Here is a 126,260-nt window from a genome sequence, read left to right on the forward strand (position 1 = left end):
ATTGATGTTTGAACAAAACAGGACAGTTGTAAAAACCAGACGTAATGTTCTGCTAGCTGGAATAACCGATATGATCAATCAGGGCTGGAATAACCGATATGATCAATCAGAGTACGCATTTTCCTGTTTCACAAAAAGCAGCCAAGAGATGATTGTATGAAAATAATTATCATAGAAGGATAATTAGAAAGAAAACGCGAATTCGCGATGAGAACCGCAAAAAAGTGTGTCACTGGCAAGAGGAAAGAGATTTTGCAGAGTTGAAGGAAAATGGGATGGAGTGATATATACTGAGGAGGTCATGATAGGAGGAAGTAACGGTGTGTATGTGTGGAGACGATCCAGCGAGGATTGGATGCCCGACTGTTTATCTCCGGGTCCGCCAGTTAAAATAAGTCTGATGATCTGGGCGTGTAGAACTTGGATTATTATACTTTCATGTTAAATACTGGAAATCTGATTGGTTTAGACGCAATTAATAATCCGTTCTATTACCCTCAGCGTTAGCAACGCACTTGGCAACTGAGACCCCTCCAAAACCATTGCCAACCTCCGCTTCGCGTCGGTTGACAATGGTTTTCTATGGGTGTCAATTTCAACTCTTACCCTCCCAAACAGGCACTACATGTATTTATATAATGGTGTTGGGACAATATGTGTCGTAGATGGAAACATAAATGCACAAATATTTATTCACTAGCTAAAATCAGAAATTTGGCCCGTTGTAGCTCGGCACTCCCAAACAACAATTTTGTTTTTCAAGATGTTGTAAAATTTGTATTTACTGCCACCCGGTAAATTCAAAATTTACAACACACAACATGACACTGCTGCTCATCGGGGCAGAATTTTTACTGAATTTAAAGAAACTTAGACACAATTTAAGCTCAAATTTTTCAAAATTTAATATCTCATTTTTAATGTGTAGATTGGTAAATATGGATGGTTTTATTGCTCTGTCAAAATTTGAGAGTCAAATTTCGAGTTTCAAGCGAGCTATAGGGGTCAGAATTCTTTGTTTTGTAAACAAAGTTCGAGCCTTGTTTTTGTTTACTTAAGTGTTGTACTGGTATCAGTTTCAATCTAATGCTGCTTTTTGTTGTTGATTAAATTATTCATGAACACATTGAATCAGTTTATCTTGTCTGCCACAAATTATTTTGTCAAAGAAATGTTAATTTCTTTACTTTACATTATTTGCAAACAAATATGAGACTCGAGCTTTGTTTACATAACATCGACTTCTTAACTCTGTATTTTGCTTGAAACTTGATTTTGAACATTGAAATTTTAATGAATCGTTCAAAAATACACAAGTTATTCATTATGTACATTAAAACCAAAAATAAAATGTTTCATCTCAAATCGTGTCTAGGCCCCTTTAAGCAGAGAAATGCAATAAATTCGATGTTGTGGCCAGCACAATCATCAGATTGTAATATCATTGAAAACCTTTGGTTGCTATTGAAAAATAAATTAAAGCAACGAATTTCACACATATGATTAACAACACTTCCGACGATCGAACTAGAAATCCGCCATATTTGGACGGCCATCCCTACAACCTACAAAGAAAACCTGTATCATTCGATTCCAAGCCGTCTGCTTAAAGCAATCAGAGCCAAAGGCAATATCACTAAATACTAAGGTGAGTTTTATAATTCATTATCAAAATTAAGTATCCTTTGATGGTTATACATTTTCCTTAAGCACTTCCGTTCACGTCTGTTTGGGTGACGTCGTCGACGTTTGTTCATAAATTTATAAAACTATCCAGACTCAAATCTACACTCCCCGTTCATCGATTTGTCGAAATTTACAGCGGATGAAACTGACAGGAAACTGACATGACTGAAATTAACACGCCCTGTTTATCGATTGGTCGTAACCTACAGCGACCTAAGAAAAATCACGAACTGCACGAAATGATCATGATGATGTCATATGCAATGTCGCCACCTTCATATCCTGAGTGAATCACCAATGAAAGCATTTTATTGTTTAAATGGCACAATACTGTACATGTTGACTTACCTGGACGGGTGGAGGCTGCGGGGGGTCTTGTCCCTTGCCCTCGGGCTTAAAGTAGTAAATAAAAAAGTATGAAGGATTTTTTTTTCACCAAAGCGCTATCAAATCTCTGCATTTTTAGATATAAAAGGTATAACGATCAACGGCAGCCTACCTTTCCTCGAACATTCAAATTATCTCCAGAAAATGACCTCTTCTTGAAGTTATTAAAAGATTGTCGCGATTTAAACAACGAGAATTTCTTCGCAGACCTGCTTTTAAACATGTCCAAGCAGCTGGAATCGCTGATCAGGAAACAGACCGCGAGGAAACAGACGGAAAACACTAGCTTCTCCATCTTGACTTGATGTGGGCTTTTTCCAACTGACCGCTGGATATATACCAACTAGTCACGTGATATCTGTTTTGGGTGGATACACTTAAACGGTTCAATTTGCGGACACCAAAAAAGGATTTATTTGAACATCAACTTGGTTTTCTCAATTATGAGCTGCGATTGTGTCGCACCATCAAAATGTATATTAAGACGCCCGAACCTCCTTTTGACCGTCTTACGTTTTTAATACATGTGAATACGTATATAATTACGTTATTTGTAGCAAATAATGGTTTTTATTGTCAAAGTTACATAAATGCAAAATCTAGAAGCAGCAATTTTTAAAGTTGATTAAAGCATTGCAATTTTTTTTTGGCCAAGAAATTGCGATCACACTATAATTGTTTGCATGTATATAAAATAAAATAGTTAAACAGTGAACAAATCCTAAACGAGTCCTTAAGAAGCGTTTTCCAGTTAGTTTTCAATTTTAAGAAAAGAACCAAAGTTAGAGTATGCTTCACTGTACATTAATTGTACATCTCTCTCTCTCTCTCTCTCTCTCTCTCTCTCTCTCTCTCTCTCTCTCTCTCTCTCTCTCTCTCTCTCTCTCTCCGCGTCGGCAAATTTTATGTTAAAAGGAGAAAAGTGCTTTCTTTAAGGTTTTTCATCTATATGATGAAATATAAATCCAACGAATTGATTTTGAGATATTTTTGAGACTTATTCATGGATGCCTCGTGATTTTCTCTTTGGATGGATATACTTAAATGGGTTGGTTTGTTAAAGGGGCATGGTCACAATTTTGGTAAAAAATTATTTTTCCGAATTTAATGTTAACAATGCTTACGTAAGGAATTTTTAATATGCAACCAAAATTTGAGTGTCATTCGTTGAGTTACAAGCGAGTTACAGAGCTCGCAATTCTTTACTGTATAAACAATGCTTTTGTTTATATTTTGAATGTGGAATTGAAAAGTCCAATTTTAGACCTTAAAAGAATGTGTTAAACGTTATAAACTGTTTATTTATCCTTAAGATGAATAAGAAGATAGACAAATCAGCTTGAAAAAGATTTTTTACTGGTATATTAAATATATGTAAAAAAAAAAAACAGGGCACAAGCCTTGTTTACATAACAAAGAATTGTGAGCTCTGTATCTTGCTTATAAACTAATGACTGACTCTCAAATTTCATTGTAATGCATTGTAAATAATAAAAACAAAAAACTAGAAATTTACAAAATCGTGACCATGCCCCTTTAACACCAAGATTATTATTCATTTAAAAACAGGTTTGACTGTTAACATGTATTTTTTTTTATAAATGCGTTCGCCGTGTCGTTTCATTAGAATATATATAAAAGCTCCAAACTTTCTTTACAAACGTTAAACGTTAATACATGTAAACACATGTAAAACTCTGAACCTTTTTTGCAACTGATAATCAAATTTATCCCTTACAGAAAAATACAGGTATTGAAAATAGATTAGAGCAATTCAAATCTGAAGAAAAAAAAACCTATGCAATTTGTCAGGAATTTTGTTATCTATAGATTATGACTTGATACTTTATTTATTCCTGAACATACGGTCTTGGCCTTTCCGTTTCAATCCTCGGCCGAGTGCAGAAGAAAAATAGATCAGCGGAAAAAATCAACTTCGAGCAGTGAAATAAAATAGCAGTCTGATTAAATTTAAGCTTCAAATTGTTAAATAGAACACATCAGTTCATACATGTAATTCTTCTATGTGTTTTCATTTTATTGGCTAATTTTTCAAAAAAAATAATCAAGGTTGGTACGAAGATTAAATTTTCATCTAAATTTACAAATTGAGTTATTTGTAAGCAAAGACGTGACACTTTTCTTGTTTAATTGCAAGACAAGGGACACTGGAATTCTGAGAGCGGGATTGTCTCGGCGATCCAAAACAAAGTACCCTTACGTGCTACGTGCACGATTAGCACGACCAACGCTGGCCACAGACCAAAAACGTGCAACGGGCCCCACCCTGGCCACAGACCAAACTCCGACTTCAAGTGCCCTCAACAATACCCAAATTCCAAGCAGTGCCCCTAATGCCTGTGGAATGTCTGGCTTGTCGCCTGCTGTACAGATGTCAACTATGCCTGTGTTAGAGTCTCAACTTGGTCATTCGCAAGGAATCAGTATGTCTGCATCACCTGTGGTGGTGCAACATGGTACGCATATTAATCCCCTTGTTAGCATTACATCTGATCTTGGTTCTAATGTTCCATTGACAACACACGAAAAAATCGGAATAATGAATACATTGACCAAACAAAGTAGTTGCATTTAGATCCTGCAGCTGAAACTCAGCAGCTTCTTGTAAACTATTAGAAGATAATCAAATTAAGATAAGACAAATCAAAATATAAGAAAACAGCTCCATTTCCGAATGGAAAAATGCATTTTTAAGTTATGCTGCTATATATCTGAGATAGGTCCCTCAGCATGTCAAGGGTATAATCAAGTACATTGTACATAAGCTCCATAAGACTAGGTGCATCACGCGCCACAACAATGGGGTGGAGGGACTATGACACACAGTTTCGGTTGAGAAGGACAAAGAACATTTGATTAATTCGGAAAACATTGACGCAGAATTATAGCTAATACAGAGGGTTCCGCTTAATCTGATAGTCTGTTTGTCAGGCAAAAATTATCAGATTAACCGATTATCAGATAAACCAATTTAGCGTTTTTGTGGTATTTAATTTTGGTATAGAATAAAATACAACTTGTTTCAATATAAGTTTCCGTAAGATATAGAGGTAAATATTTGTTTTTAAATGGCAATTTTTTATAATTACCTAATCGTGGGACACCTTGATTTCTTACAAAAATGTTGAACATCGTTCATTCATCAAACTTATTAAAAATAAACTACAATTGACAAAAACAATTGAGAAATCACTAAAAGCTATGTCAGTTCATGGCGGCACAAAGTATGCAGACCTAGCTTATTAAGACCACATTTTGTTGATACCTGTGATCCAAGGTAAAAAAAATATACAGCCTTACCTGACGACACCTTTGATTCAGGGTTTAAGTGTAAAAGAAAATATTAAGCCTATCCAATGACTTTCATCAATTCATTACGAAACCGTTCACTGACTTCAAAGCATTGAGGATAGGGCCAGATGAATTTTGAAGAAGCAAAACAAAGCTAATGTCCTTTAACAGTGATTAATTCTCATCAGAAAAATTAGATGCTGAAAAAATTGCATTGTTTTACTCCCAAAATTCAACGTATTGAAGTTGAAGAAAATTGCTGAAATAAACTTTATTTTTGGTTTTTTCCAAGTATGTTGCACGGATATATTATACACAATGTGATGTCTTTGTTATTTTGAAATCAAGTGAGAAAACAAAGAAAAACCCCCAAAAACCGTAACTCCTCGAAAGTAAACAAAAAATAAGTTATCTTTAATAAAACGAATAATGAAGTCAAGTTTTAATATCGTAGCTCTGGGACAATCATCTTCTGTAAACATATTTAGAAAAAAAATATCTGGCATGATTGAATATCAATAAGGTTCCCGTCTGAAAGTCTGCTTGCTGTTATTATTCAGTGCAATCAAAACCTTCATGAACCTTAGCACTTATCTACCCATTAAACTCAAACATCTACTTACTTCGACGGAGCATGAAGGAAAGAAACTGGTTTCATAAAAGAGAAATGAACAAAACAGCTAACTGGATTTAGAGAGAAATTTAAAGCGATGGGGATAAATAATAAATATTCTGGTAAAATAAGCATTGAAGGAAAGCGCAGGTAAATATATCATTTAAAAAACCGATAAATCATCTTCGTGGATTAAATATCAGGAACGTATCATCGTTTTGGAAAGTGGGGGACCAGACTCATCAAAAAAAAATTGACTTGCCAAAAAAAAAAGAAACTCCCCAAAACCAGGGAAATCGTATTCCCGGGGGGGGGGGGGGGGGTTCGTAGAACACCTATAACATCAATTGCATTGGTCATTTTCTTTTCATTTGAATGCTGTAAAACTACAATAAAAAAAATAATAATCGTGGCCCCAACCTTTTGGGGATCATGATTTAAAGGAGATTTATACACTGAATGAAAATATTTGCTTTAATCAGAACATTTTTTAATTTGAACTTAATTATTTTACAACTTTTAACAAGCAAATTCTTGTATGAATGTCTCTCTTTGGTACGGATGCTTTACGCAATGATGTCCCTAGTGTGGGAAGATAACGTATAATAAATATTTTTTTCAAAACGTGCATATTTTATGGAAATAAATTTCTTTGGAGATGATGGAGATTTAATTTCGAAGAATGCCATTCGTGTAAGAAATGCAAGCTATTTAAGAAGCTGTATCAATATAAGGAATAAGGAATCATTCTTTGAGTATTATGAGGTGATAATTTTGGTCAGGGCGTGATCAAATCCAATAAAGCCCGGAGGGCTTTATGATAGATTTGATCACGCCCCGACCGAAATTATCACCTCATAATATTCAAAGAATGATTCCTTATTACTTATATTTATATAATTTTAGGCCATCGTACGATTAAATCTTTAAATATAAATAAGCAAACCCCGCTGGCGCCTCAATTTGGCGTCATTTGTATTATGGGTTATATAGAACAAAATCGATACGTAGTGTTATCACAGACAGAGACACTGGATAATGTAAATATACTGAAATGTAGCGCAACAGCTTGAAAACAGGATCAGATTATAGAATGTTATTTATTAAGAATTTAGCATGAATGGCAAACATCGTTTTATAGATAGAACGTTTGCTCATATGAAATCGCTGATCAATGCATAATTAATGCAAAAATATTGGACTACTCAACGTGCTAAATTTATTGTTCATTTTGTTTTCATTTTATGCGTGTATGTATATATCCTTTGAATCTGCATGTTGTAAAAACTTTTTCGTTTGAAAATACAGGAGATTAAAGGAAGATACATACTTTGAACAAAAGGTATTCATGCATTTTTCGTCATTTTTGAATTTGGTGTATATATTTTCCAAAACAATTTGACCAAATACTTTCTTTAGGAACATAACATCAAATCAACCAAATTGGCAATTAGCATCGCCTTCATCAATATTCTTGTTAAGTGCCTTCTATGAAGTAGGAAATATAGCCGAAGAGATAAAATTAGTTCGGAAGTTCTACACCGGAAGTGAGACTTCACGAGACTGTGCAGGCCTTTAAGAGTTTATCGCTAGAAACATAGCCAGACAAGAACGACTTTTGTTAGAAAATGATATCTTGTAAAGTTAGTAGAATTATCCCTTTAAGACCATATACAGTTTAGATCTCAAAAAGCCTAGTCACCCGAGTTGTCCTTTGTCACTTTATATATTTCTGTGCACACTTGACCTTCGGTCCTAATAAAGAGCAAAGTATACGGACAAGCTTTAGAGATCGTTCCATTCGTTTTTAAAATCATCACTGATTGTTTTAATGTTATTGTATACATGTTTTAAAGATATCATAAATATACTTATATTTTTGTTGTAATAATTTACTTTTTCATTTTTCTCATTTTTCATTTAGAAAATGGTGTTTAAACTAAATAATAAAGAGAAGAAATAGATGCACAAGATTTATATTCAGAAAGGTCAAGAAAGGATATAGTGTACAGTAAAAGTCATGACATAGACAAATTACTTGATATAAACATATAATATGATATATTACAGCAGAAGAAGTTACTTCAATTTAAAAGGCAAACGGTAAAACAAAGGGTCTATTTTCTGTGTTGGATACCGGCAATGGCACTCTGCAGATAACGTTTTAATTCGTGAAGTTCTGTAAAATAAATAAATTTTTATTAGTGAAATCCAGAAAATAAAAGGTTTCCTGAAAGTTTCATCTATAGAAAAAACGACTCTGACATGTAATGTGTTTAAAAATATCTAAAATAGTAAAAGAATTAATTAAATTACTTTATATTACCTCTAAAAGAGAAAGGGAAACAGATCTATGAGATTTTATGATCTCCTTAAAACCGTATTCAGATTTCAGCTTACTGTCATAGTAGCGTAATATCATTCAAATGTTCAGAAAAATGCTGGTCATAATTTTGAAGACAATTTACGGGTTAAAACAAGCTAAATTTTCATTTTTCTAACATACATGATATACCAAAAAATCTAAAAACAAACACTCACTGTTTTCCTGGAGAAGTCTGGTAAATTCTCTCACCGATGGATCATCCGGCTCTGTCAACAACGATGCCATAGTGTAATGATAATATATAAATAATAATACATACTTATAAAACCAATGGTATTTCAAGTTAGATTTAACATATTTACAAAATAAAAAAGTATTTTTTACATAAAAAGGTATTTAAAAGTAATGTTTAAAATATAGACCACATGCAATTTGTGAATAGAAAAAATTGTTTTCAACAGATGTGAATAACCGTTTAAGAGTTTTTAAATGTTATTCTATTATTGTATTACAAACACTGTAAAGTGTACAAAAGTATAAAATTATATTTCAAGTGAAGATAAGTTACTTTCTGTACACAAAAAATATATCTTAATCCATTTAAATTCCAGAAAACGCTTCCATACCTTCAACTGCCAGGAAGATCATGTGTATGAATGTCAAAGCCCCTTTCATGTACCGTTCAAAACCATCCACGAAGTTGTCCACCGTATCAACATCTGAACATAACAAGGAATCGAAACTCAGGTGTATAGATAGAATATGTAGGTTTTACTTATCAAAATCACCAGCAAAAAATAGTAAGGATATCAGCAATATAAAACATAATAGTATATTGTGGTATTTCATGTTTATAACGTAACAGGGATTAAACAAATATTATGTCAGCGTCACTACATACCATGTTGGTCCACCGCCTCTGCTGTTTTCACCATGAGAAATCGCCCACAGATAGCCAATGTCTGTAGTTTGTCTACTGTATCGTCCCCAGTTCTCATGATTAGTGGACCTGAAGCAATCAACATATTGTTTATTTTCAATTCAGCAGGTAATACTTATAATATAGAGACTGATATTTTGTTTTCATGTAACAAAATTCATTAATTACAAAAAAGAAAACTGATTTTTTATCGTTTTATTACAGACATGTTTGAAATATTTATTCTCTTTTTCTAGCAGACGGATCACAAACAGTTACTGTTACAAAACAAGAGTATAATCTTCAGGTGACAGCGTGTATACATGAGGATAAACTAATAAGAACGATTAACACGAGATCATAAGTAGGAATATTCAAATAAAATATGAAATTAAAACTAAAAGGTCATGTACTTTTGCATTAAACAAAAGAATGAGTATCTATTTAAAATACGTAATTTATATATAAAACAAGAGGCCCATGGGCCACATCGCTCACCTGAGCAACAATAGGCATGATGAAATCAGCTTAATGGAGTCATAATATATGTGGACACTGTGGTATATTACATGTAGATCCTGTATAAATAGAAGTCCGTCCCCTCCCCATATTCTTGTGTTTATGATCTAGTCCCAGATGATTTTATAGTCATATCATGTTGAGCATTGCAGTTTTCAAAAAGATCTTAAACAATTGTTTATAAACGGGATATAAACCTACAACACACTCTGAACCTCTTGTGAGGCCCAAGAATCGTCCAGGGGCTAAAGTCTAAACAATTTTAAAGAATCAGCAATAACTCAAAATGCTTGCATATAAGTAAAACCATACATGATAACATTTCAGTTTTTGTAAATGATTAAAATGTTACCTTTGTACAACTAGATCCCCAATGTGGCCCCACCCTACTCCTCAAAATTTTGATTTTAACGAATTTAAATCCACACTATCTGAAGTTACCTTCACTTAAGTTACAGCTTTTCTAGGCAAATAGTTTTTTAAAAGATTTTAAGATTTTTCTTTATATATTCCTACGTAAAAATTTGCCCCTCCCCCTGTTGTGACCCCATCCTACCCCCAGGGATCATGATTTGAACAAACTTGAATATACACAACCTGACGATGATTCCACACAAGTATTAGCTTTCCTGGTTGATTAGTTTCTGAGAAGAATATTTTAAAAGACTGTTCACAATATACTCCTATGTAAAAATTTGACCCCCCCCCCCTTTGTGGCCCATCCTACTCCCGGGAGTCATGATTTTCACAACTTTGAATCTACACAACCTGAGAATGCTTCCACAATATTTCTATGTAAAAATTCGACCCCTCCCCCTTTGTAGCCCCACCCTTAACCCGAAGGTCATGATTTTCACAACTGTGAATACAAGTTTCAGCTTTCCGGGCCAAATGGTTCTTGAAGAGAAATTTTTAACGATTTACTTAATATATTCCTATGAAAAATTTACACTACCTGAGGATACTTCCACAAAAGTTTCAGCTTTCCTGGCCAAATGGTTCTTGAGAAAAAGATTTTTAAAGATTTACTCTATATATTCCTATGTAAAATTCGACCCCCAATTGTAGCCCGTCCCTACCCCCGGGGGTCATAATTTTCACAACTTTGAATCTACACTACCTGAGAATGCTTCCACAAAAGTTTCAGTTTTTCTAACCAAATGGTTCTTGAGAAGTAGATTTTTAAAGATTTATCAAAATTTTTCAATAATCCCCTTGTAAAAGAGTATGGCCCTTAATTTTCACAACTTTGAATCTCCTTTGCCTAAGGGTGCATTGTGCCAAGTTTGGTTGAAATTGGCCCAGCGGTTCTGGAGATGTTGAAAATGTGAAAAGTTTACGGACAGACGGACGACAGACAAAATGTGATCAGAATAGCTCACTTGAGCTTTCAGTTCAAGTGAGCTAAAAAGAAAATGTCGTACTCTCTTTGCATTGAAGAACAATCCCTGGTAATGGTAGTCCTTTGACCAATTCCTCTGAAAAACAAAAACACATATAATTTGTACTACAGTGTTTTAGCGCAGATCAAGTGGGATGGGGTTTCTAGGGGTCCTGGCTCACCTACCCACCCCCGAAAAATTCAAAGTTCAAGTTTTGGTCTTCGTAATACGGACATTTGTTATTTCCACAATATATTTGTTTACATAATTTGTTATTTTTCTCTCTAGACAATTAGAATTGAACATTTGGTTAAACAATATTATATTTCGCTCTACTATATTTAGATCTGTTTGCATTGGGGTATTTCTTTTGGTACGATCGTATATCAGTTTGGTCAAGTGTATCTATCATTTACTATAAAATGTCAACAATTTTTTTAGTCTATTTTCAATACAATCATATAAACTGTCTGTACATTTTTTACATGTAAGGTATCTTCGAGTTTCTGCAATAACGTGCGGTTGTTTAGACAAGTCATGCACAAAGCTAGATAGCAGTGAGGACAATTCATCCATACCAGTCTAGACCTACAGTGTAACTTTACAACTTTCTATCATGCTTAGAATTTTTTAATAATGAAGTGTGACATATTACTAAAGTAATCATAATTAATTTCTGTTAAATTATAAATGGGTTAGTGTTTTTAATTTTTTTTCCACTTGAGATAAGGTCCAATACCTAAATTAGTTTCATCTATGTCAAAGGACGCCAACAATTCTTCTAAGTCCTTTTCTTCTTCCTTTTCAAACTCCTCAATCTCTTCCTCAATCTCTGGCTCTGTCTCCCCCGTCGTTCTCTTTGCTTGAGACGTAGCATGGGCAAGAATCTGACACGAAATGGCTGCAAAAATCATATATTTAAGAAGTCACAATTTCACAGAGATAGTGTTGACGTCGAGTTTTATTTATAAAAGAATTTTACAATGAAAAATGGCAATAACAACTGTCAACTATTTCAAAAATGAAAAAAAAGATGCTAAAATTATACCACAAGAAATGTTGTTGCTATGTTTACATTTTTTCAGTTGTCATAATTTATGGTCTATGTTGTGGATAGGCTTTATAGAAACTATCTACTGCAACCATGTCAATAATATAAAAAAAAATGATGATTCTAAGTACTGACGTTTTCTGCTAATCTTGCTCACATGGTCAATAATTACCTCTTGCCCAAAGCTCCGCGATATTCTTTACATCATTTAGATTATCCATCATTTGATTTTTGATATCAGTCATTACGTCAGTTGTTAGACCTTCCTCGTGTTCTAAAAAACGATAGAAAATAGAGTGGCGCATACAACAAATAGAAAAGAGTCAGAAAAAAACCAGTGATACGAGAAAGGACATACAATGAGAGGGACAGACAGACAGACAGAATGAGAGACGGGCAGACAGACAGACGGGCAGATAGACAGACGGACAGACGGACGGGCGGACAGACAGACGGACAGACAGACGGACGGACAAACAGACAGACACGGACTGAAAATCGGAAAGACATATAAGAGAAAAGTAACTGATAAAGGAAACAAGGAGATCAAAGAGATATAGAATAAGACGAACGGCCTAAATCAGAAAAGTATTATGGTAACACTGAAAAATGATGTTCGGTGTATAAGCTAACCTTCAATGAAATTTTCTCTTGAAGTTCCAAGCAACGCCCATAAATCCTGCAAGAGATTTATGAACTTGACTGATTAAATCTATTGATATCACTATCTATCTATCTGAATTAATATATATTATAAAAAAGGAAAATATACAAGCACACTTGAATCACAATTACAAATATTTTGCATTAATTTAAGTTTGATGGATATTAAAACCATGTAAGAAGTCTGTAAGTCTAGAAAACTAACTAATGGCAACCTCTTAACAACTGTTTATCCGACTTACCACAGCAGGCGGAGGCGGCGGGGGCGGGGGGACCTGTCTCTTCACCTGAGGCTTGAACAAGAAAAAAAACAATATCCTGAGTTTGTGACAAAATTACGTCATTAAATTTGACCAATTTGTTTTTTTATCGATAAGGTTCAACAAACAATAATAGCTTACCTTTCCTCCAACATTCAAATCATCTCCAGAAAATGACCTCTTCTTGAAGTTATGAGAAGATTGTCGCAATTTAAACAACGAGAATTTCTTCGCAGCCATATCCAAGCAGCTGGAATCGCTGATCAGGAAACAGACCGTGAGGAAACAGACGGAATACACTAGCTTCTCCATCTTGACTGTGGTCCTTAAACCATGAGTCGCCGCTTATATAACAACCTCTCACGTGATATCTTCTTTGGGTGAATACACTCAGTCGGGTTAAAGGGTACCAGGAGAATATATTTTAGAATTAATTTGTTTTCCACCGTATTTTACCTTTTTTCAATTGAATATAAAAAAATTACGAACTTTCGAAAGTGCGTTTAAAGTTTTTATTGGATTTAAACACCGATAAGTCACGATCTTATGAGTAACTGAATTTTAACTAAAACATTACACACTGCTGTGTGTCTGATGCCAAATTCACATAAATATAACAATGTTACAATCTTAAAAGTGAATTGAAGTATTTATTATCTGAATGGCGATTAGTTCATTGTGATGTATATAATAATAAATTTACATGCATTTTGAATATGTGAAACAATATATTTCATTTCTACTAAATTCTTAACGTAAATTGCAAGCGTAAAATTTAATTTTTAACTTGAATTATAACTACATTGCAGCTTTTAAAAATCAGTTTATTTTTGTTGCTTTGTGTTCCGAACTACAAGAACACTAGCGTTTTTACCGTTTTAGGTATGTCCTTCCAAAAAAAAAAAACATGAATATTTTTAATTCTAAAATTTAATTAATGTAAATTCCTTATTTTATGCAAATACTTAATTCTGCGATTCCGGTGTTTTGTATCAAATCGCGAGGATATGAATTTGCAACTTTCATTTTTGTTACAACTTTGTGATTTTACGCGAACATTAATTCTTCGCGTTTAATAAGGGATCTACAGTATTTCAAAAACAAGAGCACTGGTACTCATACCCTCAAAGCATAGAACCTTCAATTTTCAAATGAGAAGCAAACTGCACTTGTGAAGGACCATGACATTATTTCGCCTCTACAGAATATACCTTACTTCTGTCCTTGAAAGTCAATCAGCGGGTAAGACGTATGTGGCAACGCACTTTGAAAAAATTACGCACTTTGAAAAAATTTAACGCACTTTGAAATTTTTTCTCAAAGTGCGTTAAATTTTGGACAAAATCAACGCACTTAGACCAAGTTAACCCACTTTGAGAGCATTTTTCATAGTGCGTTATGAAGGTACATCAACATTTTTTAGTATCGACACTCTTAACTTTTAAAAAATAATTTTATATAACAAATTCTGGAACTGAATTTCTAATTTGTTGATAGTACGATGATTTGTCACCTCTCGTGAATCTAATTTACTGTATTTAGTATTGGGATGGGGGAGGGGTAGGGTTTAACTAAAGATACAGGTCAAATACCAGTGCATCATATAATTGATTACAGAAGATGGTCCCCTACCCTTTATTTTTCCTTCCAAAACATATGATTTTCAGCAACTTTGGGTAAACATTTAAGATTTGAAAAAGAAATATGCACTGCATAAGTACATGCAGTGTTATTGAAAAAACGAGCTGGCCGAACAATAATTTCTCCATTGGTATGTTAAAGAATCTATGTGTTTCAACAGTAACCCTCTTTTCGTATTCTTATCAAAAAATCACTTCAATGAAAGAATATTAACATTAACGAACGTTAAATTATTATAAACTAAAAAACAAGCATCAGGATGTGGGTTAATTTACTCGCACTGATCTTCTAAAAGATCATATTGTTTTTGATAAACAGAAGTAAGGTATCCTTTATTCACACCATATTTGCAATAAGCCAGCTGAAATATGTATGTTATACATAGATCTCCATTATTCATAAATATAGATAAACCATATTCGTTCGGGCATAGCCCAATATACCAGATAAGAAGTAAATTTGCTGCATACTAAAAAAAAGGAAAATGCAGTTGCTAAGCGATGAAGTTTATGTCATATTTGGATAATTCAAACCTCCCGATTTTGTTTTCTGTGTAAATTGTCGTTATTGTCTTATGAGAAAAGAAAAAAAATCTCATCTAGAAACTGTTTATCGAGTTAGCTGAGAATGCAATGAGTTCTTTTTTAAATATTTCACATTAAGCTAAACAAGGTTGAAACAATCATTTATTGTATGTAAAACTATCAACAATTTTTACTAAACCATGAACATTATTTTCAAAGTGCATTAATATCGACGATATCAACGCACTTTGAAAAAAAAATATTTTTTTTTCAAAGTGCGTTGACTTGGTCCCAAAATTAACGCACTTTGAAAAAATGTTTCAAAGTGCGTAATTTTTTAAAATGCGTTGTAACAGACGTATAATAGATTGCATGTAACGTAAAGTGTATCTAGATATTATATTTCTAAAAAACAATTTATTGTTTTTTATCCTTACAGAATCCTAACCCCACCATACATGTACCAATTTTAAGTTACATTAATAAATCAAGTCATGGTTCTTGTTTTGTCTGGCTGAATGGATCTTATATATTTGTACCCGCACTTTCTAAAGAAAGTTCGGGTATATTGTTGTTACCCTGTTCCGTCCGTCCGTCCGTCCGTCTGTCTGTCCGTCCGTCCGTCCGTCCGTCCGTCTGTCACGTTTTACTTTCTCAAACTGCTCTTACATCTTATAAACCAGCAAACTCAACTCTTGGAGATTGATTTGGGGTATCATGTTGTTTTCTAAAAAGGTTTTAAAAATTCTCTGGTAGTCCTGGGGGTCAAATAATTGGTAAAAAATGACGTTTTTTCACAATAAACCTTCTTCCTCAAACTCCTCCTACATTTTCAACAGTAGACAAATCATCTCTTGGAATATGTTTTAGGGTATCCTATAGATGCGCAATAAGGTTTCGGAATTTTCAATTTTGTCCTGGGGGTCTATTAATTGTTAAAAAATGACGTTTTTTTTTTTTTACAAAAAAACTGGTTTAAAAAACGTCATTTTCCTTTTGCAGTAGCCAAATGATCTTCTAGAATATGATTGGGGGTGTCATTTTGAAGTGTGATCAGGTTCCAGAATTTTTTTTATTAAAAAAAATGACGTTTTTTTGCAAAAAAAGTATGGTTCCCAGAACTCGTCTTACAACTTTTGGAGTAGCTACGTCATCTCTTGGGATATAATTGGGGCTGTCCTATAGATGTGCAATAAGATTTTAAAAATCTAAATTTCATCCAGGGAGTCAAATAGTAGCAGAAAATTGACGTTTATCACTAAAAATAAACCATAGATCCCAGAACTACTCTTATGATTTAATGGATAGACACATCATATCTTGAGATATGATAGGGACTGTCTTTTAAGGTTTTAAAAATTTAAATGTCAACCAGGGAGTCAAAAAGTAGCAGAAAATTGACGTTTATCACTTCAAAAAAACATAGATCCTAGAACTCCTTTTATGATTTAATGGATAGACACATCATATCTTGGGATGTGATAGGGACTGTTCTATAGATGTGCATTACGGTTTTGAAAAATTAAATTTAACCCTGAGACCCATTACCTACATACCTTAATTTTGATGCCCTTTAAGGATCAAGAATATATATGGTTAAGGGGTGGGGATCTCAACCGTGTTGTTTTCGAGATATTCGTGCACTTCCTGTTCGAGGTGGGTCATGACAACCCCCGGGGCCCATGACCTACATACAGTTTGATGCCCCTTGACACAAGGAACAAGAATATATATGGTTTAAGGGTGGGGTTCTCAACTGTTTTGAAGATATTCAGGGACTTGCTGTTTGAGGGGGTCAGGACCACCCACAGGGCCCATGACCTACATAACATTTGATGCCCCTTGACATCAGAAACATGAATATATATGGTTTAAGGGTCATGATTATAACAGTTTCTGAGATATATGGTAATTTCAAATTCCTGGGGGGTGGGGATGACCCCAGGGGTCAGATCTAATAAACCCTTTATATTGCCAGTAACAGTCAATATATGATTATGAAAACCCTATATTATTATCTTTGTCCGTTTTCAAGTTACCATTTACAATAGAGTCTACGATTCTTTCTACAAGGTTCAATGTTAGATCCCATACCCTTTTACCCCCCCCCCCCCCCCCCACGAAAAGTGGTTGTCTAACCCAAAATGAGAAAAATCATACCAGGGTGCACAACTAGATATGCATGCCTATCATATCCTAGAGTTTTGTACAATTCTGTTCAGCCATCTCTGAGAAACAAGTTCAGAGTGGGAAAGAAGAAAAAGAAGAAGACGAAGAATAATTATACATGTATTAAGAACCGTACAAAAACAATAAGTCTCCAAATTTCATTCGGGAGACTTAATAATAATGATTAAATAGAGATAGGATCATCAAACATCAATAATTTAAAGATAATTGACAATTTCTGATTCTAAGGGGGTCAGGATGACCCCTTAGGGTCATGACTTACATGCCATAATGATCTGATGCGACATGACCTAAGGAGGAATAATATCTTAGGATTAAGGTGGGGATCTCAATGGTTTTTAAGATATTTGTTAATTTCAGGAAGACCACTTGGGATCATGACCTACATACCATCTGAAATGTCTTGAACAAAGAAACAATAATATAATATGTACATGATATATGATTCAATTTAAGAACCCAGATATAGATCAATCATCTATGTTTTGTAATACTTCCTATGTATATATATACATGTACATGTATTAGTTTGTGTTTTGTTCTATACTATTCATGTTCATGACTGTAGTATGGCTTAGTCTTATTTTAAATTACATTAAAAAATTGTCAAATATGTGACTTGGAACCCCCACCCCCAAACAAACTCAAATATGAACTGTTCTCCCCCCCCCCCCCCCTTAATTGTCGAATGATCTATTAAAATCAAAATATAATTTGGGTGTCTAAAAACTTTTATAAACTGGTAGAAAATGTTATTCTTAAAAAAAAATTACATTACACCTTGCATAATTGACAAATGATCTATTGAGATATGATCAGAGGTCATATTTCTACCTTGGGATCAATAACTAGTATTCATTGACAAGTTAAAATTAATAACTTACAATAAATGATTCAAATTATAAATGTTTATACTCCACATTCAACCCCACCCCCCAATCTAACCTGGTTCTAAAGATTCAGTCGATATCTTCTTAATACTATGATTCTTACATGTGTACAGTAGCAAATTTTAAATCATTTTTTGATTGCTTTTTCTCTCCTGATGCACATTAACATTTTGGAAATTGCTTAATTCAATTTTTAAGATTTATAAACAAAATGTTATATGCATGTGTAATCGCCTATTGGGGCAATTGTAAAGTCTCCTAAACAAAGCCGTGTCATCATTAGGTTAGGAATTACCCACATGGATCAAACACTACATACGAATAAGATAAAATACTTTATTATTTCTAGTTCTAGAATGTCAGAGTGTCTCCATGGGGGTATAATCTATATACAATTTTATGCGCAATGACACAAAGAGCAAGAATAAATTATATGGTTTAGGGATGAGGATCTCAGATCTCCGAAGCTAACAAAATATATAGTGTATCATCATTTCCTATTTCATAAAGGGGGATGGGGGGGGGGGGGGTTTAAAGACAACACCTGGGGGTCATTAATGTACTTTACACCATATGATGCATCATAATGACATTACAAGATATTTTGTATTTTCCTGTTTCGTGGGGTCAGAACAGTCCCATAAGGTCATGACCTACATTGTATTTGATGCATTATAATACATTAAGAAAGAAATACTCCTTCCTTCCTATTATAACTCATATAAAAATGATAAGTGTCTACTCTTACTTACATGTAATACACAAATTTAATAAAAAATTATTTATACAGGGTCAATATGGGGTCAACTCAATAGTGCAAGTCAGACATTTAAATGAAAAAAATAACTTTTGCAATTAAAATGACTTTACAAATGCGGTAGGATAGGTAACGATAATAAGCTTATTTAAATATTAAAAGATGATGATACTGTATGCTGTCAAAGATCACATTTAGAAAGTGAAAGTAGACCTTATGCATGTTGGCATCTCATTATATTGTGCTACTGCTACTACATGTACATTGTATTATGCTTACCTATATTGGTCGACATCATAATGATAATCCAAATAAAACACAATAATGAATTCCTTTAGCTGATCTTAACTAATCCTTTTCTGCATATGGAAAAAACATACATGTATGGATACACGTGAACCGGCCATCTAATCGAAGAGCTGGGTAAAACTAGTACCCGCTAATGAGACCTGCAGACCTGTGTTGTGTACGTAACTTCAGACAAAGATCAGTTATTTATTACATGCATGTATTTTTATGATCTATTCTTCAAATCCACTTGCACTATTTTATTAGGTAAATAACAGCGTTAAGGTGGTGCAGGACACCTGTATTTTGTGATGTATACTTCCTATTGAGATAAATAATAAAGTATATTAAATATCCCCCCCCAAATAATGTTACCTAACATTGAAGCGCAGTGGGTCAGAGCGTTTACATGTCTGTAAGAGCATTGGGGTCCAAGGTGTATTTTTGGTAATTTTACTATTGATATAAATGAATTTTCATGGGGAGGGGGGGGGGGGGTTGGACCCCTCACTCCCATCCCTTTTCTAAATCTGTGCACACGATGATGTACATGTAGGCACACAGAAGCAAATCTAAAACCGGCAACCGCCATGGGGAGGGGGCATAATTTAATTTTTAATTTTGTTTGTAATAATTATATAGACCATTATACTTTCTATGACATGAAATGTTAAGATTATTGATTAACTGAAAATTCACTGCAAACAGTTCAACCCCAAATTGCACATAAAGTGCTGCTCATATTATCATATGGGAAGGGATCGCATCCTTCAGTTATGAAAATTAAAATTTTTAAATGTATTACCGGAGCTTGCATGTGGCCTTCATTTTTAATTTAACTGGTTCAAAACAGTGTTATTTAGGGGCAAACACTTGGTGCGGGTATTACTGTCTAATGACAGCATCTAGTTAGATTTAAAAGAACATATTTTTAATTAAATCGATTTAAACTGGCCGTGTGAATTTCAGGTAGCAACTAGACGTTCTCCTAGGGATGCATGCTTCGCAGAATGTACGCGATTTCTATATCTATATTTACTAAAGTTTATCGGCATGCAACATATTTTCTTTCGACCCCGATTACCTGCAATTTAAAATGGAAGTTTTTGCTTGGGGTATTTTCAATACAGGTGTATTTTTGTTCGTTTAAAGATTTTAGTCCTGAATTACAAATTCAAAGTTAAGGTCATCTTATTTCAACATTTTGCATAAATTTTGATAACAACTCTCTCAAAAATGGGGATTGTCATCACATTTTTTAAATTGATATACACCAGATATAATACATTAAATTCAGTTAATTTAAGATCGTGACTTATCGGTGTTTAAACTTGGCTTCTGGAGAAGCCTTTCTTTCATGGGTGAATGCTTAATAAATGTTAACGTAAATTAGGTTATTAATATTAATAAAAATCATGAACCTCAACAAACAACCGTCTTTTTTATAAAACTTCTAACTTCAACAAATTGGCAAGTTAATAAAATGGGTTTTATATATAAAATCTTATGTATAAATCAAGCCAATTTAAAAACTTCGGATTTGAGAGAGAAGGGATTAACGATTTTATATTTTGTTAATATTGGCATTGAAGGGTGAAAGAAATACGGTATGTAGGGACACGATGAATTTTTTCATCTATTTGCTTAACTGTAAGCATTTTTGTTTACACTTTAAGTAATTAATTTTTCTAAAAGAATGGCATCTTTTATATTATGATACAGAACAAAGTACAGGGGTAATGAAATATTGCCCAAATTCTTAAATAATGCAGCATAAAAATATCAATATAAAAAATTTCTTTTTCCAGACTTGGCTTGAAAGAAACATTTTGATACATTTTAACTACCGATTGCGGGAGTAAATAAGAGGTATTGAAACTTCGTAAAACATTGAGGGTTAGGTGGTTGTGTAAAAACAAAAAACCCAAAAGACACGATTTCTTGGGTAAACCAGTACAGGCCAGAAGTGTATACCTTCGTGTAAGGACGCTTTGCTTGAGGACAAGAATCATTCGCTCTGTGTTACTCGAGACTGGTGCCACATAAAATCAAAGTACTAAAGAACTGACGGGAGTTGATTTTGTCGATGTTTATTTATTTCAAAATCAATATGATATGTTATTTTGCATGACGAGTACATGTAGTTTCTGATTTGAATTACGCACATTTTTATAATATAATTCTTGGACTTTTTCGACAAGAATGTCGAGAAGCCTCCATATAAATCATGTTAAATAATATTTAAAGATAAAATTAATTCAATCAAACTATGTATCAGTAATAGAAATATTTCTCGAAAATTGTATGGATCCGAGCAATATTGAACTCTAGTCTCGTTCAACCAAACGCTCGACTGACACCGTATATCTCCCACAAGGATTTACGGAGACAGCCGAACGTCGAGTTGAACAAGACTATATTGAACTCTGGCGTAGGAATACATACGGCTACAAAAAATATTTAAATTGTTCGTACTATTTAAAATCTGACTATTTTCAAGGTATTTATAAACAAGTTTCCTTGAAAAACAATGCTTTAGCATACATTACATCGAATTTATTAATTATTTTCAAGAACTAATTCTTGTCAGCAGCAATGATTTGTGCTGAGGTCCAAACACTGTTTCACTTTCGGTTTGTCTGAGTAACTGCATAGGAGAGTTGATTAAAATCAACTCCCAAAAACTGTTGCGTTTACCTCTCCAGAACATCTGTAGAAAATGTGGTTGAATGTACATTGATTAATGAAAGTGTTCGAACACCTCGTAAAAATCCTCTACATCTACAAACAACACTCTTCCTGTTCTTTCTGCTAGAAAAACTAAGGCAACGAGTCAAAGGGTTTGTGTAGCATTCCACGTGCAGCATATGCAGACATTATAATACAGTAAGGTGCGCTAGCGTCAGATGGGGTCAAGGGTTGTGTTTCTCATCTGAGAGACAACCACTTGCGAGTAGGGTATGTTATTGAAACGTCAAAAAAACCGTAAAGTTTTTCCAGAAGTCAATCAATCCGGTTTAACTGAAATACCAGTTTTGCAAATTGTTGCTTGCTATGAAAACTTTTCTTTACGATTTTCTGCCGTTATATCAAGGGTTTCCCCATACCTAAAATTCCCAATTCATCGAAAATCACTCTACTGTTTTAACTGCAAAAAAACTTTTTTCTGACTGAATAAAAGATACAGCCATTCTTGTTGTCGACCATCTCAAAAATCCCTAAAAAGAAGTACAAATTCAAAGCAGAGCAACACTGACGTCTAAAAAGATAGAGGCAGGATCAGATGCCTTGAAGGAGTGAGAATCATTTGCTGACCGGTCGCACCCGCCGTGTGATCCTTATCAAAATTGGGCATGTATTTGCATAATTTTCTTATCCAGTCTAGATATGCATAGTATTATAGCATTTAAAACTAGTATTCTATTTCACCAAATGTACTATTATTGTTATAAAAGTTAGTTATAAATGTAACTCTATGACATTGTTATATATTATGTATACAACAAGGAGAGGACAGAAATGCACCAATCAAAAAGGGATATTCCAAATTGCGAACTTTCTTTAGCAGTTTGTAGAAAATCAGAAGCAGAATGTAGAGAGATATATCAATAAATGAGTCAATTTGCCTTTTTGGTTGAATCGGTAGTAAGCTAAGATGTTGAGTGATCAATCGGACGCGGGTGATGATCACCAAAAAAAAACCCAAAACAAAACAAAACAAAAAACAGATTAGTTATAAGCAAAAATCAAAGCCACATTGACTGTGATCAATAAATCCAATATGGCAGCGATGGGTACTTTGTGTATTTTTAAGTAGGGGTTATTATTTTAATATATTTGCATTTTCTAGTGTCTTTGCCTGTGATAACACTACGTATCGATTTTGTACTAACAAATGACGCCAAATTGAGGCGCCAGAGGGGTTTGCTTATTTATATTTAAATATTTAATCGTACGATGGCTAAAAATTATATAAATATAAGTAATAAGGAATCATTCTTTGAATATTATGAGGTGATAATTTCGGTCGGGGCATGATCAAATCTATCATAAAGCCCTTCGGGCTTTATTGGATTTGATCACGCCCCGACCAAACTTATCACCTCATAATACTCAAAGAATGATTCCTTATTCCTTATATAACACCAGGAGCTTGTGAACAGAACAGGAGCCTCGCCAAATTGACAACAAGCTGTGCTAATTTTTTAATAAATAACTGACAATATTCTATAATTTTATCCTGTTTTCAATATGTAGGGCTACATTTTAGTATCGAAAAACCATCTTAAATTTTATCCTCTTTTCTATAATTTGTAGGTCTTACACCGATGACAATTTTCGTTAAATGTATCACCAAAGAAATGAATTGTAAAAGGACGTGTATACATTAACTGGATTAGCAACTTCTTTACCGCCATGTATACATTAATTTTATCTCCGAAAATATCATGCACGTTTAAAAGAATTCGCAAATTTTGCGTTATCCTCCAACAGTAAGGACCAAATCGCGTAAAACATCCGTACAAACAAGAGATATCAACATAAGAATTGCTTGTCAGTCGTTGTGAAATAAATGTCAGTGTACAGGGTATAGTTACAAGATTTCTTTGAATCAGAATGAAAATCTTTTAAACCTTATACTTGGTCAAACAGAGGTAAGTCTTATATCTCCCTGGTATTGCAAATGCAAAGTAAGTGCTAGAACCGTGGGGTGCTGTGCTAGAACCGTGGGGTGCTGTGCCCATGTTGCTTCTGTTTTATGGTATTTAGGTTATGCTCGTATTCAGCCATATGCATGCACAATTATAGTTCTGTTTAAAAATCTACAAAATCAAGATGCCGCAAATACAATTTAGTAAATATTTTTAAACAAGGTATCGTATTCATGACTGCAAACTTCGAGGTGATATGCTGTTTCATCAATATGTTTAAAAATTATGACATCTGAAACCTAAATTCTGCAATTGTTTCGACAACATTGCAACACCGTTAGATGCCCGTGGTTCTGTTCAATGTGTTAATGAAGGAATTTCAATTAGACGAACTTGCATATAATTTGTGACTAACCCAATTTTTAATCGACAGATATAAAATGATGACAGTGTGGGAATAAGATATTTCAGTTCTAAGTGGAAATTATAATGAATATAGAGTCAATGTCAAAATTTACACTCGTAAACATCCGTCCAATTTTCAAATCGTCACAATAATCACGTTTACAATAAGTGGACAATTTCTACAGACATTTCTGAATGTCCAACATCATCCTATGACAACAACAATTTACCGTTCCGCCAATTTTATTGTTAAAGTAAAGAGAATATTTTGAACTTTTATTTACTTTACGTTCATTTTTTAAGAAAGACGAATCGTAAACAGAAATATAGCTCTGTTCAAAAGTTTAGTACTTCAGAAAAAAATCTGCATAATCGACGAACGCGGGCTTTGTATTTTCTGCAATATCTTCTACCTTTATATCCCAGGTGAACCAATCTGATTAAACGACGCGACATATCATATAAATGGGAGCAGGTTCTGCATGATTTGAAGGAGATCACCGTGTGGACAAACAATTATAATATTTACAAAAATTGTTATGTGGTGTAAGCAGCTTTTTAGGAGCAACCCGTTCACTTTGTGATCAAAGACTCTTTCCATTAATGCTCAGCATTATCGTTTGAAGATTATAAATGGCATTGCTGTTTTTATGGTATTTTTAATTTTAAACCGGTTTTTAAATATACAAAAGGAGACCATTGCGAAATAGGGCGATTTTTCTGCTTGTTCAACCGTGAATTTGACTCAGAAAATAGATGTCTATGCACATATTTTTTTTAAAATTTATACCTTGCTCGGAGCCATAATTTCATCTATACAAAAAACTGTATATTTATTGCGCACAAACTGTCGCGATTGTTAAACTATTAAGGAATATATTCTGTAAATATTTTCATACCAAAATTTTTTTGAGATATTTTACTTCTGATTCACCAATTTACTTGCCGTGAACGTGTTTCTAACCGACCTTGGAAATTTAAGTATGTTAAGTTAATTCACATCGGGATCAAGAGTCGCCATTTTTACATGAAAACAAACCAAACGTGCTGGCGAGGGTTTATAAAAGATATTCAGAGACAAGTAAAGTGATGACATGTAAAGAGAAATGCTACAGGATATTTTTGGCAATAAAATATTTACAGAATATTTCTATATTTTGTTTTTTAGTTTTTACCATTAATTTTCTTCAACTGGACACTGTTCAGAATAAAACGACTGTCGGTTAAGGCGAGACCACCATCTCGGCAAAGGAAAATTTCTTGCGTCATTAATATATTTGATGAGCATTTACACAATTTCTATCATTTAATGAACCACACAATATAACATTATTTATTACATACTTAGTAATGAATATATGTTTTTTTTTGCATATGTGATACATATGACATCACAAAACTCGTATCGGCCTCCGGGGCTGATACAGGTTATCAGCTCTTGGGCTGATACGGATCCGTATCACACCCCTTGCGGAACTCCTCTGCCTTCTTTCGTTTCGGCATTTGTGCATGTTTACAAACGAAAAAATAAAATATTTGTTAAGTCGAAATTTTTAAGTGCAAACTACAAATGCTAGCAAATGTTTTGGAGAAGTTAATTTGAAAACGTGGGGAAGTTCTGGTTCTGTAGCTATATGTTTGGTAAAATAATAAAATCTCAAATTTTGATTTAATACATGTACAGACTACTTTCAAATTATATTCAAAATCAATTTGTTCAATCTGTGTGTTTTTTAAAATTTTATTACTAAATATGTAAAAAAAAATATTTTATTGCTAAATATAATAATAGATACCCCTTTTCCGTATCGCAGCCTCTATCAGCCCTCGACCAATACAATCCCTCGGGACTTCGGCCCTCTGGCTGACATTGGAGTTTCGGGCTGATACTGGCTGTGATATGGAAACGGGTATGTATCATTCTCTATTTATTATACTTTCATGTTAAATACTGAAATCTGATTGGTTTATAGGCAGTTGATAATCAGTTCTATTACCTTCAGTGTTAACAACACACTTAGCAACAGGTAACGCAACGAATTGTTACATGCGCATAAATTATGCGCGTACGGTTCGCCGTAGAATTCAAGTCCTTTCTATATAAAAGCAGAAAAAAATTCTCTAAAATTAAGACATTCAGTATAATAAAATAAATAGTGCCTGTTTGGTAAGATAACAGTTGAAATTGACACCCCAAGGTAACCATTGTCAACCGACGCGTCGGTTGACAATGGTTACCTTGGGGTGTCAATTTCAACTGTTACCCTCACAAACAGGCACTATTTATATATTGTTATACTTTCATGTTAAATACTGAAATCTGATTGGTTAAGAGGGAGTTCATAATCCGTTCTATTACCATCAGCGTTAGCAACGCACTTAGCAACGGGTAACATTATATAAATAGTGCCTGTTTGGGAGGGTAACAGTTGAAATTGACAACCCGACGCGAAGCGGAGGTTGACAATGGTTTTCGAAGGGTGTCAATTTCAACTGTTATCCTCCCAAACAGGCACTATTTATTTTGTTATACTGAATGTCTTGATTTTAAAGAAAACTTAACAACTTTTACATAGGAATAACGTGAATTCTACGGCGAACCGTACGCGCAATATTTTCGCGCATGTAACAATTTTTAATGTTACCCGTTGCTAAGTGCGTTGCTAATGCTGAGGGTAATAGAAAGGATTATGAACTGCGTCTAAACCAATCAGATTTCAGTATTTAATATGAAAGTATAACAATATATAAATAGTGCCTGTTTGGGAGGGTAACAGTTGAAATTGACACCCCGAGAAAACCATTGTCAACCGACGCGAAGCGGAGGTTGACAATGGTTTTCGAGGGGTGTCAATTTCATCTGTTATCCTCCCAAACAGGCACTATTTATTTTGTTATACTGAATGTCTTTTTTAAAATTTTTAAGAAAATTTTACTGCTTTTATATAGGAATAACGTGAATTCTACAGCGAACCGTACGCGCATAATTTTCGCGCATGTAACATTTTTAATGTTACCCGTTGCCAAGTGCGTTGCTAACGATGAGGGTAATAGTAAATATTATTAACTGCGTCTTAACCAATCAGATTTCAGTATTTAACATGAAAGTATAACAATACAAATTGTTACATGAGCGAAAATTATGCGCGTACGGTTCTCTGTAGAATTCACGTTATTCCTATAAAAAAGCAGTAAATTTTTCTTAAAAATTAAGACATTCAGTATAACAAAATAAATAGTGCCTGTTTGGGAGGATAACAGTTGAAATTGACACCCCTCGAAAACCATTGTCAACCTCCGCTTCGCGTCGGTTCGCGTCGGTTGACAATGGTTTTTTCGGGGTGTCAATTTCAACTGTTACCCTCCCAAACAGGCACTATTTATATAATATCATTTTCATAGCACATTTTCGTGGGAAAAATGTATTTTTTCATTATAATGCTGTAATTATTAAACATACAATAAATCAAAATTAAAACATGATAATTAATCGTACTTGATGGGTTTTTTTTTCTTAAATCGAAAAGACAAGCTCTTAAACTTTTTTTGTACAGCTTCTGATCTGCAATTAAGGGATGGTTATCTTCCTTTGTATACATTTTATAGTGATTGTTAAGCAATGGTTCCGTCCTTTTCTTTAATTGATTAATTTTTCTCATTATTACTCTTTTATTAGAAGAATTCATAAGTAAAATTATAAAACTAGGTTTGGGAAGAGTTATGGAATTAAACGGCTCCTCCTTTGATTTTTTCTCTATTGTGGACACGTTACATTGGGTTGTATCAACAGTCAAGTACAAAGCATGGCAAATATCCATATGATCTTTTCTTTTCGTATTGTATCATTTCATTGTTTTAATGTATTTTTCAATTTTTTTACTTTAATTTTTTTGTATTAGTATTGTATTAAAATAAAGTATAACATTTTGGATGGTTATCATATAAACCGTTGATACAATTCAAAATACCAATTTAATATCAATGAATTTAGCATGAACAATTCACTTACCGAGAATTTCATATGAATATTCGCTGACTTTGTAACGTGCAAATGGAAAATGGGAAATAAAATTAAATAATGGATAGTTGATTAAATACAATAGCAACCGGCTATCATCTTTAAAGAGATTATTTGTTTTTCATTCGTATTTTTTCTAAAATCCATGTAAGTATTCTCCTAAGGCATTATAGGTTTGTGTTGTTTTGTTAATTGCGTTGATTTACGATTGATTTTTTAGAGCCTATTGTATGGCAACGCTGCAGAATTTGTTATTATCAATCTGTTTATTTTTTCAATTGTATAATTTCTTTTGAATTTTTTATCATAGTTTGTTGCAAATATCATCCTCTATCAAACTGCATAATGCATTATAGGTGTCTGGATGACATCATCAGTCTTATCCGTTTCTGGCAGGTTATTAAGATACTAGTTTTCATTACACCAATTCTAGCAGTATTAAATGCTGTGATACATCCATGAGACAATATTACGAAGATAACAAATGTCCGATAACTCTTCATTGGGATAGTGTATTTCGTATTTACGTTAAGATAATTAAAATAATAAGGAAGGATTTAAAAAAAATGATAATACTAGCAAAATAACAGTTAATAGGAGACAGCAAAGTTAAAAACAAGAAATAATCAGGGATTATTATATCATGGATCCGTCTAGATAAATTACCCATTAAATCAACAAGTCACAGTTTTATAAATTCAGTAATGAATGTGCCATCCCACTGTATTGACAGGTGCCTTATGTACGATACTTACCCAGTTTTCTGTGAATATTTCGTCACAAAAGGATGGTCTAGGAGAGGCAAGCTATCTCAAATTGACAAGTTTGTTGTTCCATTAAACTTCTATAAGTTGGAATTTTCGGAGCCCCCCCCCCCCCCCCCCCCCCCAAAAAAAACCCAACGCAAATAACAAATGACTTGATGCAGTTCTTTTCTATTTATGTATCAACTATTTATCATCAATCCGCACCGTATACAAAAACTGAGGATAATTGCGTGGACCCTGAGGTCCACGCAGAAAATATATAAGCAAGGTTAAAGCGGATGCTATAGGGAAAATTCAGCCTGTGCATGAGCTAGCCTGGTTCCTGTGCGCAATGGGTAGCTCAGGAAACCAGGTTAGCACACGTTTATCTGAATCGGGATCGGGATTCCGTGTCATATGCACACATAAGTTCAAAGGCGCTGTAATTGTAAAGTTGTCGGTAAATAGTACAGAAACAAAGTATTCCTTTTAACAAGTGAAATGCTGTCAATGTGACAGCAAACCGGGTTTTCTTTTATGTGAACTGTATCCATAATCCATGTTATCCCGTATCCAGTGAAATGGACTACCCTATATGCAATATTTTGCCAAAAAATCCTATGCACACCTCTGATATATGTATAATTAATCTGCAAAAGAACAACTTCCAATCTTGAAAACTGTAGGAGGAGTTATCCGTACAAGGAGGGTACCCTATATGCAATATATTGCCAAAAAATGACTAAGTTCAAAAGCTGGTATTTTTTTCATAAGTTATCGGAAATCAAAATCCTTGCAACATGCACACCTCTGATATATGTACAATTGATCTGCAAAAGAACAACTTCCTATCTTGAAAACTGTAGGAGGAGTTATCCGTACAATGAGGGTACCCTTTTGGCAGCCACCCATCCGCCCGCCCGCCCGCCATTTTCACCATTTTAATAACCGGATTTTTCCGTTGGAAAACCCGGTTTAAAAAATGATTGGCATGTGATATGAACTATCAGTATTATGAAATAAGTTAATGTTATGCCGAAACTACAACATGCATCATATAGCATAATTTGCAATGTTTTGTTGTTTTCCGAATACACATGTAGCTTAACTTTACTTTTATAGTAGGCGAGGCTAGAGAACTTCCCGATTAAATTTTTTTAAGCATTTAAGTATGATTGAATAATTATGTCACTGTATAAAAGTTTAAATCTCAAGAAAAATGCATCAAAATATGAAATTTTTAATTTACACAAAGCCTGTCACTGCATAGTTAACAAAGTAGTGCGAATCGTAATGTGTGGGCAAATAGTAGAATTCACCGAATGTCTGATACTATACATGCCAATTTCATTCATAGATAGATTATAATTATTTGAGAAGTATGAACCCTTTAAATTCTGAGATAAAAAGTCAGGGCTATACATACAGGTATACGTAATACAACGTACAAATTTAGTGGTTAAAAGCAGAGGGCTAGTGTCGGTGGAATCTCTGACAATCTTAAGGCTTTCACGTTTTTGTTGGAAACACATGCAAATGGTCCACGTATTGTAGTCCTTTTTTAAAGGACAGCAACTTGTTCTACATTTAATTGTGCGCTAATCATGTGCAACATGCAGAGTGGTCCTCATGGTTTCTAAAACTCATTTACACCTATTTTTTTAAAACAAAAAACAGACTAAAACTGATGACCTCCTGTAAACCACCAAAAACACCTTGCGCAATACTCATTTTGAATACAATTAAATGTAAGACAAACACATAGGAGACCCTTCGTAGCAAAAAATATAAGCAATATCTGATAAAAAAAAAAAAACAAATGAAAAAATCAAACATGTTGGAATTATAAGTAATGAAAAAAAATATTTATAATACAAATGAATTTTGCCTAATACAAAGATAAAATTTTGCAATAAAAATGGAATTTATACATTTTACAATAAGTGATACAATTAAAATATTGAAAATTAAAGAATACAAATTGAAATTATGGAATATAAATCGAAATACGCACAAAAATTAATACAACACGCATTGAAAAAATAGAATATTGCCACGGTTGACATACCATACTTTTGATATAAGTATCGTACATTATTTGTGACTATATGGTCACGGCTGTGTAGGACTCACATTTACAAAGTTGTTGTTCTTCGAAAGCTCTATAAGCAGACAAAATGGATTTTTCAGAGTCCCAAAACAGACAAAAAACTAACACAAATAACTAATGACTTCGCGGCAGTTTTTTTTCCTATTTATGTATCATCCGTTTATCGTCAATCCGCACTGTACACAAAAAACTTAGGATAATATTTGAATAAGCCATTAGCTGTATGTGTGGAGGGAAACAATAGGCGTTAATGGAATGAGGAATTTTCATCTCTGTGAAACGAACGCTTACTTGCGCGCGGCTTAACAACTGCTGTTAAAGATCAATTTTCCGGTGGGAAATAGTAAACACATCGCGGCAAATCATTTCCACAGAAATTCCTATATAAGTCTGTATGAGGATCGCACCGTTCCATTACTGTGTTTATATCTAAGGTTATTACTTCTGTTTCCAGAGATGCTTAGGGACTCTACTTACCAGGCAACCTGTTCTATATGCATAGAATGAATGGCTTAATTCCACAACCAACTACTATCGCTATAGACTCAGAACTATTGGCCTGTGCTTATCGTAAAGGGAATAAAATGATGCAAGAGAAAAATTCAGCAGAGTTTAACCTGAAGACCAGATATTTATATATAATGGAAGTCTACTTTCTGTGAACATTCACCAACACGATGTACTGCGGGGCTAAAGTGTTAACTCTGATCTCGTTTGTCCTGGGCGCCATCTCTATCGGGACCCTGTCTCTGTCAGTGGCCACCGACTCCTGGCTCTTCACCGAGGAAGAAATGGAGTGTGAGGTTGACAACATCACTGTGATGGTTCCGGTCCAGGTCAGGTCCGGTCTGTTTCGGTTCTGTACCATTTACTCCGAAATGAACTCCGGTAAGGGCATTGTTTTACTTTAAAACTTCTTTTTTATGCAAAATTCGGAAAGTATGAAGTGACTTCACGTTATATTTATTAAACAATGGTCTCTCACATATTCATGGCTTCGTGACGACAAAAAGATATCATTTCTCTGTACATTGTCAAGGAACCAAATTTTATTGCTTTCGATCACATTTTAATGGCATCTATTCGATTTTCTGCAATGTGTTTTGCTAAAAAAAAGAAGTCTTTCGACAGATATTTTCTTTGAATGTTCTTTTTTATAATGTCAAGTGAAAAACATCAAGAAATATCTCTCGTCTCTTTTTTTAGCTCACCTGAGCCAAAGGCTCAAGTGAGCTTTTCTGATCACAATTTGTCCGTTGTCTGTCGTTGTCGTTGTTGTAAACTTTTCACATTTTCATCTTCTTCTCAAGAACCACTGGGCAGATTTCAACCAAATTTGGCACAAAGCACCACTAGGTGAAGGGGATTCAAGTTTGTTCAAATGGAGGGCCACGCCCTCTTTAAAGGGGAGATAATTGAGAATTATTGAAAAATTGTTGGTATTTTTCAAAAATCTTATTCTCAAAAACTATTCGGCCTGGTAAGCTTACACTTTTGTGGAGGCATCCTCAGCTAGTGTAGATTCAAGTTTGTTCAAATCATGGTCCCCGGGAGTAGGGATGGGCCACAAGAGGGGGATCAAGTTTTACATAGGAATATATAGAGAAAATCTTTAAAAATCCTCTTCTCAAAAACAGTTAGGGCCAGAAAAGCTCAAATTAAAATGGGAGCATCCTCAGATAGTGTAGATTTAAGTTTGTTCAAATCATGGTCCCCGGAAGTAGGGTCGGGACACAATTGGGGGATCAACTTTTACAAAGGAATATATAGAGAAAATCTTTAAAAATCTTCTTCTCAAAAACTATCAGGCCAGAAAAGCTCAAATTAAAGTGGAAGCATCCTCAGGTAGTGTAGATTCAAGTTTGTTCAAATCATAGTCCCAGGTGGTAAGGTGGGGCCACAATGGGGGAATGGATTTTTACATAGGAATATATAGAGAAAAACTTTAAAAATCTTCTTCTCAAAAACTATTAGGCCAGGAGAGCTTAAATTAAAATGGAAGCATCCTCAGGTAGTGTAGATTCAAGTTTGTTCAAATCATGGTCCCTGTGGGTAGGGTGGGGCCACAATAGGGGGATCAAGTTTTACATGGGAATATATAGAGAAAAATCTTTAAAAATCTTGTTCTCAAAAACTATCAGGCCAGGAAAGCTCAAATTTGAGTGGAAGCATCCTCAGGTAGTGTTGATTCAAGTTTGTTCAAACCATGGTCCCCGGGGGTAAGGATGGGCCACAAGAGGGGGATCAAGTTTTACTTAGGAATATATAGAGAAAATCTTTAAAAATCTTGTTCTCAAAAACTATTAGGCCAGGAAAGCTCAAATTTTAGTGGAAGCATCCTCAGGTAGTGTTGATTCAAGTTTGTTCAAATCATGGTCCCCGGGGGTAGGGCGGGGCCACAATGGGGGGATCAAGTTTTACATAGGAATATATAGAGAAAATCTTTAAAAATCTTGTTCTCAAAAACTATCAGGCCAGGAAAGCTCAAATTTGAGTGAAAGCATCCTCAGGTAGTGTTGATTCAAGTTTGTTCAAATCATGGTCCCCGGGAGTAAGGATGGGCCACAAGAGGGGGATCAAGTTTTACATAGGAATATATAGAGAAAATCTTTAAAAATCTTGTTCTCAAAAACTATCAGGCCAGGAAAGCTCAAATTAAAGTGGAAGCATCCTCAGATAGTGTAGATTCAAGTTTGTTCAAATCATGGTCCCCGGGGGTAGGGTGGGGCCACAGTTGGGGGATAAATTTTTATACAGGAATATATAGAGAAAATCTTTAAAAAACTTCTTTTTAAACCTATATATTTGACCAAGAAAGCTCAAATTGGCGTGAAACCATCCTCAGATAATGTAGATTCAAGTTTGTTCAAATCATGGTCCCTGGGGGTAGGGCGGGGCCACAATGGGGGATAAATTTTTATATACATGTATAGAGACAATCTTTAAAAATCTTCTTCTCAAAACTATTAGGCCAGGAAAGCCCAAATTTGAGTGGAAGCATCCCCAGATCGTATAGATTCAAGTTTGTTTAAAAAATAGTCCGGGGATAGGATGAGGCCACAATGGGGGATTAATTTTTACATAGGAATATAAAGAGAAAATCTTTAAAAATCTTCTTTTTAAAGACTATTTGGCCAGAAAAGCTTAAACTTGTGCAGAGGCATCCTCGGGTAGTGTAAATTCAAGTTTGCAAAATCACAGTCCCTAGTGGTAGGGCGGGGCCGTGATGGCGGTTTGAATTTTTACATAGGAATATATAGAGAAAATCTTAAAAAATATTCTGGGAAAGTTTTCGGTCCAAAACTAAGTACTTAGTGTGAAAGCACAGGTTATGCAGATTTAAGTTTGATGAAACCATGATTCCCTAGAGAAAAGTGGGGCCACGAAATTGGGGGGGGGGGGGGGAGGGGTTATATAGGAATTGAGAAAAATCTTCTTACAGGTACAACAACAAAAGGGGCTTGGTATTTACCAAAAACGAGAGGTGGATAAAAATTGGCAGATTTTCAATTTTTTTTTTTAAGCAAGATCTACTGTACTTAGTTGTCAAGATGTTTTGATACTGTAATGCTAATTTGATCAGAATTAAGGCAATTGTTGCTCAGGTGAGCGATGTGGCCCCTGGGCCTCTTGTAAACGTTTGCCATTGGTTAGTGGAATCATGTAATGTTTTAAACTAAACTGATTTTTAACGAGGCCGGGTCTAATTAGTTCTGCCCTAGATTTTTTAATGAATTTTTTTACCTGAATTTCTACTGATATAATTATTATTTTAAGATTAAAAAATAAGACATTTACCACACCGTTTGTTTAGGGGGTCATCTCAAAGTTTGTTAATCTTTAACATAGGACCCTATGGGATTTCGCTTGAAATGTATCAATTTTGCACATTTTTTTAAACTTCTGCCCTAGGGATTTCTTTTTCTGTTCTACATATTAAAGTTATTGCTAAAAGGCATCAAATGGTCAAATAAAAAAAACCTTTTACCTCCTGGTTTGTTCCAGGGGTCTTTTCAAAGTTGATTTTTGTATGCCCAATTTCCCAGATTTGTCAGATAATGGCTATTTTTTATTTGACAAAGGCGGAAAAGGTGATCTTTATAGTATTATTAAAGCCTTCAGACATATTTAAGTAATAAAAAAATATATAACATCACATATTAAGGGTCATTAATATAAAATACATGGTTACTGTCTTGAAATATATGAATTAAGCTATATTTAGGCGGGTTAAGAAAACGTGACAGAGGGTTTGGCCTGCTGCACCCTCTTCACTTTTTCGACCCGAGCCCAAATATAGCTTATACTTCGAGACAGTTATGTTTATTCTACAATATAACATTAATTTTACGCATTAAACGAGCCATTTTCAACAAATTTCGCTGAATATCTGCAGATAAAACTATCACGCCATGGCGTCAAACAAGCAAAAAGATGACGTCACAATACAAATGAAACGCTGCGCGAAAGCGTGCGTACTCGTTCTGTACTCGGCCTCGTTAAACTTTAAATGTATCGAAGAAATAAACATTAGAGATCTAAAACATGCATAAAAAATTCGAGACAAAGCTTTTATATTTTGTTTGAATTTTTTATCACTTTTTAACTAATAATTTACTTGAAAGGATTTCGATTTTCGACAGATTCCAATGACTATAACCCTTAAGTTTATTCGAAGGCTTCCAACTTCTAATTTAATAAAAAGGTCCCCTGTTAGGCATGTTGAACACTTGTTGTAATATACATCAAATGTGTACGGACAGAGCACGTGAATCAATAGACATTTCTCTTTACTACGACAGGATCCATCTACAATCAGATCGACTCAAAATATTCTCACCCTGGTCACATAACCAAGTCTTTAATTGACAGGACAAGGAAAGAGCATCATTTCTGTTTCTTCATCCTTCGGAGAGGCGGGTCCGAGGACCTATTACATATTTTGATATATATATTTCGACTTGTTTATATCAAGAGTCCTCAGATGTGATTTCTCAAAGTTTCTCTGAGATTCGTTCCTTCTGTAGTCTCCACAGCTATGTAATGTAGGCATATTATAGTACACTTTATGAGATAAATAGGAAGTCTCAAATCAATCCCTGCGTATCGTATCCCTCCGTTAAACAGAAATCACTTACAGGATCCGCTGCCAACACATCCACCCACGCCGCCCTTTCTTTTCATGACTGGGTTTCTGACCATATTTACTAGTTATTCTGAATGATTTGTTCAAATAAAACTAATGAGGCATATAGGGAATGTCCCCACTTATTCAGTGTATTGAGTTACCATAAACTCTATTGATTGGCAGAAATACAGAGGTTTACAAGTCTCAGAGCCAGCAGTAACCGTTAAATTCAATTAATGTGAACCACGAGCCCGATTCTGACAGCTTCCTATTTGTAAGCACTGGTAAGACAACCTACAGTCTGAGTGATGGGCTTTCAGGACCTCGGTCATGCGTAAAATAAATGATACAATGACGCTTCGTTTAATTAAGGATAATAAGTGTACAAAACAGCATACTCAGAAAAGGTTACAATCGGACAGATTAGAAGAGCATGGTCACGGTTTGGGTCAAATTCTATTTTCTGCTTTTATAATACATTTCTAATGATCATATTAAATTTGAGAGTTAGTCGTAGAGCTATAAGCAAGATACAGAGCTCACAATTCTTTGTCATGTAGACAAGGGTCGTGCCCTGGTTTTGTTTACATAGCTTTAATATACCAGTAAAATCTTTTTCAAGCTGATATGTCTATCTTTTTAATTGTTTTAAGCACCAATAAACAGTTTTTTAACGTTTAACACATTTATTGTAGGTCTGAAACTGAAATTTTCATTCTAACTTTAAATATATAAACAAAAGCTTTGTTTACATAACAAAGAACTGTAAGCTTTGAATTACTCGCTTTTAATTCAACGAAAGACGCTTAAATTTAAGTTGCCTATAATGCCTTACTGAAGCATCATAAACAAATAATTCCTGGTCCTAATTGTAACCTTGAAGAATAAAGTTAGAAGACGGCTCGATGGTCGTGGCCATTTTAGACCGTATTGATCTCCTCTAGAAGAAGAGCTCTATATAAAAATATAGAAATATATCCATTTTTAAAAGTAACAATTTCTGAATTTTTCTTTTAGTTTAGTTTATAGATAAACAAGTGATATCGTAAATATTTTATGTAAATCTGATGGTTCATTTGTTGATCCCGGTGTCTCATTGAGGAGTCTCTTGGTCGAACTTATTGTAGAATAAGGTAGGCTCATAAAAGTGTATGATAAAACAGTTTAATGATAAGTGTACAATAAAGCTGCTTTACAAATAAAAATGTGAACAATATAGAAGCTTTACAAATAAAGGTGTACAATAAAGCAGCTTTACAAATAAAAATGTGAAAAATAAAGAATCTTTACAAACAAAGGGGTACAATAAAGCAACATAACAAATAAAAATGTGAACAATAAAGAAGCTTTACAAACAAAGGTGTACAATAAAGCAACTTTACAAAAAAATGTGTAAAATAAAGAAGCTTTACAAACAAAGGGGTACAATAAAGCAACTTTACAAATAAAAATGTGAACAATAAAGAAGCTTTACAAACAAAGGTGTACAATAAAGCAACTTTACAAATACAAATGTGAACAATTAAGCAGCTTTACAAATTAAAAAGTGTACAATAAAGCAGCTTTACAAATAAAAATGTAAACAAAAAAAAACAGCTTTACAAATTAAAAAATGTACAAATAAGCAGCTTTACAAATACAAATGTGTAGAATAAAGGTAGCTTTGGATTAACTGTACAATAATGCAGCTCAAAAATATCGTACAGCTTCTGGATCAGCGTACAATGAAGCAGCTTCGAGGTTATTGTACAGTTAAAGGGAGTGACGCACACATTTATGATTTAGCAAATATCGAATTTTTACACGATTTCCAAATTATTTTATAAATCATGTGAAAAGATGAACTTTGAAAAATTACTGTGTTCAAAAGTAAATAAATCAAGTTTAAAATTAAGCGTTGGGCCAACAAAACAATATTGAGTTTTCCTTCCGCTTCATAGCCACGCAAACGCAGGGGAATGTAAATACTGCAGCGTGGCATATATCATACCAGAAGCCTCATATTGAAAACTGATGTCTTCATGAACTATATATTTATTATGATGCATTCTTTATTTATGCATAGTTCTTACCACAGACATCACATCGAATAGCTTCAAATTCAAATTCTTTTCACAGTGTGTCAATTCCACTGTAACTATCTTTAGACAGAAATCGCGATTACGTGACACTAAACCAATGTCCAAAAAAACTCGGTTTGTTTATGTGTTTAATTCCGGATGAGTTTTAATGACTTGTAAATTGACACTAGAAGGTGATGACTTATGATGCGTGAAACCTTCCGTATGATGAAATTTCGAGAAGCTCTTCTTATTTTGTTGTCATGATAAAAAAGTAAAACGTCTATTTTGAGTCACCGTGCCACATTAAACAACGTCATAAAAACGATACAATTAAGCAGATCAAGAATAAGGCTGAATAAATTACACTAAAACAGCTTCAGGATAGATGTGCAAAGAAACAAACAGTGCAATCGTAGCTACTATACTTGGGTACAAAAACAGCTTGAACATTAGAGTTTGGTAGCTTCAAGACTAGCGTACAAAAACAGCTTGAAAATTTAAGTTAGGTAGCTACAAGACTAGCGTACAAAAACAGCTTGAAAATTAGAGTTAGGTAGCTACAAGACTAGGGTACAAAAAGCAGCTTGAAAATTAGAGTTAGGTAGCTTCAAGACTAGAGTACAAAAAAGCAGCTTGAAAGTTAGGGTACAATTAAACAGTTTCAAATAAGTTTACAATAATCTAGCTTAAGGGTTAGTGTACAATCAAGCCGCTCTTCGGTTATTTTACAAAAAAAAAAACCTTTAGAAACAAAGTGTACGATATGTTTAGCTTCGGGATAAGTATACAACAAAGCATCATTCAATATATTTCAATATAATCATATGGAATATTATTGTAACCGAGCAGTCAAGGAAAATGAAGAGGGTGTACTGTGTATCTGATGACTTTATTTTTATTTTGAATATAGAGGTATTGACCTACAAAATAATACATTATATGAGAAAACTGACAAAATGAAAGTAAATACATTAGCTATAAGTTACCACCAATACATTATACGTTTCATAAAAAATCAATTACAGTACGTACTGTAAAGAAAGCTAAACTTTGATCTTTAAAGACACATTTCAAGTATTGTTACTTTAATTACAAAAATACACTTTAGTATTGACAATGCAATTAAAATAAAACCAGAGACTAAACATTTACACTAATAAGTAAAACATAAGTTAATATGAAATTTACATACCATAAGATGCCACAGATATCGACTGGATGGTATTTTCAGGAAACGGTTTACTGCTCTAACTTAATTAGAATTATAGGTAACTTATTTATACACCTAGCTTCAATGTAATTGGTTAATATTATGAACCAATGAAATTACAGATAGAAAGAACTCAATTTACTTGCGCAGTAAAACTTTGACTGATATAAATTTCAGATTCTATTGAACAAAACGAAAAGTAGAAAAACAAAACGAATAAATACACATAGACATATTACTCTACTATCACATTATGATTAATTCATTTACTTTAGCTAAATAAAATATAGATTTTTTTAAAGCAATATGAGCTGTATTTTTTAGAATTTGATTTTGCTGCAAAAAGCTGCAAGTATGATAAGTCTGCATATAACTTAAACGTTTATGATAAATAAGGTTTGAAAAAAATCAATAATTTTTGTCAGAGGAAAGATTTCTCTTCTAAAGAATATATAGCAAATCAATTTTTGTACAGGACGACAATAATTCAATTATGCTCCAATTAAGGCTTCTTAACGGTCTCTTTACACAAAAATATGACTAAAGATATTTAAAAATCATGATATTCTTGTCATTTCAGTAGAAAATAACATTCACATTTAAAATAAAATTCAACATGAAAATTGCAGCTCATATTGCTATAATAAATTTCATATGATAAGATAAACACAAGTCCGAGCACTAGCCAAGTTTCCAGTCTATCCCAAAATAACCCCAACTAATAAACTTGAAATATGATATAATTAAAATTATATTAATTTTTATGTATAATCATATCAATCTATATAATTATAATATTATTATAATATATATTAACTATTATATGTATTTTGAAAATGTGACCCCTCTCGCATAATGCATCTCTTAGAAAAAGATGGCAGACATAAGCTGTCTGAAGGTGTACAATATATAGCAATATAAATGTATGTCAAAATGATTCAAAATACACGTTATTTAGCAATGAAACTGTGTTGAGTACTTTAACAGAACAACTTACAAATTAAACATATATAATATAAATAAACAGAGGTAGTTAGTGTCGTCGCTGGATGGGGCAATACCTAGGGAAAATCAACTGTCAAATATAAATCCAAACAAAAAGTGGCATTAAGTATCACAAATTATTTTTACCCGCACCCTTTACAAATTTTAACACACAAACATATATAATATAAATAAACAGAAGTAGTTAGTTCATGGCTGGATGGGGGCAATAACTAGGAAAAATCAACTGTCTAATACAAATCCAAACAAAAAGTGGCGTACAGTATCACAAATTATTTTTTACCCGCACCCTTTACATAATCACAATCAAGAATAAACATATATTATAGATAAATAAAATTCTAATTTCAAACCTAAATTAATGAAAAAAAATAGTAACTATAATGCGGTTAAATAATGCGTTTGGAGTTAATGAAAGGCGTACAATTGATTTTAAATGGCGAGATCCTGATTGGTTTATGTCAGTGGCTATATGAAAACGGTCCAAGTCTTTAAGAAATAAAGCAGTCAATGGGAGAAAATGTAAATTAAAACCGAAGAAAACAGTTTCTTGAGTAAATAAAGTGGCTGCAAGACTTTCGAGAGGGAAGTGTAGCAAACACTCTTCTGCACAGACAAAGTGGCGGACACTTTAATGGAAGTACTAGCCAGTAACACACCAGATGTCTTTCCCTTTTAAACTGTATTCATATCTACTGACCTATTTAGGCAGCAATAAAATGCAGATAACTGATATTGAATAAGAAATAATTCAAACAAGGTGACGAAAGAACTATCCAAGTGTACGAAAATGGCCTTCTCATTTCAACACAACGCTTATTAGCCTCTAAAATTAAACACATTCGTCTGACCTCTCGGGACTCCTCGTGGTTCTTAGAATACATTCTTCTTTACACTGTATCAATTAGATGACATTTAAACGACTTTGCAATCATCTTTTCATTACAACATCAAGCTTATTAGGATAAGTGATCTCAAATTAAAAACCTTCATGTCCTTATTCGAAATCCCTTGGTATTCTTTGATTGCATTCTTCTTTACACTCTTCCAAATGACAGTAAAACAACTCTACTGTCTCTAAACTTTAATCAGACTAGTGTGGAAATCGTCCGTTACACCTTGACGCAGCAAATAAATCCTACCACAACTGTCAGCGAGTTTTGAAGAAAGCTCTCGATTGAAATAAAATTGTGTGCTGTTACGAACAGATGCAAAGACTCCAAAGAAAATATTTATTAACATTTACTGCAGCAATTCTTCGAAATAACGTTTTTCTTAAGAAGATATGAATATACATGGTCTTGTCGCTCAACAGTTAGATGTTGTACAATTGAAACAGGAAAGGGATCTCTGATGCTAACCTATTCAAAATTTTTTTATCTCTTTTAAAAATTTAATAAAAGCTTTAAGGTTTGAAGAGAAAATCCCCGGAAACCATTTTATCCCAATAGGTTTGGTTTAAAATACAAATAAAGCTAAAACGTATTGCACTGAAAAGCTTTATCATAAAACTGCATTTACTCGACTTCCGCTTCAGCGACACTTACCGGTTTGAAATCTTAATTGAGTTACATGTACTAGTACTCATGCTTTAGGAAATTGAATTACTAGAAGCTTTTAACGCTAATATGTTCTTGAAATAATTTGTTTCTCTGTTCATTGATACATTGATAAATGTTACATCAAGTAAATCTGATCGTTTTTGCTTCAAAATGTAAATGAAGGCATTCATGAAGGTGGTTATACAAAATTAAATCAGGAATATAACTTTTAAGGCCTGTAAAAATTTCTCTTCAAGAAAGATATTGTCATCCGCCATATTTTACACATTCTTTGATTAGATTTTTTTAACGCATGTGCTGTCTGTTTTGGTATAAAGTTGGTGCTTCTGTTCCACACATTGACACCTCTGCGTGATACGAGGACTCTGACGATGTCGCCTCTTGTCTTGTAGATGACCACTGTGTCACAATGAGTATCGACCTGAATGAAGAGAGACTGGAGGAACGACTGACGTCCACCGCCATCATGCGTAAGTTGATTCTAGTGACAAAGAGAGATAAATACCCTACGTTATACTTCTTACATATAACAGTTTCATAGTTATCATAGTTGTTAGTTAATAAATCTGATTGGTAGGCTTTTTATCACGTGGTAAATTGTATTTTGTGATGCTGACTTGGGTTAAATATAAAACTGAGGGTGAATGTTATTGAAAGCATGCAGATTATTCTGTTGTTTGTTGTTTTGTTCCAAAGATAAAACATAATTAATACATTGTTCAATGTAACCTTTTCATGAAGTCAATCTAGATGCATCTTTTTTCATTTCATTTCATTTCATTTCATCGACTTCATCTAATCTAAACCAAATTATCTCCTACTCTTGTTCGGTCGATATCTTTTTTTCTGAAATCAATATAACATTTAATGAAGACACTAGTAGACCATATTATATGGCTAAATTTGTACGACATATCATATTTAATACACAATATATGTATCATGTTTCAAATACTTTCAAAGGAAGCATTTGACAAAAATAAAGTTCAAGTTATGGTGTGCATAGATATAGAGGATTGGAACATCAACACATCCGTAAACACCCCCCCCTCTCTCTCTCTTCTAAGATAAGGCGTCCGAGATGAAAATTAAGTTACTATTTACATTCATGCAGCCAGAAGATTAATTTGAACTCGGAGAGTCTGAGAGTATAATTCTGGCAAATGTAACTACACAGTGTTCCCAATAGGGTTAAATGCCAATTAAATAGCTAGCTAAAAATAGCCCCATCTGTTGGAATCAATCTCATGTTGCCGATGTGAAACAATGGTATAAATAAGACAGACACAACAGGTCCTAAGGGCTCGGGAATGGAATCAAGATTCAATATCAGATAATGTAAGACATATCAAAAATGGAAAAACTCCAGACAATCGCTTTATCACATTAAACAATATATAAAAGAAGAAGCCGCGATATTGAAAGACTGATGATCATTGTGAAGGATACATTTGTATTTGTAACGATATTTCTAATTCTGAGCTGTGTGCACATAATACATGTTAATGTGAACTAGTAGGTAACTAACAAACTATATGATATGTTACACACATTACTTATATTTTCATAATATATGTTACAAACATTACTTAAAATTACATAATACGTCATACACAATACTTCTAGTTACACTTATCATGATGAGATGATATCTTATAAACAAAACGTATTTTTACATGTTACACCTAATGCTTACTTATGGATCTGAATAATGTTAAACACACACAATAAGCATAGTTACATTTTATGTACAAACAATACTTTAAAGTAACATAATGTGTTACAAACAATACTTATAATATTCATAATATATCACACACAATACCTGTACTTAAATAATAAATTACAAACAATGCTAACTTATAGGTCTGAATAATATTACACAGGATAAGCATAGCATATTTATGTGTACAAAAAATACTTTAAATAACATAATGTGTTAGGAACAAAACTTAAAATATATAATATTAAACACACAATTTCAGTAGTTAAATAATAAGTTACACACAATGCTTATACATATAAAACATGTTATACATAATACTTAGAGTATCACTTTTTGTAATATAATGTTACACACAATACTTATAGCTATATGATATGTTACTAATAAAACGTATTGTAACATTATATGTATTGTAACATAATGATGTATTGTAACATAATGCTAGCTTATATCAATTAATTATATTACACACAATACTAATATTTACATAACATGTTACAAACAATACGAATAGTTACACAATACTTAGCATACAATACTTTTGAAAGATATATCATACAATACTTACAGTAATATTATTTGTTGCACAAAATGTTTATAGGTAATTTAATTCTGGTTGTAACGCGGCATTTGATTAGTTAGAAAAATTAAGTTAAGTTTGTATAACCTGGTTTGCACGTTTCAAGACACGTCACAATGTATCAACGTCAAAAACGTACTAATCCGCCTGACGTTACATTTGAATTATGAACAGATTAATATCGATTTTAAAAGTAAAACGCATTCATTTTGTATAGTAAATTACAGAAAATTAAATTATAAGAAAGGAATTCAATATCTACCCAAGTGATACTCGTATAACCTGGGTTGGAGCAATTTACGCTTTTTTATGATCCGCTTCGCGGATTAAAGAGTGTAAACTGCCCCAACCCAGGTTATACTCGTATAACTTGGGTAGACATTGAGTTCATTTCTTAATTATATCATGTGTAACATATGTACTTTTATAATAGTTATATCATATATTATACAATATTTATAGTTTATTGTTATTTGTTATTTATTATATGTTTGTTATTATCTTTATTTTTGTGCACTGTTTATTTTTTACCTCTTACCTGTGTTCATTACCTACCAGGTGCTAGCCTTGTACACAGTTTGACTACCTCTTACCTGTGTTTTGTACCTGCCAGGTGCTAGCATTGTACACAGTTTGACTACCTCTTACCTGTGTTTTGTACCTGCCAGGTGCTAGCATTGTACATAGTTTGACTACCTCTTACCTGTATTTTGTACCTGCCAGGTGCTAGCATTGTACATAGTTTGACTACCTCTTACCTGTGTTTTGTACCCGCCAGGTGCTAGCATTGTACACATTTTGACTACCTCTTACCTGTGTTTTGTACCTGCCAGGTGCTAGCATTGTACACATTTTGACTACCTCTTACCTGTGTTTTGTACCTGCCAGGTGCTAGCATTGTACATAGTTTGACTACCTCTTACCTGTGTTTTGTACCTGCCAGGTGCTAGCATTGTACACAGTTTGACTACCTCTTACCTGTGTTTTGTACCTGCCAGGTGCTAGCATTGTACACATTTTGACTACCTCTTACCTGTGTTTTGTACCGGCCAGGTACTAGCATTGTACATAGTTTGACTACCACTTACCTGTGTTTTGTACCTGCCAGGTGCTAGCATTGTACACAGTTTGACTACCTCTTACCTGTGTTTTGTACCTGCCAGGTGCTAGCATTGTACACAGTTTGACTACCTCTTACCTGTGTTTTGTACCTGCCAGGTGCTAGCATTGTACACAGTTTGACTACCTCTTACCTGTGTTTTGTACCTGCCAGGTGCTAGCATTGTACACAGTTTGACTACCTCTTACCTGTGTTTTGTACCTGCCAGGTGCTAGCATTGTACACAGTTTGACTACCTCTTACCTGTGTTTTGTACCTGCCAGGTGCTAGCATTGTACACAGTTTGACTACCTCTTACCTGTGTTTTGTACCTGCCAGGTGCTAGCATTGTACACAGTTTGACTACCTCTTACCTGTGTTTTGTACCTGCCAGGTGCTAGCATTGTACATAGTTTGACTACCTCTTACCTGTGTTTTGTACCTGCCAGGTGCTAGCATTGTACACAGTTTGACTACCTCTTACCTGTGTTTTGTACCTGCCAGGTGCTAGCATTGTACACAGTTTGACTACCTCTTACCTGTGTTTTGTACCCGCCAGGTGCTAGCATTGTACACAGTTTGACTACCTCTTACCTGTGTTTTGTACCGGCCAGGTGCTAGCATTGTACACAGTTTGACTACCTCTTACCTGTGTTTTGTACCTGCCAGGTGCTAGCATTGTACACAGTTTGACTACCTCTTACCTGTGTTTTGTACCTGCCAGGTGCTAGCATTGTACATAGTTTGACTACCTCTTACCTGTGTTTTGTACCTGCCAGGTGCTAGCATTGCACACATTTTGACTACCTCTTACCTGTGTTTTGTACCTTCCAGGTGCTAACAGAGTGTCCACGGTGTTCCCCATTGTCTCTCTCATCCTCCTCGTGATCGCCACCTCCCTTAGCGTCATCGGAAACATCAAAAATGACGTCAAGACGCTCGTATCGTCTGGTATCCACATCCTATCAGGCCAGTATCAACAACCTCGTCCATCTGTCTTATCTGTTCGATTATGAATCTCACTGTAGTTAAATATTTCAATTAGAGTGAAAGTGGTGTATTTTAAGTAATTCTTGTGGCTCAAAGAATAAGATGATGCATTCATTCATAATGACTGTTGCCAAATCATTATCGAATTTATTGATGGAAACATGATAACCTTTTTGGGGGTTTTTTTCAATCGAATTTATTGTATGCTTTTTTCTTCAGGGCTCATGTTAGCCGTTGGCATCATTCTGTACATCTCTGCTATTAACGATGAGGTTGGACATCGACCGAAGCCTTCGGAGGCGGACGAAGACACAAAGAAGTTCGATTACGAGTACGGCTGGTCGTTCTTCTTTGCCGGGACTTCTTTTCTTCTCATTATGACCACAGCTGTCATTCTGGTGTCACTCTATCTACAACGAAACTCAAAAAGAGAAGATCTTGTCAAGATTATCCCCGGTCTGGGTGACATAGTCGAATCTGACGTCAATGATGACGTCTTTGCTAGTAACAATCCAACCATCATTCTGTGAAACAATAATATGGGTTTCTTTTCAGTGTTAAGGATATTTTGTATGACCAAAATGTTCTACTTTGTTATACTGTGATAACTTCATGTGTTGTGGAGTTGGTCCTTGTGCTAACTACTGCTGTTATTAGCTCAATTTTTCAAGTAACATTTTTTAGCTGCTTGGTAAAATATTGCTCATTCTTTTTTATGCTTCATGTAGCAATATATCGAAATAGCATGGTTTGAATCAACCCCGTAATAGATATACTATTAGAACTTTTTTACAGTTTGACTATCTTTGTATGCTTGTTTGAATGTACAGATGATACAACACTAATATCCCATCCAATTCTTAAAGCATTCTACTATTGATAAATGCACTTTATACGTTGTAACAAAAAAATTATGTCTTCTTTCTTTAACCACAAATTGTTGACTTAAATATGGATGCACCTTTGACCATACATAGATCACGTGATATACGAACAAAAGTTCCAGCCAACAGTGAACCATCAATTCATTCCCTGTCATAATGTGAAACATCAACAAGTTGTGATTTATGTACAGTGGTAATTTATATAATTGCTTATAATTGCATTGTACAACATATAACTATAAAGAATTTTTACTACATAGGAGCTTTATTATTTTTTTAAATTTTTTTTATTGCATTCCATTGTACATATTTGTAATAGAGGTAATTCTTGGTCAAAATTACAAGTACCAGTCTTTCTGATTGTGTTACTTTCTAATTACCATCACCTATAAATAAAGTTCGGTTCCACTTTGTCTAAGATGTTTTGTTAACGTGCTACATAGATGAGTCATATTTCCTCGCATTTGCCCGCCATATTTTTTGCAATAAAAATGGTTACTTGAGAGATGATGCTTTCAACGTATGTAATTCTGCCGCCTCTTTTCAACAAACTGGAGAAAAATGAGAAAACATCATCAAAAATTGATATCAAGATATCTGATTCAGAAACGGGGTGGTACTGATTGTGTTCAGTAGTTAAAAAAGTAAAATCGATCGAATCCAGCCGTAGTTATTTTGCATTACCGCACATATACATTACTTCCAAAGATAAATCCCACTAAGAGTTTTTTATTCGATGAATAAATAATAGTTAAACGAACCTTAATCCTGATTTGAAGCTCCCGTGGGACTCCAAATGTGAGCGAATTTCGTTCATCGAACACACTCGCCACGTGTTCGCCTGAAGAGTCTCGCGGGCGCAATATCTCCGAGCACAGACATCTCACACAGATAACAGTGTCGTCTCGGTCGCACTTCGTTGATCGATTTTGTCGACAAATCAGATGGTTTATCCAATATATCACTTTACAGTACCATGAGTGCTCTTTCATTGGACATAACATATTGCATACGAATATTAAAAAAGGGAATAATCCCAGTAACGGATTCTTATTTAAACAAACAAAAGTATTTCAAGAAAACCCTTAACAATAAAATGCTGATCTCAAGTTTACATCAATTTGACTACCAGTATTGTGGTAAATATGTTCATTGTAATAATCAACAAATAAAATCCTTTCTCTAGCGTTTTACTCACGAATAAAGGTAGTGAATAATGCACGAAAAAAACCCCACCAAAAACATAACTGTGCGTCAGTGACTACCGTGATTTATCACTGAAACATGTTTTACAATGATTGTACAACATGTAACATAGAAATACTACGATATCTATCGATAAAAGTTACGATTATCGCTTCTTTTTTGACCCGAATGAAATACCAAGGAGCACATTTTACTGTGCATAATTTCATCTTCTTTTTCAAACTATCTTCAATTATCCATATATATAATTATATAAAGTGAGTAGAAATGGGTAAATTATCGTAATTGTACATTATATTCAGTATATTGACATCACATAGAAGGAGAGGTGCTCACGTTCTCCGTTTATTACAACCGTTATATATATTAAATTTATATACATAATATGTATAGAATCAAAGTCGTCCAAATTAAATTCCTCACAATTGAGCTAGTGCATTCATTATAAGTTATTGGGATTTTTGTGATTCCTGGACAGCGTAGATTCTCGCCATGGATGCATGAGAAATGACTAGATAAATGTCTACTACACAGACTGGCACAGTTTTAAACATTACTGTCGATAATATCGAAGCTATGATGTGAGGTGGTCACGAGAATAATTCATTCAGAATCACTGAAAGAGGCGCCACAACTGAAGTGTACGTAGGTCTGTTATACTTCCAACTCATTACCTAGTGCACTACCGGGGCGGCATCTCTGCACATCAACAGAAATAGCAGGGACGTAGCATCGGGGGGATTTTTGTTACATATAAAAACATATAAAAAAATTGAATTATCATGGAGTCCCCCCTCACTTTTTTGGAGTATGTAAAAAAAATGAAATTAAATAACGAAATTAAGACAGAAGATAAAGTTATGGGTAGACTAAGGTACCCCCACCCAACCCTCTCCACAAATTAAGAATTTCATGATTTTGAGAAGTTTGTTTTTTTCTTCTTGTCAACATTTTTTCGATGAGTCTGTTAATACCTTTCATCTTAAAATTTAACTCATTTTAATGAAGAACTCAACACTTCTTTACCAACGTTTTTTACTCGCTTCAAATTTACACACCATGTTGACCTTCGCACCTCGGGATTTTTCATATTTTAAATGTACTGAGTTAGAGTTATCTCCTGTATTTTCTTTGATGAACAGAATATATAGAAATTTTCAATGAAAATTTACACGTATTTGTATTATTGTTTGAGTGTATCCATGCAAATGTGATACAGGTATTGTGGAAACATAACCTAAAGAGCCTCTCATGATTTAGCCTGAATGTAATGCGAATGCGCAAGATTGTAAAATCCTCAAAAATCCAGATGATTTCCGGATTTTTAATAGGAATTTTCGTTGATTATTAATTAGTGACGCTTGATTGAGAAAAAATAAAAACAAATTGGTAATCTTCAAGTACCAATGGTGTTCAAAATATAGAAAATCGGTATTAAAGGCCAAAAATTCGAGTCTATCATTTTAATATAGTAGTATAGATTATTTTATATAGCGAAATCAATCACTGGTGTTATAATGAAGACACTTCGGACAACTAGTCGCGATTGATAATAATAAAATCTGTCCGTGTAAATCTTGTTACTGTATTTTGTGGTTGTATGTTTGGAAATGATTAAAAAAATCTGTGCGTTAGAATCTATATAGCTAATTGGAACTGTAGAAAAACTAAATTGCATCCTTCGTTAAATAGATAAAGCAGAAGAGTAAATGTAATTGTCAAAATGTTGAGTTATGAAATTCGTTTAATAAAATCAAAAACATGTGTTTTCATTCTGTTTGTATGATTTAAGTACATTTGATTATCAACGATACTATTATTTTCCTAAAATAATCAATTTACTCTTAATGCAAAAGCAATCTCTGTTTAATTCGACAGCATCATTCCAGTGATTTTAGAAAGTTCTCCGTTTTGTTTGAAATCGTTTCATTGCTGTATTTTTTCCCTGGCTTTATCCGTGTTCTGGATTCCCACGGATAAAGATGATGGCCATATTTCACATTGTCTAATTCAGTTTGAACATGTATTTGTGATCAATAACACAGAGCTGATAGACAAACATTGTTATAACACGATCCAAAAAGCAGAAATTTCGCGTGTAGGACTAGATTGCTCATCTTCAAACAATTTTCGGTCATTATATGTGATTAAAGCTGAGAGGAGATTTTGAAGCCTGTGCCAGGGGAACGAAATGCTCTGTACTGACGCCGTGTCGTCATCAGTCACTTTGATAAATGGTTCTTTGATCCTCGACATACATGTATATTGTTTCCTATCCTTGTTCAGTGATTTAATTATGAGGTTTTTGCTGTACAAAAGAGAGCAGTATTTATGAACGCATAGCTTGCAAAGACGCGGAAAAGGTCATACTGTCTTTCCCGGTGTCAACATTCTCTTTACGATCTGGAAAACTGCAAAGATTCTTTGTGCATGCTTATTTGCTAAATATCTGTCTATCGAGTCTTCTGAGCCTACAATGTTGTCATTTTACTGATATTCAAATATTGATATTTTTAAATCCCGTTGAAGTCTTGCTTGATGACGGATAATTGCTCCGTCGGGTGCGTTGGCACAGCAAGGATCTGTACGATAAAGTACCGTTCTCTCTTTTCTCACTTTTATATATTGGAACTAACCCGATCGTAAATAAGAGTCACATGTAAAATTTATTACGGTTAAAACCGGTTGATTAAAAGAAAATTAAAGAAATTGTTTTAAAATACGTTATCTTGAGGGAATCATGATGGAGCTACAAAGGAAGTTTGAAATCAATTCGCCACTCCACAAAGAAAATGGTCTGGTGAACAAAGAGGGATCAGAATGCCTGACAGATCTTACTGAAAAATAAAAATGATCTTACAATGTTGAATACTGATGTATTTCAAATGTACTGTCATAAATGTCGATGTTTTCTTGAATGAAGATCAGATTCCATTGAAGGAGAGAGAGAGAGAGAGAGAGAGAGAGAGAGAGAGAGAGAGAGAGAGAGAGAGAGAGAGAGATTGAGATTGGATGCAGGGTTTATAAAGTTACTCAGTCAGAATATGGACTTTGCACCATGATCATATCAATTTGTGTATTGATTTTATTTTATTGTATATGCGTTAAGCCTAATTAAATCGGCCGCAATATACACTCTTCTATATAAACACATATTTTTGATCAATAAATACGTGCATAATTGTATTTGTTAAAAAGAAGTCACAATTTCAAAAAGTGGTAATGAAAAAAAAAAGCGGTAAGGTCTGTGGGTCACGTCCACCTCATTTAAAATTAGCATACAAACGTTCACAAACCATGCAACTATTTTTATCAAACCGTCTACCGTGCGAAAAAAACAGCGAACCGTCCCTTGCGAGATGCGTACCATACCCTGTAAGAAGCATACCGTATACATACATTGAAAAAAAAAAACCCGTGCTGTTCATAAAGCTCGTATGAGTGGGAGTGGCCATTAGGGGCATATTTACGTTTCGAAAAATATCTTTGAAAACGTGACCAGTCCTGCCCCCCCCCCCCCCCCCAACCTTCGTTATGTGCCTACTTACTGAGCTATTTAAAATCTCTGAAATGTATAGGTCAACAATGTGGCCCATGGGCCTCATACGAACTTTAACCGCAAGAAAGATAACTCTATTTTTAAACTTCAACGTTATATATTTTATCTCTTATATAATAAATATACGATAGGTCAATAGCTTGCAGTGATTTTAATGTTAAGTTTATACACTGACGACGGTCGAAGTTACATTTCAGATACGTATGAGCTTTATAGATCAAGTCACGTGCAAGGGTGTGAAAACACGTGTGAACGCTTGATGGTCAGACATACCACCCGTGACGGTTTTATAACTTACTATTGATTATCAGATCAGAGAGGCGGTTACTTTGAGAAAAAGGTGAGTGGTTGATATAAAATTTGAATCATTCTTCGAATAACTACTTTGCATAGAATAATAATTATATAACAACTTCGCGCTGACTTTCTGATTTAGTGATTACGGTTTGTTTACATCGGAAACGCCGAATGACCACACGTTCAGTTCATCGATCTTTAACAGACTGTTTAATCGAGCAGTACAAAACGAAAGAACATGTATATACCATATCGACAACTGATATCTTCCAAATTGTCTTACTAAAGAAACACTGCACTGTCGATTTGACAACTACATGTATGAGAATGCACGAATCAATGCCAAAAAAAGGAGTCTTGGTAAAATGGGTACGCAAACCCGGGCCGGGGCAAAATAAACATGATAAAAGCCGGGGTAGATCGATATTTTTCAATTTTCTTTGTTAATACCCAACCAATCTCATTGAAATTTTTAGGATATGTTCCCAATCGATATAACTGTATTCGCTGTAAATATTTCTGCACAACATTGTATATTAAGAAATTTATCGACGATTGTTGATTTTCAAGTTGGTAAAATGGGTAGGCAAACCCGGGTCGACATTTTACGGTTTTGTAGACTTATTTAAGAAATAACTGAACATTTCACGTTTAATTCCGGTAAAAAATGGAATACTAATAAGAAATAGGCATTTATTGAACGAAAATTAATTATTCTTCGATTAATAACAGTTTTTAAGAAAAACCGGGTCACTAAAACCGTATCCGATCACCCGGGACAGCACTTGATAATTCCGTAATAGTTGCGTGTCTATGTTATCCCACATGGATTTTATTTATGTTTTATTAATGTTACTTTATATTTACAATAAATCACATAATTTGAAAATAAAGATCACAGATACTGTGGCTAGCTTTAATATTATTTTTTTAATCACACATAAGCCCAAATGTAAGCTGTTTGATCAATTAACTACTGATTCATCTCATCATCAGATAATTAGCTAATAGAGAGGAAGCTGCATGACATCTCAATAGGATAATTTCAAAACGAGAGGAAGCTGAGAAGAAGCTATGTCGTTTACAAAAAAAAACAACATAAACAAACAAAAAACAAAAAACCAGCATGCTTATTATATTATCACAGCTCTTTTAAATAATTAGTGCTATATAAAATTTACAAAAAAAAACTTTAATAAAAAAAAAATAGTGCTTTTAATATTTTCTTTAAATATTTATTAAAAGTTAAAATTAATGTGTAACACCAAAACATTACTAACCTTTTCAATTTAATAAATTAGGCTCTAATGAGGATACCTCTTTGTGGTTAGAGCTGGGCAATGTCACAATATTTGTGATAGCTAACATCCTCATAATTTTGGAATTTTTAAGTTTGTCCCGGGTGATCGGATCCGGTTTTAGTGACCCAGTTTTTCTTAAAAACTGATATTAATTGAAGAATAATTAATTTCCGTTTAATAAATGACTATTTCTTATTAGTATTTTATATGTTTTACCGGAATTAAACGTGAAATGTTCAGTTTTTTCTTAAACAAGTCCACAAAACCGTAAAATGTCGACCCGGGTTTGCCTACCCATTTTACCAACTTGAAAATCAACAATCGTCGATAAATTTCTTAATATACATTGTTTTGCAGAAATATTTACAGCGAATACATTTATACTGATTGTTGACATGTCCTGAACATTTCAATGAGATTGATTGAGTATTAACAAAGAAAATTGAAAAATATCGATCTGCCCCGGCTTTTATTTTGCCCCAGCCCGGGTTTGCCTACCCATTTTACCAAGACTCCAAAAAAAGCGCGGATCAGTGTCGATGCTAATTACGCTGGAAAATGGGTAACCCGAATTACAGAAATGACAGTATTTACCAAAATGACGCCTGGAATTACCGGAATGACATATCTACAGAAATGACACTTAATTTTATTTAAAAAATGTTTTTTTACCACAAATATATTAAATTATATCAATTAATGTCTTCATCATTGTAAATAATTGGTATAATTGCAAGACGGAAAATGGTTGGATAGTTGGAAAATTATGAGATATGCATGTAATTGGACCCTCTGATGTTTAAAAGCATGCAATTAAAATTCCTCATTAATTGCTGTATTTATTGTTAATAAGAAATTACTATTTATATTGATTCATTTCCCATATTTTATTTTATACAAGTAATAAATCATTATTGTCATTGTAAGAGTTGTCGTTCTTTGATTTTCAATAAATACGATATTTAACTTAGGTTTTAGGTTTTTATTTACAAATTTTAATTCTTGATACCCGTAGGGACTCATTGGTATCTCAGACAAAACCCACCGATACCCCAAGGAACTCTAGGGATACTCTTATACATGTATTGGTTTTATAACTCTTGATATCCTATGGAACTCCAAGGATACACTATATCTCTTGATACTTTTTGGGTCACTTTGATATCCTAGACAAATGACAAGGTATCCCAAGGAACCCCATGGGTACCCCAAGAAACCTAAAGGATACCCTAATAGTACTCTAATAGTAATAATACAGATACCCCATTGTTATCCCTGACACACCCTATGGATACCTCAAGGAACTCCAAGGTTACCCAGTAATATAACTTTTGATACCCAAATGAACCCCCAGGATACCCTAATAACACAATTTTATATCTCTGGATACACCCTCAGGGCTTTTTGATATCCCAGACACCATTAGGTATCCCACGAAACCCCATGGATACCCCAAGGAACTGAAAGGATACCCTTAAAATACAGATTCATAAAACTTGATACCCCATAGAACCCAATGGAACCCCAAGGATATAGCCTAATAATTCAAATTAAAAATTCTTGATACCATTGGGGACTCATTGGTATCCCAGACACGCCTCTAAAAACCTCTATAAACCCTAGGGAACCCCACGGAAAACCCAAGGAACTCCAAAAGATACCCTTAAAAATACAGATTTATAACTCTTGATACACCATACAACCCCAAGGATACCCTAATATTTAATACTTTAAAACACATTTGGTCTAGCCGAAAAAATTTTGTCTATAAATTTGTTTCGGACTTGTGATATTGCATTACATTCTAAAATATAATGAAATTCATCGGCTATACGTTTTTTGTAACAGAGAGGACAAAATCTTTCATTTAATGGGATGCCTTCCCATCTTCCCACTTCAACTGGTAGATGGTGATTTGAAGTACGAAAGAACTATATATATGATATGAGTTAAATTTGGCCCCCATTATTCGCAATTTTTTAAAGTGTTTCAGGTACAATAATATGTTATAGAGTTGATGTAAAATTTATTTTTCACCTATTTATTTGATTTTTTTGCACTCACTGGCAGAAAATGACGTCAGAAGTGACGCTATTTCAATCAAAATCAGTCAAAAATTTACATTTTTCTTATCTTTTCATGAATGGGAAATATAGAGGGAATGCTTGAACAGGGAAATTTTTTTTGTCACTTATTAGCCTTGGCTAGATACATCTCTGATTAAAATATTTTGTTTGTTCAAGCATGCTCTCTATTTTTTCTGAAAGAAAAACTGCTTGAAAACAAGCTGTTTTATCATGTTTATGCTAAAAATGCAAAAATGGCAGAAAAAGGTTGTCTTTACGATGTCATATTTCTAAATTCTGGGCAGTTGAATCAAAATGAACATTATGTAAAAACATCACATTTATATTTGTACAAAGAAAAATGATGATGTTCATTTTAGGGGGCCATTTCAGGCCCATATCATATATATAGTCCTTTTACAAGAATTTTTCTGAATTTCATGGGTAAAATATTGAAATAGTTCCATCAGTCTGAAAATGTAGTCCTAAATGTACATGTTGTTGAGCATTTAATTCTTTTATATCATAACCACTATAGCCAAATTGTATGATGTACGTGATAATTCCTCTGCATTTCTTATAAAATTAACATTTATAGTTTTTTTCATTATTAAAATCAACAGCCCAAAACTTGAACCATATAATGTTTATTTTTTCAAGGTTCTTGATAAGGGACATAGAAGGGGTAGTAATGTCATAGTTTTCCTTCTCCTCAAAAGAATGAATATTGAGTAATTTTACATGAAATAAAAATTAGCTTGTACGATCAATCATGATAGAACAAACCCTTTTTAATTATCAAAATTTACTTCTATTACAAGTATCTAATTAATTTTTTTAACTTTATTTTAAACATAATCTAAAAAAACTGCCAGTTATTTTTTTTTTATTAAAAATTTGCTTAAGGTCAATAATTGAACAGACTATAATTTACCTGTAATTAATTTCCTTTGTTCTTTGAAACCCTTACCTGAGCACCATTCCCACTTAGCTAAAATCAGTCACCCATAAAAATTTCAGAATTATAGCAAAGTGGGAAGACACCCAAAATTCACAAGGGTTGTCTACCAATAAACAAGGAGATGTAGGTGTAGGTAAATATATTGCAACAGTGATGGTGAAGCCATTGTGTATACATGTAAAGGGTTATGTTGGCCCTTTAATCCCTGTCCAAGAGCTACCACCAATATACAACGGGTGTCTACCTGCAATTAACAGGTATTTTGGTGCCTCTCAGGTGAACATTCTGCACGCATAATGGGTCAATCCATTGTGTTGTACCCACGAAGGGGAGATAGCCCCACTCCACACTTCCATGATCACTTCTCAAAAGTACTCCAAAAAGGGTAACACCCCCTATGTCAATAGTAAAACAAGTTTGGGTCTTTGTAACTGAACAATATCTTTCTCCACTTCATTTGAAAATTTCACCGAAGAAACATTGTCATATTAAGTGTTCATATGAATGGTTCACCGGAAGAATTGCAGACTTCCTTGTGGTGACATAAAATTTAGTGCCCTATTTTCATGAATTTGATATAATTTGTTACTGATTCAATGTCGGCTGATCATCAGTTGGTAAGAGACAACACATTCTGCCAATTAAAGGTACTCGATTATGATTTTCAACCCATTTGACAACACTAATTGTTAAATTCATCCAAAGTGAACAGATATTGGAGAAACATTATTTTTATCATACCAGTATGTATTGGGGTATCACAAGTGTTCCTTGGGTTGCCCAGATGTTTTTATGATATTCCATTGAGTAATTGGGTATAATTGGGTATTAATTAGTAATATGTTTTACAGTACAACCATTGGGGTGGTTATTAATTTAAATTCTATCAATTGGGTACCTTGCAATTGGGGTTCCTACAGGTATCCTTGGGGTACCAATAGTTGACCTTTGGACTCCAATGAGTATCCTGGGGTATCAATAGTTATCAATTTTTATAATTGGGGTATCCTTGGGGTATCAGGAGTGACCCTTTGATTTTTAATGAGACCGGCCTTGGTCATCAAATTTACTTTCCACCATTGACTTTATTTGAGGTATCTATGGGGTTCTCAAGGGTATCCTTAATGGGTTCTCATTGGTATACTTGGGATTCATTTGGGTTCTTTGGGGTACTTATCACTTTAAATACATATGTATAACAGTAATATATTTACAAATTAATGTATCTGATGATATTTTTTTTTATTTAATTGTTTTAATGAAAAACCAACAAAATGACAATAATCCCACCCTTTGCAGTAAATGGAAATACCGGTAGCCAAGCAATGCTCTTCTGTTGATAAAACTTTGAATATCTTTCTAATAAGAGTCTTAACAGATGCAGTTAGTTGTTTCAAATTTTCCTTACTTTCTGCTATGGCCTATGGTACAATGGAACTCCATATCAGAAAATTGATCCCATAGGACTTTATATATGATTTTCTTTGACAGGCCTTTTAAATTTAATAAACTCCCAAAACATTACCATAATTACCATACTATGTAAAAATATGTAAGAAAGAAAATTTAATATTACAAACAATTTTAAAATTGCAGAAACACTACAATCATATCAGTAATTTTAATAAATCTAATTTAAATTAGATTCCCTATAGGGTCACTTCATCAATTTACTTGCATGACTAATAAATTTAAACAACTTCTAAAAATAGTTCACTTCTTTATTTTAATAATGATATTATTTATTTCCTTTTAAATTAGCCCCAAAGCCACTGCCCATTTTACAGATTATCAATTTTCCATACACACATGCTCCATCTAAACCATGGCTCAGATAATGGCCCCCTTGGGACAAATGAATTCAGCCAGATCCTAAGAATTTATCATTGACAAACAAAAATTCTGCATTATATTGTCAGTTGATAGAATACTTATAAAAGATAGATTTAGTTAACGCATAAAGACAAAAAACCTCCATTTGAATGTATTTTATATAAATATATTTTAGGGTGTTTTAATGCTATAAATTAATAAAATCTGTAAGGATTACCTCCCTTACTTTTCAACATCAGTGAACAATATATAGAATGAGGAAAATGAAAACTGTCATAAAATCATTAAATCATCTACAGAAATGACACTTAATTTTATTTAAAAAATGTTTTTTTACCACAAATATATTAAATTATATCAATTAATGTCTTCATCATTGTAAATAATTGGTATAATTGCAAGACGGAAAATGGTTGGATAGTTGGAAAATTATGAGATATGCATGTAATTGGACCCTCTGATGTTTAAAAGCATGCAATTAAAATTCCTCATTAATTGCTGTATTTATTGTTAATAAGAAATTACTATTTATATTGATTCATTTCCCATATTTTATTTTATACAAGTAATAAATCATTATTGTCATTGTAAGAGTTGTCGTTCTTTGATTTTCAATAAATACGATATTTAACTTAGGTTTTTATTTATGTTTGGTTGTAAAGCATTTACATGAAAGACATAAACGTATAATATAATATATCCCCATTTTAATTTATTTGAAGTGTCATTCCTGTAGATTTTAGTGTCATTGCGGTAATTTCAGGTGTCATTTCTGTAAATCCTGTCATTTTGGTAATTCGATGTACCGCTGGAAAATTTAATTTTTGGGAGTTGATTTTAATCAACTCTCCTATGCAGTTACTCTGACAAACCGAAAGTGAAACAGTGTTTTGACCAAAGCACAAATCATCGCCGCTGACAAGAATTAGAATAATTGATAAATTCGAAATGATGTATGCTATTAAAGGAAACATATTTATAATACCTTGAAAATAGTCAGATTTTAAATGGTACAAACAATTTAGATATTTTTTGTACTTGTATGTATTCTTACGCCAGAGTTCAATATAGTCTCGTTCAACTCGACGATCGGCTGTCTCCGTAAATCTCTGAAAAGCAGAGAGTCTCTCTTGCTTGTTGGGGATTAACAGCGAGAACCGAGCGTTTGGTTGAACGAGACGAGAGCTCAATATTGCTTGGATCCATAAATTTTCCAGAAATATTTCTATCACTGATACATAGTTTGATTGAATTTATTCTATCTTTAAATATTACTTAACATGATTCGTATGGGGTTTTATCAACAATTTTGTATCGAAAAAGTCCGAAAATTCATATTATAAAAATGTGCGTAATTCAAATACAGATTAGAAACTACCTGTACTTGTCATGCAAAATAACATATCATTGATTTTAAAATAAATAAACATTGATAAAATCAACTCCCGTCAGTTCTTAGGTACTCTGATTAAACTATTATATTAACCAAAAATTTAACCTCCCCTCTGCCAATCAAAATCTGAGGTTTTTATTAGCTCACCTGAGCTGAAAGCTCAAGTGAGCTTTTCTGATCACCTTTTGTCCGTCGTCCATCTGTCTGTCTGTTTGTCCGTCAGTCTGTAAACTTTTCACATTTTAAACTTCTTCTCTAAAACCACTTCGCCAATTTCAACCAAATTTGGCACAAAGCATCCCTACAGAAAGGTGATTATAAATTGCAGAAATGAAAGACCGATCTCTATTTAAAACAGAGAAAACCTCGAAACTGTAGAAAAAGGGGGGTGCATTTTACAAAATCTTCTCAAGAACTATTGAGTCAAATTCAACGTAATTTTGCAAAAATAATCCTTATGGAAAGGAAAACATAAATTGCAAAAATTATTGGCAAACTCTGTTTCAATTTTGAGTAATTAACGAAAATAAAAATCGATGCGTTGACCTTTTCACTCATGACCGTGGTTTTACGTTGTTTTGAATTTCGTTTATGCTTTTTAACTTGAGAGGAAATATTGCTTGTATTTTGGGATTATTTTGTATCGAACCAAATATAGACCTTAGTAAATCAGACAGTTAATATTTTACCTGCACAAAATAAGCATAATCTGATGCACTAACAGCATATCATATCATAAACGGCACGTCTTTTAACCCCAAGGAACCCCAAGGAACCCCAGGGAAACCCCAAGGAACCCCAAGGAAACCCCAAGGAACCCCAAGGAAACCCCAATGACAGAAATAAATAACTATTGATACCCAAGGGGGTCTCATTAGAGTGCAAGGGTCACCCCTTACCCTTGGTACCCCAATTATACCCGAAGGAACCCCAAAGATAACCTAATAATACAGATTTATAACTCCTGATACACCATAGAACCCCAAGGAACCTCAAGGATACCCTAATAATACAAATTTTAAACTCTTGGTACCCCTGGGGACTCACTGGTATTCCAGACACACCTCTAAGAACCACAGGGAACCCCAGGGATATCCCAAGGAACTCGAAGAATACCCTAATAATACAGAATCATAACTCTTGATACTCCATAGAACCCCAAGGATACCCTAATAATACAAATTTAAAACTCTTATTATCCCTGAGGACTCATTGGTATTCCAGATCCACCTCTAGGAATCCCAGGGAACCCCAGGGATATCCCAAGGAACTCCAAGAATACCCTTATAATACAGAATCATAACTCTTAATACTCCATAGAACCCCAAGGATACCATAATACATTGTAATACAAATGTAAAACTCTTGATAACCCTGGGGACTCATTGGTATTCCAGATACACCTCTAAGAATCCCAGGGAACCCCAGGGATATCCCAAGGAACTCCAAGAATACCCTAATAATACAGAATTATAAATCTTGATACTCCATAGAACCCCAAGGATACCGTAATACATTGTAATACAAATTTAAAACTCTTGATAACCCTGGGGACTCATTTGTATTCCAGATACACCTCTAAGAATCCCAGGGAACCCCAGGGATATCCCAAGGAACTCCAAGAATACCCTAAAAATACAGATTCATAACTCTTGATACACCACAGAACCCCAAGGATACCTCAAGGAACTTAAAGGATAACTTAATAATACAAATTTAAATTCTTGATACCCGTAGGGACTCATTGGTATCTCAGACAAAACCCACCGATACCCCAAGGAACTCTAGGGATACTCTTATACATGTATTGGTTATATACATTTTATAACTCTTGATATCCTATGGAACTCCAAGGATACACTATATCTCTTGATACTTTTTGGGTCACTTTGATATCCTAGACAAATGACAAGGTATCCCAAGGAACCCCATGGGTACCCCAAGAAACCTAAAGGATACCCTAATAGTACTCTAATAGTAATAATACAGATACCCCATTGTTATCCCTGACACACCCTATGGATACCTCAAGGAACTCCAAGGTTACCCAGTAATATAACTTTTGATACCCAAATGAACCCCCAGGATACCCTAATAACACAATTTTATATCTCTGGATACACCCTCAGGGCTTTTTTAATTTCCCAGACACCATTAGGTATCCCACGAAACCCCATGGATACCCCAAGGAACTGAAAGGATACCCTTAAAATACAGATTCATAAAACTTGATACCCCATAGAACCCAATGGAACCCCAAGGATATAGCCTAATAATTCAAATTAAAAATTCTTGATACCATTGGGGACTCATTGGTATCCCAGACACGCCTCTAAAAACCTCTATAAACCCTAGGGAACCCCACGGAAAACCCAAGGAACTCCAAAAGATACCCTAAAAATACAGATTTATAACTCTTGATACACCATACAACCCCAAGGATACCCTAATATTTAATACTTTAAAACACATTTGGTCTAGCCGAAAAAATTTTGTCTATAAATTTGTTTCGGACTTGTGATATTGCATTACATTCTAAAATATAATGAAATTCATCGGCTATACGTTTTTGTAACAGAGAGGACAAAATCTTTCATTTAATGGGATGCCTTCCCATCTTCCCACTTCAACTGGTAGATGGTGATTTGAAGTACGAAAGAACTATATATATGATATGAGTTAAATTTGGCCCCCATTATTCGCAATTTTTTAAAGTGTTTCAGGTACAATAATATGTTATAGAGTTGATGTAAAATTTATTTTTCACCTATTTATTTGATTTTTTTGCACTCACTGGCAGAAAATGACGTCAGAAGTGACGCTATTTCAATCAAAATCAGTCAAAAATTTACATTTTTCTTATCTTTTCATGAATGGGAAATATAGAGGGCATGCTTGAACAGGGAAATTTTTTTTGTCACTTATTAGCCTTGGCTAGATACATCTCTGATTAAAATATTTTGTTTGTTCAAGCATGCTCTCTATTTTTTCTGAAAGAAAAACTGCTTGAAAACAAGCTGTTTTATCATGTTTATGCTAAAAATGCAAAAATGGCAGGAAAAGGTTGTCTTTACGATGTCATATTTCTAAATTCTGGGCAGTTGAATCAAAATGAACATTATGTAAAAACATCACATTTATATTTGTACAAAGAAAAATGATGATGTTCATTTTAGGGGGCCATTTTAGGCCCATATCATATATATAGTCCTTTTACAAGAATTTTTCTGAATTTCATGGGTAAAATATTGAAATAGTTCCATCAGTCTGAAAATGTATGATATTCCATTGAGTAATTGGGTATAATTGGGTATTAATTAGTAATATGTTTTACAGTACAACCATTGGGGTGGTTATTAATTTAAATTCTATCAATTGGGTACCTTGCAATTGGGGTTCCTACAGGTATCCTTGGGGTACCAATAGTTGACCTTTGGACTCCAATGAGTATCCTGGGGTATCAATAGTTATCAATTTTTATAATTGGGGTATCCTTGGGGTATCAGGAGTGACCCTTTGATTTTTAATGAGACCGGCCTTGGTCATCAAATTTACTTTCCACCATTGACTTTATTTGAGGTATCTATGGGGTTCTCAAGGGTATCCTTAATGGGTTCTCATTGGTATACTTGGGATTCATTTGGGTTCTTTGGGGTACTTATCACTTTAAATACATATGTATAACAGTAATATATTTACAAATTAATGTATCTGATGATATTTTTTTTTATTTAATTGTTTTAATGAAAAACCAACAAAATGACAATAATCCCACCCTTTGCAGTAAATGGAAATACCGGTAGCCAAGCAATGCTCTTCTGTTGATAAAACTTTGAATATCTTTCTAATAAGAGTCTTAACAGATGCAGTTAGTTGTTTCAAATTTTCCTTACTTTCTGCTATGGCCTATGGTACAATGGAACTCCATATCAGAAAATTGATCCCATAGGACTTTATATATGATTTTCTTTGACAGGCCTTTTAAATTTAATAAACTCCCAAAACATTACCATAATTACCATACTATGTAAAAATATGTAAGAAAGAAAATTTAATATTACAAACAATTTTAAAATTGCAGAAACACTACAATCATATCAGTAATTTTAATAAATCTAATTTAAATTAGATTCCCTATAGGGTCACTTCATCAATTTACTTGCATGACTAATAAATTTAAACAACTTCTAAAAATAGTTCACTTCTTTATTTTAATAATGATATTATTTATTTCCTTTTAAATTAGCCCCAAAGCCACTGCCCATTTTACAGATTATCAATTTTCCATACACACATGCTCCATCTAAACCATGGCTCAGATAATGGCCCCCTTGGGACAAATGAATTCAGCCAGATCCTAAGAATTTATCATTGACAAACAAAAATTCTGCATTATATTGTCAGTTGATAGAATACTTATAAAAGATAGATTTAGTTAACGCATAAAGACAAAAAACCTCCATTTGAATGTATTTTATATAAATATATTTTAGGGTGTTTTAATGCTATAAATTAATAAAATCTGTAAGGATTACCTCCCTTACTTTTCAACATCAGTGAACAATATATAGAATGAGGAAAATGAAAACTGTCATAAAATCATTAAATCTTGTCTGATCCTAAAAAAATTACAGGTGCACATCTTCAGATGGTGATCAACATATGTACAAATTTTCAGACTGTTCCATGCAGTAACTACGAGGTAACCCTTGGATTCAAATGAGACCCCTTGGGTATAAATAGTTATTAATTTCTATCACTGGGGTACCTTGGGGTGAGCCTTTGATTCGAATGAGACCCCTGGGGTATCACTGGTTAATAACTTTATTATTTGGGTTCCATGGGGTTCTTACGGGTTTCCTTGGGGTTCCTTGGGGTACCCTTGGGGTACTAAGAGGTGACCCTTGAAGTCCAATAAGACCCCTTGAGTATTAAAATTTATTAATTTTTATACCCCCGCAAACGAAGTTTAGGGGGGTATATTGGTTTCACCCTGTCCGTCTGTCCGTCTGTCTGTCTGTCCGTCTGTCTGTCTGTCCGTCTGTCCGTCTGTCCGTCTGTCCGTCTGTCTGTAGACGCAACTTTGTCCCCCCTATAGAATTTTTTATTACTGCATGGAACAGTTTGAAAATTTGTACATATGTTGAACACCATCTGAAGATGTGCACCTGCAATTTTTTTTAAGATCAGACAAGATTTAATGATTTTATGACATTTTTCATTTTCCTTATTCTATATATTGTACACTAATGTTGAAAAGTAAGGGAGGTAATCCTTACAGATTTTATTAATTAATTAATAGAAAACACTCTAAAATATATTTATATAAATACATCCAGATGGAGTTTTTTGTCTTTATGTCTTAATTAATAAAAAAAAAATTTTTTTTTTTTAAGTATTCTATCAACTGGCAATGCAAAGTTTTTGTTTGTCAATGATAAATTCTTAGGAGCTAATGAGAACATCAAAGACAAGTGTGGCTGAATTCATTTGTCCCAAGGGAGCCATTATCTGAGCCATGGTTCAGATGGAGCATGTGTTTAGGGGAAATTGATAATCTGTAAAATGGGTGATGGTTTTGGGGCTATTTTAAAACTGTTTCATGTAAACCAAAAGGTCTATCATTATAAGGAAATAAATAATATAATTATTAATAAAGAAGTTAAACTATTTTTAGAGGTTGTTTAAATTTATTTGTCAAGTAATTTGATGAAGTGACCCTATTGGGCATTAATTTAAATGAAATTCAAAATTACTGATATGATTGTAGTGTTTTGGCAATTTAAAATTGTTAGTAATATTAAATTTTTTTTTTTACATATTTTTACATAGTATGGTAATTATGGTAATGTTTTGGGAGTTTATTAAATTTAACAAGCTCATCAAAGAAAATCATAGTCCTATGGGATCAATTTTCTGATATGGAGTTCAATTGTGCCATAGGAGAAAGTGAGGAAAATTTGAAACAACTAATTGCATCTGTCAAGACTCTTATAAGAAAGATATTGAAAGTTTTATCAACAGAAGAGCATTGCTTGGCTACCGGTATTTCTATTCACTGCAAAGGGAGGGGTTTTTGTCATTTTGTTGGTTTTTCTTTAAATCAATTAAATTAAAAAAATATATCATCAAATACATACATTTGTAAATGTATTACTGTTATAGATATGTATTTACAGTGAAATTCTGACAATTTTGATTTTTCTTTGTTAACTATTTTTTTTTTTTTTTTTACAATTCTAGAATTTTTTTTTATGTGTTCCAAGCCTTAATTATTATTCAATTCAATTATTTGTCCCATTTGAAATTAGCCTAGCGGGGGTATTAGTCCCATTAGGACAGTTCTAGTTGTCATTGGGGTTCCGTGGGGTATCCTTGAGGTTCCTTGGGGTTCCTTGGGGTTTCCTTGGGGTTAAAAGACGCACCCTATTATAAATACAGTAACTATACATTTTATTGGTAATTCGGTACGATCTCTACCTTATGGTTGATTATAATGCAACGTGTTTTGTTAAGATGCTCTGGATTTTCAGTCTAAACGAAGATTGTTTTTGCTGCTAGAAATATATAGGTATATGTTTATTATGAAAAATAAATTGTGCTCTTTCTTTGTTTTAGTGCATGTTTCTTCTGTTTTAATTGTTTATTTACAATTTTCTCTTTACTAATCATTTTCAGCTGAGTCAAGTTTCAAATTATAAGCAAGATACAGAGCTTTGCTCCCAGAACTGAGGCCATGCTTTTGTTCATTCTGAATAGGAAATACCAAGTTTTTAAAATCTTAACTTGAATGTAAATAACTCTCGTGAACAAAAAATTTACTCAAATCAAGCAGAATTGTGAGTTCTGTATCTTGCTTATAATTCTACGATTGACGCTGAAAATTTGATTTATCACTAGAAATGTCTCACTAAACGTTAAATACTTGTACAGAAAAATTAAAAGGATGATATGCTATAACAACTTTTTGGGGCCCCCTTCGTATACAATGAATCTACACCAACTTTGATGGTTTTTCAGACACAATTAAATTAAAACGACCTCTTTAAAACAGTTTAAATCATTACTGTTAAGGGGATAAATTTATTATCGCTATTCTTAAGAAAAAATTATAGCAGAAAATCAGAAAACCCCCTACCCCTCCACCCAGTTCCGACCCTATGTATTGATTATACATGTAATAGCTCTTTAACATATTACATGACAACATTTTTCATTCGAGTGTATTCATCAATTTAGTGAGTAAGGTTATAAAACGTAGCACGAGTTCACGCCTGGTAAACAACAATCGTATATAATGTGGAAGACCAATTAAATATTTGAATGTTTTAAATTTGAGCACTTTGAGGTACAATTTTCCTCTTTCACATATAGGAATCTTTTTTAATAAAATACAATAACTAGCTAGTACAATGTATAGTTGAAGATGAATATGTACCTATGTGCATATTCTCATATATAATTTGATCGTTTTATAAAGTGAGGGGGCAGAACTAAAATAAAGAGAATTGGAAGTTAAGAGTGTACCCCTACCAAAATTTTGTTTTCTATCTTGCATTGGATCTTATTTTTGGTAAAAATGGTATTTCACAAGGGTTAATGTCAATGATTAAGTGTAGGAAAATAAGTGTAAAATTTGGATACAGTTTATTTTCTAATTTTTGGTAAAAATGGTATTTCATAAGGGTATAATGTCATAGATTAAGTGTAGGAAAATAAGTGTAAAATTTGGATAAAGTTTATTTTATGGTATTCTTTTTTGGTTTTTCTACCGAGGGGCCATATGGCACAATATCTTTTGAACACCCAGCATATAAAGCCATTGTTGCTCAGGTGAGTGATGTGGCCCCATGGGCCTCTTGTTAGCCAAATGATGTACCGTATTTTTCGGGGCATATGTCGATGTGGGGCATAGGTCGAATTGCTAATTTTTAGACAAAATTCAAGAAAAATCCTTAGACTAGCCTAATTGGGGGATAAGCCGATTTTCAATCGATGATTACTATAGTGAAAGTATGACCGCTGATTAAGAAAGTCACCGTATTAAGTATATACTTTCAGAATATCGATGTAGAAAGTCAAAAGAGTAATTAAAGTTATTAAATTTGCTTAACATATATAATTCAAGCAATTTTAAAAAATTAATCTGTGTTTTGTGGCTGTTTGGTCTCTTCCGTATTCGTCGGTGTATCTTTGTGTATCGTAATTTTACATAGTGTAAATTTAATTGCAACACCAACCTCCGTGGTTCTGTCTGGTAGAACTAAGTATAATATTTTACCAAACCTGTTATATTTTATTAATACCTTATTGCTAAATCTCATTTAATCAAGTTATACTTTGAAAGCTACTTGTAAATACGGGGTATGCCGTCCATTAGCTCAACACGTGGTTTCATATCCAAATAGAGTTATCCCCCGTAATCGCTATGAATGAGAAAACGAAATACCAAACATAAAATATTTAATTTGTGTTCTTTCCATTAATTAATCAAATAGTGACTTGCCGTTATGCAGAGAAGTTGTAATGTTAAAAACACAGTTAATGCAATGAAGTGTAACAGTGTACACTACGTGCCCCCAGGCTGTGTAAATAGTCACGGGTTTCACACCTTTGTATATACACACGACACCAGAATACCGTTATTTCATCCAACAGAAAATGATGTACCGGTACATACTGTCAGATAATTAATAAGATCATGGATACGATTTCTACTGTCAAACTAAATGAGTTCTATAATTGAGATTCAATTATGTAGAGATATTATAACATTGCTGACTCAAGGGTAGCAAAATCATTATGTATGTATTGTAAATCTCAAGTGCTATATATTATATGAACATTTCAATAAAGAGTTTATTGAATGAAGCAAACTGTCATGTTTTTATACAGACATTATGAGATCCACCCATCATAAATGCAATAAATCTCTTGGTATTCATATCTTATTGTTTAGACTTATATGTTATCCTCTTGAATACAACGATGATTTAAAGGATGTTATTTTCCAACCAATCAGCTTGCAGAAATTCATTTGCTCACATTAAAGTAAAGGAGAGTTGTTCACTAATTGATTTTGCCCATATATCTCTCACCAGTTTATAATTAACATGTCCTTACAGCAGGTAATGACATAGACCTTCCAGACATGTCATCCAAACAGAACGGAGTACACGCCGTGGAAATCTCTCGGTCGGGTGCCATGGAGACGAGGGGCTCAGTGATTTCTGGACAGAATGTGGTCTACTCTGTGGACGTCAGGAAGGGGGCATGCTGCTGTGGACAGGTCACCCAAAAAGAGATTCTGAAGGGGGTGGAGTAAGTGTCAGTAAAAAATTCTGAGATGGATGGAGTAAGTGTCGGTGAGGGATTCTGGGAGGGTTGGAGTAAGTGTCACTGAGGGATTCTGGGAGGGTTGGAGTAAGTGTTGATCAGGGATTCTGAGAGGGGTGGAGTAAGTGTTGGTCAGGGATTCTGAGAGGGGTGGAGTAAGTGTTGGTGAGATATTCTGAGAGGGCTGGAGTAAGTGTTGGTGAGATATTTTGAGAGGGCTGGAGTAAGTGTTAATGATTCTGAGAGGGATAGAGTAAGTGTCAGTGAGGGATTTTGAGATGGGTGAATAAGTGCCAGTGAGGGATTCTGAGAGGGGTTGATAAGTGCCACTGAGGGATTTTGAGAAAGGTCGATAAGTGTCTGAGGGATTCTGGGAGAGATGGATTAAGTGTCGGTGATTATGAGAGGGGTAGAGTAAGTGTTATGGAGGGTTGAAAGGGGTAGTTCAAGTGTCAGTGAGGAAATCGAAAAAGGATGGAGTAAGAGTCAGTGAGGGAATCTAGGAGGGGTGGAGTAAAAGTTAGTAAGAGATTATTGGAGAAATGAAGTAAAGTGAGTGACTGAGGTAATCTGGGAGAGGTGGTGGAAGAGTCAATTACCATCCAAGCAGATGAAAGTGCATGTATATGCACTTAAGGTTATTCCTTATAAACAAGAACTAATATTGATATTTATTTTGTGTTTCAGTTGCATATTTAAACCTGGTATGAATGCTATTCTTGGACCAACAGGAAGTGGGAAGTCTTCGTATGTATCCCTGGGTTTTTCAATTTTGGGTAAACTGTATTAATCAGGTGACCTATTTCTATTTGTTATGGTCTGTCAAGACCAACACACCAGTTTTGCCATATATATGATGCAATATTTTGAATACCATTCAGAACTCCCACTTATATTGTTTATCAATGCATCATTAATGATTGGATTTTGTAGACATATATTGTAGGGTGTTTTTTGTTTTAAATTCAATGTATTCATTCAATCATATTTATGCAAAATAATAGTAGGTAATACCTGTGCAAAGGCTTTTGTGCAACATACAATCCAGGGGCCCGTTTCACAAAGCTATTTTATGACAAATATCTGTCTTAAGACCAAAATTTGTCATAAGTTTTTATCATAGCTGTTTCACAAAAGTGTCTTAACTTATGATAATCTTAATTAAGATTGTTCAAAATCTTAAGACACCCAGATACTTCTCTTAAGTCAATTTTAAACATGGCGGCGGCCTATATTTTGATAAGAAATAGGGAACTTAAAAGGCGTGAGCGTGTATTCAGGGACAGAATCAACCCATTAGATTATATGGACGTTTGTGACATCTTAGAGAAGTTCCGTTTGCCATGACATGTTATCTTTGACTTATGTAATGAGCTTAATGATCATTTAGAGCACCAAACCAAAAAATTACATGCCCTTCCAACATCATTGCAAGTCATGGTTGCGCTTCGCTTTTATGCAAGTAGAAGTTTTCAAGCTGCATGTGCAGATCTTCATGGTATAAGTAAAGCAAGTGTGTCCAGAATTGTTTACACTGTTACATCTACTCTAGTTGCCTTAAGTCCTGTCTACATTAAATTTCCTTTTACTGACAGAGATATAAACAATACAATACTGGACTTCGTTCATATATGTAATTTCCCAAATGTGATAGGGGCAATAGACGGGACACATTCTTATTCAGGCACCTTCAACTCATGAGTATTTGTTTGTTAACAGAAAAAACTTTCATTCAATAAATGTGATGGCAGTTTGCAATTCCAATTTGAAATTTTTGAATTTGGTAGCAAAGTGGCCTGGATCATCTCATGACGCATTTGTGTTCTCAAATTCTGTTTTGTGTCAAATGTTTGAGAATAGCAACATTAACAGAGGTTGTCTAGTTGGTGACAGACCCGTTAAAGAATCACTAACACCCGTCTTGAACCCCATCAACCCTCATGAGGAGACATACAATGATGCCCACGCTAAAACCAGGGCCGCCATCGAGCGAGTGTTTGGTGTCCTTAAAATGAGGTTCTGATGCATCGATCGCTCCGGAGGGACCCTACTTTTCAGGCCCGAGAAAGCTTGTCGAATCGTAACTGCTTGTGTGGTGCTACATAACATTTGCATTAATAACAACATCCATGTGCCCCGAAACATAAATAATTATCGTGTTTTTCAACAACCAGACAATGTTGTATTCCAAGGAGTAAACAATGACGGTGCTGAAGCTAGAAGAAGATTAATTCAAACTCGATTCTGAGAACTAAGTAATTGCCATCTTTCCTTTGAATATTGTGTTCATTCAAATTTTATTAAAATTTTAAAATTGTTTCTGTTGCTTTATATACTGGTAATGATAAAGTAATAGTAATTTAAAGATATTTCATCATTTAAATGCGAGACATGCATTTGTATACAGGTAGGCCAAATGGTCACTAAATTACAATTTTGAATTACTATAGAAAAAATTAAGATTCTATGGTTTCAAAATTATCATTTTATATTTTTATAGATTTATCTTTCAAACATTCATGCAGCCTCCTTAATAATCATCAATCAATACAAGAACACTATTTTCTTCACTTATAAAGTATCCAGTAATGATATTGAATATATATTTATCCTGCAGATTTCGTAAATAAATTCTTTACTTTACAATTTACTGATTGAATTTTATGCAATCGCTCCTATAATAATTATCTTAAGATCATCTTAAGATAAGTTAAAGTTATGACAGTTTTGTGAAACAGCTATGTCATATTTTATGAAAATCATAAGTCAAATCTTATGACAATCTTAAGACATGTCTTATGACAAATCTTATGACAACTTTGTGAAACGGGCCCCAGAACTACCTGGGTATATTTTTGCTCATACAAAATTTTTCAGGGAAAAAAAGTTTACATGTTCAAGTAAATTTCAGGTAAATATGAGATGTCAAGAGGAAAAAAATAAAACCAGGTTCTAATTTTTTCAAGAAAAAGAGTATACATTTTTAAGTAAATTTTTAGTTATGAGATGTCAGGAGGAAAAAATGTAACAGCAGTACAATTCTCCGGTAGATGTGTAAAGGGGAATATCAGTATATAAATTGTGCCTATTTTAGAGCGTAACAGTTGAAATTGACACCCAAAGAAAACCATTGTCAACCAACATGAACTGGAGGTTGACAGTGTTTTTTTTTTTGAGGGATGTCAAAATTCAACTGTTACCCTCCCAAACAAGCTCTATTTATTTTATTATACTGAATGTCTTAATTTTCGAGAAAATGTTACTGCTTTTATATAGAAATTATGTGAATTTTACGGCGAACTGTACGCACATTATTTTTGCACATGTAACAATTTGTTGTATTACACGTTGCCAAGTGTGTTGCTAATGCTTAGGGTAATAGAACAGATTATCAATTGCGTTTTAACCAATCAGATTTCAGTATTTAACATGAAAGTATAATATACAATATACCGATACCCCCTGACATATATAGTGCTGATTTTTATCATATGAAAGTTCCAAATACTTCCAAAGCATTACTTCTTACTGGGTGTCTTTACAGAAATTTAATTTATACATATTTCAAAATTATTTAAAAGCATAATAATCAAAAACAATTGTTGTCTATTCAATATTACAAATTTCTGAATTGTCAATATGGGTTTAATCAGGGAACCAATAAAATTTGTAGATTACTTGATGTCCTAGCCGGCAGAAAGGATCCTAGCGGCCTCAAAGGAGAAATTCTGTTCGATGGAGTACCTCCTCCTGATAATTTCAAGTGCATGGTGGGATATGTTGTGCAGGTAAGTTTGATATGCAATATAATTGATAACTTTTTCGTGAGTAATTAATGGTTGAACAAGAGTTTGAATTTGCCTCCACTGACTACATAGATAGAATGTTTAGGATCGAGATTTGATACTTGAATGTCTGCACTAATGAGAAAGAGTTTTACATCAGTTAAAGGTAATTTTGTGCATGTGCTGTGATGGTGAGCCCCGAGAGTTCATCTACTGCAGTTAGATTTTGATGCCCACTGCTGGGCAAAGAACTAGCAGTGGTCACTGTCTGCTGTAATGATATCACAACATATAAGGGTAGTGATGGCTGGATTTGACAGGTTTATATTGGTGTATATTTAGTAAAATTATTTTGTTGTTCATTTCACAGTATACCAGTAATGTTGGAATTCATATCATAGCATGACATTGGTATTGATATAATGGGATGATATGGTATTGATATATTGGTATGATATGGTATTGATATAATGGGATAATATGGTATTGAAATAATGGGATGATATGGTATTGATATCATGGGATGATTTGGTATTGATATAATGTGATGATTTGGTAATGATATAATGGGATGATTTGGTATTGATATCATGGGATGATTTGGTATTGATATCATGGAATGATATGGTATTGATATCATGGGATGATATGGTATTGATATCATGGGATGATATGGTATTGATATCATGGGATGATTTGGTATTGATATCATGGGATGATTTGGTATTTATATCATGGAATGATATGGTATTGATATCATGGGATGATATGGTATTGATATCATGGGATGATATGGTATTGATATAATGGGATGATTTGGTAATGATATAATGGGATGATTTGGTATAGATATCATGGGATGATTTGGTCATGATATCATGGGATGATATGGTATTGATATCATGGGATGATTTGGTATTGATATCATGGGATGATTTGGTATAGATATCATGGGATGATTTGGTCATGATATCATGGGATGATATGGTATTGATATCATGGGATGATATGGTATTGATATAATGGGATGATTTGGTATTGATATCATGGAATGATTTGGTATTGATATCATGGAATGATATGGTATTGATATCATGGGATGATATGGTATTGATATCATGGGATGATATGGTATTGATATCATGGGATGATTTGGTATTGATATCATGGGATGATTTGGTATTTATATCATGGAATGATATGGTATTGATATCATGGGATGATATGGTATTGATATCATGGGATGATATGGTATTGATATAATGGGATGATTTGGTAATGATATAATGGGATGATTTGGTATAGATATCATGGGATGATTTGGTCATGATATCATGGGATGATATGGTATTGATATCATGGGATGATATGGTATTGATATCATGGGATGATATGGTATTGATATCATGGGATAATTTGGTAATGATATCATGGGATGATTTGGTATTGATATCATGGGATGATTTGGTATTGATATAATGGGATAATTTGGTATTGATATCATGGGATGATTTGGTAATGATAAAATGGGATGATATGGTATTGATATAATGGGATGATTTGGTATTGATATCATGGGAATATATGGTATTGGTATCATGGGATAATTTGGTTTTGATAGCATGGGATGATATGGTATTGATATCATGGGATGATTTGGTAATGATATCATGGGATGATTTGGTATTGATATCATGGGATAATTTGGTAATGATATAATGGGATGATTTGGTATTGATATCATGGGATGATTTGGTTTTGATTCAATGTGATGATATGGTATTGATATCATGGGATGATTTGGTAATGATATAATGGGATGATATTGTATTGATATCATGGGATGATTTGGTATTGATAACATGGAATGATTTGGTATTGATAGCATGGGATGATATGGTATTGATATAATGGGGGTGATTTGGTAATGATATAATCGGATGATATGGTTATTGATATCATGGGATAATACAGTATTGATATAATAGGATGATTTAGTATTGAAATAATTGATTGATATGGTATTGATAGCATGGGATGATTTGGTATTGATATAATGGGATGATTTGGTATTGATATCATGGGATGATATGGTATTGTTACATAACCCGCAACGTTATGTTTTACAAGATAAATTCCTGATAGGACTAAAGCACGATAGGATAGGATTAACACACGATAGAACAGTATACACGCACGATATAATAAGATTGATACATGATAGAAAAGGATAAACGATGTTCATGATATACGTATAACTGCGTTAAACTATCTTCACGATTAGCCTGATAATGGCAGAATTTGAGAAAGAACTCGTAAAAATCAAGATATACATGACATTTCTTGTATCAACAAATGTCCAGTTGTTGTAATCCCTGCATCATTTATATAATGTAATAAAATGACCATTTAAATTTTCTTAACAAATATTATTAGCTGAAATGATCAATTATTTGTATTGTTAACATTGTTTTCAATACCGAACAACCCAGTGGATCGCCGGGAACATTATAGCCCGGGAGTAAGTAACACGGAAAATAGTGGACTCAGTCAAAATTCATTCCTTGCTCTAAATAAATATAAAATCTATTATAAATACATTTATTTCTGTATAAAAAATGATGCATTAAAAGTAAATTATCAACACAGATACACACTCCGCGTATGATTTGTTGACATCGTTTTCATTACCGCACAACCAAGTCGATTGCCTGGAACATTTTGTCCCAAGATCAAATATCACACAGAAAATATAGCGGGTTCAATTAAAATAATACTTTTGTTTTAAGTAAAAATAAATATATAATAATTACTTTTGTTCCTATAAACAATGATGCATGCAAAACGAATTATGTTATACATACAAGTTAATGTTTACACTGGTATACATGCCGCGTACGATTTGCTATAAACATACTACATTTGGCTGTGCGTTCTATTTAGCCCTTTTGGCGGAATGCAGCTTCCGCTAAATCAAGTACATCGCTAAATGCTATGCATATATGTATAAGAATAGTCACATTCAGGAATACGCTGATTCAAATCTACGCCAACTTGTTGAAAAACAAATTTCCACCAAATATCGTACATGCCAAATATAGTTTACAATCATTTTTCACTTCCACTGCTTACAGATATGATTTACATGTACTACTGATTAATTTGATCTAAAGAATTGAGAATTTAGTATCAGGATAGAGTGCTGGATAGGAATTTACATTTTTTTTCAATAAAATGTCCGTTTACGGCGAACTGATTGACTCGTAACTTTGAAATACCTGTACTTGCTTATAAAAAGGCATCAAACGATTAACATGATAGGATAAACGAAAAAACTTTTAAAATTAAACAATAATTCCTGATAGGACTAAAGCACGATAGGATAGGATTAACACAGGGTAGAACAGTATACACGCATGATACGATAGGATTGATACACGATACGATAGGATAGGATTGTAAAGAATAACGTTACGGGTACTGTATCATGGGATGATATGGTATTGATAGCATGGGATGATTTGGTATTGATATCATAGGTTTATTTGGTATTGATTTCATGTGATGATATGGTATTGATAGCATGAGATAATTTGGTATTGATGCAATGGGATGATATTGATATCATGGAATGATATGGTATTGATATCATGGGATCATTTGGTATTGATATCATGGGATAATATAGTATTGATATAATAGTATGATTTGGTATTAATATTATGGGATGATATGGTATTGATAAAATGGTATGATTTGATATTGATATCATGGGATGATATGGTATTGATAGCATGGGATTATTTGTTATTGATATCATAGGATGATTTGGTATTGATATAATGGGAAGATTAAGTATTGATATAATGCCTTATAGGATGATAAGGTATTGATATAATGAGATGACATTGCATTGATATAATCGGATGATTTGGTATTGATTTAATGTAATGATTTGGTATTGATATCATGGGATGATTTGGTATAGATATCATGGGATGATTCGGTATGGATATCATGGGATGATTTGGTAATGATATAATGGGATGATATGGTATTGATATAATGGGATGATTTGGTATTGATATAATGGGATGATTTGGTATTGATATCATGGGATGATATGGTATTGATATCATGGGATGATTTGGTATTGATATCATGGGATGATTTGGTATTGATATAATGGGTTGTTATGGTATTGATATCATGAGATGATATGGTATTGGTATCATGGGATGATTTGGTATTGATATCATGGGATGATATGGTTATTGATACAATGGGATAATTTGGTCATGATATAATGGGATGATATGGTATTGATATCATAACATGACATTTGGTATTGATTTAATGTGATGATATGGCATTGATAGCATGTGATGACATTGGTATTGATATAGTTGGATGATAAAGTATTGATATAATGGGATGATTTGGTATTGATATCATGGAATGATATGGTATTGATATAATGGGATGATATGGTATTGATATCATGGGTTGATTTAGTATTAATATCATAGGATGATATGGTATTGATATAATGGGATGAAATAGTATTGATATCATGGGATTGTATAATGTTGATGGAACATGATGCTTACAATGTTGATATTACAGCTGGATATGGTGTATAAATATTTACATTCCGCATATTTTTTGCAATTAAAGTGTGTTGAAAGTTATAACACTGTAACACACATGACGTCACAAACGTTGTAAGCTGCAACATCACAAGCGAAAATCAAAGTTCACACTTGTGGCTGTTACAGTGGCTCTTCCATTAATATGAACTTACCCTTAGGATAAAATAGAAATTTTAAGGTATAAATTACATTTGCAAACAAGGCAAGAAGTTAAAAAGAATGTAAACATAAGTCTTTACATACATGTACAAATATACAAAAAATATACAAGCATTTGCATACAAATCTTCATAACACACTAGTGCATGTTATTCAATTTGTAAGCACACACCGCTGCAGTTATGAGACTGTATCTTTCAAATTATAATGATTCAATGCTTAATTATTGGTGTTGAAATAACAAGATGGTGTTGTTGTGTTGAGATGCTGTCACTAATTTTGTTACAGGATGACGTTGTAATGGGAACTCTTACAGTGCGTGAAAATTTTGAATTTTCTGCCTCCCTCCGCCTTCCATCAAAACTGTCTAGAAGAGAGAGGAACGAGCGAGTAGATACCGTGATACAAGAGCTTGGACTCGGACACTGCGCAGACACAAAGGTGAGACCGCTTGGATGGATCTCTCTTGTAGGATGTGCAGACCCATTGTATTCTAAACATTCAGTTCACTGTTAATCCTACGTATATTAACTGCACTCAAGAATTAAAAAGGGGCTCTTACTTGATAGGTTGTTCACATTTTTTTTCAGCTTACTAATAGAGTAAAACTGGTTTAGTACGAAGACGGATATAGCGAATTCTCGGATATAGCAAAGTTTTTTTGAGTCCCTGGTCAATATCATAACAAATCTTTGCAAAATATTTTGGTTATAACGAATGCGGATATAACAAATTTATGGATATAGCGAACTGATTTTGAGTCCCGTAGAGGTAAATAATAACGAAATTTAACAATTTTATAACAAATTTCTTTACAGTTAAAAAAGTTTGCACTACCATTTAGCATAATAGTTTGAATGAATGTCTTTTTATATAAATTTTTCGACTCTTAATCCAATTATTAAAGGTAACAAAGTAATGTAATTTTTATTTTTAGCCTCAATCAGCAAAAGTTATAGTCTGGTGAAAGAAAACATGTATATAATGAATTCACTATAGTTATTATTACGAATTCGTTAAACAGATATAATGAATTACGGATATAACGAAGTAAATCCATCGGTCTTTAGGACTTCGCTAAAACCGAGTTTCACTGTAATGGAGAAACTTAATACGTCATTTACATGTATTGGGATTATTTAAAATTTATATACTGGGATTTTATGAATTACTTACCTTGTCAGTTTGATCTGTAGTTCATCTTTACAAACACTTCCTGACATAACAATCACCAATTGTGATGCCACGTGTTTAACAGGTAGGGAATGAGTTTATCCGGGGAGTGTCCGGAGGAGAGCGTAAAAGGACCAACATTGGGATGGAGTTGATCATCTCCCCTCCTGTCCTGTTCCTGGATGAACCAACCACAGGGCTAGACGCAAACACAGCCAACTCTGTCATGATGTTATTGAAGAGGTAAACAATGCCTAGTGATTAGTTCCTTTGTAACAAGTGGCTATAAAAATAGATTATTATAAAAAAAAAACAATATAGTTTTAGATATTTCATTCTGCTGTAATTTTGGCTGAGTATTAAATTTGAATTTTTACTTAACTGGCCTTATACCAAGTGTCGCTAAGTACCATTTCTTGCCAGTCCATGGCATTGGTACATCACTATGTATTTTATGCATTGATATAGTGACGTAATGTAACAATCCACTGGCAAAAAATGTACTTGGTGAGAATTGGTCTAGGGCCAGTATGGCTCTATATCAAAATTTAGTCTAGCAGATTTTACTGTAATGGAATTATTTTGGTGATTCTGTTGTTTCAGACTAGCTATTAAGGGGCGGACCATCATTTTCTCTATCCATCAGCCCCGCTACTCCATATACCGCCTGTTTGACGGCCTGATGATGCTTTCTATGGGGGAGGTGGTATACCATGGCCCCACCAAAGAGGCACTGCCCTTCTTCAAGTCTATCGGTAAATAGAAAGCAAGCAAACTCCACGGAGTATCCGACCAATATTCTGAATGAGATTCATGTACTCTAATAGATCACATGCAAGTCACACAGTTGAATGTTAATATATATTGTATATTTTTGCATGTACAGTACTGTTCAAATGTTTCTACTTACTTTTTATTCCCTTGTCAGGCTATACAATCCAAGAAAACAACAATCCACCAGATTTCTTCCTCGATGTAATCAGTGGAGATTTCCACGTGGATGTGGAAACACTTGACCCCGAGAAAACCAGCACAGGTAAAACATACATCACTGTACATCATTGACTGCTTCTATCAGTCACAGATGTAATGCTGATACTGTGTTTGTGATCATGAAGTATACAGAAGAATTAATGTGAATTTCAGGGAAATCATTTGGTAATCATACAGATTTGATATCCTTCAGACACAGCAAACCCTTCAACATTCACACAAATCACTTGAAGCTCACCATCCAACTTTTCTTCTGCAAATTATATCCAAACAAGGGCATCGATATCTTTTGATAAACTTTCGAATTTCAAATGAGTTCTTGTACCAACTTTTTAATCGGTCAGGTAGAGAAGGGCAATTTGCCGTAGTTACATAGATAAAAAAATGGCAACTCACTGGTACAATTATACATCTAAATGGATCATGATAATTAACATATTAAAAAATGACCTGGTTTTGTAGAATCATGCACCACATCTAGTAAGTGAACCTTTATCTTGATCATAACTTTTCTGAGAATTATAGAGTAAATGTAATAAACTCACTGATTCTGTTAAAAATTGTCAAAGAGACATCGGATTAATTCAACAAATGATTGAGATGTTTGGTTGTTTGTTTATGTAATGTGACCTGTTGTTGATTATGTTTGTCCTCTTTGTTGATCCCCCCCCCTTTTGTCATCTTATAGCCTGAATCCATCACCTAACTTCATCTTTTCCAACCTTTACATTATCTGATTTATAACAAAATTGTCATATTTTCCCAATACATAATTAATAGTTCAGCATAGCGTACTGTTATATATTTGCTTCTATTCTGTTAGTTGTTCACTATTGACTATTTATTTTTACCCAGATGAAGACAACATCCATGATTCCCTGGTCCAGAGTTACCAGAATTCTAACGTCTGTCAACAGTAAGTAAGCATCAGAGATCTAATGTAGAAATGGAAGCTAAATCTAATGAACCAAATCCAGGATCAGGAATTTAAATCAATCATCAAGGCATTATTTACAATACATGTACTTATAGAAATACGTACAAGACTATTCATGAAATTTTAAAGAATGGTCTTATTTCAAAGAATTTTTACAACCAACAATGAAGTATTGAATAATATGTTTTTGATTGATTAACCTTTTGAGCAACAAAACATTCTAACTTAGGTTAATAATGACATCTATATTGTCAACTTCATAGTGTCAAGGCTTAGTTCCAAGTTGAATTGTTGAGTTTCATGTAGTCCTCTGATACAGTTTGTACCAATTTTTTTGCATGTCTTTCATCCTCAGAATACAAATGGAGGTTAAAGCTATCTTTGACGAGTACCAGAGAAAAGTTTCTCAGAATGAGGTGGTGCGGTTACCTCCCATCCAATACAACACATCCTTCTTCACCCAGGTAGGAGAGCCATACGCATCCATATTAAAAAGTTATTCACGCAGGTAGGAGAGTCATTCGCATCCTTATTAAAAAGTTCGTGTAGACAGGTAGGATAGCCATACGCATCCTTACTAAAAAGTTCTTGTAGACAGGTAGGAGAGCCATACGCATCCTTATTAAAAAGTTCATGTAGACAGGTAGGAGAGCCATACGCATCCTTACTAAAAAGTTCTTGTAGACAGGTAGGAGAGCCATACGCATCCTTACTAAAAAGTTCATGTAGACAGGTAGGAGAGCCATACGCATCCTTATTAAAAAGTTCTTGTAGACAGGTAGGAGAGCCATACGCATCCTTATTAAAAAGTTCATGTAGACAGGTAGGAGAGCCATACGCATCCTTACTAAAAAGTTCTTGTAGACAGGTAGGAGAGCCATACGCATCCTTACTAAAAAGTTCGTGTAGACAGGTAGGAGAGCCATACGCATCCTTACTAAAAAGTTCGTGTAGACAGGTAGGAGAGCCATACGCATCCTTACTAAAAAGTTCGTGTAGACAGGTAGGATAGCCATACGCATTCTAATTATAAAGTTCGTGTAGACAGGTAGGAGAGCCATACGCATCCTTACTAAAAAGTTCATGTAGACAGGTAGGAGAGCCATACGCATCCTTACTAAAAAGTTCATGTAGACAGGTAGGAGAGCCATACGCATCCTTATTAAAAAGTTCATGTAGACAGGTAGGAGAGCCATACGCATCCTTATTAAAAAGTTCTTGTAGACAGGTAGGAGAGCCATACGCATCCTTACTAAAAAGTTCGTGTAGACAGGTAGGATAGCCATACGCATTCTAATTATAAAGTTCGTGTAGACAGGTAGGAGAGCCATACGCATTCTTAATAAAAAATTTATGTAGACAGGTAGGAGAGCCATACGCATCCTTACTAAAAAGTTCGTGTAGACAGGTAGCATGACAAAAAGACAGGTGTCAAATAATATTTTGAACCCTGTGAAATATTGAACCTGGGTTGAAAAAATCACTGTGAAATATTGTAACCACCCCCCTTTCAACAATTGAACCCGGGGATCAATATTATATTAAATGACAGCATAAAATTTTGATCCCGGGTTCAATATATTGCAGCCATAACGTCAGATTTTTATTTGTTTTGGGGGAGGGGGTTCAAAATATCATTGCCGAAGTATTTAAACCTCTCTGATTTTTATTGCTACTGTATACAGGGTTATTTTTGCCTCGTGTAATTTTCATATTTTTTCACTTACAAAAGGTTTTGCCCCATGAAATTTACCTAGATACAGTTGTGTTTAAAGAGAGAATTTGAGACATTGGAATTCATCCATTCTTAATTTCTCCCACTGACAATCGGGGCGAAAGGGGCAAAAATAAAATTGGGGCAGATATTTCCCTGTATACAGTAATGTTGAGGTGATAGTTTGTTTTCTATTTCAGCTGGTGATATGTTCAGGAAGAACAATCAAAAACATTCTCAGGAATCCCCAGACGTCAGTGATGCAGGTAATCCCGAACTCTGTGTTCTCTTATAAAGCCTGCTCAATGCTGGAGAAAATGAATTTAGTTCTATTTTATGAAGTTTGAATAAACATATCAAAGTTTCTTGGTCTTTATTTTTTGTCTACAGCTTTTTGTGATTCTGACATTTTAATATACAGCTTTTTATGAATCTGATGTTTTTGTCTACAGCTGTTTGTGATTCTTATGTTTGTTCAAAGCTGAGTGAAATTCAGATAAATATTTTTGTCTATAGGTGTCTGTAATTCTGATATTTTAGTCTACAACTGTTTGTCTATATTCTGATGTTTTTGTCTACAGCTATTTGTTTTTTTTGATATTTCTGTCTGCGGCTTTTTATTTTTCTGATATTTCTATCTACAGCTATTTGTTATAATTCTGATATTTCTGTCTACAGCTATTCGTGATTCTGATATTTGCTGCAATCGTAGGAGCAATCTACTGGCAAATAGATGATGACTGCGAGTCAGGAATTCAAAACAGGTAAATCAATACACAATTATGCATGCCCCTCCCCCCCCCCTCCCACACACACACAACCACACACGCCCCTCCCCTTCCTACACACACATTTCATTTTGTTTTGGATCAGTTTTATTTCATTCAAATACAAGACTGTTTGCTATTTGTTCTATGTTTTCACTGTTTCAACTTCTATATATTTCAATTATGTAAGAAATCTCACAAGATAATGTTAATTTACCTTGCTTATTATTATTTTCAGAGTGGGTGCTTTCTTCTTCATCGTCATGAACCAAGTGTTTGGGAATTTGTCAGCTGTGGAGCTCTTCATTAAAGAGAGGGCCATTTTCATGCAAGAATATATAAACTACTTAAATACATCTTCAGTTTATGAAAAAAAAAATTAAGCATGCACCTCAGTTGTTTTATCTCTCAGAGATGTTTGATGTGTGTTATTGTTCAATTTTACAGGCATGAAAATGTAAGCGGCTTTTACAGAGTGTCTGCATACTTCTTCTCTAAGATTTTCTGTGATGTCATTCCAATGCGACTATTCCCTGTGGTCATCTTCTCAGTTGTAACTTACTATATGATTGGTAGGTAGTGATTCATCTTCTCAGTTGTAACCTACTATATGATTGGTAGGTAGTGATTCATCTTCTCAGTTGTAACCTACTCATGAATATATGATTGGTAGGTAGTGATTCTTATTAGTTTTGTTCCTGCTATATCACTTGTTGGTAATACAAGTGACTCTACTTAGATTTTTTGTCTTTTATACTCTTTTGTACGATTGATTGATTAAATTTTTTCTGTGTTTGTATCGCAGTATGTGAATTTTAGACACTGATGTAGTCTTTTGTGACAAAGTCTTTCGGGTATCATTTTCTTGTGTGTTCTGTCTGTACTATATCATATTGCATGCTATATTTATGGTGTGTTTACTTTACAGGTTTTGAGGCGGGAGCAGACAAACTTTTCATCTACATGCTTGGTCTCTTCTCTGTTGCCATGGCAGCCTCTGGTTTGGCCTTTTTCTTTAGTGCACTGGTCAAGATCTTTGCCATTGCCAACCTTTGTATCGCCCTGTGCTATGTATTCATGATGGTAAGACCTTTGTATCGCCCTGTGCTATGTATTTATGATGGTAAGACCTTTGTATCGCCCTGTGCTATGTATTCATGATGGTAAGACCTTTGTATCGCCCTGTGCTATGTATTCATGATGGTAAGACCTTTGTATCGCCCCGTGCTATGTATTCATGATGGTAAGACCTTTGTATCGCCCCGTGCTATGTATTCATGATGGTAAGAAATATTTAATTGTTGTGTAGTTTTCTTAATTATTTTTGTGTTATTTGTTTGTTGGTGTAACCATCACTAGAAACATTAGTATATTGGAATATTGGTGTTTGCAGGTATTTAGTGGTCTCCTAATCAACATTGCCAGCATCGCTGAATGGCTACGCTGGATCAAATGGATCAGTATCTTCAGATACGGCCTCAATGTATGCACTCAATCCTCTCTCTTGATCTCAGTTTTGAGTCTGTAACTTTTAAGGTTTCCATTTGTTTCACAAAAATGTATCAATTTTTATGATTCTGGGGTGTGATGTTTTTATTATATGTTTCGACATACATGTATAATGTTAGATAAAAGAAGTATTGTGTGAACAATGAGAAATGAAGTAAAACATATATGTTTGGGAAAAAATTAAACCAAGAAAGACTTTACAAAAACAGCGTTATTCAAATGATTTTTTTGTTATGAAATTTTGATTGATCATTTTAATTCTTACAAACATGCATGCTTCTAGGTAGTTGATGTTTTTGGGTCGGATTGGAAGACTACATGTATATTCACTCTTATTTGATTTATCTTATATTCAATGATAAATATTTTTCCATAGGCTTTGAGCATCAATGAACTGAAAGACAAGCAGTTTTACAATGGAACAGACGTCAATGGAACACTGCAGTTGTGGTAAGGACATTCATAGTGTTTGCTTCTCTAAATTGCCTGCCATTTATCATTAACAGAACATGTAGAAAGTGAGAATGTTAGTTAAATTGTAACATCAAGCAATCCACCTATTTTTGTCTTACAGCCGTGAATCTGGGAATGCCTATCTGGAAGCACAAGGCATTGAGTACACGACGGACTTTGATCTGTGGCAAAACATCATGGCTCTACTTGTCTTTGCCACATTCTTTCTGGTGCTGACCTTTATACGCCTTCTGACAATGAACAAGTTGAGATGAGAACATTTAAGTTCAACAAAGGAATGTCAAATTGAAAACAACACATGCACAGTGGGCTCAGGAAATCCTTGCCAATTCTTTTTGCCAAAACTTAGTTTCAATCTGATTTATATGTAGTTTTACCATTACAATTCCCAGGTCTTAGATATTTGTTAATGATTGTCAGATAATTTTTTTTAATTTTTAGAGTTAAGTTTGTCATCTGTTTTTAGTTCTGCATTCATCTACCAATCTCCATATATTCTAGACCTGTTGAAGACAAAAGTCAAATTACAATAGAATTAGACAGGGAGTCTTCTACCATTCCTGTTTAAATAAACAATAGTCATAGTCAAATAATGATAATATTAGACAGGGAGTCTTGTATATTCCTGTATTAATAGACAATAGTTTAAAAATGTATAAATTCAGTAGTCAAATAATGATACCATGAGACAGGGAGTCTTCTATTTTTCCTGTAATAGGCAATAGTCTAATATTGTATACATTCAATAGTCAAATAATGATAACATGAGACAGGGAGTCTTTTATTATTCCTGTAATAGACAATAGTCTAATAATGTATACATTCAATAGTCAAATAATGATAACATGAGACAGGGAGTCTTTTGTTTTTCCTGTAATAGACAATAGTCTTATATTGTATACATTCAATAGTCAAATAATGATAACATTAGACAGGGAGTCTTTTATCATTCCTATAATAGACGATATAATACTTTCATATTAAATACTGAAATCTGATTGGTTTAGACACAGTTGATAATCCTTTCTATTACCCTCAGCGTTAGCAACACACTTGGCAACGGGTAACACAATGAATTGTTACATGTGCGTAAATTATGCGCATACGCTTCGCCGTAGAATTCCCTCATTTCTATATAAAAGCAATAAAATTTTCTCTAAAATTAAGACATTCAGTATAATAATTAAATAGTGCTTTTTTTTTGGGGGGGGGGGGGTGTTACAATTGAATTTGACATCCCTCGAAAAGCATTGTCATCCACCGCTTCGCGTCGGTTGACAATGGGTTTTCTCGGGGTGTCAATTGCAGGAAGTCTTCTAACATTCCGAATCCGTGATTTACATTTAAACCATTGCTTGTTATTTGTTGTCTGATTACGGGAGCTCATTTCAACTATTACATAAAACATTCTAAAACCGAAGGTTGCCAAAATATCCAAAATGGCATTTCTGGATTACAAACAAACTATAGGACCATTGTGTAAGTGAAACAAACGAATACATGTAGTTTTAATTGTCTCCTTTGTTCTTTGTTGGGTTTGAGTTGTCAAACCGGACCCTGTTTATTTTGTAATCTTCAAATCTACAGTTAAAACTTGGATTTAGCAAATTGGAAGACCTGTTTCAGAAATGAAAAGTTCTCCAGTACTCTATATATAATATTATGGTGTTACTTAAGCAAGTTCTGTATCTCCATACATAATGTGATACCAGTAGTCTTTTATAACAACAGTTATTCAGTTTATTTTGATTTGACCTTGGGTTGTTTTAACCCTCTGTTTGGTAAATGCCAGTATATATACCCAATCAGAGTAAATATTGTATGATGTACCGTAAAACCCCGTGATTATTGTAATTGATAACTCCATGATGATCACATGGATCATTTAAGCTTTATTGTTTTTTTTATTCGTTTATTGCTAATAAACAATGTTTGACATGGGAAGCGTTGTTATTTATTATAGACAATCGTTCTTACTAGACAGTTCTAAACTGACGTAATGTCCACGCTCGGCACGAAATGGTTTGGTTCCTATTGCAGAGTTTAAAAAATGCGTGTCGTATGTTAAGGCTTCGCCATATCCCCTTGTCTTTACATTTACAATTGTCTTTGTCAATTTTGAAGCCTATAACCCAAGAATTTCATAAAAGATTAGCGACATAAAATTTGCGTGTCTTATAGCATAACCGAGACACGTTATATTGTCTGCATCGCGTAGTAATACATAGCATGTGCTACATGAAAAAAATAGTGTAAATTGTAAATATTGGAAATAATATAAGTAATAAGAATTCATTCTTTGAATATTATGAGGTGGTAGTTTTGTTTGGGGCGTGGTCAAATCTATCATAAAGCCTTTTGGGCTTTATTGGATTTGACCACGCCCGACCGAAATTATTACCTCATAATACTAAAAGAATGGTTTCTTATTCTTTAAATTAAATAAAATGATTTTCTACTGTTGCCTATGTACGTCATTTCCATACGACTTCGATCATGAAAGAGCCAGAGAAGTTGCGAATGGTTCCGGTCGGATATCCTTAATTATGCTGCAACATAGCAGAAATATAAAACATCTTTATCGCCCCTATATTATAAAGACAAAGATAATTCATTTCCAATTTTGGGTCCAGAGGACATACAAGTATACAATTATTAGAAAGAAATTCCTTAATGAGAGATTTCAAATACTTAATACTCCATACACATAAATATATAAAAAAAACCTTGCAGTACTGTAGTAAGGTATTATATTCGGACCATTATCAAGGCAGTAGGTAAATAGATAAGAGCATCAATATAAGTCACTTCTTTAATACAATAAATTGTACACAATATATAATTTATCCAAGCTAATCTAATGATGAAAGTGGATCTGGAAAGGACTCTGTATTCAGTGCCCCGTCAGGTTTTGCTAAAAATATAACTGTTTTGCATAAAACTATTCTCAATGACCTACAAATATAGTTTTGATTATAGTTGTCAGCTATCTCGCCATATCTCTTACATATATATCATTATTGTGCTAGGAAATAAGCGAGCTTGTTTATGCATGACATATGGTCAGAGCTTTAGAGGAAATGGTAGCAAACAAAGCTTAAAATAATGAGAAAATATAAGGTCGTCCTTTCGACTTCAGACTGAGGGTAATGGTGCAGGGAAAAGGTTAATTCATCTTTGTGGGCCTACAATCGCCCACTTCAGCTGTCCCATCAACGAAGGACAGGAAACTGTTGATGCTGAAAACCAAATTCTAGTGGACGTTATAGGTGTTGCAATTTTGGAGTGCAATGCCTCTATACCTACTCGTATTAAAGTGTTTTGGCGTAAATTAACAGATTCCGAAAGTTGTCGAAAATTAATAACAGGCCTGTAAAGTCATGCGCGGATCTTTGGGGGGGTCGGGGGGCCTGGAAAATAGTAATTAATTTATGTAGTAAAATTATCGCAAATACGCCTTATCCTTCGGACCCCTGTGGAAAAATTTTCTGCATCCGCGCATGAAAATATTTCTAATTGTACGTGCACATGATTGTTTACCCTTTTCTAGCGAAACATAGCATAATAGTTAGTTTGTCAATTATTATCAGTTATTTTAGGTATTGGTTGAATCTTTACTAGTATTTGAGTTTAGATCTACTACCAGTATCCTGATCCTACAAAGTCAAAAACACGTGTACCAGTCGGAGCCTACATAAGCCTGAGTTATACAAACACACGTGCAAGCTGGTAAGAATGTCTACAGTCTAATATCACAACATTTTGGGAATAATATCAAGTAAATGTTACATTTCATCACTGCTTCATACATAGCTCTGGCCACACACGGGATCTCCTCTTTAGGATTATTTCTCTTCACTGAAGTCTCCCCGGGGAGCATTCATTATTTGTATATACACGTCAGCTGCGTTTTACTACCACAGTCCAGAGATGCACAAGCAAAATTACGGATAAAAGGATTTCGGATCTATAAAACAAATGAAGAAGACTATTTCAGCATAAGTTATAAAATTCCCAATTTTTTAAACCAATATTAATTAGTAGGCCCCTATATTCATCAATCTTTTTTCGACATGCAAAATAGTTCAACTAATATTACACTGCAGGGGCATAAATATTGTGTTAATCATGTCTCTGTTAATCATTCTCTTTAATATTCACACTAAACGTAGATTAGTCGATATGTAACATGACTTACAATGCTGTTATGGTTACATTTTTCTCGGTCGTCAGGAGTACGACAACCGACATTTTGTCTCTGATTTACGTCACTTCCTTCCGCTCCCCAGTCGTAAATGATATTGTACACCCGGCTAGTCTGTTAGAAAATTAAACCTTTCTTTAATGAGAGTTGAGTCGTAAACAATTGCCACACACCATTACTTTTATTCTCAGTATATATTCTTTTAGCTCATAACTTTAATCTACGATCAATTGATAAAATAAGTAATAAGCAGTTAAGAAGGTCGATTTAAAGCTTTGCGAAAAAATCTATATATTTTTTAACAATATACATGTATGATATACACCAAGTCTGGTTAATTTTCGAAGTTTGAAGAAAATCTGCCATCTGTTTCTCTATATAGGTCATCTTAAAATACATGTACATTTACATAGGAATTTATAGGAAGTTGCCATTTTCCACACTCCAGAGCAGATTTTTAAAAAAAAAATACAATAGCGTTTTCATAGATTAGCAATATGATTTTCTGCCTTTTATTATAAAACAAATGATAAATTCTACCATATGTTAATTTCCGGGGGGTAATATCAAAATATTAAAACGAACCAAATTTTTTATTTAGAGTATTACAAGTGCAGATTGGTACCATAGTTTCTTCAGAAAATTAAAAAAAAACAATGGCAACCCTCATCTACCGAACAACGGAAAATCAATTGGGAAAAAATAGATTTTTCTTTTTAACATCTAAATATTTTATCTTTATTTTGTTTTAATGTGTTTAATTTCATAAATGGTATCGAAACAATTTCTTAAAAAGCATAAATACTTACTAGATAATAGTAATATTAAGTTGTAGCCTCGAAAAAGAATTTTTGATCTTTTCATTGTGATGTGAAAATAAATTTCACATAATTGAAATTATTTCTTAGTGTTGACATGAAAAGTCGAATAACTTAACAATTCTAAAGATCTCCCACATTAACTAACAGATTTTTATTCCATGTCATTACTCAAACAGTGTCTAGTGTGGTGTGTCCCCTACTGACCCTGTCTAGTGTGTGACCTACTGACCCTGTCTAGTGTGTGACATAATGACCCTGTCTAGTGTGTGACCTATTGACCCTGTCTAGTGTGTGACCTACTGACCCTGTTTCGTGGGTGACCTACTGACCCTGTCTAAAGTATGACCTACTGACTCTGTTTAGTGTGTGATCAACTGATCTCTAAAGTGTGATTTACTGACCCTGTCTACTTTGCCGAAATTGGTGAAGGTGTCGATTGGACCGGGGTACTCGATCTCACAGCGGATAACATAGCGGGCCCAGCGCTCCAGGTGATTGCTCCAGCTCTGTAAAGGACACCAAGCCAAACATAAATCAGAACACAAATATCAGAGAGTACAAAGAACCAGTAGAACAGCGGAAGCAGTCGAACTGTGAACTGTACTGCTATAAGAAGGAAAATGAAGAAATTCAGTTTACATCGCTCATCCCTGTTCTTACCAGCTCTGCCAACTGTGTCCCCCGTAGAGTGTTGTGTACCTGAGTCAGTTGAAACTTGTCTGTGGAGCCCATAGGACCTGCACAATAAATAGAGACGTAGGTACCACATGAATGAGTGAGAGACTCGGGTTTTTTTTCAGTTACACCGATACAATAAGCATTTATTTATCACGCATAAATTTTAAAATTTTGAAGAACAGAAAATGAGCATAAATTTCCTTTGTAAAACAAACTTCAGGCGCTAGGAATATTCGTCAATTTTTCTTTTGATATACTTTTTAGGCATCTTTGCCGTGTGGTTCCGTTGCCTTGAATTGAAATTGGAAGTAATTGCTTTGCATGATGTATTCCATAAGTAAAGATTTCAATACATTAATGACGGGTATTTAGAATTTGCGATTAAATCTATTTATCATAACAATCATCCCAGAAAGCCAAGGATTTAAGATCCGCTCCTTTAGATCCTTTACAGAGAAAAGACTCTTGCAATTGGCTAGCGAAGATACATGCAAGTTTTGGTCTATAATCTCAAAAACATTAAATGGAATACGATTTTCCGTAGTAATCAATTTACGGTTGGAAAAGCAAATTAGAAAATTACTCATTAATATTTTAAATGCAGCTACATTTAAAAATATTTGATGGTTTCCTTGTAAATATTCATATGTTATAGATTCCCTACCACTGTTTTACCACGATTTGAAAATTACAACGAATACACTTAGAAATATATTCTTTGTACCTTTTATTCTTTACATCAATTTGTATCAGTGGGTTCAGAAAGGCAGTGACTATAGCATCGATTGTAACCCAGAGTTGTAACCCAGAGCGACTCTCAGTTATTCGGCTTAACATTTGGCCAACTCTTTGAATTTTTCTCGTTTTCTTGCAATTGAATATTTATCTTTCTCACAAGAACAATTACAATGCGAAACTCTGCATAGGTTTTGGAGGCATAAAACAATGATATCAAGAAATTAAAACAACAAAAATGCAAGCGAAAGCATTCATATGATTGAATAGATTTCCCTCTCAAAAGTATTCGTTCATTAAGTGTGAAGCAACCAATCGGTATAGTGCATGAATTATTCATGGTAACGAGAATACTTCAACGAGTTGTTCCGTCGTCACCTAGCACGCACGAGACTAACAGCAGGTTGTCGACGATGTGACTATGCTGACTGAATTCCCAAAACCCAATTTCTATACAGTTTAAGAATTTACGAGGTATATTTTAATTTCTTGTGTATAGTATTCATTGAAAAATTCATAAGTATCATAATTATACATAAGAAAACAGCATAATAACAATATATGATATATTAATTACACATAAATGTATATTAGATACGCGTGATTTGTTACATTGTGTTATGGAAGCCAATGTTGCAGAGTATACACCAACACCAGAATTCCTCTACTTAACTCTGATTAGCATTCTGAAATTTAATGTACAATTATAATATTGCATCTTAATATACATTGCTTATTTCCATTATTTCCATCGAGCTGTATATCTTTGTTATTATACATGTCCATGTGACAAAAAAAGGTTCAATTTCAGTCAATTTTAAATTTAAACGACATTTTCATTAAAAATATCTTAGCTATAAATATTTATATAAATTAAAAACTAAAAAAAAACTATTAAAAATGATGCGTTCTAAAAATGAAACGGCAATTTCTACATGAATTTGGCAGACCCTTTCAGTTCGTGTGGAATCCGCATTAATTATATAGCTAGAGCAGGAATGCTGAATAAATAAAGGCATCTATCAAACAAGCCGTCTTGCAATGGCATTAACACCCATTAACAATTGTTCAAAAGTGCATAGTTTATTTTTAATGATGTAAATGACAATGTATTCTCGTTTGCATTCAATGAAGACCTTAGCGATGCATAAAAACAGGTACAGCATTTGTTCATACTTGCTATGTATCAATTTAAGCCTCTTATAGATGTCAGACCTCAAACGATGGGTATATAGCTAGCTACTGACCCAGCAGATGTTCATGCTGCAATAGATTAAACAGCCAGAAAGAAAGCACCCGCCGACTTACTTTCTAGTCTCTGTGGACCCTGTTGTTGGGAACGTCCACGCTGTCTTTCCCGCCGCCGTCGCTCCTCTTCCCTTCGTCTGATCTCCTCCTCTCTCTGACGTCGCTGCTCCTCTCTCTGACGTAGCTCCTCATTCCTCCGTCGCTGCTCCTCCAGAATGCGTCGCTGGTACTCAGCCTCACTACGCGTCTCTCCCGCCCGCTGACGCAGTTGCTGGGCCTCCCACTGACGCCTCTGTCTTTCCCGCCGAAGTCTTTCTTGCTCCTCGCGCCTGCGCTGTTCCTCTCGCTGCCTCTGAAGCCGATGATAGCGGCTATCCCTGTCCGACTGCCGTTTGACTGTTTGATATGTTACATGAGGGGCACTTAACAAAATTCCTTACACTTATCATCGCTTTAACTCAACATACCTTAGAGTTTACCATCTCTATTATCATTGCTCTCTTAATTTTCTTTTCAAATTGCAGAAATATATTTTGAAATTAGTTATGTAACGGTCATCCAAATAATAAATCAATAACAAAATAAGGACAGAGATGGAATAATTAGGTACATGTACTTTGTTTTACAGCTTGAAATTAGACTTATATGTTAGAAGGTTGATTAGAGTAATGCATGGTTGGTTATCGTTCTTCTATATTTATTCTATATTTGTTAATTGACTTAGTTTTCACACCGACCACTTCGTTTAGAGAAACATATTAAGTAAATTACCGACGAACCTCACTCTCTCCACAGCTACACCCCGTGTGTTAGGACAATGTGTCTTGCTTTGAGAGTCTGTTCCATCGACGTCATATTTAGATGTTAGAGGCATAAAGCTTGTATTAGACAACTACATGACACACCACATTACCTCTAGCCCCCTGGGCGGGGACTCCCCGGACGGCCCCTCTCCCCTGGGATTCCCGGTCATTGAGGCGCGTCGGTCGCTGACTGTGGAGCCTTGTTCTGGGGGGTCTGTAGATGTAACTCGGTCCCCGCCCGGTCTGGGCCAGGTATTTGGGGATCGTCCTGATACGGATGTTGCCCTCGGCGTCTAGATAGCGGTGGCCTTGGATCAGACTACCTTTGATGGGCGTGACATCCTTTGCCCCGGGTAATGACACGACCCTGTTCTTGTCTGGTGATGGGTATTTCTTTTTATTCGAGAAACGCTTACCAAGGGCTAAAATAAACGGTATTGATGAAAATAAAACTGTATTAATTTTTCAACATTACTATCTGTAGAGTAATAAAACTTGCCCTTTATTGATAAATTAATATACATTAATCAAGAAGGAAATTTTTTTCATAAGATTGTAATAGGTGTAAATAAATATGAATACATGTGTAGGAATTAACCTTTGTTCGTAAATCCTTTAGGTGATTTCTAGTGAGTTAACCCATTGTTGTATGGAGTGAACTTAGATACTGCTGGGAATTGGTTAAGACGTTATACACTTAAAGATTGCCAATCTAGGATATACTTGACAGGTGTCATTGTGTACAGGAGAAGTAAGATACACCCTTTTATACAATCCCTTTGTCAGTTTGACAGTTGGGGTCTTGTCTGTCCTCTTATCACAGCGCCCCCTGACGGGGATACCTGTGTGATCTTGGACAGATAAACCAGTGGACTGTGAGCAAATAAGGGGGATGGTGCGGGGGGGGGGGGGGTCGACAGTCAACACACTTAGTTGAATAGAAGTGGCATATGACCCTACAGCTGCATGTAGCATAAGAGAGACTAAAAATGCATGTTTTTGTAAATTGCCAAATTTACGCTTTTTGGAAAATGAATGATGTGGTTGAAATGTTGAAGTGTAATTGAAAGCAAGAGAAACGTCGCACGTATATGAATTTTAAAGTGATCTGACGAATTTTTAATGAGAAAAACAAAATCACAATAACTAAAGTAATGGTGATTACTAATTGCCGCATATCTATATGCCAAACATCTAATTTCTAAAATTCTGCAATGGTTCAATGAGTATAGGGATATAACTATTGGTTAAATAAAAGAGTATCAATATTAAAATGAAATGTATTGGCTAACAGCATTCCCACGAATAACAAATTTAGCAAATAATATTACGGCAGCAAAAAGTGTACTTCAATTTTAATATGTTTACGTCACGCACGCCCCACACGCCTCGTGTGTTTATGCACCTCATGCACACATGGTTTATATTTTTGTGTATAACCTAACAATATTCATCGAATATTTCTTTCCTTTGAAGAGACCGATTCTGCTAGTGTAAATTGGTAAAACTATTGTTTTTATGAGACTTACATGTAGCTGCAGGTGTGTAGCTCCCGGTCTGAAAAAATTCGGATGGACGACCTGGGAGCTACAGTGCCTCCCATAGTAAAAAACTGCAATTTACGGCGCACAAAAAATTGCGCTAGTTTTGGACTGATTAACCTTATTTTCACACAAATTCTGGCAAAACAATTAGTACCATTAAATTCTTCATGCAATTTACTACTGATACTGTTACTTTACTTGCCTCAGACTTTCTTTGAAACATGCTAACCGACCTCGGAAAATAAAGTATATTAATTCACGTCGAGATCGAGAGTCTCCATTTTTACATGTAAACAAGCTACACCACTTCACTTTACAGGGCTGGTGATCGTGTTTAGAAGAATATCAGAGGCAAGTGAAGTGACGATATCTGTAGTAAATTGTCCCAGGAATTTTTTGGAATCAAATATCTGTACAGAATATGTTCGGAAATGAGATTAATCAGTCCAAAACTAGCGCAATTTTTTGTGCGCCGTAAATTGCAGTTTTTTACTATGGGAGGCACTGTAGCTCCCAGGTCGTCTATCCGAATTTTTTCAGACCGGGAGCTACAGACCTGCAGCTAACTTACATGTAGTTTCTAAGAAAAAAATATGTGAAACTCAAATAATAAAAAAATATTTTAAAATCAAATTAAGCTCCAGCTACTAAGATTTAATTCTTTTATCTTTTAAAATAATATCTTAATTACTCAACAAGTTGATCAAATATTAAGTGTTTCCTTACAAGAACATAAACCTCGCCGACATCCTGAATACACTGGGCATCTGGAACACTTCCGGCCTTTAGAAAATGGCGGTTTTGCCATGTCTGTTCTGCAAAACGAAAAATATTCTTATCATTTAATGATTTATCCTCATACTTGACCAGTCATTTATTTTTTAAACAATTAAATTTTTTTTTATTTCATCTGCACCGCGTTTACTTATGAAGACGGAAGACTTACGCCGGCGAAAATAAACAGGTTACAAAATACATATTAGCTTCCTCATCCTGTCTCTGTCTGCGTATGTGTGAACACCGAGTAAGGGAACATGCTGCATTCTCTGCGCTTGCAGTAATCATCTTTAAAATTAAGATATCATTATGTGTTGGTTTTCTAAATCACAGAATGTAAATCGTAACAAATTTAAGTCATACACCTATATATGAACATTTCAAACGTAAATCGTAAATACGATTATACAATAATGAATGTGTTTACTCATATATTTGCTTGAATTTACATGTAAACACTTAGAATGGTATATTTTTAGTTACTGAATTGATATTTGAAAATATTTGTATATATTTTTGCATGAACAAGATGTTTTCTGTTTTAATTAAGTCGTTAATTGGTGAGATGTGAAGTTTGATTTTACCGCATCATTCTTTATTTTCTCCCTCCTCATATATCTGAATTTAAATTCACATCAACGAAAGATGTTCGGGAACTTAAAAAATCAAAATGGTATTTTCACCACAATATAATTTGTGTGAGATTTTTTTTTTTAGGAAATTCGTAAGATTTAATGTTGCATGGGTATACACATAGTAATGCAATGCTCCCTCACCATGGCGCACGATTTGTGTATACATAGTAAAGAAAATTAGTTGTCAAAGCTTTTACAGAACTGAATGACACTGCCTCCCGCAAATCATCAGATGATAAACCTCTCTGATCTAATCTAACGATAATGAATTTATGAATGAGAGGGCGATCCCGGTGTCATGGACGTTTGACGTGGTATCGCCCACTTTTGTGGCTGTAAGCGTGTTGATGACACCGATACAAATGTTCGGAATGCAGATGTAACTTGATCCTGTTGCGATATAATCAGACAGGTATAGACAGCAAAAGAATCACAGGAGCTCAGCTTTACAGAATTGGACACCCTCTTTTCATAACATATTAAGAAAGAAATATATTTGTGTATATTGAAGGATTCATTTAAGACACCGTATAACAACATTTAACTTTAAAAAATGTCTCTTATAAAGAAAATAATTACATAAATTTATTCTCAGACTCGGGACTTAAAATTTTTCGTCTGTCAGTTTTTTATAATAAATGTTAAATGTATATTATTGTCTGGGACCTGTGCATTTGCAATTCAAAAATGTGTGCATATCTGCAGGTGCTGATGTCGGCCAGGTAGTTAAGTTGGCATTTGTATGATAAAGAACGTAGCCTAGTCATGCTGGGACCCTACCTTGATATATTCACATGTATTCCTCTCCTCACAAGACTTCCAGCCAAAGCGGGTAAAGTTTGATTTCTGTGAGGCCCAAAACCGAATAGCGTTCATGATTATCTCCCCTGGTCGAGCTGTGGGGTCAAACAGCTGTTTGTAGAGGGCGCTGGGATACTCAGTGTCCGGATGTTTGGAGAAATCACATGATCTGCCCAACCTCCGGGCCTCTTTAGCAATCGACAGATCCCAAGTCTGAACGTAACAAAATTAGTTTTAGTTCTTTAAAAATGTTGATCAATAAAAATAAGTAAACTAAAATCGCATGTCTTCTAATTTGGCCCCAAGTTTGCCTGCAAGTTATAGGACGTGATATAAAACAAACTTTCATAAAATCATGTATATCTATCGTTATAGACGTAGTTATGGCTGTATACGTTTACATTTAGACTTGCTGAAGATGTAAGCATGTCAGTTTCGCTACGATCGCTTAATCGGATATACACAGTCACAGTGTTAGTTGAATCAATATTTGACATTTTTAACTTCTCGAGACCGAAGTGTAGGTATATGGAAAGTTTTAGAGGATTAATTATAGTTTGTTTTGTTAATTTGTGTTGTTCTCCGATGACCCCCTGGTCTCTGACAGCTGCTACTGTTTTTGTAGGGCAACAAAGTAGATTCGGAATATGAATGGGTAAAGGCTCAGGACAAGACGATAGATGCACCGTTATCTTTATTTAATTACTGCTGTCTATTTGAAGGAACTACCTTTCATCTTAGTAAACAAACCTTCACAGCGACAAACTAGTACAGACTTATTTCTATGGATAACGGCCCTCACTTTAGGCTAGAGAGGTTTTGTATGGGTGAAGAAAAAGGAATTTACTGTCGCCTTTTTACCCCGCCATAGTGATGATAGAGCGTCCTTTGACCTGGTACAGATACATCCCAGATGTGGCCCCGTAAGGTCATCGAACAAAACGCATTGACACAGAAACCCACACAAAAGAATGACTTATTACTATGTTGATCATTTATGTATAAACTACAATAACGCTAAACTGGCCTGTTGTTTGCATTTTACATTACTTAAAATACATTAAGATTCTCTTATATGAATATCCATTTTTTGGATTTGACTTGACCACAAAATGCTGTGGCGCCTTAAAAAGGGTACATAGCGGTATTGGATATTTCAATGCACTGGATCTTAAATTTCTGCTGTCGCTATAACTCTGTGTACATGTACATCAAAGATTTGTGTTAGTACACACGCAACTTCGCCACATATGATTCACATATGTGAATCATATGTGGATCATATGATTTGTTCCATATGAGATCATAAAAAAGGGCATCATATGTGAATCATGTGACAAATCATATGATCCACATATGATTCACATATGAAGGGCAATACATATGAGAATCATATGTGGCGAAATTGCCTATGTACAAGATTTAGGTATGTGCTTCGTAATCTTTTACATGCATACAATCATAACTGTGTAAAACAGGGACCACAGAGCTTCCAAACAAATATACGAACACAGCGCACATGGTTTTTTCATACAGTGACATACAGGATCTTGTAGGAAAGCTAGTAACAGTGCGCTACAATAACGCTGTAACAAAGACCTATCTCTGTCTAATCCCAGCAGGTGTCCCTCTTGTGTAATTATACTATTTTAGTCTGTAAGATTCTGTCCAAATAAAACATTTGGTAAACATATAGAGGATGATTAATTACCAAAAAATTTCAGATTGAAGATTTTGATCAATGCCAATTGATTAATTAACAAATGATTTCATTTATAATTGGCAATGACTTTTTTTATTTACATGTACATATATTAAAGAAGAGTTGTGGCGCATGTGTTAATATTCACAAGATTAACAATATGAGTAAAGGCGATCAAAATGACCAATTATGTGAAGTTTCTCGTCATCTTATTCATTACTTTAGTTATGTGATATACGGGCAAAAAGATTTCATCCCTTGAATTTAACCAAAACACTGCATTCTAACATGTTCTAAAGTACGAATCTAATGAAATTCACATTTGTGCAAACACTGCATTTTAATGCGGTGCCAAAATCTTAATGACTCCGCCAGGTTTTTTGCCATTCTTGGCATTCTTGATTAATGTTCCCCTTTTTCGTAAAAATCTAGTTCCTTCTGTAAGGAAATGGACCGGTAATGTTTACGACCTGAAACTTAATGAGAGCATAAAGCCCCGTTAAGATATATTCTAAGAAAAAATGAAATGAAATTTTAGTTCTTTTTACAAGAAATATAAACTCAAATTACGATAATCTCAGTACATGCAATGGTAAATTGACTTGAAAAAAAATCTGCTAATTTTGTTTGACCTTCCTCAGGTTACCCAAATTGGGGCTCCTTTATTTTAACATCTTATCGCAAGCCTGTGAGTAACTATCGCAGGCAACTGTAAATTACAGGTGTATCAATAGTAAGGCATGTATTACTATCAACTGTATCAGAATTTGATTGCATTAACGTGTGATAAAAATACCCGTCTAACACCTGACATTGCTCTCCGATATTCATTCAATCACATTCATTTAATCTGGGAGATAATGGCCATCAAAAGCAAATTTAAACAATCCCCGACTACCGTGATTACAGCGACATTCACAATGTTTCCATTCTATTTATTTGTAAAGTGAAACATTGCCCTTAATATGGGTCCTTAAAAAAGACTGCATAGCCTGGTATTTCCACGCACCCCGTCATGTGCAAACAAAGCAGAAATTGCTGATCTGTGTGTAGACGACGCAGTTGACGAAAGATTACGTGAGAAAACAAGAGACAGCGTTATTCCTGTGTTATTACAGTCAGACAACATGGATAAATCGAAGCTTGTTTATGTGACCGTTATCCCAAACAGAGAACCAAGGGCTATACAACGTCTGAGTGCTATTGGGGAAAACGACCAGGGCACTAAGGAAACTTCCTACAAGGCTCACATCCACGTAAATTTGTCTGGAAAATTGGGCTTATATTTGTCATTTTTTTATCAGAACATTAAGTGTGCATTCTTGAATACAAATACCTGTAGACAGCGCTAGCGTTGTTTGCTTTTAATTCATAAATTCGTAATATGATAATAAGTTTTTGGACTACCTTACCAATGCATTCATGTCCGCCGCGCCAATATCCCTTCTAAGGTCATTAAAATACTGCACGTTCATTTTCCTGTCTCTGTGGCCTAGGTGAACCGAAACTCCGGACTGGGATATTCCGACACATTCCCCGGGAGTCACTAATATCCCAATCACCAGGGAAACTGTCCATAAAATCATCTCACTGCCAGTCATCTCAATCTCCAAAAGTGCGTATCATTTATCCATAGGTGTACCACCTGTTTTCTGCGTATCCCGACACTTCTCCCTACCTATGGCCCAGGTGTCAGAAGTAAAGATGAAAACAAAAAATCCAGGTAGTCCGTATCAGGCCAAGTTAAATTGCCAATTGGCGCTACTTAATTTAAAATAAAAGGAATTAATCGTGCCCCGCTAGTAAGGCGAGCTTTACCTGAGTCAAGATATACAACCTGACACAACATCAAGGTAGTTTTTTGCCAGGGCTTGATATAGTATTGATAAATCCATTCAAATGTCCAGAAGGAAACTTATAATGGGCGATCTTCCAAACCCGTTATTTTACTGTATAAGGTACTTCTGATTCTGTCATAATGCATTTAAATTTTTCTATCTAAATTTAAAAAGATAACTCCAGTATTCGTGGTTTGTCGATACTTCATTGACATGCTCGACATGATAGGGGTCAGCTGATCAGACGGGTGCACGTCGACAAGATGTTTGAACTCGGAGGTGTTGACAATTGCATAATAAAACATTTGTGTGATCACCACAAAGCAAACGACAGAGAGGCTGATTGCAAGAGACGTGTAGACTTAGACAGAAGTAGATATTCAAGTTCAAAGACAATAACTGGGTAATTCTACCCGGTGTGTTCAACCAAAGACAGTGATGGGCAATACCAAGTAAAGCATCGCTATAGCTCTCTCACAAGATACTTTTTTTTTAATCAGAGAGGTTTTGTTCTAGTGTAAAGAATAGGTGAATTCCATAATCGATCATCTTCGTAAAATCAGTATGATAGGTATACTTGAGTAATACTATCGATTTTCAATCACAACTGAAAACTTCCTTTCTCTTACAACTTTTTTTTTGGGGGGGGGGGGGGGGGGGGGGTTAGAAATGAAAATAAAATTGCCAATGAAAATTACTTTACTTGTGAAATGTGCATTATAAGAGAACTAGGTGCAAAATGAATGTATCTACGTACAACTTGAATTACTTGAATCAAGTAATATAACCCATATTTTTACAAAATTTTACCCAGAATTTCCGGCCAGTGCTTTGTTCGCTGAAATGAACGATATGGAAATAGTTAACACAACACTGCATTAATTATATTTGTTTGTAACCAAAGATTACTGCTCTTTCAAATACATCAATAGACGACCTCGCCCGAAAACGATACTGTTAGAGCCGACCCACAGGTGCTGGATTACCGGAGGGTGAACTTGCAGCGTCACCGCACGAGTACCTGTTCTATCGCTGGACTCGTCTTCTCATGTCACTTAACGCTGTCGAACAGATAAAGATCACAGCTTTTGTTCACTGGAATTTGTGATGTGTCGACAATCCGATTCTTAAAAAAAATATTGCGTGTTTTTACTGCATGTCTATTTATTAGAATATTTGCTATCGCTTGATTTTACTTTTTATTTGAAATTACTAGTACTTAGCTTTTTAGTATTTATATAATCATTATGATTTTAAAAAACTTATACATCTTCGCTAGCCAAGGGTTTATGGGGAATGAGTGTATCGAATGTGTGAAGAATGAAACCTCTAAACAGTGGGGATGAACTATTTATCGATTGCAAAAATTGTTCAGTAATATAATTTTTTATTTATTTCATTCATTCGTACAGTACAGCGTAAACCTCTTTGTTTTTTTTGTTTTTTCATTTTCCATCATCCATAAATATAAAAGTCAACATAAGCTGATGTCCATACATTGCATGTTTTAATGCATTATTTAGTCAACTTTAAAACAAGGTTGGTAGATTGACCAGGTATCGTGAATCCGTGATCTCCCTGTATGTAGCGTTCCTTGTCTGATCGATAAAGGTTCAGTCCAGGACAGGTCCAGCGTTGACAGGCGATGGTCATTAATAATACAGGGGTTACACCGCCCAGCCCGGGGGTGAAGTGACGACAGTCAACGATTTGTATTAACTACCGAAATATGTGCGCACATAACTCTCTCTCTCTCTTTTATCAATGGTAAACATGTTTGAATTCTTTAAAAAATAACATGCCAGACCATATCATATATAGGATATAGTAATTATTGCGTTTCATTCAATAATAGGATTTAATTTTCAAAGTTATTTGAAAAAAAAATTTAAGAAATTAATCGATAATATAAATCTTTAAAAATTATATCCTATAACCAACCATTAAAATAAGCTTGAAAATTCAATTTTAATCTCTCACAGCATTTATCGATCAGCACCTAATTGATTTATTTTAAGATAATCTTTTTAATAATACTATAGAGATATATTGTTAAAGGGAAACATTATTTTTAATTAAAAGGCGGTTTTAACACAATGGTAAATACTTGTGGAAATATTTCTACAGACTGGGCTGCGTTTTACAAAAGAACTTACGACAAAGTCATAAATATTTTCAGTCTCATGGAATGATATATAAAGAACAAAACTAGGACAGAACTTTATTTATACAACTACTCTGAAGTCCATATTGATAATAAAATTATACAGCCATGAGAATAAAACATTGATTAGTTTGTGATTAATTAGCATTCATTAATTTGGTCGTAAGTCGTAAGTTCTTTTGTAAAACGCAGCTTTAAAAGGAAGCCACATTTTTTCAATCGTGCTAATCTCTGTTATGATGAAATCGATACTATTTACTTTTTAGCACATTGAATGTTTTTATTTGCAGAAATCATACTTCACGAAGATGTCTGCCATCTTAACTTGAGATCAGGAATATTTTATTGACATCCAAGTCAAAATTTCAAAACAAAAAAATCCAGTGTGTCAGTAAATTTAGAATAGTAGTGTATTTCAAGCGCTAAAGTGAGACTGACGTCAACAATTACTGAGAGGCGTTGAGTGTTTTCTCCCTCACCGTCTTCTCGTATTCTGTAATTTAAAAACAAGGTTGATTTCACGTCAGGATACGTTAGTGGGTAAGCATTATGTATTGTAGGCCTTTACCAAGACGCCTGGTGTGTACCTTGTAAGTCCTTTATATAGGCCATCGTGAGGTATTCTGTCACAGCAGCACTGTCTGTCAGTACAAGCAAGATGTCTACCAGGGCAGACACGGATATATCTGGTGGAGAGGCCAGCTCTAGCAACAGAATGCTACAAACTTCAATTCACTGAATACAGGCAACCCTAAGTACTTACATGTTTAACGTAAGTATTGTATTGTATTTAATTGATGCGAATATACATACTCCGAATGATTCCATATGCCTTGTATTGTGTCATGAAAGCGCAGAGATGGAAGTCTTTTGAGATATCGAATTCCTGTTGTCCGGAGTTAAACAACTTGCTTACTATCGAAATAAAACATACAAATAAAGTTCAGTGCAATTCAACTCCTGATAGAGAGATCGACACGGATAAAGTAATGAATCTATAGTCTATTAGATTTGACATACCGGCCTTGCATTCCTTTAAACAGTTCGGTAACTTTTTGTTTTCCATTGCATCTATAAAAATAAATACTATTGTTGAAATTAGAAATCCTTAAAATTGCATAATTTTACAGGGATTCAATACCTGTGTACGAAAGATGAATAGGGCCACATATAAAAAATATTCTTATCTCGTTATTACGAGAAAGGATCTCGTTATTGCGAACTAACTATCTCGTTATTACGAGAGAAGATTTCGTAATTAAGAGAAAAAATCTCGTTATTACTAGAAAAGATCTCGTTATTACGAGTAATTTATCTCGTTAAAACGAGAAAAGATCTCGTAATTACGAAAAAATATCTCGTTATTACGAGTTGATTATCTCGTTATTACGAGAAAAGATCTCGTAATAGCGAGAACTATGTCGTTATGATAAAGTACATAGTAGTTGTTATTTGATTTATTATAGTGTAAAAATACATATATAAGTGTGCCTCATTCATCAGATCCATACCATTAAGTCGATTGGTTCACCTTTCAGTCTTTTTTTTTTCAAGAAACGTTAATTCAGTTTTGATTGTGTTAAAATAACAGCAATCATTATTTATTTCAACATAGAATAATCGGATTTGACATTTTATCTTATATGAATAAGGGGAAAGAACTTCATGTAAGTTTACTTTTTAAAGTATATTACAATAACACTCCAAAATACCAGGGAGTACTAGCCATAAAAAACATAATTCCATTGGTTACAGATAACTATATAATTTCAATCATGGATATACAGGATTTACTCCGGATTGTGTTTTATATATTTATACACAATCTATATTGCAAATATAGATTGTGTATGAATATATAAACAATCTGTATTGCAAATAATTGTTTTTGCATATTAATATTTTGGAGTCTTAAACAACTGTACTTCATATTTTTAAATTCATTAATCAATCTGCTTTGCTCCTTATGAAATTTCGTTCACTAATTTAATGAATTTGTTCATATGTTCATCCATTTTACAAGAGAATACGTGTAGAGCAGTACAACGCACCATTTCATATAGATCTTATATCTCATTATTACGAGATATTTTCTCGTTATAACGAGAAAATTAGCTGATAATAACGAGATCTTTTCTCGTAATTATAATATCTTTTATCGTAATAACGAGATGATTAATTCTTAAAAACGAGATCTTTTCTCGTAATTACGAGATCTTTTCAAAAAACGAAGAAACGATCACCACATCGTGCAGACATTCCTTGCCGACTTACTGAGATTTCAATGCCTCTCAAATATGTATATCTCCCAATGAATTTTCCAATAATAGCTTACCTTTTATTGTGTCTTTTATTACGTTTATCTGACGCAATACGTCCACCAAGATAAGTTTTTCCGTTTTGGAAAGCTTTGTTTTTATTCCTGGTGCCATGGGAACCTCCGGAAGTTGATTGTTATTACACTTAATCTCTTTCTTCCGAACGAGTTCTGAAAGTATGACAAACACGGCATGTAAACGGTCCATCAATATAAATGTTTAAAAAATATATGTCTCTTAGAAAGAAAATGATCGTTCTGAAGAGGGATATCTGTCTACACTAACCGATCATCTGTCCCTCCGTTTTATGTAGGTCTCTGTTTACCTTCTCCACGACAAAATCCGCCAATGTTCTCCTGTTGGTTGCCGTGGTCCTGTTTCTGACATCTTACGTAAAGAATGATCAACGACTTAATGGAGCAAAGCCAATGCAATTCACTGTATGACGTACGTATAAAATCATCATCAGCAAAATGGACTGAAATCGTTATATAGTCGTTTGAACACTTATAGTCGACGAAACAAACTTGTTTATCTGATAAGATTTTTTTTACCTGATTCCAAACCATCTCGAGAAACTCCGGCTTTTCCCCAAACCCAGTTCAGCTGTACAAGTGAAAGAATATGTTCAAGGAACTTACATGTATATGATTGTATATGTTGATATTTCACAACCTTCCAATGGACATGTAATAGATGGATGGCGCTGAATGAAATTATGTCCAAATATTTACATTTTCACTGTCTTTGTCGGTGATAACACTAAAAATCGGTTTTGTAATGTATAATCCATACAATTCATCAATGACTATCTTAATATTTTTTATCGTACAATTGCTGAACGTTATATAACTATAAGTTCATGCAAAAATGAATAATTATTTAAAAAGAATCATTCTTTAAATATTATGTGGTGATCAAATACGGTCGGGCGTGTTCAAATCTATCATAAAGCCCTTCCGGGTTTATAAAATGGGATCACCCTTGATCGTATCTTGATCACATCAAAGTACTCAAAGAATGATTCTTTCTAATATGAAAATATAAAAGCGCTTCCTTGAAGAAGTTAACCGATACAATTAGTAAAGGGTCAGTGTAATTGTTACATTTTAGTGATCTCAACTATGTATCAAGATCAAAACTGCATCACCTTACACTACATCGAGAAGAGGAAAAATATGGTTGTAATTGTTAGGATCATTACCTGTGTATCCAGCGCTGATGCAAGGAAAACAGCGTTTAACAAGAGAATTGCTGACCGCATGCTGAATTTATCTTGTCCATGTACTGTAGTACTTGTAACACACTTGTCCATGGATTTTATAGCTTTCCGTAAATGATGGTTTGTCTGCTGCACCATGTGTCGGTGACGTTGGATCATTATAAATAGATAAATCTGGCTACAAACACTTTGTAGGGACAACGATTGAGGTCAGTATCCCAGGTCCAAGTTAGCACTCAGTGAATTTTCCAGTGGAGTATCTCTGCATGCGTGTATAAATTGTCTGTACTCATGGTGCTGAAAGTTTGTTGCCAGTATTCGATCAAACGTTGCTAAATTGTCAAAATTTTATGCTTTCAATATTAAAATATTTCGGATTTTTACGTATTATATAGACTTTATATAAAGATATAAATTGGCAGAAAAGCTAACATATTGGTCATTTGATAAGAGAGAAAAACTGATTTTAATGATTTTTTTCACACAAATCAATGTATAGAATGGGCGCTTTAAAAAGCCTATGAAATGTAATTTGATTAAAAAACTTATTCTGAAACCCAAGTATCATAATTATCATTAGTTAACATTAGTTAAAAAATCCTGCATTAATAATGGTGTTTTAAAAATGTTTTAACAGACTCGTTAATCTACAGCAATTCTGAATTGCGAAACGTGTGATATTTTCCTACGCCAATATTCCGCCAAAAATATAGTCCTTGTTAGATTCGAAACAGTGATGATTATTTTTATGCCTAGTTGTAAGATAGTAAAAAAGAAAGAAAAATATACAGTTTTAATTTCCTTTTATCTTGATTTCATAAACAATTAATCATATTTACGTTTGACAAGTCGAAAACCAGAAAAGACTCATTCCTTAACCAAACACGCGGGGGGTATTTTACGCGGTTTTAGGGCTACGGCGTAACTAGTGTAAATTTCCCCCACGCGTAAATAATTTAACCACTAAAGTATTTGGGGGCTTTTGGACATTTTTCAATCTTTCAGCTTCTGAAGCTTTATGTCATTATTCAGATATAAACAATTATTGACATCCAAAGGTCACCACTATTTGCAGTCTGGCATCTGTTGTCCGTTGGCATTTGAACATTGCAACTTCCTGAAATATCATTGAGCCAGGCAAAAATTAAAATTTGTAGGATAAAGTGAAAACTATATTAGGTATATTTAAAGGTATTATACTTTATACTCTAGATCTTATACATCTAGCAATCACATTAGATGAAAAAATGACAATAACAAATCGTCAACCATCTTAAAAATCGATAAAACGAAATACAAATTCAAAGCAGGGCAACACGGACCTCCAAATAGATAGAGATAGGAACAGGTGTCTAGGAGGAGTGAGCATCCTCTGCTGACCGGTGTCGTATAATTTAAGGTCCGCCCCGTAAAATGGTCCGGGGCGGACCCTTAATGTTAACATTTAGGGTCCGTCTTTGCTCTTAAAGGGTCCGGCCCGTATAAGAAAAGGTCCGCCTAACATTAAAGGTCCGGGGTATATTTTTTCATTTTTATTTTTTCAATTTCGACTATTTTGTTACAAAATAAGTGGCATTATTTTGTAATTCTTATAAAGGAGTACCTACCCGAGGCGAGTCAGTAAATATCCAGCACAGAGTTTTAATGAAAATACTTATACATGTAGCTTGGTGAACACAAATAAATCACAAAAATTATTACTGTTTAAAACTGGATTCTCATTTCAACCTTAGTTTTGCCGGTCTATCTTATATAAACAGGAAATGAAACTGATTGGTGTCATAAATCAAACAATGGCTTGAACCAGGTGTTGTATATACAATCCACCCTGCAGGTGAGAGGGGTTCACACCTTCAGGTTTTTGACTGTTTGAAATAATCATGTAAACAATGGACATTTCCAAAGTCCTCTTTTTGCACATCTTTCCAATACGATACACGCTTAAAAACGTTACCCTTTTTAAAATCAAATATTCTTTACAATTCAATTACAACGGTATCATTGCTACTTTTTATTTGCACTAGGGCACAGGGGCATCGTATCCGCTCCACTCTCTATGACAAATATATAAATAATACATTGAGAGAGAGAGAGAGAGAGAGAGAGAGAGAGAGAGAGAGAGAGAGAGAGATACGACGCCCCTGTGACTAGGGTATATTATTAAGTGAAAGTTATGCTAATTATTATAAATTAATCAGTTCTTCAATCCCTCTTTCTATTTGGAACTTTATATTTGGATCGGACTATTATAATCAAGGAAGGGGAGTATCCAAAGGAATTGATTTGTTTATAAGAAATTAAAAACATACATGTAAGATTAGTAAAAAGCCCTATTCCTTCGGCTATATATGCATTTTGCTTCTGGCAAAAAAATTAAAGGGATCCGATTTTCTTCAGTCTTAGAAAAAAAAATAACACAGGTGCTTGAGAACAAGACCCCCCCCCCCCCCTCTGAATTTAGATCCCTGGGGTAGTTGACACTGTTTTGGTAGAAATTCCTTTAAAGTCATGTACACAACTTGATCCAATTTATTTAAAACAACCCCAACCTGCATATAAAAGATCTTTTTTTCATTTCCATATGCAATGGTGGTGGTTGGGGGGGGGGGGGGGTACATTAATCGTTTATTTTCCGTTAAATTATAGATATTTAAAATGGAACATGTTGTGTACATGACTTTAATTAAAAGAATTTCTATCCAAAAAAAGTCAACTTCACCAAAGGTTCAGACCGGGGGGGGGGGGGGGGGGATTGTCGTCATGCACCTGTGGAAAATATTTGTGTGAAAAAGCCGAATGTTCACACTCCGGTAAAATGTTACTCTAGATTCCTGCCTGCTACCCCCACATATAGCATTCATTATTTTTCCCACATATTTCTTATTGCCATTAGATGAAAATCGATATCGTCAGACATAAAGGACAAACCTACCTTAATATTTTAAGATTATATTAACGAAACGGACAATCGTTTGCAACGAATTTCATGCGTTTGTCACATTTTAAAAGTCGTAGGATAAAACTCAATTTAAATATGTTTTACTACTTCTCTTACTTAACATTACACTAATTTTTAAGGACACAATGCATGTACATATATATGTACATGTATCGGGTCTCGCCCCTTAAATTGAAATATTTTACATTAAAAATTACTTATATTAATATTATTACAGTTAATGTGTAACTACTCTGAGTACATTTTAAAAAATAAAACCTAAACTGAAGTCAGTTTCATGCTCACTCCAACATTACGTACAATGTAGTTCAAATGAAAAATATCACAATAAAAATCTATAACAAACTCACTACATTCATGCATGACTATGCAGTTCTTTTAACGAGGCGGACCTTTTCTTGAACTATAATGTTGGGTCCTACCTCAAAAATGAAAGGTCATCGGGTCAAAATACTGTGAATTTTTTGCAAACAGTATTTCAATGGGGTGGACCTTTTCTAAATGAGCCATAATATTACATCTTGGTCCTATCCCTAAATTAAAAGAACATCGGGGTCAATCAAAGCAAGTATCAATATGAATGTTAATTTTCTGCATTGGGTATTTCAACAAGTGGACCTTTTCTGTGCCATAATATTAGGTCCTAGCCCTACCTTTTCTGTGCCATAATATTAGGTTCTAGCCCTAAATTAAAAGATTATAGGGATAAATCAAAACAAGTATTTATACGAATATTTAGAGTTATTAATCTATACCAATGCAAGATTGCTACTCTAGACACTATCCATTCGATAAGGACGTCAATATTTTACTCCATGGAGATACAAATTTTTTCTTAAATCAACAAGGATTTTTTTTAGGCAGTTTACAAATATATTTCTGCAATAAAGCGCTTTGTGATATAGAATTTAAACATTATCGATGGAAACGGATTTACTTATGATAAGACTAGTGTTTACTTGTTTCCAAATCCTTGCTTAATTACATGTATGCATCATTATATAAATATAAAAGTATTGTACGTTTGATTAAAGAAAGAGGGAATAGGTCTTTTAGAATAATGAGGTGATCGAATACTGTCGGAAATAAACACTTACACTTTTTAAACTATATTGCATGCGCATGAGAGAGAGAGAGAGAGATTATTACAACATTATCACCTTTATTACGTTTTTAAACAATTTACCTGTAGTCAATTTAAACATGCTTTTTAATTATAGGTACACGTATCATTTGATTAATTTCTTTTGTCTTTTCTCGCTCTTATATTTACTGTACCACAGTACGTACATGTATACACTATATTGTCAACGTATATCCTCTGTTACGGTAATCCACATATGCGACCTTTTATTAGTTATCTTAAACTTGTGATAAATCTACCTAGAGACGTATAAGTTATTAGTATATTATCATAAGTTTCTGATCTACTGAAAATTAAACAAAGCAAAAGCTAAATTGACAATCTTAGTTGCGTAGAGCACTACAGCGGAGACATTTTTTTCTCTCTCAGTTAAGGGGTGTATTCTGATACAGGTGTGAATGCCTGCAAGGCTTCTTTTACCCGTGTTTACCTGTCATGAAACCCTCTGCTAATACGTATACACCGGAAGAGATTTAAAAACAAAGGGACTAAATGGTGTGTACAAATTATCGTCAAAATACTCTTGGTTTTCTTTTTTTCAGATTCTTAAACAATTGGTCAAAATCTAATCCGCAATGAATATTTGATAATCCACAAAGTAATATGCAAATGGCCGACTGGATTATGTAAACAATAACATATTTAGAATACAAGTACACGAGCAAAAAGAACAATTTCTTTAAGAGAAATTTTAACAAGTGACTACGGGTGGGACCTTTTCTTATAGGGGAAAGCCGGACCTTAAATGTTAACATTAAAGGTCCGGCCGGACCATTTTACGGGTCGGACCTTAAATTATACGACACCGGTCACACCCGCCGTGTGCTCTTTGTCGTAATCGGGAAAATAAACGGGAAAGTCCGAAGACAATTGGGTGATTAATTATGGTCTAACAATTAGTATGAAAAACGTCAGTCAGCATGCCACCCAATGGAAGATTGTATCTGCTGACAAGGTCTTTGTATTGACCATAGAACTTACGAAAAGATGACTTCAAACGAGACTGTTGATTGTCCTGTTTTATCAACTTGTTTTTCAGTAGCTTGCCTTGCCTTAGAAACTGTTCATACGAAGAGCATGCCCGTGCGTATCAAATCAACTGAGAGACAAAAACATTAAAGTTTGGCTAGGTGTTTAAGTGCATGTGTGGGCTTTGATTTGCATACACTTATTTCATACCTGCAGTGAAAATGTACGTATATATTACGCATTTGCAGCCATTTAGCAAACAACTTGAGAACATATATTCATACCAATGACAATGAACTTTATTCTCGTAACTGAAAATACGCCGTAGAAAAAATACTTATGTACAGTATGTACAAACCACAATTTAGTAGATGAAAATCATTGGTACAGGCATGATGAAGGGATAACCAATTTAACAAAGAGAGCTAACTCTTTCAAATTAGTATCTAATAGTTTATAAATATTGATAAATTGTTGGCTTAGGTTTGTAACATTGAACAGTGTTTCAAATTTTACAACATTTGGATTTGTTATGAAGTAATTTGGTAAACATATAACACTTTAATTTGATGAATATATATGCATCACTGTATTTGAAAAGATAGTGAAATCCGTCCCCAATTTCACTGCAGGAACATTATTTACAAGTTCTGTTTTCTCTGGGAATATTAAACCATCTATCTGTCTCAATAGGTAGTCTGGCATTTATTTACGCGTCCTAAAATTACAATATTTCTTGTATAGTTTTGTTGGCAAAATCAATAAATATTTTTTCAAAATCCAGTGATTTTCCCCTATAAATCCTATAATTTGATCCTTTTGGAGAACTTTGTACCTCTCTACACCATGGTTGCCTAAATTGGTCTAATAAAATATTGTATAGATTTAAACCAGGGTACCATATCTATGACAATCCACATTGATTAAAGATTTTCTTAATAGCTTCGCACCTTTGGTTATCAAAACATTTTATACATTAAAAAATTTGCTGACAATTTCGAGTTCTGAAAGGTAAGTAATTTACCCCAGAAGAAAGTCATTCTAACATTCACATTTATTGTTAAGGGGTATCTTCCAAGTTCCCCATATACCATAAAGTTTGGTGTTGAGGCCCTCAAGTTCAATATATGTTAACAAACAATAACACCATACATTGCTTTTGTAGCTTTGTGAAACAATTCTTAAATATTAAGATTAAAAGAATTGCTTTTACAAAATGTAACTATTTACAGTTTTTAACTATTTCTAATTTGGAACCATCAAGAGTAAAACAGTTGGTTTGTTTATCTCTACCAAATATTACCTCTTTTTTTACTGTTAACCTTAAACGCCACTTTTTACAATATCTAGAAAAAACACTGAGTATGTGTGGAAAATTTGATTCTCTGACAATAAAATGGTATCATCTGCATACAATAAAACTAAAAGATTTAAGATTAAGATCTATAAAAATTGTTCTAAGACAGGCGTGACAAACCTCTGACATTGTTTGAATATAGGTTTTCCTCGCGATCATTCAAATATAGTGAAATAAAAAAGGTGATAAAATTTCCCCTTGTCTTACTCCAACTGTACATTCGAAAAATTCAGAGCTTGATCTACTGAACAACAGACCTATTGTGCCTTGTTTACCAAACTTTCGTGTCTTGTATATTTACCAACCTACACAATGTACTTTAAACGTATTATATTTGGCGTGTACGATATTTGGCGGAAATAAGTTTTTGAACAAGTCGTGGATTTGAATTAGCGTATTACTGAATGTGACTATTCGTCTACTTGTATGCATGACTTGAAGCGAAGTACTTGATTTAAGCGAAAGCTGCATTCTGTTAATAGCGCTAAAAAGAATACACAGCTAAATGTAGTACGTTTACAATATATTGCTTTTTTTACCGTCGTGCCTTGCTTACCGACCTATTGTGCCTTGCATACCAACCTTTTGTGCCTCGTTTACCTACCTTTCGTGTCTTGTATATTTGCCAACCGATATTGCTTTGTTTACCGTCGTGCCTTGTTTACCGACATATGTTGCCTCGTTTACCGATCTATCATGCATTGTTTACCGACCTGTCGTACCTTGTAAAATAATCGACGTACTGTGAATTTATTTGACATTTATTAAACCTTCATAAACATTTTTCTTCCAAAAAAGCGTGTTTAAGTTAACTTTTAGTCTTTCAATCCAAACCAAATTTACTTTGTTTCCCCATAAGTCTTTTAATTTGAATAAATTCGAATTTTACATGAAAAAAGAAGCATTTTCGCGAGGCGACCAGAAAAAATGCGAAGTTCGTTAATTGAAAGGTTGTGTTTATGGAATATTTATGGAATATTTAAGTTTTTAGTTCTGTTTTTTTTTTGCTATGAAAAAATAAAACGAAAAAGACGACATTATATGATTAATCCAACATTGATTAGTCTCAATTCTTGACAAAATATGTGTCAGTATTTATATTAACTTACTTTTAGATGCATTCATCAACCTTTTTTTTTCGAAATAGTAAATTTGAAAATTTTTATCAGTAATGAAATTTTTTGGAGACAATAATGACTATTAACAACACCGTAATAATTATTGATGTAAATGAACGTTCAAATCTAAAATGGTTTCTAATGCAGAAAATTCAAAGGTGAATAGATTGAAAATGAGAGGCAGGAAAAGACTTTTGTACTGTAGATATTTATTTTTAGACAACATGATTTCGTCTTAAAGTAACCTGAAGCTCTAAATAAGTTGAACGTCCCTTTAAATACAATAAAAATGACTTAATATGTGTACATGTATATGTAACAATATGATGTATATTTGATCGGGCTCGATGTTGGAATTATTCTGTAATGGACCTACCTGAATAAACGTAATTTAGAGCTGACACATTGATAAACATACATTTCGTTGTTCTCGAAAACACGCCAAAACCAAAACAATGGAAAACGTACTACAACCACCCGAAACGATGAATTTCGATGCCAGAAGTCTATCACAAACTTGGAAGAAATGGAAGGAAGAAGTCCAGCTATACGTAAACATTAGCATGGACAAAAAACCAGAAACTCAAAAGGTAAAGCTCCTGCTGTACCTCCTTGGCCGCAAGGGAAGGGAAATACACAGTACAATGAACTTCCAAACAACTGACGAGCACGGTAACAAAGTCAACATCGAAGAAAAAAATATAACGGTAAAAATGATCCTCGCCGAATTCGACAAACATTGTGATCCAAAGAAAAATGATACAGTAGAGCGGTACAAACTCTACAGCCGAAATCAACAGTCGGGCGATACATTTGATAAATTCTTGGCAGACATTAGAATCTTGGCGGACACATGTAACTTCGGAACGCTTAAAGAATCAATGATAAGAGACCGAATCATCTGTGGCGTAAGTGATTCTAGGCTCCGTGAGAGACTCCTGAGGGTGAGTGACTTGGACTTGGACAAATGCATACAAGTATGCAGAGCAACAGACGTCTCAAAGGCCCAGAATAAGGAAATAAAACCACAGGCAGCTGGCACATCCGAACACGCTGTGAATTTTCATAAGAAGAGCTTCAGCAAACCAACACCACAGCGACACCAGCCACAACACTACAGACATGATCCAATCCAGTGCAGGTACCGTGGGAATCGTCATGAAAAAGGAAGACAACACTGCAAAGCATATGGACACCAGTGTGGAAAATGGCACAAACCCCACCACTTTGAGAGAGTATGTAACTCAGTCAAGTCAAGTGTTCACCATATCAAAGAAAAGGATGGCAATTCTGACTCGGACGACTACTACTCCTTTTACAGCGTAGACCTTAGATACAGCAATGAATCAGTTGATGCCATCAACCAAGGAAATGAAAACAAAGTATTTGCTTTCATGTCAGTGAATGGACAGAATGTAAAATTCCAAGTAGACAGTGATGCAACATGCAATATCATCCCCAAAAGCTACTTGAATACCAATAATGTCATCACAGAGATTGACCAAATATTATCGATGTACAACAATACAACCATCAAACCACTGGGAAAATGCAACATGAAATTCATAAATTTAAAGAATGGGGGAAAGTACAAAGCAGACTTTGTTGTACTGGATGGACCTTGTCAACCAATTCTTGGTTCAAAAGCATCACAAGCATTAGGACTGATCAAGGTTCAGAAGGAAAATATCCTTGAAGTAAAAGAGTCAGAGACGTTGGCAAGAGAAAAAATAAGCAGCGCATATCAAGATGTCTTTACAGGATTGGGGCTCTTGGAAGAAGATTACCATATGCGACTGGATCCAAATGTAAAACCAGTCATCCAAGCAGCCCGCAAACTCCCACTTGCTATCAAAAAGGATCTAGAAAAGGAACTGGAAAGACTCGTAGAAATGGGAATACTTGCCAAAGTGACCCAGCCAACCCCATGGGTCTCAAGCTTGGTCGTTGCTCGAAAACCCAATGGTTAACTTAGAGTGTGCATTGACCTACAAGATCTAAACAAAGGACTTCAACGGGCACATTACCCTATGTCGACCATAGAAGACATCCTGCCGGATTTGTCAGAGGCAAAATGCTTCAGCGTTCATGATGCCAAGGATGGGTTCTGGCATGTCCGCTTGGACTACGAGAGCTCCCTTATGACAACATTTAACAGTCATTTTGGCAGGTTTCGTTGGCTCTGCATGCTTTTTGGAATCAACACAGCACCAGAGGAATTTCAGCGTCGCCAGCACCAAGCACTGGAGAGGTTACTGTCAAAAGCATTCACGATGACAAACTTGTGATAGGAGAGGGAAAAACATTAGCAGAAGCCCAAGTAAATCATGACAGAAACTTTATACAGTTCATGGATAGATGCAGAGAGAAACAATTGAAGCTCAACAAAGACGAAATGAAATTTCAACTATCAGAGGTCAAATTCATCGGTCACACTATAACAGCTGAAGTATTAAAACCAGACCCCGAAAAAGTAAAGGCAGTTCTTGATATGCCAAACCCAACTGATGTTGCCGGCGTACGCCGATTCATAGGATTTGTCACATACCTAGCTTAGTTCCTTCCAAAACTAAGCGACATCTGCGATCCACTTCGAAAACTAACACAGAAAGATATAGAATGGCATTGGACCTCAGAACATGAATATGCAGTGAAGCAAATTAAAGATCTAGTCACCGCCGAACCTGTGCTACAGATTTCAATCCAGTTAAACCATTAACACTACAATGTGACGCATCAGAAAAAGGTCTTGGAGCTGCCTTACTTCAGGATGAATGACCGATTGCTTTCGCCAGCCGATCTTTGACTGAAACTGAAACTAGATATACCAAATTGAAAAGGAACTTTTAGCAGTATTATTCGGATTGGAGAAATTCAATATTTATACTTACGGGAGACCAATCCATGTCCAATCAGATCACAAGCCCCTGGAGATGATTGAAAACAAACCACTATACGAAGCACAAAAGCGCATCCAGAGCATGTTGCTCAGGATGCAGAAATACAAAGTACACCTGAGATACCGCCCGGGAAAGGACATGGAGCTAGCAGATACACTGAGCCGTGCATATTTACCAATGAACAGCAATCAAAGTTTGAATCGACAGTGGAAGCCATCAACATGCTCCAATTCTTGCCTATTGCCCCGGAACGCCTAGAGGACATTCAGAATCAAACAGCAGGTGATGCTGCTCTACAAGAGTTAGGGTCAACAATATGCAGTGGTTGGTCCAATGAAAGAAAATCTATTTCAGGGCTCATTAGTCCCTATTACGATATAAGAGACGAATTGTCCATTCAAAATGGGGTTATATTCAAAAGAGACAGAGCAGTCATTCCACAAGCACTTCGTAAGGATATGCTTAAGAGAATTCACGCATCCCATCTAGGAATTGAAGGATGTCTCAGACGCGCCAGAGAATCCATATACTGGCCACAAATGAATGCCGAGGTCAAAGTCGCACCTTTGACAGCAATCAAGGAAGAGAACCGTTGAAACCACATGAAGTACCGCCACGTCCATGGGCTAAGGTCGGCTTGGACATTTTCACATTTGTTCACCAGAACTACCTAATCATAACTGACTATATCTCGAATTTCTTTGAGATGGAATCATTGAACCAGCTGACCTCGCGGGAGGTCATAAGGAAACTTCGATCACAATTTGCTAGACACGGCATACCAGACACATGCATGTCAGATAACGGACCACAGTTTGCGTCGGAGGAATTTGCGGACTTTGAACATCTGTGGGAGTTTGACCATATAACATCATCGCCTCACTACCCACATATCAATTGGAAAGCAGAAAAAGCTGTCAAAGTTGCCAGACAAATCCTCAAAAAAGCAAAACATACAAAATCGAATCCGTACCTTGCACTGTTGGATTACAGAAATACACCAACGCAACATGTGGGAACAAGTCCAGCCATGCGGTTAATGGGTAGGAGAACAAAAACACTCCTTCCTATAAAAGGGAACCTACACCAGCCTAAAGATGCTACCTTTGAGAAAGGGAAAATTGATATCGCCAAATTAAAACAAGCAGAGTACTACAACAAATCCGCACATCCGTTACAACCGCTATCAGTGGGAGAAACGGTTAGAGTGAAAACCCCAAACAGACCATGGGAAAAAGGAACTATAACCGGGACCAACACAGAGACAAGATCGTTCGAGGTCAAAACAGAGGCTGGAGCTGACTATACAAGAAAAAGGAAACACCTGATAAAATCAATGGAAGGTCCAGTGCCATACGACAATCCAGACGTGCCAGAAGACAATCCAAACTGCACATCTAATGACAACAAAGGAACTAATCCTGGGCCGAACACCAATAAAGATCCAGAGACCATCACCACTCGATCAGGGCGCGAAGTGAAGCCACCAGTAAAATATATTTACTCAATCCCGGCCTTCATAATTGTAGAAAATTAACACAAAGGTATATTATGTAAAATAAGACCATGCGCGGATCTAGAGGGGGGGTCGGGGGGGTCCCGACCCCCCCTGGAAAATGAAAATTTATTAAATTTACATAGTAAAATTATCGCGAAAATATGCCTCGGACCCCCCTGGCAAACACAATTATCCTTCGGACCCCCCCTGGAAAAATTTTCTGGATCCGCGCATGAAGACCCTAAGGAAAAAAAATAAAAATATAGTATAATGAAAACCCCGAAAACTCAAAAACTGCTGAATTAACAAACAAAGTGAACATTTGTATACCGATAACAAACACAGGCACCTGACTTTAGAAATATTTTTTTTTACAATAAGATTCCAAGAACTTTGACAATAAAAAGATATGTCAAGGGCGCCATTTTGATTTTTAAGACCGACTTATCTGACACGATTTTCTTCATTTGCGATTCATGCAAAATTAATAGGTAAAAATAAATCCGTTCACCACTTACTACTTTTTTGTGTAAACTCGTGCATCACCTACACGAATTACGATACAACCGTTCCTTTCATTAAAAATCATACTCCGAAAATCAGAGACATAAATAACAGAGATTGTCAATTCCGGCATTAGCGTGTAAATGTTACGGGACCAACCTTACTTTGAGAACTACAAGTGCAACAGCAATCTTGTATAAGTCATTAAATTCGAACCTGATAGTGAACATTATCATGAACCTGTAAATATTTTAAGCATGTTTTATTTATGAAATATTTACAAAAACTCATTATTTTGTTTTTAAATTACTTTTTTAAAACACAAAGTAATGGTAATGCATTACTTTACTCATGTAATGGTAATGTAATGCATTACTTCAAGAAAATTAAGTAAAGGTAATGGTAATTTAATGCCCTAATTCATGAAGTAATGGTAATGTAATGCATTATTTTACAATGTAACTCACCCCAAGCCTAATTCCAACTAAGCCGGAAAACATGAACATTAACATTTAACTTGGTTCTTCAATCGATAAGATTGTATATATATTATATGATGTATAAGTCTTCCAAAATGTATAATCTATTATAGATTTTGCTTACAATGCATTCTTTAAAATTTAAATTCAGTTTAATCAACGAAAGAACCAACGGACGATAAGGCAAATTCAGACTTGTTTTTATTTTCTTTGTACAAAATTCCTTTAGAGACGAGCAGCAGTCATACCGCAAGCAGACTGGAAGCCAATGAAACACCTATTTAATTTGTAAAACATCTGTGTATAGCCGGTCCCGATTTTAACTTCGGCTTGCGCATGAAGTTTGGTAGTATTAATATTAAGGTGAAAGATTGTCAAAATAAAATTCACAACTTTTCAAAAATGGCAAATTGGGTTTGCGAACTTTAATTTCGATTCCACCATCAACCTCTTCTATTGATTAATGAGCTGGTACAACAACTGAATCGTCAATGGCGCTGTGTATTCAGTTACGTAACACATTCCACATTTGAACCCGAGCAAGAATATTTTGATCAATAAAACTATTTGTTTATTTTCTAAATAGAATTTTGTTTATACACAGAGGACTTTAAAGATTTAATACGTGTTTTTATAATACATATTTACTGAAATGCATGAAAACTTTCTGCACTATTTTCTTACGCGTAGACTAAATTCATGTGTTCTACGCGTGCCTTCCGGTTTAAGACTTCGGCTGACAGTAAACCAATAGACGGGGTCACGTGACCCTGTCTAAAAATAGAGTGTTGTTATATTGTTAAGTTAGAAGCCATACCAAACCAGATGAGCACTTACATGTACGTCTAATGAACTCTAGTCGAAATCATATTTCAGTTGCTAGTCAGGTTAACTGCAGGAGACAGCGTATAGTTATTTTCTAGTCATTTCAAGCATAATATTATCGTTAAATATTCAAGGGTTTTATCTAAGGAAAGGGGATGTAACAATATGATGTATATTTGATCGGGCTCGATGATGGAATTATTCTGTAATGGACCTACCTGAATAAACGTAGTTTAGAGTTGACACAGACTTTTGTGTATTGTATGCTAAATACGATAACGCAGCAATATTGAAACAGTATACTGAACACTAAGCACTTTGTAGATTGATATATGTATATATGTGAGAGAAAAACAATCTCACTATTACATGTATAGGTCGTGAAATATTATGCTATAACATTGTAGAATATATTCTGATTAAAGCATCATTGAATCAGATAATTTCCTCTCATTAGATGAAACGTTACGATGATCCCGAGTCACGTGACAGAAAGCGATTTTAGAGGCTATATAAGGCCGACGCTCTATTGAACGGAGTTCAGTTGGCGGATAGCTGCAGAGACGAAAAGAACTCTACGGGTAAGAATTATAGGTCTCATTTGCGGTGTCTCGGACCATTTGAGATTTATATATTTTTCAGTACTGTACTAGTAATTAATACAAAGCAAAGAGAGTGATTTTAGGCAAAAGGTTTCAGACTGCGGTCTGGGAGGCTTTGGTTCAGCACTCTTGCTGGAGCGTAGAGTTTCAGACAAATAAAGGTCTCAAGCACAGAGTGTTAAAAGGAAAATTTATTATATTATTCAATCATATCAAAGTAAAGTGATTATTTCGCAATTATGGTTATAAAATTAAAAGTAAAGTAACATTTACAAAAATAATATCAGTCGTGGTTGAATCCCCAAAATACATTCCAACATAAATTTAAAAAGACAACCTTACATTCATTTCAACCTAACTTGATACATATAATATGAATTCAGAGACAACATTACGATTACTGACTTATCATGCCTTATTTACAGACCTATCTTGCCTTATTTACCGACCTATCTTACCTAATATACCGACCTTTCGTGCCTTATTTACCGACCTATCGTGCCTAGTTTACCCACCTATCGTGCCTCTTTACCAACATATCGTGTCTTGTTAACCGAACTATATGTGCCTTGTATGATTACCAACAAATTCTGGCTTTTTTACCGACCTATTGTATCGCTTATTAACCGACCAATATTACATTGTTTACCAACCTTTTGTACATTTTTTTAACCGAATAATTGTGTTGTATATTTACCGACCAATATTACATTGTTTACCGACCTGTCGTGCCTTATTAACTGACCTATCGTGCTTATTAACCGACCTATTTTGTCTTATTAACCGACATATCGTGCCTTATTAAAAGAAATATTTTGCCTTATTAACCGACCTATCGTGCCTTCCTTACCGACTTATTTTATCTTGTTTACCGACTCATCATGCCTTATTTACCGACCTATCGTGCATTAATTACAGACCTATCGTGTTTATTTACCGACCTATTGTGCCTTGTTTACCGACCTATCGTGCCTTGTTTACCGACCTATTGTGCCTTGTTTAACAGCCTTTAGTGTTTTGTATAATTATCGATCTATATTGTCTTGTTTATTGACCTGTCCTGCCTCGTTTACCGACCTGGTGTGCCTTGGTTGGATTCATCAACCACAGACGTGTCGCCCTCAATGTAGGCGGGGTTCTGGCTAGTTAGCTCATACCCTGAGCCAGTGGACTCAAAGAAGGAATTTCCAGCCACTGCGTCAGTTGTAGTAATGTCAGAACTACTATTCGTAGTGTCTGTAATTAAAATATCCCGTGTATCAAATCCATCAATTTTTATCAATATTTCAATATTGAGAGCGAAAAAAAACGACCAGATATCGCCTTTTTTATAACATAATATATAAATAATATTTTTCGTTCTCTCGTTGAGTTTATTTGACCTTGATCAAACCTTCAGAAACATTTTCTTTAACAAGTGTTTTAGTTACCTTTGATTCATTGAATCTAACCAAATTTAATTTTTTTTCCATAGGTCTTCTATGTTTGACATAATTTGAATCTTGCATGAAAAAAGAAGTATTTTAGCGAGGCGATAAAAAATGCGCAGCTACATGTACATTTGGCTAATTTAAAGGATGTGTTTATGGAATATTTGGCAAGTTTTTAGTTCTGTTATTTTTTCGCTATACATGAAAAAAAAAACGAAAGGACTTCATAGTATGATTATTTTAGCATTGATAAGTCTCAAATCTTAACAAAATATGTGTACATATTTATATTCACTTACTTTCAAATGCATTTATCAACGTTCTTTTTTTTTAAGTGAAATTGGATATTGTTATCTGCAATGAATTTTTTTTCGAATTACACTTACAGAAATTAAGATTCTTAAATCTTACTCCCTTGTTGTTTTTTGTTTATCCTGAGTTGGGGCTGCTACAACACACGTACACAGGTAAACCACAGCAAATACGACCGTGAAACTATACAACACAGTTTTCGATGCCCACATTGTTCTGCAGTCGGGTCATCAGATTTGATTTCGATTTCGTTTGACACCATGGTTTATATATCCTAACAATTGCTAACGGTTTGTAGATCCAGTTTCATACAGTTTCTTTTGACAAACGAATTGTACAGGCTTTAAGATGAACATTGCTAATTGTTTATCGAATCAATGTAACAGCATTGCTAAGGATATGAATGGTTCCAACAACACACATTGAACCCACTGATTGTATGGTTATATACACTGTTAATTTATCTTTCAGTTCTGGCTATAACACATGTCCTACCCATAACGTCTAACAACGGGATTTGAATGGAGATGAACTTCTGGTGGCAACTGATTCTTTTTAGCCTGACTGTAGGCGAGATATGTTATTTTTAATGCAGTATCAGAGAGGGAAAAGGGTATATTTAAACACAGTGTTATAGGAGCCATGTTACAATTATCACAAGCTATCACGATGTTTAAGTCAAGCATCTGCCCAACACACGTCGAGCTAGTATAACGGCATGAGTTGTATTGTTGATAATAACATGTTATTATACCCAGTCAAGTAATTAGATGTAAACCAACTTCATATTCATATTAACATGCTTATTGTTCACAGAATATTGAGATTTGTTTGCTTATACACGACATTTATCACTTCGATGTTTATTTCTTGAACTTTTGTCAATTGATTACTGTCTCTCTCTTCTTCGTTAAGATGACCTGTTTGAGCTCAATGTTCCTAGGTGATAGTCACATCACTGGTTTAATGATTCAATGGTTCAATGGTTCAATGATTGGTTTAATATAAATTGATTGGTAAATACCCTAAAACCAATGAAAGACCATCTTGCAGTATAGTACTATGGCGTTGATTGGCAGACAAGGATCAATCTTTGACACAAATGACAATACTTATAACGACATAACAAATTTAACAAGTTTGTTATGACAAATTTGGGAATCTGCTGATTTATATTCAAAATAATTTTTGAGAGATTCTAACTGGGATTTATGCACAAATTAAACAACAAAAGAAAATTACACTTATGGATCTAACGATTTAATAAATAAAAAGCAAGGAATCGTTGATTTAAATTCGATTTTTATTTTCAAATAATTTCATTTTACAGTAATGGAATTCAGAGGATGTAACTCTCTCCTCTAAATTGTTATATTAAAGATACTCTATCCTTCCATCTGTCAAAATGGAAGGAAAAATCTTTTGAGTCTTAAGTAACTTTTTGGAAAACATGAGTTTTCTATACATTACACCGCTTTCAACGGTGTTAGAATAGAAAACCCGTTGGTTGTAGTCCAGTTTTGACTTGTCAAATAATCAAAAGAATATTTGAAAAAAAGTCAATAAAATCAAATTTAAGAAATTTAAAGATATGAACTGATACAATCAATTGAAATTGTTGTCGGTTTGAATGTGTGAAAATTTCATACATATCTGAATATAAAAAGAATTGTGTTTAATGACCTAACCAAATTGGCATTTGTACTTCTAGTATCTTATTCATAGATATATAGCAGGTTCCAGTAAATGTTCTACCAAATCTCTCTCTTTACTTCTTACCAAAATTCTTACAGTAGTAAAGGAGAAACTTCAAAAGTACTGCACAAAAATATACTCCAGAAGTGGTGTGAATCAGATGTGGATATTAAAAAACTCTAAAAAAAATTATTAGAAACTTTAAGGTCACAAAATCTTACCAAAATCAATAACATCAAAACGTACGATTTTTCAACGCTTTATACAACCATTCCTCGTGACAAAAAAAACAATCTAGGCTTTTTGATATCATCGACAGTTGTTTTTAAATAAAAAATGGAAGTCGTAAAAATGCCTACCTTGTCATTGGAAATCTAAAAAATTATTTTGTTAAAAACTATTCGCATTACATACACAAGTACTCTGAAGTGGACATTAAAAAGATGCTCGTGTTTTTGATAGACAACATCTATGTAGTTTTTAGAAACCAAGTCTTCCAACAATTGTTGGAATTCCCATGGGTACCAATTATGCCCCATTGTTAGCAGACTTACTTTTGTATATTTATTCAAAAAATTTGTGCGTGAAATAAATAAATCACACGCTTTGGCATTCAACTCAACATTCAGGTATATCGACGACGTTATTATAAATTAACAATTGTTATTTCCATACTTACGTCGACTTGATATATCCCGGTGAATAAAAAATACCAAAGAGTCTGCGTCATCTGTCTCATATTTTGATTTTTTACTTGACAAAGACATTGATGGTAACCTGCCAACAAAACTTTATGATAAAAGCGATGGCTTCCATTTTTCTTGAGTCAACTTTCCTTACTTATGTAGCAATATACCTTCATCACCTGCATATGGTGTTTTTGTTTCTCAGTGTGATTCGAAACACAAGGGCATGCCCTCGTATGAACAGTTTCTAAGACGAAGCAAGCTACTGAGAAACAAGTTGATAAAACAGGACTATCGACAGAGACTGTCGATAGTTTGAAGTCATCTTTTCGCAAGTTCTATGGTCGATACAACGACCTTGTCAGCAAAATACAATCTTCCACTTGGTCGAATGCTGACTGACGTTTTTCATACTAATTGTTAGACCATAATTAATCACCTAATTGTCTACGGACTTTTCCGATTTTTTCCCGACAAAGAGCACACGGCGGTTGTGACCGATCAGCAGAGGATGCTCACTCCCCCTAGGCACCTGATCCTACCTCTGTTTGGAGGTCCGTGTTGCTCTGCTTTGAATTTGTATTCCGTTTA

General features: G+C 34.3%; 7 protein-coding genes across 9 annotated transcripts in view; 3 read left to right on the forward strand and 4 right to left on the reverse strand.

Moving 5' to 3' along the window:
• The window catches only part of LOC128167332 (uncharacterized), a 10,257-nt gene extending 7,873 nt beyond the window's left edge, over positions 1–2,384 (reverse strand). The window contains exons 1-2 of the mRNA XM_052832994.1: positions 2,186–2,384; positions 2,035–2,079 (exon numbers count right to left, since the gene is read on the reverse strand). Of these exons, the coding sequence (XP_052688954.1) occupies positions 2,035–2,079; positions 2,186–2,368 (228 nt within the window). The 5' untranslated portion in view covers positions 2,369–2,384. The remainder of the gene's footprint in view (positions 1–2,034; positions 2,080–2,185) is intronic.
• A 5,574-nt stretch (positions 2,385–7,958) lies between these two features.
• LOC128167333 (uncharacterized) lies at positions 7,959–13,453 on the reverse strand. Its single transcript, XM_052832995.1, has 10 exons — positions 13,260–13,453; positions 13,101–13,151; positions 12,829–12,874; positions 12,368–12,469; positions 11,884–12,045; positions 11,187–11,240; positions 9,226–9,333; positions 8,951–9,043; positions 8,540–8,590; positions 7,959–8,177 (listed from the first exon to the last, which is right to left on the reverse strand). Exons 1-10 carry the CDS (start codon positions 13,428–13,430, stop codon positions 8,116–8,118), a joined length of 900 nt encoding a protein of 299 aa, XP_052688955.1. The 5' UTR covers positions 13,431–13,453; the 3' UTR covers positions 7,959–8,115.
• An 18,167-nt stretch (positions 13,454–31,620) lies between these two features.
• LOC128168159 (voltage-dependent calcium channel gamma-5 subunit-like) lies at positions 31,621–47,944 on the forward strand. The gene is made up of 4 exons (XM_052834272.1): positions 31,621–32,227; positions 42,700–42,777; positions 46,547–46,681; positions 46,922–47,944. Exons 1-4 carry the CDS (start codon positions 32,017–32,019, stop codon positions 47,230–47,232), a joined length of 735 nt encoding a protein of 244 aa, XP_052690232.1. The 5' UTR covers positions 31,621–32,016; the 3' UTR covers positions 47,233–47,944.
• Positions 47,945–52,536: 4,592 nt separating this feature from the next.
• Positions 52,537–87,639, forward strand: LOC128165010 (broad substrate specificity ATP-binding cassette transporter ABCG2-like). Of its 2 annotated transcripts, none has more exons than XM_052829192.1 (18): positions 52,537–52,691; positions 69,328–69,523; positions 70,226–70,285; positions 73,212–73,326; positions 78,423–78,575; positions 79,393–79,550; positions 79,911–80,062; positions 80,236–80,343; positions 81,156–81,216; positions 81,593–81,701; positions 83,152–83,217; positions 83,630–83,715; positions 83,957–84,046; positions 84,166–84,290; positions 84,647–84,801; positions 85,112–85,201; positions 85,604–85,677; positions 85,802–87,639. In XM_052829192.1, exons 2-18 carry the CDS (start codon positions 69,354–69,356, stop codon positions 85,953–85,955), a joined length of 1,926 nt encoding a protein of 641 aa, XP_052685152.1. In that variant the 5' UTR covers positions 52,537–52,691; positions 69,328–69,353; the 3' UTR covers positions 85,956–87,639. The 2 variants fall into 2 exon arrangements, with proteins under 2 accessions (XP_052685152.1, XP_052685153.1); XM_052829193.1 differs by having other exon boundaries at positions 69,331–69,523.
• On the reverse strand, positions 86,909–101,703 carry LOC128165011 (peptidase inhibitor 16-like). The gene is made up of 10 exons (XM_052829194.1): positions 101,062–101,703; positions 97,927–98,160; positions 96,681–96,799; positions 96,461–96,549; positions 94,301–94,612; positions 93,448–93,783; positions 91,387–91,463; positions 91,128–91,232; positions 89,900–90,019; positions 86,909–89,668 (listed from the first exon to the last, which is right to left on the reverse strand). The coding sequence occupies exons 1-10, from the start codon at positions 101,248–101,250 to the stop codon at positions 89,585–89,587; spliced, it is 1,665 nt and encodes a 554-aa protein (XP_052685154.1). The 5' UTR covers positions 101,251–101,703; the 3' UTR covers positions 86,909–89,584.
• Positions 101,704–103,971: 2,268 nt separating this feature from the next.
• Positions 103,972–107,418, reverse strand: LOC128167055 (uncharacterized). 2 transcript variants are annotated; one of them, XM_052832559.1, is made up of 8 exons: positions 107,174–107,413; positions 106,524–106,575; positions 106,255–106,356; positions 105,987–106,139; positions 104,672–104,722; positions 104,465–104,566; positions 104,239–104,355; positions 103,972–104,144 (listed from the first exon to the last, which is right to left on the reverse strand). In XM_052832559.1, exons 1-8 carry the CDS (start codon positions 107,348–107,350, stop codon positions 104,098–104,100), a joined length of 801 nt encoding a protein of 266 aa, XP_052688519.1. In that variant the 5' UTR covers positions 107,351–107,413; the 3' UTR covers positions 103,972–104,097. The 2 variants fall into 2 exon arrangements, with proteins under 2 accessions (XP_052688519.1, XP_052688520.1); XM_052832560.1 differs by lacking the exon at positions 104,672–104,722 and having other exon boundaries at positions 107,174–107,418.
• A 10,719-nt stretch (positions 107,419–118,137) lies between these two features.
• LOC128164782 (uncharacterized protein K02A2.6-like) lies at positions 118,138–121,449 on the forward strand. Its single transcript, XM_052828772.1, has 2 exons — positions 118,138–119,127; positions 121,402–121,449. Exons 1-2 carry the CDS (start codon positions 118,138–118,140, stop codon positions 121,447–121,449), a joined length of 1,038 nt encoding a protein of 345 aa, XP_052684732.1.
• Positions 121,450–126,260: the final 4,811 nt, after the last annotated feature.

This window comes from Crassostrea angulata, chromosome 10, assembly GCF_025612915.1.
Source record: "Crassostrea angulata isolate pt1a10 chromosome 10, ASM2561291v2, whole genome shotgun sequence".
Classification (NCBI taxonomy): Eukaryota; Metazoa; Mollusca; class Bivalvia; order Ostreida; family Ostreidae; genus Magallana; species Magallana angulata.

Coding starts and splice junctions, on each gene's coding strand:
- LOC128168159 (XM_052834272.1), top strand. CDS start 32,017: ATGTACTGCGGGGCTAAAGTGTTAACTCTGATCTCGTTTGTCCTGGGC. Junction 42,778..46,546: donor GACGTCCACCGCCATCATGC/GTAAGTTGATTC, acceptor TGTACCTTCCAG/GTGCTAACAGAGTGTCCACG. Junction 46,682..46,921: donor TGGTATCCACATCCTATCAG/GCCAGTATCAAC, acceptor TTTTTTCTTCAG/GGCTCATGTTAGCCGTTGGC.
- LOC128165011 (XM_052829194.1), bottom strand. CDS start 101,250: ATGACTGGCAGTGAGATGATTTTATGGACAGTTTCCCTGGTGATTGGG. Junction 94,613..96,460: donor TCGGCGAGGTTTATGTTCTT/GTAAGGAAACAC, acceptor CGTTTATTTTAG/CCCTTGGTAAGCGTTTCTCG. Junction 90,020..91,127: donor ATTTCGGCAAAGTAGACAGG/GTCAGTAAATCA, acceptor ATTTTCTAACAG/ACTAGCCGGGTGTACAATAT.
- LOC128167333 (XM_052832995.1), bottom strand. CDS start 13,430: ATGGAGAAGCTAGTGTATTCCGTCTGTTTCCTCACGGTCTGTTTCCTG. Junction 12,470..12,828: donor AAGAGAAAATTTCATTGAAG/GTTAGCTTATAC, acceptor ATCGTTTTTTAG/AACACGAGGAAGGTCTAACA. Junction 8,178..8,539: donor CAGACTTCTCCAGGAAAACA/GTGAGTGTTTGT, acceptor TTTATTTTACAG/AACTTCACGAATTAAAACGT.
- LOC128167055 (XM_052832559.1), bottom strand. CDS start 107,350: ATGATCCAACGTCACCGACACATGGTGCAGCAGACAAACCATCATTTA. Junction 106,576..107,173: donor CATCAGCGCTGGATACACAG/GTAATGATCCTA, acceptor TCACTTGTACAG/CTGAACTGGGTTTGGGGAAA. Junction 104,145..104,238: donor CTATATAAAGGACTTACAAG/GTACACACCAGG, acceptor TTTAAATTACAG/AATACGAGAAGACGGTGAGG.
- LOC128164782 (XM_052828772.1), top strand. CDS start 118,138: ATGTCTCAGACGCGCCAGAGAATCCATATACTGGCCACAAATGAATGC. Junction 119,128..121,401: donor GGCGCGAAGTGAAGCCACCA/GTAAAATATATT, acceptor TCCTCTCATTAG/ATGAAACGTTACGATGATCC.
- LOC128165010 (XM_052829192.1), top strand. CDS start 69,354: ATGTCATCCAAACAGAACGGAGTACACGCCGTGGAAATCTCTCGGTCG. Junction 81,702..83,151: donor ACACATCCTTCTTCACCCAG/GTAGGAGAGCCA, acceptor TTTCTATTTCAG/CTGGTGATATGTTCAGGAAG. Junction 84,802..85,111: donor TGTGCTATGTATTCATGATG/GTAAGACCTTTG, acceptor TGGTGTTTGCAG/GTATTTAGTGGTCTCCTAAT.